The 128722-nt window shown below is 45.3% G+C and overlaps 5 protein-coding genes, 2 long non-coding RNA genes and 1 other non-coding gene across 15 annotated transcripts; 4 read left to right on the forward strand and 4 right to left on the reverse strand.

Annotated features, from left to right (window-relative positions):
* Positions 1 to 2851: 2851 nt before the first annotated feature.
* On the forward strand, positions 2852 to 6963 carry GIP (gastric inhibitory polypeptide). Its single transcript, XM_067714217.1, has 5 exons — positions 2852 to 2937; positions 4401 to 4547; positions 5106 to 5195; positions 5944 to 6045; positions 6954 to 6963. The coding sequence occupies exons 1-5, from the start codon at positions 2852 to 2854 to the stop codon at positions 6961 to 6963; spliced, it is 435 nt and encodes a 144-aa protein (XP_067570318.1).
* Positions 6964 to 11351: 4388 nt separating this feature from the next.
* SNF8 (SNF8 subunit of ESCRT-II) lies at positions 11352 to 19097 on the forward strand. Of its 3 annotated transcripts, XM_067714326.1 has the most exons (8): positions 11352 to 11497; positions 11858 to 11908; positions 13387 to 13525; positions 14667 to 14771; positions 15406 to 15478; positions 16434 to 16575; positions 17706 to 17780; positions 18825 to 19097. In XM_067714326.1, the coding sequence occupies exons 1-8, from the start codon at positions 11444 to 11446 to the stop codon at positions 18960 to 18962; spliced, it is 777 nt and encodes a 258-aa protein (XP_067570427.1). In that variant the 5' UTR covers positions 11352 to 11443; the 3' UTR covers positions 18963 to 19097. The 3 variants fall into 3 exon arrangements, with proteins under 3 accessions (XP_067570427.1, XP_067570429.1, XP_067570428.1); XM_067714328.1 differs by lacking the exon at positions 17706 to 17780; XM_067714327.1 differs by lacking the exon at positions 11858 to 11908.
* Positions 19098 to 20430: 1333 nt separating this feature from the next.
* Positions 20431 to 35359, reverse strand: UBE2Z (ubiquitin conjugating enzyme E2 Z). The gene is made up of 7 exons (XM_067714324.1): positions 34931 to 35359; positions 32869 to 32941; positions 30753 to 30940; positions 28308 to 28419; positions 25591 to 25703; positions 24708 to 24798; positions 20431 to 22733 (listed from the first exon to the last, which is right to left on the reverse strand). The coding sequence occupies exons 1-7, from the start codon at positions 35242 to 35244 to the stop codon at positions 22563 to 22565; spliced, it is 1062 nt and encodes a 353-aa protein (XP_067570425.1). The 5' UTR covers positions 35245 to 35359; the 3' UTR covers positions 20431 to 22562.
* A 9150-nt stretch (positions 35360 to 44509) lies between these two features.
* Positions 44510 to 47363, reverse strand: ATP5MC1 (ATP synthase membrane subunit c locus 1). 2 transcript variants are annotated; one of them, XM_067714330.1, is made up of 5 exons: positions 47255 to 47363; positions 46619 to 46666; positions 45618 to 45695; positions 45045 to 45223; positions 44510 to 44727 (listed from the first exon to the last, which is right to left on the reverse strand). In XM_067714330.1, exons 2-5 carry the CDS (start codon positions 46655 to 46657, stop codon positions 44613 to 44615), a joined length of 411 nt encoding a protein of 136 aa, XP_067570431.1. In that variant the 5' UTR covers positions 46658 to 46666; positions 47255 to 47363; the 3' UTR covers positions 44510 to 44612. The 2 variants fall into 2 exon arrangements, with proteins under 2 accessions (XP_067570431.1, XP_067570430.1); XM_067714329.1 differs by having other exon boundaries at positions 47185 to 47295.
* A 58-nt stretch (positions 47364 to 47421) lies between these two features.
* On the forward strand, positions 47422 to 85576 carry LOC137211742 (uncharacterized). The gene is made up of 4 exons (XR_010937194.1): positions 47422 to 47843; positions 62898 to 62984; positions 83003 to 83104; positions 85015 to 85576. It is a non-coding gene; the product is annotated as an uncharacterized lncRNA (long non-coding RNA).
* On the reverse strand, positions 49106 to 49391 carry LOC137213761 (small nucleolar RNA U89). Its single transcript, XR_010938383.1, has one exon. It is a non-coding gene; the product is annotated as a small nucleolar RNA U89 (small nucleolar RNA).
* CALCOCO2 (calcium binding and coiled-coil domain 2) lies at positions 73265 to 105949 on the reverse strand. Of its 5 annotated transcripts, none has more exons than XM_067714321.1 (13): positions 105864 to 105949; positions 98667 to 98856; positions 94601 to 94703; positions 94312 to 94445; positions 93375 to 93500; positions 92379 to 92467; positions 91929 to 91998; positions 91303 to 91425; positions 90928 to 91014; positions 88118 to 88213; positions 86438 to 86573; positions 85171 to 85199; positions 73265 to 73504 (listed from the first exon to the last, which is right to left on the reverse strand). In XM_067714321.1, exons 2-13 carry the CDS (start codon positions 98844 to 98846, stop codon positions 73388 to 73390), a joined length of 1290 nt encoding a protein of 429 aa, XP_067570422.1. In that variant the 5' UTR covers positions 98847 to 98856; positions 105864 to 105949; the 3' UTR covers positions 73265 to 73387. The 5 variants fall into 5 exon arrangements, with proteins under 5 accessions (XP_067570422.1, XP_067570423.1, XP_067570420.1 ...); XM_067714322.1 differs by lacking the exon at positions 73265 to 73504 and adding an exon at positions 83632 to 83929; XM_067714319.1 differs by lacking the exon at positions 73265 to 73504 and adding an exon at positions 83632 to 84660.
* LOC137211743 (uncharacterized) lies at positions 98109 to 111356 on the forward strand. The gene is made up of 4 exons (XR_010937195.1): positions 98109 to 98237; positions 108293 to 108404; positions 109465 to 109658; positions 111228 to 111356. It is a non-coding gene; the product is annotated as an uncharacterized lncRNA (long non-coding RNA).
* The last annotated feature ends 17366 nt before the right edge of the window (positions 111357 to 128722 follow it).

The following is a 128722-nucleotide window of genomic DNA, read 5'->3' on the forward strand; positions in this document are numbered from 1 at the left end:
ACTCCACACACCAGGGCACTGCCCATTGTGGCATCGACAGGCTGGTTGGGTTGCCAGTTGGGTTTATTGAACTATTTTAAGTCCAGCAGGCCCTTCTGATCTCCAGAAACTTCCCAAGGCCATCTTTCCCATTCCCTGGCCTCCCAATACGCCGTGCGGGGTCGGGGCTGTAGGTTCCCCTGGGAGTTTGGTATCTTCTCTGATCTCCTTCCCTGGTCCTCCCCACATCTGTCCCTCCCCCAGGACCCAGGCCACATTTCTCCCTAATCTGTCCACCGTTGGGCATGAGAGCCCCAAATCAAAGGGAAACAGGGAAGGGGGCTGCAGAGAGGTCGCTTCCAAGAGGAAGTGGGCTACGGACCAAAAGTGCAGCTGGCCTTCAGAGCAGTTCACCCCCAAACGAATCCCCAGAGCACCAGGCAGGGGTTCAGGGCTGCTGGGACCCATCCCAGAACCTTCCTTGACTCTGGTTTGGCGTGAGACTTACGGGTCCCAGGATGATGTCCACACGTTTTGGATATGCTGTGCCTCCGGCAGTGGGGCTCAGGTTTCGCACCAACCCTTTTGAGCCCATTTACTGTGCTGCTCAGCAGGAAGCAGGACCACAAGCAGCCTCCGCACCCTCTTTGGAGGCCAAATCTGAGCTGGTGTCTAATCTCTGCCCATTGATAGCTAGGAGATGGAATCTGCAAAGCTTGCCCAGAGAGGAGTTTTTCGAGACGGTGGAAAATGGGTGGTGGGTCAGGGAGGTTTCCAGGAAGCAGAGGTGAGTGACCATCCTAGTCAGCTACCTCTCATCCCACACAAGCACTTAATTTCATGCTGGACCGGCTCCCAGGCTGGGGAGTTGACCCGGAAAGGAAAGTGGCCTTTACTCAGCCCTGCAGCTAACAGGCAGGGCAGGAGCGGGGCTGTTTAGGGTTCAAAGTACCCACAGAGAGTGGAGAGGGAAGAGCCTGGGAAGGAGGCCTTGGGGGTCGGCCAAACGTGCAGGCTGTGCCCCGCCCCTTCCAGACTGAGAGCGCTTGGGGACAGAGCCATGCACTAAGTGCTTGGAGAAAGGCAAAGGGTGCACCTCAAGGAGTCTCCAGTCTGAGGGCCCCGGGTCTGATCGAGGCACAGCGCAGACTCAGAGGCCCCACTCTGATGGCAAAACACAGGGGCACATACTTCTCTCCTACAGGAGAGCAGAGCATTGGAGGAGAGAGGCTTGGACCTCATAAATCTTTACAGTTAGAGTTGTAGCTGGTCCGCCTTCCTCTGCGTCCCCACGGTGTACATGTGCCTCTTTTCCCCACCCTGCCTGCCCCTCAGCAGGAAGGCAGCTTGAGTAGAAGTTCTCAGTTCACCAGCTACCACCAGGAAACCCCCATCCTTCATGTTCCCTCAACCCTCTGCTCCATCACTCTCCCGCCCTTTCCCCAGGCAGCTGGACACCCCCTAGATATCGAGCTGGAGGCACTGCCACATTGACAAAGCCGCGGGCCACTGTGGCCCCTCTCTCTCTGACCCAGGAGTAGTCTAATGTCTATGGCAGTGCCCCCCCCACCCAAGTTAGTGTCACCTTACCCAAGCCTGCCCTCACCAAGGGCACCCATCCTTTCAAACTGAGGGCACCTATAAAGGAAGTGGAGGAATACTGGGCTTCCCTGCCCAGAAGGGAGGAGGGGGAAGAAGAAAAGGGGCACTTAAGGTACCTTGCCCACAGGCCAGGCCCAGAGAGCCTCTGGAGATACCCAAATGTTAATTACCAATTAGCGCAGTTCAGGTGGAAAGGGCAACTTTATTACGTGTAAAATGGACTTAATGTGGCAGGAGCTGTGGGATTAATTTCTTGAGATAAGATGCTTTTAGGCTAATCAGTAGGTCTGCGATATCTGGATATAAAGGAGCCGGGGCAGACTTTCTTGAGACAGGTTCCAAAGAGCCAGAAGGGAGGAGGAGACCCCTGCCCTATCCTTCTTCTGGGAGAGCCGGAAAGGAAGGCTGGTAAGAGAGCAGCTGGGATGGGGATGGACGTGGACGTGGACAGGACACTGGAGAGGAGGTGGGTCTTGGCACCCCTGAGGTGTTTGGCACCCTAGTCCCTCACTTTCTTTTCCTCCGTGAAAGAAAGAAAAGGTGGGGCTGAGGGTTCCTTTAACACCCAGGTGACAACGCAGGAAAATCCACACATCTGTAGAGCTAGCTTTGGTGTTCAGGGCTTGGGAGGAAGGCTCCTTACTGTTCTTCGTCTCTGCTGAAGATGCCCTGATGAAACGGGGCTTGCCCTCGGCAGAAGCGTCGGACGTCCCTAAGTGGCGATAGTGAAGGCTGGGGGGTAGGGATTCTGCTTATGGTTTTCACTCGGGCCAAGAGGGCTGCGAAGATTTAGGTGACAGCCAATCTGAGAGCTGGAAGGCTGGCTGGTATGAACTTTGGAGGCTCTGAAGGGAGAATCTTGCCAGTCCACATGCCTGTGATGTCTAGCCACAGGGGCCAGGAAGGGGGCTGTCCCTGCACACAGGCCTTCACTGCTTCCTCCTGCCAGGATCACCCCCCTGCTGCCCTCCTCCCACCCCACTCAGACTCCACCTAAAAAACAAGAAGCAGGTCCACTCTCATCCAGGCTCCATATCCCTTCTAATGTCCCTTCTAACTCTAACGCCAGCTCCTCCCACCATCCCCAAGGTGTTGCTCTAGCCTCTTAGAAAAGCTCCAACTCCCAGGGCACAGGGCCCCCCAGCTTTCAGACTCCCCACAGGCTCTGGGGCACCAGGAGTGCGCGGCCATATTGCCTGCTTCCTCAGCACAGGGCTTCCACCTCATGCTGGTCCTTTTCTCTCTTAGCTCAGGAAATAACCATTGGAAGATGCTGGCCATGAAGACCTTCTCTCTGCTGCTGGTGTCCCTGCTCCTGGCATTGGTGCTAGGAGAGAAGGAAGAAGATCACTCCAGGTTGGGGTGAGAAGGAAGGGGTCAGGTGCCGGGGAGGAGGCTCGGGGGGTGACTGGGCTCTATTTTCAAGGGGGAGGTGAGAAAGGGAGGAATCCCAGGCCAAGAGGAAAGATGCTCGACGGAAAAAAACTTTTCAGCAGTCTGAGTGCAGAGTGAGGCTAGAACCAGGGAGTCTTTTTTTTTTTTTTTTTTTTTTTTTTTTTGTGGTACGCGGGCCTTTCACTGTTGTGGCCTCTCCCGTTGCGGCGCACAGGTTCCGGACACGCAGGCTCAGCGGCCATGGCTCACGGGCCCAGCCGCTCCGCGGCACGTGGGATCTTCCCGGACCGGGGCACGAACCCGCGTCCCCTGCATCGGCAGGCGGACTCTCAACCACTGCGCCACCAGGGAAGCCCCAGGGAGTCTTTTTTACGAGCTACTGTTGTAGCTGGAGAGAGTGTGCTTAGATCTCTGGAAGGACTTCTCAGTGGTTAAGTGTCTGAAGTAGATGATAGCATCTCCCTTCCTAATGAAAGCCTTAACCAGTCACTTATGTGTGCATTTGATCAAATTTTACAGCAGGCTTCCTGTGTGCCAGGCACAAGGGATATACCTGAAGAGTGGTCCACAAATGCCACCTGCCCTCGTGGAGCATATAGGCCCAAGGGGAAAGCAGACGAAGAACCATCTAAGCAAAGCTTCAAACTGTCATGAGCGCTGTGAGGAAAAGGCAGGGAAGATTATGAATGAATATAGCAGGGAGTTCTGTTTGTGTGTTCGGGAGGCCGAGAGACGTGTCTGAGTAGAGTTAGGCCTTCTCATATGCAAGGACAAGCCATATGCCCCTGTCAAGTTGGCTAAGTTTGAGATGCAGCTGTCACACGTATACAAGGACAGACAACATCATGCAGAAGTTAAAGACCATAGACCTGGACCCAGACTACCTGGGGTAAACCCTGGATCATACCTACACTGTATGCTAAGTTAATCTCTTTGCACGGTGGTTTCCTCACTTACCAAAGGGAGATATACATAGTGTCTACCTCCTTGGGGTGGTGTGAGGATTTAGTAAGTTTCTGTATTCAAGGGCTTGTAGAGGACCTGACTCATAGTAAGTGCCGTTATATGAGAGCTCACTATTAGGAAACTGAGAACCAAAGAACTGAATCTGGTGGGGCCAGGGCAAGAGGAGCAAAGGAGAAAACTGTGGCTCAGTCCTTAGGGAAGAGGGGGACCGCTGATCTTTGCCCAGAAGCAGAGCCTCAAACACTGAGGATGCTGGAAGTGGATGCTTGAGCTGAGGATAAAGCCCCAGGGGCTTGATGCATGGACAAGAGGGTGTGTCCATAAAAACTGACTCCCTAGAAATGGGCTGCTTCCTTTCCAAATAGCAGCCTCCTGCTGGTGACAATCATTTATCTTCGCACCCTCTGCTCCTTCTGTGGCATCCTGGTTTCCCTCTCTCTCCCCTCCCTGCCCCTCAGGTTCCACACTAAGGCCAGCGGCTCCCAACCACGAGCCCCCAGGTACGCCGAAGGCACTTTCATCAGTGACTATAGCATCGCCATGGACAAGATCCGCCAACAAGATTTTGTGAACTGGCTGCTGGCGCAGAAGGGGAAGAAGAGCGAGTGAGTCATGCGTGCCCTTCCCTGCTCCCTGTGCCCCCGTGTGATGCACAAGGCCAGGTGGCACCTTTCGCTTAGGTGCTGCTGGGGAGCTGGACCGCATGGCGGCCCTGCCTGGGACCCTGGCTCAGGCAGCAGTCTGGTCGGGGGTTGGGGCAGGATTTGGGCAATTTTCCAATCCTTTTCTTCTAAGAGGAGGGGTCGGGAAGATGTGTGGGACTCACAGAGGATCCCCGGGGGGCTGGGGATGAACCAAGGGAGCTGAATTGCTGCCAATGACTACTTGGTGGCGGCAGCGTCAGACTTTGGAAATAGGATAAACTGCTTTCATCATTCTTCTCTATGCAAAATCTTTTCCCCCGCCCTTACTGTTTGACCAGCATGGTAGCTCCTGAAAAGCTTGTCACTGATAGCTGAAGACAAGCAGCGGGGAGGCTGAGTAGAGAAAGAGGTCCCCTCTGCTCCTTGGGTTGAGGTACCAAAAGATTGGAGCTTCTTTGGGCTGGAGAACATCTGGAGTCCCGCCTGGCCCCACCCACTCCCTAATCTTTATTTTACCAGCTGGAAACACAACATCACCCAGAGGGAGGCCCGGGCCCTAGAGCTGGCCCATCAATCTAACAGGAAGGAGGAGGCAAGGGCGCAGCAGGGGTGAGTCAGCCCACAGGGGAAGGGGTCGGGGGTCGGGGGGGGGTGCCTCTTGACCCCACCTCATTGTTCCCTCTCCCAGACTCCAGAGCAGGGCTAGGCCCCAGATAAGCATCCCCTTCTACTCAGAGTTCAAAGAGGGGTCTTCACAGAACTCCTGGAGGACAGCCCAAGCCTAAGGGAAAGCCTGGGAGGAATGGGGGTGGGGGTCCTGGGAGGGAATCTGGGGCCAGAGTTTCTAAGGTGGATGACTTAGTGTGCAGAGTCACCAAGTCCAGGAGTGGGGCACAAAAGAGACCTCGGAAACTGGCTTCTCCACTTCTGCCTGCCAAACTTCAGGAAGGCTTTTGTGAAACTGGGACCCTCTGAAGGCCAGTCCCCTGAAATCAGTTACCCTGTCTCTGTAGGAAGCTGAGGAATTGATGACACAGATCCTTCTAAACAGTGAATATTCCCAAAGTAATCTCTTGGGGTTTTGGAATGCACTCTGGGACACTTGGAGAGGTGGATGGGTGGGATGTCTCCCACCAGAATTGTTTGTCTTTGCCTGTATGGAAGAGCCTATATTCCCTGGCCGACAGGTCTGGGTGGAGCTTTGAAAGCTGAGACAACTGAGAGGCAGCTGTGTTGACTCGTACACCCCACCCCCACCCCACCTTGTCCCACCACGTTGGAGTCCCAGGTCCGGTATTTACTCTCTCTGGGTGGTGCCCAGGCTAAAGGCGCCTGCCTGAGGCTTTCTCCTTTGTAGCTCCCTACCCAAGAACCCCAGTGATGACGGTTTGCTAAAGGATTTACTGATTCGAGAGCTGCTGTCCTGGATCGTGGATCAGATGGAGCTCTGCAGGCTCAGGTGGGAGTTTGGTAGCTTTGGGCATCTTGCATAGTGGTTGTGAGCTCGCACTCTGGGGTCAGACACGGGTTCACATCTTCACCTCAACAAATGCTGACAAATTACTTAGACTCTCTGAACCTTGGGGTTTTTGTGAAAATTGGGGCTACTTAAACCACTTCATGGGATTTGGTGGGGTTTAAATAAGATAATTCGAGGAAAAGGCTGAAATCAACATCTGCAGAGTACTAAGAGTTTGGTAACCTTGACAGTTATTAGTACCACTTGCACTTCTTCCTCAATTTCCTCCAGGTGAGATGCTGCTCTCACCTGCCCTACCCACCCGAGCCCATCCTAACCTTAGCTTTTCCTTGGTACCGTTGTGCCATGGCACCTTCTCAGTGATGGAACCCCTAGAGTTGGAGGCATGTTGCCTTTCTCTGTAGCTGCTGCTGGTCTCAAGTCCTCAAATCCTCCTCCTAAGCTAGGAAGTCTTTCAATCTATTATGTCTCAGAAACAAGGGATGGCTCAATACCATGGAGAGATCCACCCACCCGAATGGTGAGACAGGACACTCATTTAAGATGCAGACACCGAGGCACAGAAACCAAAACAAATTCAGACTTCGGTGCTGAGAAGTTGAGGGACTGAGGGCACAAATCTGGGATGGCTTCCTGTAAGAGGGTTAGAAGGAAGAGAGGCATGTGACCCGAACAATGGAGAAGAGAGTATGAGAAAATCTCCACAGGAAAGTGGGTAACAGTCTCTGTGCTTTTGGGAATCATTTTGCTTACTTATAATTAGAGAGGTAATTTGGAGGTAGGAGCGGTTGAACTATGGCTGGGTGCCAGGATACATTTACTTTGCTGCCTTTGAGCCGATACTGACCCTCTCTCCACTGCTCCACTCCTCTCTCCACTCTGCACAGGTTTCAGTGACTCTGACCAAACCCAGCTCAGAACTGGACTCTGTCCTTCACTTACTCAGCTCCTGCCTCAGCTCCACCCCAGGATACCCCAAAGAAACAAAACCAAGTTCAAGCTGAAATAAATCTTTGTGCCCGTTGTCAAAACATATTCACGCGTCTACTGAGCACTAACTGTTCATTTGTCTTCGTGTGTGCGCCACCCAGTGAAAAGCAGATATGGCTCTTACCCATCTGTTAATTCATCTATTGTTTCCACGAACAGTTACTGGAAACTTAACACAGGCAGAGACTGCGCTGAACGCTGGGTATACAGCAATCATGGAAACAGACACAATCCTTGTCCCCAAGGGGTTTACAGTCCAGTGGTGGAGACAGACTTTAATCTTTAAACACACAAACACATTAATAACTACATAACATGCAGAGTTATGTGAAGAAACACTAGGGAGCTGTGAGAGGACAGAGAAGCCTCATCTAGATGGAGTGGGCAGTCAGGAGGGCCTCTCTGAGAAAATGACGTTTAAGCTGAGTGAGATTTGAAGGATAAAATGGCCAAAGGGTGACGGGAGCCTTCATAAATATTAGCCAGTGCTATGGTTGCACAGCAAAATGGGCAACGGTGAGAACGGCACAAGTAGAGATGGGGCAGGTGGGCAGAGGCAGGGCCTCAAAGGCCATGTTAAAGCTTTGAGTGTTTATCCTCAGTGCAAGGACAAGTACTTGAAGGATTTTAAGCAGGGGCAGGTCAGAGAAGATCTATTTGCATCCCCGAACAATCACCCTGATGATGGTGAGAATGATATTGAGATGAAGAGGGATGAATGTGGAAGAGGCTCTTAAGGGATTCCAGATTTCACACTAGGGAGTTGCCAGTGAAGGTGAAGGGAAGTGGGAGAACTCAGTTTGTCCAAAAGTCAATACCTCTTTCTTCCGGTGTTTAAATGTTTATCCACCTCGGCATGCTGCCTTCTCCCAGTGCCCTGCATCCACAGAAGACAAGGCTGTCTCTCCTTCCCGCTTAGTTTAGGTTACCTTTGCCTAATGTCCCCTCCTCTCCCCTTGATCTAGTCATATTTTAGCATACTAGAGCCAAACACACCTAGATTCAAATCACTCTCTAGGTCTGTGACTTGGCAAGTTAGTTCCTCTCTCTCTAAAGCTCAGTTTGCTGTCTGGAAAAGATTAAAAAGTACTCACTTCATAGGGTTGAAGTATTTTAAAATAATGCCTGGCACAAAGTAAGTGGTCAATAAAAGTTAACTTTTGTTATTATTATTCACACAGTTAAACCTCAGTTTAAAAACACTGGGGTATTAGTTTAAAATCAGGGAGTGGCAAACTGGATTGGCTGAACGGCTGGGCCAGTAACCTAAATAAGCAAAGTGGGGAGTGTGTAAAGTAAGGGGAAGGATTGGGACTGTGAAAATGGAAAAGAAATGTGCCCCTAATGGTATTCTGATGACCAAACAAAACTCTTTGGAGAACTGAATTTGCCTGAGGGCTGCCAGTTTGCAGTCTCTTCCAGTTCTTAACATTTTGGGCTTCCTCTCCTCTAAACTCCTAGAGTTCTAAGAGTGTGTACCACACAATTTAGAGCATGCCTTTGCTCAGAGGTTATATTTTAGTGATTCTCCATGATAGAACTGATTGTATTGGGGAGGAGTTCAGATCTATATTTCTGTAGTCTTGGGTGTCTCTGGGAATCAGCGAATCTGTAAGTGTTATTAAAAAAAATGTTGTACAACTGTCTCACTATGGGCCAGGCATTAGTGCTCAGGACTTTCGAGACGCCATTTTTTTTTCAACTTTTGGTTTTTTTTTTTTGGCTTTTATTCAGATTTAGAAACATCATTTAAAAAAAGTCATGGTGATCTCATTTAAAGCCTCATCACAGTCCTTCGAGGTAATGATAGCATCATAGCTGTCAACCGTGCACTACACTGCCTCCCTGAGGCAGAGAGTTAAAGCCCATGCTCTTAGCCACTCTGCCATAAGGCCAATGACTCACTAGTCACTTAAAGCAACTGACAGCATCTGTGACGGTCACATTCAGTGGTGCACCGGGGCAGAGTGCTTCTGAGAGCCATTGTGAAATTGTCAGGAATTCTGTGAGCAGGCTGTAAAACCATCCATAGCTTGAAACAATAGCTCCAAAGACTGTGGTCAGAGTATTCACACTATGGAAATTGGCAAATGATATAAACCAGAGCACCACCCTCCCAACCTGGAGAGGTGATTGTTAAACATTTACCAGCACAATACTGGTCAGCATACTTTCTCTTAAATTATAGAGGAGAACAAATGTGTCTGAAGAAGGGAATGAACATGTCTGCTTGAGGGTGGCAATGAAGTTTATCAAGGGTCAATGTGTGTACCTCAGGGAGTATGTATGTGTGCATTTGAGGGTCTGAATAGTTAAATCTGAAGTCATGAGTGTGAGTGAGGGATCAGTGTGTATACCTTAAAGAGTCATACAGTGTGAGTCAGAGAGTGAGAAGTGAGGCAGGTGTGTCTAGATGGTGTCAGTGGGCACCTAAGGGACGGAGGTTTTGTGTTAGGGAGTGGTGTAGTAAGAATATGAAAATATGAGGTCAGTATGTGCATACATGAGGCTAATGCATTTTTCATAGACAGGGTGTAATGGAGGAAGTCAATGTGTATGAGAGGGTGTCAAATGTATGTGTTGGGAGGGGACAAATCTGTGTCTGAGAAAGTAAGTTTGTGTTTAAGGGGGCTTATGTTATCTGAGTTTAGTGTCTAAGGGTACGTATCGGAGTGAATCTGAAGGTAGGACTATGATAGCCTAAATAATTGTTTCAGCCTTGGTCGTTCTTTCAAAATACAGAAAAACACAAATAACAGTGCTAAATATTTTTAGCAAGATAGAGCATTATTTCTCTTTCTCGTAAACACCCAGAAGCAGGCAGCCCGGAGCTGGTGTGACAGCTTTTGCTCCGTGAAATCCTCAGGGACCCAGACTCATTGGCTCATGGCTCCACCATCCCTCAAGGCCCCAAATGGCAACTAAATATCCTGCCACCGATCTCTCTGCTCCCATCCTCTTTTTTTTTTTTTTTAGGTTGCATGGTGCAGCATGCAGGATCTTAGTTCACCCACCAGGGATCGAACTCCTTCTCTCACCCCCACCCCCCTGCCCCCTGCCACATTGGGAGCATGGGGTCTTAACCACTGGACCACGAGGGAAGTCCCTGCTCCCATCCTCTTTTTTTCCTTTTACTTGAAACCTCTCTGGTAACATTATTCACATCCATGGTTTTGCCTTGATCTGTAGCCCAGTTCTTTCTGTAGAACTTCATACCAGTACATCTGAATGACAATTGGCCATCTCTCCCGGGATGTCCCACAGACCTCAATTTCAACATTTTCAAAACCACTCTTATTTCCTCAGCTTCATCCTGTGGTCTCTTCCTACCGCTCTCTCTGAACGGCACCACGCAGTTGCCCAAGCCAGGACACTGAACATCCTGCTAACGTTTCCCACCCACTCTGTCCCCATCAGTTTTACCATCCCTTTTTCTTACTTTGTCCGGAATCTGTCGCATTCTCTCTATCCTTTCTGCCACCATCTTAGTTCTGGCCCTCATCATTTCTACTTTGGACTGCTACAACTGACTTAAAATTAAGTCTAGGTTGCCACTAATTTTCCTATAACAAAATTTTGATATTATTACTCCCTGACTTAAACCTCCCTTGGCTCCTTTTTTAAAGACTCAATAATGCTATGGAAATCACCTATGGAACTTCCTAAACACAGATAACTGATTTCACCCCAGACCTGATGAATAACAAACATAGCTGATACTTATTTATGTGCCAGGCCTTGCACTAAATGCTTTGTTATATATTTTCTGGCTTAATTCTCACAATGACTTCATGAGTAGGTATTACTCTTTCTCAACTGTGGAAAATGGAACACAAAGAGGTTAAGGAATTTGCCTTAAGTTACTGGACCATACGTAGTGGAAGTGAGCTATGGAACCAGGTAAACTAATTCCAGAGTCCAAGTTCTTAACTGTAAGGCCTTTCCCAGTCAGAAGCTCTACGTGTGATTCCAAAAGGCAAGCTCCATTAGCGTAGAACGGATTGTTTTATGTTTAATATGGAACGCTCGGCGCCCAACTCAGCGCGTCGCACGCAACAGACGGCCAGTGAGCAGCGGCGGACCTTCACTTGCAGGCTGGGGTGGCGGTGGGGGCAGTCGCATGAAGTCGAGCGAGTCCGAGGCGTCCACCTGGGTGGGGAGCGCTGGGCCGCAAACAGTTTTGCGGATCCTGGCTGGAGCACGAGGCGGGGCCGCCACGCCCCTGGCGGTGGGGGAGTTCAGCCCCGCGGCCGGAAGTCTGGGCGTAGCTTCCGGCGCGCGGAGATGACGTCCAGTTTGCGCATCCGCGTGGGGGAGCTGGTGGAGGATCCCGGGACGCGGAGACCCGGGGTCCCGGCAGCGGGGCGGCCCGCGGGCCACGGTGGGGATGCACCGCCGCGGAGTAGGAGCCGGCGCCATCGCCAAGAAGAAGCTTGCGGAGGTGAGGGGAAGGAGGCGGGCCCTACAGTCACTCCAGACCCGCGAGAGACAGAAGTCTCTCCGCGCAGAGCTCTGTACCCTCAGATCGCCTCCCAACAGAATCTGACGCGGGTTTCTCGGTCCCGGGGAATTGAGTTTCTCCAGCTTCCGGTGTATTGGAATGTCAGCATCCCTAGATCCATCAGCCCTTTCCCCCACTTCCCCCAATTAGACTACAGTCGAGTCGTCTATTCTACTTCCTCACTCCCTCTCCCTAAGAAAAACCATTTGCGAGACCCTTTTAATACTTCTGCGGAGGCAGTACAAGTGGGAGCCCCCAGCACCCACTCTCTCAACTCATCCTGGTCTATTTGTCTGACAGGCCAAGTATAAGGAGCGAGGGACTGTCTTGGCTGAGGACCAGCTGGCCCAGGTGAGTGGGATGGAGGGCTCCAGACAGCAAGGGAGATCCGACAAGGCTGGGCAGGACACCTTTGATATAAACCAGATTGTTTGGATCGAACTAAAAATAGGGCATTTGGCAAATCCCAGTTTCTGGGCTGCTCAGATCATTTAGGTGACTTGCTGATAACAATGATAGCTAACATCTTTGAGTGATTACCTACTTGTAGCGTCCCAGGCACATGTCCATTTTCTTTACATACACCGTCTTGTTCATTCCTCCTGACAATCCTATCAGGAAGGAACTCTGTTCTTCGCACTTTCAAATTGAGGGCACTGAGGTGTTAAGTGCTTTATCCAAGGTTACATGGGTAGTAAGTGGTAGAGTTGTTTGATTAGGTCTTTTGGGTTTTTACTTTAAATGCCTAAGAATAACCTGAAAATATTGCCTAACCTGTGGCACCCACCACCATCACATCTAGGTGCATACCAGAAGTGTCAGTGATGGGGGTATGGCTCCTGCAGTTTCCTTCTCTAACACTTCCCTTTTCTGTACATGCCCTGTTGTTTACTCAGTTATTTTGCCTGGTGAAGAAGAGAAGGAGGCAGTGAGGCAGGGAAATGGGCCCTTGAACTGAGGAAAATAAATAGACACAGGGTGTGCTGTTCAAAAGCTCCCACTCAGGGGAGATAACATGCAGGAATCAGCTGGAAATGGTGATTATAATAATGTGTAAATTTCTAATATGTTGGAAATGAGGAGATGCTGGGCCAGGAGTGGTTATTCTTGGTGAGTTGAAGATAGGTTGTTAATTAGGGAAAGAAAAGGAGTAATGCAAATGGGAAGTCAGAATATCCCCAAACCAAAAGTATTTAGCTTTAGAATGTACTCTGGTAGAGCCACATCCCTTCCTCAGAGATTCTTTATCTATGGTTATCCCCGAGGAGGTTCTTGACTCAGAGATTAAAACAACACACCTAATTCATGCCAGGCTTCCTTTCTCTCCTATCTAGCCTTTCTGTCAGTGGCTGAAGATTTCCCACTGTGTGAATGCTGCAAAATTATTAGGTGCATCTTCAATTAATTAATTTCATTAGATTTAAAAAAAATTTTATTTTATTTTTGAGTATAGTTGATTTACAATGTTTTGTTCGTTTCAGGTGTGCAGCACAGTGATTCAGTTATACATATACATATGTCTGTTCTTTTGCAGATTCTTTTTCCATATAGGTTATTACAGGATATTGAGTAGAGTTCCCTGTGCTATGCAATAGGTCCTTGTTGATTGCACCTTCAATTTAATAACATTTTTTTCTTCTGGGAAAAAGAAAAGCACTTACAACAAGCGAAATATAATTAATGCTGTTGTATGTTACATAATGAGAGTTGTTAAGAGAGTAAACCCTAAGAGTTCTCAGCACAAGGAAAAAAATTTTTTTTCTATTTCTTTAATTTTGTATTTTGTGATGAAGGAAGTTCTCTAAACTTAACTGTGCTTCATCCTGCAGATGTCAAAGCAGTTGGACATGTTCAAGACCAACCTGGAAGAATTTGCCAGCAAGCACAAGCAGGAGATCCGGAAGAATCCTGAGTTCCGGGTGCAGTTCCAGGACATGTGTGCCACCATTGGGGTGGATCCTCTGGCCTGTAAGTTGTCTGTAGGGGTCCAGTGTTCTTCTAGGGTTGCTAAGGGACAAAGCTCACCTAGTTGTTGTCACTACTGTTGGGGCGTCTTCTGTAAGGGCCTACAGGGAGATCCAGAGGATGTTGTCTTCAGGGAGTCCCTAGCAGGATGGCTGAGTATCCAGTTTGATGGGAAAGATGGAGAGGTTGGAGTGCAGGCTGAGTAGCCAGTGTACGTGATCTTCCCTGGAATGCTGTGCTGTGGAATTTTTTATGACTATTTTTCCCTTTGTTAAAAAAGTTTTGATAAAAGTAGCATGTATTCAGGCAGTCAGTCAACAAAGGAGAAAAAAGAAAACGAGAAAGTGGAAGTCTTCTGACCCTGCCCGTAATTGCAGAGATAAAGTACTGTTAACAGTTTAAGGTATATCTTTCTAGACACCTTCATCATATTTATAAACTATTTTTTAAAAATATATGGGATTGGGCTTCCCTGGTGGCGCAGTGGTTGAGAGTCTGCCTGCCAATGCAGGGGACACGGGTTTATGTCCCAGTCCGGGAAGATCCCACATGCCACAGAGCGGCTGGGGCCGTGAGCCATGGCTGCTGAGCCTGCGAGTCTGGAGCCTGTGCTCCGCAACGGGAGAGGCCACAACAGTGAGAGGCCCGTGTACCGCAAAAAATATATATATATATATATATATAAATATATATGGGATTATGCTGTAATTATTACTCTGTAACTTGCATTTTTTACTCAATAAAATATCTTCAATGGATTTTTGAATGCCAGGTCTGCATATTCTTTTTCTTAGCCTGTCTAGACCTTATGTCCCATTATATTTCACTGCATGCTTTGGGAAAGAAAACTCACTTTTATAGTATCCTGAGCCAGAGTTAGCAGCCAAATAGATTGCCCACCTTTAGAACTGTCTGAACCTGTTGTTTAGTAGGAATTACCAAGAGACAGATTGTGTTGAGGATCCTGAGTTGTAAGTGGAGGAGAAGGACGTAAGGCTGGGCAGAGAAGACTTCCCATAGAATAGATGTATTTTTTTAAGTATATGGGCTGCCGAAGCAAGCACTAGAATAGATGTTTTAATCTAGCTTTGAAAGAAAAGATGTAACTATTGAATAACCTAGCTTTTGTTTTTCTGTCTTTTAGCTGGAAAAGGATTTTGGTCTGAGATGCTAGGCGTGGGAGACTTCTATTACGAGCTGGGTGTCCAGATTATCGAAGTGTGCCTGGCCCTGAAACACCGGAATGGAGGTGAGGGTGGCTCGGTCCTGGACTGGGCTTTGGGCTTCTCTGAGAGGGAAAAAATGTTGAAAGATGATCTTTCCTATCCTGCAGTCTGCAGGCCAGTAAGGTCTTGAGAAGCTGTTAGGTCCTGAGAAGTATCTTAGTGCTTCACGATGTTGAATCCATGACCAGTCTCCATGGCCAAGGGTAAATCTGAATGATTATCTCTATTCTCCAAAGGTCTTTGGCCAGGAAGGCTTAGCTCCTAGTTGTTACAGAACATATAGGCAGGTAGGAAATAGGCCTTTTTCCCTGATAGATGATGTGTCTGGGTTATGATTTTCTCATTAGTAACTATAGGCCTGCCCTGCTTCTCCAAGGTGTGGTGATGTCAATGGAGTCTCTGTGCTCCCCAGAATGTTAGCTTTAAAACGATCATTCAGTGATATCATCTTAATAAGCACACTGAATGGTCTGTGTTGAAGTTAAGAAATAAAACTTAAACCTAGTTAGAAATCATTGGCTATAGACAGAAATCATTGGCTGTAGACACAGCCTTGGTGTCAAGAGACCATTTACAGTTTTTCAGAGATGCTGTCTTTTTTTTTTTTAAAGTCATAAAGGTAATCCTTCAACTGCTTTCTGTCCCCCTCTCCAATAGGTCTGATAACTCTGGAGGAACTACATCAACAGGTGTTAAAAGGAAGGGGCAAATTCGCCCAGGATGTCAGCCAGTAGGTTTTGCCTTCCAACCCCTTGGAGTATAGAAAGGTCTTTAAAAAAGGTGGAAATCTTTTCTCCTTACCACTCGTTCGTCTAGGCTAGTTTAGGAATCATTTTTATTCCTCTTCATGATCAGAAGAAATGTTTTTATTTTAGAAATCTGAAAATAGAGATATAAAAAAACAAAAAACCCATTATTTCTCAACTGAGATATTACAACTGTTAAAAGTTTTGGTAGATCTCCTTCTAAGCATTTTTTTCATGCATAAAAATAATGTGGGTGTGTGTATACACTTTTTTCTTCTTCTTCTTTTTAAACATAAAAAGAAGGGGCTGTATACACTGTTGACATTATTTGTGGTCAAGGAGACTAGAGCTGGCACTGAGAAAGGCTGGGGAAAGGAGCTGGGCTCAGAAGATGGGGTGTAAATTGACCTGGTTCACTAGCCTTTGTGTGACTCCAATTTGAGAAAAGGTAAAAAAGACTCTCAGTATGTGGGCTGGATATGTGGTCTACACATTATCTTGTGGGTTTTCTTTAATTTCAGTTAGTTGTCAACTAAGAAATCAAAATCTGGCACCACTGGGCCTGAATTTCCAAATGGCGGCAATCAGCTGGGTTGCCCCTTTCAAGTCTCTGTTTTGCCATAGTTTACAGTACTCCCTATTGTCGCTTAAGTTCAGCTCACTTATTCACATTTCCTGATGGGCTCCTGGAAGCATATTTTTTACCTCTGTCTGGTATTGGAATGGTTTGCTAAGTGGAGAGCCTGACTCCTATGCCATTTCCCTGGAATGTCCAAGCACCATTTGGTGCACTTTGACCCTGCCTTTTTACTGATGTAGTTAAATGTTGTGCAGCCTTTTGAGTCTTCAGCCATGGTATCCTGCCCAGGGCAGAGCTGAAACTGCATTGTTGCTAGTCTGGTCTGCCAGGGGTCTTTAAGCAGCTCTTCCTCACCTCAGAGACGACCTGATCAGGGCCATCAAGAAGCTAAAGGCACTGGGCACTGGCTTCGGCATCATCCCTGTGGGCGGCACTTACCTCATTCAGTCTGTTCCAGCTGAGCTTAATATGGATCACACTGTGGTGCTGCAGCTGGCAGAGGTACTGGTGGGCCGTGTGTGTGTGTGTGTGTGGGGGGGGGGGGGGAGGGAGTGGGAGAGAGAGAGAGGAGAGGGAGGGAGGGAGGGAGGGGGAGGGAGGGAGAGTGTGTGTATGTGTGCGTGCGTGTGTGTGTGTGTGTGTGAGGGGGGAGGGAGGGGGAGAGAGAGAGGAGAGGGAGGGAGGGAGGGAGGGGGAGGGAGGGAGAGTGTGTGTATGTGTGCGTGCGTGCGTGCGTGCGTGTGTGTGTGTGTGTCCGTGCGTGCATGTGCATGTAGAGGCAGTCTAGGAGGGGATTTTCTGATCTCCTCCCCTCCATCACTCAGGTCTTTTGCTGAAACTGTCTAACGGATGCACTACTCAGACCTGTGCTTATTTAGCAGACGTTTATTGAGCAGCTATAGTGCAAAGCACTGGGCCAGGCTGTAGGAGCATATAAAGATGGGTACCATATAGTTCCTGCTCTCAAGGAGCTTACAGTCTAGTGTAGACAGACATGCAGACCACTAACTGAATTTCCTTGGTGGACAGATTTTTTGATGTGTTCGTAAAACTACTTTATGGATTCTTTGAAAAAATGTTTAATCTTGTTTGCCATCCTCCTGTTCCTCAGCAATGCCTTAAGCTATATCATCTTCCTCGAAATCCTTATCATGTTTTTAGGGAAGACATGTTCAGTTTTCTCAATTCTGTAATGTAGAATAGAACTAAATGAGGGAGGGGACTTTTCTGGATTGGGGAATGGTTAGGGTGAGGCAGGACAGGGGCTGAATACGTAAATATTTTAGATTATGAACAGTTTATGATGATCACCATTTCTTCCTATCAGTTAATCATTCTGAATCTTTCCTTGTCACTTTAGAGCTCTCTGGTAAAGTCTACATTGATATTTTAGTACCAGGGACTCGACTGCTTTTTAGGACTGAACCCCTCAACCTACCTCTGTCATCCTGAAAGTCACTTCTCTCTTGCTCTCTACTGGGACCTCTAAACATTCTTCTGTGCTCTCTTAGGCTTCACCCAAGGGCAGTTCCCCCTCCTGCCTGGGTAAATTAATTGTCCCTGGGCAGATGCTGGATTCTAAGGGAAAGCACGCTCTTAACTGACGCAGCCTCCATTCCTCCTTCCTTCAGAAAAGTGGCTATGTGACTGTCAGTGACATCAAAGCCAGTCTTAAATGGGAGACGGAGCGAGCGCGGCAAGTGCTGGTATGTGACTTTTGGAATGGCCCAGAAAAGATGGGCCCCAGATGGGAGGAGGAGGGTAGACAGGTACCCCACAGGCAAGAGCTGTGGCCTCTCTCTCTCTGCTGACTTCTTGCCTGGAAGGCTGCTGCTGCCACACCAGAAGTAACCCCAGCATTTCTCTGAAGATGGCACTGAGAGGTAGAACTCACAAAGGCAGGCTTCCAGCCCTGGCACATGGGTACAGCCAGGCTGCCACTGCCACTGGGGAGTCACCAATGCCTCTCTCTGCTGACCTGTAAAGCCTGGTCAGATGGTTAATGTGGCTTGTACTGGAAGTAACACTGTTAGTACAGAGTGAAGGGAATTATTAACTACTGATAACTACATTGCTATAATTATATACTATTATAGTGCATGTTACATATAGTTTTATATATACACATTTCATGGTACTAATGAAAGACTGATGTTGTGAAGAGGGAGTGGCATGAACACGTAGGAACCCTGGCTTTCAATACCTTTCTCCTTACCCAGGCAGTTGAACTATAGACTTAACTTCATCTGTGAAGTGGGGATAACAAACATTTAATGATATTGGGTAGAACCAACCCATCTGGAGCATACTTCCAGCTATAGGAACTATGAGTCCATTCTAATACTAATACAGTTTTTCCATTAACTTTTCCAAAAAGGTTTCCCCCTAGCTGTCTGTTACTCCATAAGTTAACTGAAAGGTACTGATCTCCATTTTGTTTTAGGGAATGCAGTTAGTGATTTGCTCAAAGCCATACAGCAAATATTTCTGTAGCCCTTCCTTCCACAACATCCCACTTTGTCGTTATCCTCTTTCCCAGCAGCACAGATTAAGCAACTTGGTGGCATTTCTCACACCTCAGGCAAAGACCTAGGCTAAACAAATCATTCTAATTTGGCTGTGTAAATATGTGAAGGCACTCTTGTAGATTTAGTTTGAAAACCCCACTGAAGCCAAGATAGGTTTGAGGATTATCTACCCTACATTATGTAAACTCCCCTTTCTCAGTTGATTTTTCCTTTTTCTGCCAGGAACACCTGCTGAAGGAAGGGCTGGCTTGGCTGGACCTGCAGGCCCCAGGGGAGGCCCACTACTGGCTGCCAGCTCTCTTCACTGACCTCTACTCCCAGGAGATTACAGCTGAGGAGGCCAGAGAAGCCCTCCCCTGACTGGGAATGCGGAAGGGGGCACAGCAGCAGGCAGGGAGAAGAGGGAGGAGCTGGTGGTGAATAAAACCTCGACAACTTTGTTTTAAAAAAGAACCAAAAAACCAAAAAAATTCCAATTTTTTTCTTCCCCCAGTATTCTTCAGCCATTACTTTCTTTTTTTTAAAGTGCCTTCACATTGCATCTTTATTGGAGAAAACCTTTTTTATCCGCTAAGGATAACCTGAGTAACATAGATAACAGTGAACATGTATAAAATGACTTGCACAGGTCATCTACAAGTTCATGGTAGAGCTGGGCCTAGAATGAAGGCCTTCTGTCTCCTGGCTAGACAGTCTAGTTTCTGTGGCCCTGAGACATAAATTATAGCCTCTGTTAATTCAAACCCCTTCCTCATAAAATGTTCCTTATCTCAAATGAGCAGACCCTAACGGACCAGTAAATAGTCACCCTTTCAGTCTCTTCCAGCTTCCTTTGTAGAGGTTCCAGGTTATGGCAGCAGACTTAGCTACGAGTATGAAGGAAACAGGTCAATGTTAAATGGTGGTTACAGAAAAGAAAACTTAATTTGAGGGGAATTACCAATAGTGGATGCAGTATTTCTCAAATTCCTTACTACCTTTTCCTCCTATAGTGATCATCAGGTCATCCCTCTAACCTCAGGGGTGGGAAAGGGAATCATTTATTGAACACCTACCAGACACCCAGTTTTATATACACCTTGTATAGTCCTCACAACCTTAAAAGTTAAATAGGTGTCCTTAACTTTGGCAGGTGAGGAATCTAATTGACCAGAGGCCACCACCTTAAGCAGAGCCAAAGCTAGAGCCTAGGCCCACAGGCCCCCCGGGCCCCCGCTTTCCTGTATGCAGCTTTGCGTGGCACAGGTTGGCAGGACGTTTTGTGTATAATTTCTTCCGACACACATGGTCAGCGAAGAGGAAAAGCCTCTGTACCAGAAAGCAAGAGCCTTCTATAGCAAGTAGAGACGGTGATGAGCTGGGAGGCCAGCATTAAGCCCCGTCTTCATGGTCTGAATTCTGAATTCCTAAGAAGGGGTCGTTTGGTATCAGAAAACTGAAAACCCAATGGTTTGGACTATCCATACTAAGACACCTTTCCCTTAGCAAGGGGATATATAGCCTGAGCCCATCTCTACCTCTGCCTGTCCTTGAGGACAAGCTCACTTCCTGAACAGGTATTTCTTTCAAAGCAGCCGAGGCTAAGATGGCATTCCTCTCCTGACTGCCAAAGTTACAGCCTCAAAAAAAGGACCTTATTTCTTAATGATGGGAACTTTTGCCACCAGTAGTCCTGCTTCCACCCACACCACGTAACCCAAGTTTTTGGCTTCCACTGAGCACTATCTTTATCCCTGACAGTTTCAGGCCTAGGTGAGAGGTGTGGCTGTCAAAACAATCCCGTTCTTCCTTTTACACAAACCCTCCCACACCCATAGGCGCTTCCTCCTTCTGCCAAAACAAACTTTATTGCACCAAAAAGAAAAAAAAAAAAAACAAAAAACTTCATTTATGTACAGTCAGATATAAAGACATCTCTTTGACTCCTGTGCATATATTTCCTCAACTCAAGATTAGGACGTAAAAGTCAGGCTAGTACGCCAGACATGCTCTGCCCATGGCAGGACCAAGGAGAGGATTGTCACTTGAAAGTGGGAACACTTAAATGTATGACAGGTAACACTGGACCAACAGACCAAGGGCATTCTTCCAAGCCTGTACTAGCTCTGGGAATGGAAGAGGGAAATTGGAAGCAGGGCCCCTTCTTGAGTCTTCTTGTGAAGAGGCCCAGCCTTCAGGTTTCAAAGCTATACTTCTGTCCCCCAAGCCCACTTCCTGTCCAGTTCCTTTGCTTCCTGCCCTCCCAAGTAGGACATTCTCCTTTGTGCCCAACCCCCTTCCCAACTTCCCCAGGAAGTCTCATGACCCACAAGGCAGAGGCCTCTAGCAGCGGGCAGAGCAGGTACAAGTTATCCTCTCCCTTACATGTGGCTGGATACTGACTGAGGCCCTGTGTCATGTGGATCACCAATACCCCACTGGGAGACCTATCAGTAAGAATCTGGAAAGTACAGGAGAACACATCAAAAAGGGGAAGGATGGGTTCCCTTGATGCCCAGTGTCACAGGGCACCTAAAGTACATTTTTCTGAGCCAACCAGATAAAGGATCACTGCAGCTAAATAGAGAAGCGACACAGCCAGGCAAACACCCATCAGAGTCAGTGACAAAGAGCAGTTGGGGGTGGGGGGGGGGAGAGAAGGAGAGGAGTCTTCACAGAGTCCCAGCTTCAATCCCCTCTGCCATTGGCCACCCTTGCTCCCCACAACTCCCTGGGCCTTTTTTTTTTTTTTTTTAAACTGGTACACGGGCCTCTCACTGTTGTGGCCTCTCCCGTTGCGGAGCACAGGCTCTGGACACACAGGCTCAATGGCCATGGCTCACGGGCCCAGCCGCTCCACGGCATGTGGGATCTTCCCGGACCGGGGCATGAACCCGTGTCCCCTGCATCGGCAGGCAGACTCTCAACCACTGCGCCACCACGGAAGCCCCACCACCACGGAAGCCCCCTCCCTGGGCCTTGAAGTGAGGAGGGGGACTACAGGCTGAGGTGAAAACACACAAGGACAGCCAAACAAAATACAATAGGACTAGCATCAGCCTCCCCCCTGTACCCCACCCCCAGGAGTAATACCCTCATTGTGACTAGTATTTGTGAAAAATCTGTAAGAGACTGTTCTATGTAGTGGCTCTAATCCCATACACACAACAGTTGTCTGCATTGGGAACTTTTCAAATCGGTGATTGCGGGAACAAACGGCAATTCAGCTTCTTATGGTGCCTGTGCAGGCTTTACCAAGACCTTGGTTCAGGCCCAGTCACATTTACCTTCTGTCTTAAATCTAGAATGGGTGAGGGAAGGGGGGGGGCAGAGGAGAAAGGTGCTCAGGTGCTAGGTAAAGCTTACTCATCAGCAGCCTAGACTCCACCACTGTTCCTTCTCTTTGGTCTGTCTAGAACAGTGACTATAAATTAGGAAAAACAAAATTATGCTGGCCTGTGGGAAATGATGGGGGTAAAGAGGCAGGGAGGAAAAGGGCATTGGGAAGCCCTGCTTCAAAACTGAAGACAGACAGACAGACAACCACCCAGACTGCTTAAGTGTCACAGACAGCCCCCCACCCCAAGCTCCCTTCCAGATATCCCCATAAATCATTTGGGCACACTCCCTCTAGGAATTGCAATTTCTGTCTCCACCTGTCCCTAAGGAGCTGGCCCTGTGGAGAGGTGTGTTGGTTGTTTTGTTTTTGCCAGAGGCCCTCGCCCTAGGTGCTCCTGCATAGGTACCTTGGCCCCTGATATGGGATGAACACAGCCCCAGATGCTCGAGAGCCAAGGAGGTCAGATCGGGAACAGCCTCCCCACTTCCACACCCTGGGATCCAAGCTTGCTTGGTTCTTGCCATCTTGCGGGATGATGTCACATTTGGAGGGAGATACACAAGTGCCTCTCCATCCCTGGGGTGGGGGGAAGGGACTTTGCTGGGACTCTCGAGTGGGGGGAGGGGAGAGGGGAGCAGGGTCTAAACCCTCAGGCTCCCGTGCAGGTCTGTCTCTGTCCCAGACGAGCTGCTATCAGAGTCCATTTCGGCGTTCTCATTATGGAGCCTCTCCAGCACTTTCTGACGAATCAGTCCCAGGCGCATCAAGAGGGACTGGTAGTCAAAGTGGCCCCGCTTCTCTCCAAAAGGGTCCTGTGGGGGAAAGGAGACAAGCGGGAAGGAAGATTCAAGTCTGGGTGGCTCACCCTAGACAGAGCAGCTTTAGGCCCACGTGAAACACACGCTCAACTTCTGAGCATGGGGACAGAAGGGGGCATAGCACAGAGAGTTCCCAACAGCAGACATCATCATCTTTGTTTAGGAATATTGTGGCACGTTCACCACCCCAGATAGGTCTGGCTTGGGCCAACATTAAAATGCGTTTGCATTCCCCCAAAGCAAGCCACTGTGCAGAAGGGGGACACAGTAACGGCGAGATAGATAGGGAAGAGAAATTCAAGACCAGGACTGTAATCATTAAGTGTGCTGGTGTTTTCAATTAACCTCATACAAACTATATAAGGGGAAAATTACCCTTCATTCCCTATACTCAAAAAGGGTAATTTGCTTTTCTGAGATCATAGGCAGGTCTAGAAGGAAGGAGTTCTGACTTCGGATAAGCACCTGCCCTCCTCCCCACGGACCAGTCATCACATTCCTGTCCAGGTTTCTGGGCATCACTCCAGTCCTTGTCATTCGAGATCAAAGATAACCAAACATTACGTGGAAAGGGGTTAACTGTCCTTAAAGTCTCAAAAATAACTATGGGTGGGGTGAAGGGTATAAAAAAAGAAATTTAAAATGCTAAATAAGGATTATGGCAGCAAAGTAGCCTGCCCAGCGTTCAAACAAGTGGAGACCTCTTTCCTTGGCAGTTACAAAAAGTCCACGATTTTCCCTCTCACATAATGTCTGCTTCTCCCACCTAAACTCCTTCCACACTTCTGCCCGCACATTACCATCATGATCAAGGGCCAGTGGATGTAAGTCAGTCTCTTGTGACTACAGCCCATACTTTTCACATTTGAGGGTTATGTTCTCCCAAAACTGAACTCCACACTTACTCTGGAGCTGTCAATTTCCCAAATCTTCCTCCTTTCTTCACTGGCTCCATTTCCACCCATTCTCCGCCTTCCCAGATGCTGCTCCTCCCTGCCCTTCCCTTGTCATGAGTTGGTTTTCCTTCACAGACTGAATATTAGAAATGCTGCTAGATACCAGCAATGATAATTCCTGATGGGGAACAAGCTACAGCATGCATCATCCTCGATATATTCTCAGAAAAGGTTCAGGAAACAAGTCAGCCTTGAGCTGGTCCTGCCCTTTGAGTTTAAATGCGGGACATAGGAGGGAAGTCCTTGAAGGGAGGATAGGGAAGCTACCATCTCTGAGCAGCACCTGAGGAAACAAAACAGTTACTCCCACTGCTGGTGGTGCTGGGTGGGTGGGAACATAGACCAAAAAGAACTGGAAAGAACCTGAAGAGGCTTTAGCCACTTATCCAAGTCACCACTTTTCTAAGCAAGTAAATGATCCAACAGACACAGGACTGGCCCTTCAGGACAGGAAGATTCTCAACCAGTTGCTTATATTGGATCCTATTTACAATTCGGTTTAATAAGAACCTCTTCTTTTAAGCAAGCCTAAATTCTGCATTCTTATTGGAAGCAGAAACACATTTCCCCAGTAGAGGCAGAGAACGAACAACTGGTTACCATCCTTGTATTAGGTTCTTTCAACAATAATTGCACACCCAATGTTTCCCTAAGCATTACTTCTCTTAGCACCCCCCTGAGCTAGGGATGGAATTCCAACAGATGACTCTCATAATCCCTAAGTTCTGAGAGGGCTGAATGTTCTTGGTTTGAAAAGACTACTGACCAAGAAGGGAAGGAGTTCCAGGCTAGAAAGCAGGATGATTCAGATTCTACTCTTGAGTACCTACTTTATGCCAGGAACCTAGAACCAACTCCATATGACTTCAGTCTCTCTCTGGGCCTCAGCTACTCAATGTACCAGGTTCCTTTTGGCTCTGCACTCTATGAGAGATGTGGATGTCACCCTTGTGAGGGGGGTTCACATGGTCTGTTGTAAGGCCTCTGGAGTCAGCAGCGGGGGCTCTGTTACCTGCATAGTCTGGCCTTGAAGGTGCAGACGATCTTTGCAGGCCACCTCATAGAAGTCATAATACTCCAGGAAGGACTTCTCCATCACCCCTCTGGAAAACAAGCAAAGCAGCTTCACTTAGGAACAAGAGGGGAAGGCACCACCCCTTCACCATCGAACCTTAATGCCAAATTCAGCAGCTAGAGTTTCCAAGACCAGATTTGGTTTCCTACAAAGATCTTTCAATGGAAAATGGAAAAAGAAACAGCTGACTGACCATGGTTGATTTCCCTTATACCCTAAGGATTATAAAATGAGAGTGACTGTTAATACTGATCATTTGAACTCCAACTTCAACTCATGACTTTGCTCATTCTCATTCGTTTTCCACAGGCCATCCCTAATCCCAAACCTTACTCAAAATTCTCCTAGATACACCTGAAACACTGTAATCAACTATACATCAATTAAGAAAAAAGAAAGAAAAAACCGTTGCCCCCCCATTTCCTAGAAAAGTTTGTTTCATTAACTCTTTGCTCATCTAGTTTTTAACACCTAGAAATAAACTTGAACCCTAAGAAATGGGTTTATTATGAAGTACTCTACACCTCATTTGGCTGTATAACAGTTAAGTGTCTTTAGTCAAACAGGGGCTCCCTGAAGGCATGGACTATGTCTTTCCCATCAGGCTCGGCACTCTCCAAGAACCAAAAAGCTCTCTGAACTTCCTTTTGGGTAACCCCTTGGTCACTTGCTCTTTAAAAGCATGAACCACATCTTTCCTTTTTCTCTCTCTTTCTCTGGTGCCCAACACTGGACTTTGCCGCAAAGGTTCTCAAATGTACGAACAAGCTCAATATCCAGAAGGAATACCAAGTACCAAGTGGGCTCTCTTCACACATACCGTAGGGGTTCAGGGCAGGGACACTTTCCTTCCATCATGTCACAGACCGCCACTCTGATGGTCTCATGCCGAATACATTCATTGTAATTTTTGCTGTCTCCTGGATGTCTCTCCTATAATGTGACAGACACCACAGTATCCAAGTACAAAATTTAGGTAAAAAGAAAAGCCAATGGGAAGAGATTTTAGGATTAGTATGGGGTACGTGACCCAAGCAAATGAACTAAGAGGATGCCTTTCCCACTATATGGCAGATCCATGAAGAGCAACTAAGTCCTTGAGACCACTCACCCCGCCCCCCCCCCACATACCAGTACCCATCCTCTGTTATGGGTCATTTGACCTATAAGCAGCAAACCACATCCATCAAATTTCCCTAAGCCTGAAATGAAAGGCCTCACAGGAAGGATTAAGTGGGAAATAACCATGTGTAAGAATAATGGTGGGACAAAAAGGTATAAATGATGCTAGGAGTCTTAGCCTGAAAAACCTATAGATATCGGGATGCTTCCTGGTTAACTCCTTTACACATCTGTGGATTCCACCATCATTGAATTCAACTATTGTCTATCAGAAGTAGAACCTGAAGTTTTCAAAAGAAAAACTCCGAACCTGGTCTGGAGAGCTGATAGGAACATGTGGGCGTGAACAGACGGGAGCATGGCGTTCCACCCTTTAACTCTTCCCTTGGTCCCCCCTCCCACCACCAACTCTAGTCAATCAGAGCCTTGGCTCTGATCAAAACATGTAATGAACAGGAAATACACACATGCCTTCAGCCTACCATCACGGTTCCCAATGTGCACCACAGCGAAATCACAAGGGCACTGTGGGATACTGTAAACTTTTTGAGGAAAACCACAGTATTCAACACCTGTGAAATTCCATGCAAACTACTACCTTGAGATAGGTAGTTCAGTTTTTTGTTGTTGTTGTTGTGGTACGCGGGCCTCTCACTGTTGTGGCCTCTCCCGTTGCAGAGCACAGGCTCCGGACGCGCAGGCTCAGTGGCCATGGCTCACGGGCCCAGCCGCTCTGCGGCATGTGGGATCCTCCCGGACCGGGGCACGAACCCGTGTCCCCTGCATCGGCAGGCTGACTCTCAACCACTGCGCCACCAGGGAAGCCCTAGGTAGTTCAGTTTTAATGTTGAACTGTAGTACATTCCTTTTGATGACATACTGTTTTCACGAAGCTGAATTTTCAGTCACTACTTTAGTAAATAGCAAGTAGCATATGAAAACGGAGGGAACAGAAATGAGGGTGGTGGCTCTGGTCTGATTCCAAGATTTTAAAAGTTGTATGGCACTGAACAGGTGTACACATCCTATTATTAAGTCAGTGTAGTCATCTGAGAAGGAAGTAAGTTGTTTGGACCTAACTACTTAACAAATGGAACAGTGTGGCATTTCTTTCTGCCTGGGGAACTGTGAAAAAAAAACTACCAAGACAAGGGGGTTCTGTGAACCAAGAATGTTTGGTAGTTTTAAGAATAAAAGGGGTCCCATCTCTTGAATTTCCAAACAAGACGTAAAAATCAGGTCCTTGGTTAGCCAATGAGGTCCGTTTCCATTTCCACCTACTCCTGAAATCACATTCACTATTTGTTTGAAAGGATGGCTTAGGGAATAATTTTTGTTCATTCGTTTTTTTTTTTTTTTTTTTTTTTTCCGTACGCGGGCCTCTCACTGCTGTGGCCTCTCCCGCCACGGAGCACAGGCCCCGGACGCGCAGGCTCAGCGGCCACAGCCCACGGGCCCAGCCGCTCCGCGGCATGTGGGACCATCCCGGACCGGGGCACAAACCCGTGTCCCCCGCATCGGCAGGCGGACCTCCAACCACTGCGCCACCAGGGAAGCCCAATTTTTGTTCATTCTTAAAGGGTATTTCCCTTTGTTTAGGACTACAGAAGAATCACCAATGTTAGTGTTATCTCAAATAGTTTCAAAATGAATTAAGCCGTTTTAATCATTTAAACTGAATTACTGTATCTTTTGATAATATCACTGGAACTCTTTTCCTGTGCTCATGAGTAATCTGGAAGGGGCTTTGAAACAATGGAAGACTTTGGGCTCCTGGGACTACATCCTGATCTGTGTGTCCTTGTGAAAGTTAACTAACCTCTCCAAGTCACCATTACCTCGGCTGAAAATGGGGATAACATTTATCTTGCAGAGTTAGTATGAGGATTAAATGAGCAGTTACATATAAAGTTTGGAAGGGGCTGGCATATAGTACAGCCTTGGGAATTATGGGTTTTCTCCACCTTCTGTTTGGCAGCACTGACTAAAATACTCTTGCCCTAGCCAATGACTGTTCCTGTGGTTCTGCAGGTAACAGTACTTCACAACTCCAAAAGAAAGTCTGGCTCAGCAGTAGTCACTAGGGAGCACCTTAAAGGGATACTGGGGAATGGAGGCATACAGAAGAACACACTGGCTCCAAGAGCCCCCAAAACAGACACAGAATCAATTTCCAAATGACTCCACTAACTTTAATCCAAGTCAAATGGAAATAACTTGACAATGTTATTGTAATAGGGAAAAAAATTCATTATTAAGGCACACACATGCCAGCTCCTTTTTTCTCCCACAGTGACGAGTTTAATACATGGGGCTGAGCCAGGTCAAAAACAAAACAAAAACCCCCAAGTAGATCTTTCAGATCTCTTAAAACCCAATATTCTACACCCCAAAGCTGGGCCCACCTGGCCTTACCTGCTCAAAGCCAGGTTCATTGTGATAAGGGTTCTCAGTCATCAGGGACTGGATGGAGATGAGCACGGAAGAGATGCTCTGGGCTGGGCTCCAGGCAGGGCCAGTCCATGTACTGCAAAACACATCAGAAGGAAGGGAAGAGGGTGAGGCAGAGAGAGATGGGAAAGGCCCTACAGAAAGACCAGTGTACGAGTACCCCGGGGCCTGGAAGCACCATCATAAGTGACTCACTTTCTCTTTCACTATTAATACTCTGGAATTTCCCAGCCTCCATCTCACCCTCATTCACCAGAAATCACTCAACTGCCTAATCCTCTTATCAAGTGTCACAAAAGAGGGCAAAGTAAGCAAAGTAACTTTGAAGGGATTTTCTTTGGGCTAGGAGAGAAACAGTAGCCAGGGAAGGTTCCCTTCATCAAAATGAAAGAAATAAGGTAAGAAAACAGCTCCAAAGGCAAGCTAAATGTTAACCTCTATGGATCTTAAAGAGCTTATTTATTTATGGGTGGTGATGGAGTCAGAGAGGAGACAGAAGTTGAGCACAGAGGCAGAGAAGGGACTGAAGCTCCCTGGTTAGAGGCCATGTGGTGGGGTTGATGATCGGGGATCCAGCTCTCTATCAAACCCCCAAAGCGTGTCAAATCCTCTGAAAACTACAGAACTCTGCCAAAGGACAGAAAGGGAATAAGGAGCACTTCTAGAGTGTGGAGGGTTTGAAAATAATACATGAACAACACCTTCAACAACAGAGAAACACCAAAATTGCTCCTCTCTTTCGTATGCCTGATGGAATGTTGGGAGAAGGAGGGAAGCTTGGACATTAAGGACATTTATTTTTAACTCAATTAATTGAAGAGATGGCACCTGAGCTGGAAGCTGAACACAACCTGAACCAGGACTGCCTTGTTCAAGTTAACTCGCCACTTCCCTTTCCCTGCTGGCCTTGAGGGAAGGCCAGTAAGTAATGGGGAACGGTAACTTCCTCAGAGCTCGCTCTTCAGTGCCTCTCAACCTCTCTTCTCAGCTTCAGTTCCCCAGGAACCCTAGACCTTGTGCTCTCCGAAGCATCTAGTATTCAGGCATTGAAGTCAACAGGGTAAACTCATTCAATTTCTTTTGTAAGTCAGCCCAATATTTTTTTCTAGGTAGGGAGGAAAGGAATGCAGCTGTTAAAGTGAATAGTCAACTAAGTACGCATGGGAATTTTCTACTCTGATTCTTGACGGCAAATTTTCAAATTCAGAGTAGCTTCTCCTTTTCCACCCAATACTTCTGCCACTTTTACCCCACCATCTTACTTCCCCTGTTTCTACTGTGAACCAATGTTTGCTCGAAATAGTTTTATATTGGCCTAATGAAGGAAAACCTAATACAAAAACACTTACAAGAACAACTTTCATACAGAAACAACAACTAAGTTTCCTTACCACTGTGGTTTATATATACCGCTATCCTTCCAGCACAGACAATCCTATACCCTAACGAGATAAAGGACTTCTTTAAGGACAACCTCCTTCAAAGGACTTTCTCACTGCCGCAATCACAGAACATATTCTTCGATCTGAGAGAATTGGGCAGAGGGAGAAGTTTGTTTCAGCTGCCTTTTCCCCACACAAACCTAATATATTGGATTGGACAGGAAGAAAGAAAACAGTATCACCAGTCTGGGCAACTTTCTTAACTTCAACTTTTACTTGTTCTATGCCCCAGGGAAATTCAGACCACACTAAAAAGACCAATTCAGAATATGCTAGAAGATATTTCCATTCTGAATTTTTAACCCCCGAAGGAGATTAAAAGGGAATGGATGAGAACTACATGAAGCAAAATCTTGGTAGCACCCAGAAACAAAAATGTACTTGAAACATCTGTGTTTCATATCTGATGTGACTTCCAACCTCAGACATTTTCATTCAGTTGCTAAAACATAATCATCATCATCACCACCACTGCCTCCAAAGCCACTCACGAGAGACTCAGGAATAAGACATTCACAGCCTTGAATGGCACAGGATCTGCAGCCTTTCTCAACCTGCTCAGGAGAGAATTAAGCCCTGATGCCCTAAGGGAGTAGTTCTCCAACAGTTTGCACCAGAATCACCTGGAGAGCCTGTAAGACACAGACTGCTGGCCCTACCCCCAGAGTTCTTGATATAATAATTCTAGGTTGGGGGCCCAGACTCTACATGGCTATAAATTCCCAGATGCTACTGCTGCTCGGGGTGAACCACTTCACTAAGGCATCCACTGTACGTCATGAATTAACTTCTTTTTCTGCATCTAGAATGACAGTAATCAAGTACCATCCGGGGGAGAATTGAGGAAACAGTCACTCCAATCATTTTCTGTGTCCTGTGATTCAGATGAGAAACCCTGGTTGATGAAGGCTGGCCTAGAGTAATATTTGCTAACAACCAACTTGGCCACTTAGAAGTCTCCTCTTACCCTAGAATACTCAAGCAGACTTTCCCATTGCGGTAGAAGTTGGGGTTAAACCTCACTGTGTTATTGCCCGTTGTCATCAGTTTGACCCGAGGTGGGTGGATGGGATAGTCGGGCGGACACCGAAACACGAACAGGAAGAAACCCCCTTCATAAGGAGTGTCAAATGGGCCTGTGATCAATGCATGAATCTGCAAAATAAAACCCCATCTCAAAATCGTGAGGCGATGTCCCATCCCAAACCCTCCTGGCTTCCACTTGCTACCCACGCCAGAAGCAGAACCTTCATCTGAATCCATATTCCATATCCTCACCATGAAAAATGAATAGCCTGTGCTCACTCACACCAATAAACATTTTTGGAATTTTAAGAAACCCCATTACAGTGTAGTGGCATCTTACTCAGGGGTTACATTCTAAAGTTAGAGCCCAAGGTGAAAATTGAATCTAGCCAAAATCACCCTTGAGTGTCCCTTAAAACTCCCTTAAAGCATGTTTTTTGTTCGGACTTCCCTGATCAGTATTTTATATAACAAATGGATAGAACACCAACGTGCAAAACATAATATACATCTGTAAAATATTGTCCTAGCATGCTTAATTTTAAGAAATCAATACATATTTTTACTGAGTACGTATGTTTGGATTTGCCTAGGTTAAACATGCGTACGATGCAACTCCACCCTCCATTTATGTGGCACAAAGGGGAGGAGATGAATGGAAAAGAAGAAAGGGATTGGAGGCCACAGCACCAGTGCCAATCACAGGGCAGAGCTGAGGGTTGTGATGGAGGCCTACAGTATCTGTCTCCTCCGCAGAGGATCAAACCTACTGTGGAGGATGTGGCTCAGGCAGCATCCAGCTGTGTGAAAGATACAAAGAAAAATGGGGAAACTCAGGGTCCACTCGGAGCCATAGACTATCCCCAGAACTTTCCCCAACACTGTAGGTTAATAATAATATAAAAAAATCAGCAGCACTTGAAACAAAATGCTAAGTTCTCTTCCTCCAGCTGTGATTTATTGAACAAGACTTCCCTTCTTGAAGGGAAGAAAACCTAACTGACTCAGTTATATTTCTTCATCTACAAAGGCTCCTAGGCACTTAAGTCTGCTCAGAATTTAAACAGCAAGAGGAAAAAGGACTTGCAATCCAATGCCTCTGTCTATAGTCCCCACCTTGCCCTGGTGGCATCCTATGTTATCTTTTAGCCTTCAGTCATTTGGAATAGCAAGCTCAAATGGTATCAACATGACATCAATTCTGGGACCCCAGGGACTAGCATATTAACACTAATACTTGACTAAGAACAAGATGTCCCAGGAAAAACATTTCCAACCACATAAAAAGAAAAAAATCAATTTAAAGGGAAACCTATTCAAAACAAAACAGACACACAAATAATACCAAATCTGAATTTTTACTATAAGAAATTTGACACTAAAAGGAGTTTTCATTTAAACAACACTAGATTTAGGTAATCTGATTTCTTCCCGATATCAGTTTAAGTAAAAATTCACTTCTCAGGGTAGAGCAATCAATGACAGAGAAGTCTAGGTATCTATGCCAGAGGAATTTAAGCTTTCTCTTGTGTCTGTGTGTGGACAAGAGAGGAACGGTCTTTGGGGTGGAAAGGATATTCAAAAGCAATCAGTAAGGACAGGAGCCTAAACAAGGCCCTGTAACTACAAACACTGTTCACTCAAGCCTGTCCCATCCCCAACCTTCTTGGCATCTGACTTACAGCACCACACTTAAAGGTCAAGAGTGGCAAGATGGGGGAAGAGTTGGCTAGTACAATAGGGTGACCATATAATTTATCATCCAAACTGGAGCATTTTTGAGAGGTAAAGAGTGCTCTATTAATAATTAAGCTTGGACAACAGGCATAAACTGGCTTTTCCAAGCCAACCAGGACCTTTTGGCACCCCAAAAGAGATACCTGTTCAAGGCTCTGTTCCACCTCACTGTGTGACCTTGGGCAAGCCACTTACTCTCTTGGGGTTTTGATTTATTCATCTACGTAATCAGAGATGTGAGCTGGATAATCTCTTTTAGGCTCTTTCAACTTTATGGACCCAATTTCCCAATAACCCCCAAACCCCACCAAGGTACATACCTTAGTCATGTCAACAGTATCAGGTACAACGAACATTCCTGGAGGAGGCTCCTTATAAATGGACATGATATCCCTGTATAACACCAAGAGGAAGTGGGGGAGGGAGTGAGGGAGAGGAGAAAAAAGGGGAATCCCTTGAGCAGGACAGTTGTCATCACCTCAGTGAGGCCAGGGTTCGAGAAAGTGGTGCTTGGTACCACAAACGTTTGCACCGTCTTGTTGGCTGAGAAATCTCAGCTGAGTATTTGTCAGGCAAGCAGAGAGCAAATTATCATCAAAGGGGCATTGTTTCCTCAGGGGGAGGGAAGGGAGAGGGGGAAAAAAAAAATCAGAGATCCCAATGGTATCCAATGTCGCCCTGGAAAAGCCGCATCCCATTTACTCACTTCCTCCCACATGGCACTTCACTCACTCCCCACCTCCGAGATTCCCAGGGACTACGGCTGAATGCTACATGAAGATTTCTCGGTAACTGGGAAGGCATAGTCAACTCCACTAAAAAACTAATTCCATAAACCACACAGTGGACCGTTGTTAGCACGGGGATTATATGAAGCAAGTGAGCTAGCAGGGAGCAATAATGGCCTTCTTGCCCAGGAGACTAACAGTGTACAGACCTCTTCAGGTTGGGATGGGGACCCTCTGAAATTGCTGAGAATCTCACAGGTGGAGGATGACATGAAGTCATTACTATAGAAGATGAGAGGACTTCTAGGTCATAGCTCATAAACTAGAATGGATCAGTTGTGAGCAAGGGCCTATAGGTGGGAAATCTAGGGACTTGCTACGGTACAGAGGGACATAAAAAAGTGCAAACAAGTGACAGAGTGGAGGAAAAGAAGTATTGGCAGAACTCAGAGATACGTTAGGATTGGAAGACTGAAATGGCTGAAGGAGTACAAGAGTTGAGAAGTGCTGAGTTTCTCAAGTTAGAGGTGGCAACCTTGATGGAGTTGGCAAACTGTGTCAGGCACTGGGCCAGGTACTTTACACACAGTATGCTGTTTAATTTTTAGTACAACCTTGAAAGTAGGTAGAAACATCTGAAAGAACTTGGAATGTGGGGAATGTGATTACCTAGATGAGGATGACTGTGATGGTGGCATGGGGAGAGAGAGTCTGGCTATCAGCAAACAGGTTTCTGGATTAATAGCAGCTAAAAAGCATTCCCTTTTCCTATGTGATAGGTACTATGCTAAGCAATTTCACAAAAACATTATCTATTAAATGATATGATCTGAGATCAGTCACCCAAGAAATAAGCACAGAAGGGCCTTGGGCCTTTGTTCCTATATTTCAATTGGGTACATTTGCTTCAGAAAGTAAATCACATGACTCAGAGGAAAGAATACAGAAAAGAAAGTCTTGACTGGGATATCACAAGCCAATGTGAGACTGGGTGGGGGGGCGGCAGGGGGATGGAAGCTTGAGTTCCTGGAACAGGTGTGAGAGTAGAGAGCTTTGGGGTTCTGGAAAAGTGGTTCAAGAGAAGGCTGCTGGCATGCGTGGGAAGCGACCTAGACTTGGGTAGGGGACTCTGTGGAGGGGGTTGAGGAGGCCGGGAATAAAGCCAGGATGGCCTGACGTCTCAGGCCGGGCAAAGCAAGCTGTGTGTGTGTCTTACAAATGGGGCTCGGGAGGAGACGACGCAGGGGACCGCTGGGTGGGGCCTCCGGGCTGCATCTAACAGGGCTGGGGTGGAGAAGGGGGGAGAGGGGCGGTGCGGAGGGCGGGAGAGGGTGTTACTGAAGCGCCGAAGGGTCGGGTTTCGGGCGGGAGGTCGGGAGGTGTGGGGGAGGGTGTCCGGACTGGAGACTGAGGGCTCAAGGGAGGTTACCGAGGGGCGGGGTCGGACCTGGATACGCGAGGAGGGGCTTGGTGCGTGTGGGGCTGGGGGCGGGGGGAAAGGGGACTTGGATCCCGACGCTCCGGGCTGGCAAGACGTGGGCTTGGGAGCTGGGCCACCGCGAGGGCAGTGGGGGTGGTAGTGGGACAGAGTGGGGGCGGCAGGGAAGGTCGAGCCCCGGAGCTCGGGGCTGGGGGAGGAAAAACCCCGGCTCACCGCTTGATCCGGAGTAGACACTGCGGCGCGGTTCGCTCGCCGTCCCAGTCGGAGCTGAGTGTGGGGTCCCAGTGGCTAAGCAGCGCGGCCCCGTGGGCAGCGGCCGAGGGCGGGAGCCCGGGCAGCGGAGCCAGGCCGCTCCCTGGCCCCCCGGCCCCGCCCGCTGCCGCCGCCGCCGCCCACACATCCGGCAGGAAAGGCGGCCCGAACCCGCCGCCGCCGCTAACGCCAACAACACCGGCGACGCCGCTCGCCCCGGGGCCCGCCGCCCCGGCGCCTGCCGTCGCCGCCTCCTCAGTCGGACTCTCCGCCATCGCTCCTTCGCTTCCGGGACTGCTCGGCAGCACGTCCGCCGACCAGAGCGGCCGCTGCTCCCTCCCGCTCCCCGCACCACCGAGAGCGGGGCCAGAGTGTCCCCACCCTCCGCTTCCCCGGCCTGGGCGGTGTTGGCTCCGCCCACCCCCGCCCCGACCAGCGAGAGGCGCTCTGCAAGAGCGTCCACCCACAGTCCTCCAGGGCGGGCGGGGGTCGGAGCTCGCCGGCCAAGCGAGGGTACTGGGCCTGCGCGGGTCCCGCGCTTTGCGAGAGGAAGTTCTGAGGCGGGTACGGACTCCTAGGTGCAGTTGAGGACCCAATTCCAAGGAATATTTTAGTTTCAAGCGTTGAAAGGGGAGGAGAGGAGGACCATTTACCACATCTAGGAAAGCGACCCTCTGACGTGCCCAAGGGGTAGGACTGGGGATCCAGCTTCCTTGTGGGGAGGTGCTGGGTAGAGGAGTTGACCCGCTTAGGGCCCTTCCTGTCCTAAAGTCTCTGTGATTTATCCTTCCTGCACCCTCACCCACGGAGGGCAGGCTGCCATTGCCCCCTGCCTGCAACAGGACCAAGAGGAAGGAAGGAAGGAATCAGGAACTACGAGTGAAAAACTACCTCGTTTTAGAGTTTATTCGATATATATTTATGAAGGGCTTGCTAAATGCCAGGCACTTTTGCTAGGCGTTGCCATAGGGATAATAAAACAAACCTAGAGAAGCTTGGTAAAAAGAAGAAAATCAGGCCTCCTGACTCCAAGCTCAACGTTTCTTTCCACAAGGCCTTGAATATGCAGGAATCAAGGGGCTGTGAGTTTAAATCCTGGGAGGATTCCTCAGGACTTTACTGAGATTAAGCTGAAAAAATACAAGCCATCAAAAAAACAAAAACAAGCCATCCAAAAAAAAAGCTTTCCCTTTTCTGCCTATCAAGAGTACAGGATCGGGACTTCCCTGGTGGTCCAGTGGTAAAGAATCCGCCTTACAATGCAAGGGACACGGGTTCGATCCCTGGTCGGGGAACTAAGATCCCACATGCTACAGGGCTACTAAGCCTGCGTGCCACAACTACTGAACTCGTGCACCTCAACTAGAGACCCCGTGCCGCAAACTACAGGGCCCATGCGCTCTGGAGGCCATACGCCACAGCTAGAGAGAAGCCCGCGTGCTGCAACGAAAGATCCCACATGACTCAACACAGATCCCGCGTGCCGCAACTAGGACCCAACACAGCCAAAAATAAAAAAGTAAATAAATAAATAATAATTTAAAAAAAAAAAGAGTACAGGATCATAATTTAACACTCCCAGCAAGACCTCGGGCAGCACTCAGTAACCAAACATACTGATACTTCTGTAGCAAAGCATATGAATATTCATATTAATTTGGGTACACTTATGAATATTCATACAAAATCAGACGAATAGCCTCACTTTATTTTTTATTTTTAAACTTTTTTTATTTCTTTAATGTTGTATCTATTTATTTTTATTTTTGGCTGTATTGGGTCTTCGCCGCTGCTCGTGGGCTTTGTCTAGTCGCAGCGAGCGGGATCCACTCTTCGTTGCGGTGCGCGGGCTTCTCATTGCGGTGGCTTCTCTTGTTGCCGAGTGCAGGCTCTAGGCGCACGGGCTTCAGTAGTTGTGGCACAAGGGCTCAGTAGTTGTGGCACGTGGGCTCTAGAGCGCAGGCTCAGTAGGTTGTGGCTCACGGGCTTAGTTGCTCCGCAGCATGTGGGATCTTCCTGGAACAAGGCTCGAACCCGTGTCCCCTGCATTGGCAGGCGGATTCCCAACCACTGCGCCACCAGGGAAGCCCCAGCCTCACTTTAGATTACGTTTTGCCGCCAAATTTGTTTCTTAAAAAAGAAGTCCTGTTTTCACAGCTTTATGAATTTTCCAGCCAGGGACTGTGGAGTTGAGTGATAATAGCCAGCATTTATTGAGAGCTAAAATACTGGATTTTTAGTTAACATTTATTGAGTGCCTAATAGGTGCCAAGGGCTTTTTTTTTTTTTTTTTAACACAAATGGATTTTTTTTTTTAATTTTTGGCTCCGTTGGGTCTTCGTTGCTGTGCGTGGGCTTTCTCCAGTTGCGGCGGGCGGGGGCTGCTCTTCGTTACGGTGCGCGGGCTTCTCATTGTGGTGGCTTCTCTTGTTGCGGAGTACGGGCTCTAGCCACACGGCCTTCAGTAGTTGTGGTACACAGGCTCAGTAGTTGTGGCTCGCAGGCTCTACAGCACAGGCTCAGTAGTTGTGGCACATGGGCTTAGTTGCTCCGTGGCACGTGGATCTTCCCGGACCAGGGCTTGAACCTGTGTCCCCTGCATTGGCAGGCGGATTCTTTTTTTATTATTATTTTTAAAATTTTATCTTATTTTTAAAATTATTTTTGGCTGTGCTGGGTCTTCGTTGCTGTGCACAGGCTTTCTCTAGTTGCGGCCAGCAGGGGCCACTCTTTATTGTGGTACGCGGGCTTCTCATTACAGTGACTTCTCTTGTTGTGGAGCATGGGCTCTAGACGTGCGGGCTTCAGCAGTTGCAGCACACGGGCTCAGGAGTTGCAGCACGCGGGCCCTAGAGCGCGTGGGCTTCAGTAGTTGTGGTGCAAGGGCCTAGCTGGTCCGCGGCATGTGGAATCCTCCCGGACCAGGGCTCGAACCCGTGTCCCCTGCACTGGCAGGCAGATTTCCAACCACTGTGCCACCAGGGAAGTCCCTGGCAGGTGGATTCTTAACCACTTAACCACTACACCACCAGGCAAGTCCTGTGCCAAGTGCTTTGTATGTCTTATTTATTCCTTTCAACAAACCTATGAAGTAAGTACTATTATTAGTCCATTCTGATAGATGGAAAAAGAGAGGCTTACAGAGGTTCAGTCATTTACATGGGTCACAGTGAGAGCAAGCCAAATCTGTCTCCAGAAAAAACGTTCTGACCACTATGTGATACTGTCACAGCTTGGAACTCTCTCCCACACTTATCACATTGTACCTTGTACTAATTACAGTCCTTTGGTACCTGTTGCTTCCACCCCCTACTCCCTCCTGCTCCCCGTTCTTCGGACTCTAGATCGTGTATTATCTATGAATCCAGCATGGGGCCTGTCACAGCTTAGGTACTTAACATGAAGCAAAATGAATTGATACAATATTTTATACAGATTTCATGTTTTATTGGTATAGCATTTTACCACTCTATAATAAAGATGCCTAAATATCTCTGAAAGGATATGCAAGAAACTGGTAACAGCGGTTGCCTCTTGACTGCAGACAAGATGGGGCAAAGGGCATATATATATATATATATATACACACATACACACACAAACACACTTGTACCTTTTAAATGTTGTGCTGTACATCTATTGCCTATTCAAACTATATATTTCATTCATTTTTTAAGGATTCTAGAATTTTTCTTGGGTATTATTTACTTAGTAAGATGGTCAAAAGTCATTGGGTAACCTCACGCAAAGAAAAACACTACTTCATAGCTTCTCCATGGCTACAGACTGCTGAGGCCCATAGGGGGCCCATGGGGTGAGAGGACTCCTCAATGGGTCCCTTACTTATTATTGGACCATTGTTTTCAGGTACAAGGTCCATTAGAGATGGGACAATGAACAGAAGACCACTTACCTCAGATCCAGAAAAAAGAGGTTCAACCTTTGATATGTACCACTCTGCAAATATCCTCTTTGAGCCTATTTCTGCATCCATAGAATGGTGATAATTACTACCTCTCAGGGTTTTTCTGAGGATTAAGTGTGGCATTTTTAGAAGTGTTTTGCAAAGTGGTAAGCACTGTCCAAATAACTGGCACCTCACTTGCCCATGTGCCTTCTCTCCTCTGGGCCTGTGCTCATATTTTCTCTACCTGGAATACGCTTTCCCTTTATTAGGGAAAATCCTAATTATTTAAAGTCTCTAAGCTTCTATTCTTCATCAGTAATACTGATAAAAAAAATAGTAGCTATAAAGAAGAGATAAAGTGATGATGAATGTGCACAATACCTGGCCAAAGTAAGTGTTCGATAATAATAATAATTATTATTATCTTAAATTTTACTTATTTATTTTTGGCTGCATTGGGTGGCTTCTCTTGTTGCGGAGCATGGGCTCTGGGTGTGTGGGCTCAGTAGTTGTGGCACATGGGCTTAGTTGCTCCGTGGCATGTGGGATCTTCCCGGACCAGGGCTCGAACCTCTGTCCCCTGCACTGGCAGGTGGATTCTTAACCACTGTGCCACCAGGGAAGTCCTGGAAGTCCTGTGTTCAATAATTATTAACTCTTTAAAAAAATTATTTATTTTATTTTTGGTTGCATTGGGTCTTTGTTGCTGTGCACGGTCTTTCTCTAGTTGTGTTGAGTGGGAGCTACTCTTTGTTGCGGTGCTCAGGCTTCTCATTGCGATGGCTCCTCTTGTTGTGGAGCATGGGTTCTAGGCGCACAGGCCTCAGTAGTTGTGGGACACGGGCTCATTAGTTGTGGCGCATGGGCTTAGTTGCTCCGAGGCATGTGGGATCCTCCCGGACCAGGGATCAAATCTGTGTTCCCTGCGTTGGCAGGCGGATTCTTAACCACTGCACCACCAGGGAAGTCCCAATAATTATTAACTCTTATTATTCTTACCTTCAAGCCTGGCTGTAATATTACTTTCTCTGCCAAGCCTTAACACCCCCAGGCATATTATTAATATTATTAGTCATTTTTAATTACTCCATCCTCTGAAGTAATTCATACCTTTATTATAGCACGTACTGCTTTTTAAAAAAATTTATTTATTTATTTATTTTTGGCTGCATTGGGTCTTCATTGCTGGTGTGGGCTTTCTCTAGTTGCGGTGAGCGGGGGCTACTCTTCGTTGCAATGCACGGGCTTCTCATTGCAGAGGCTTCTCTTGTTGAGGTGCACAGGCTCTAGGTGCGCGGGCTTCAGTAGTTGTGGCACGCAGGCTCAGTAGTTGTGGCTCACGGGCTTAGTTGCTCCGCGGCATGTGGGATCTTCCCGGACCAGGGCTCGAACCCATGTCCTCTGCCTTGGCAGGCGGATTCTTAACCACTGTGCCACCGGGGAAGCCCTGCTTTTTATTTTAGTAGTTTGGTTACTCATCTGTCTAGCTACTACATATGACGTCCTCTAGGGCAGTAAGCATGGAGCACCTATCTTGTATCTCCAGGACCTGACATTCAGTGAGTATTGCAGAAATGGTAAAGACAATGGAAGTGTTTGGTAGCCAGGTGCCCTTCCCCTGGCCATGGATCTTTAAGATTTCACCTCCTCTTCCTCAGAAATGCCCATTTTCTTTCCAAAGGGCTGGCCAAGCTTGTACAAAGAATCTTCAACTCAAGGTCTAAAGGGCTGCAGCTGCTTGAAGGACCAGCTCACCAACGCCCAAGGGAACTCCAGAAGGCCTCTAAACTGGGAAAGGAAGGACCAGGGAGAGGCTAGCAGAACTTTGTGAATTGGCATTGCTTAGTCCAGTGCTCACTGACTTTTTCAAGGCAACACCTGGCTGCTTTTCCCTGGCAGCTTGGCCACAGCGCAAGAGTGTGCCTTCTGAAGCCACTCCCATGGCCTCTGGGGATGGATGACACAACCAAGCTGTGTTCCGACAGGAAACTGGATCCAAGCCTCTCTCTCCTCCCCAGCACACTGGACTGCATTGAGCCATCTCTCAGTGCAGCAAAGTTTGGTAGCACCTTGCTCATGGCAACCTGGCAAGCACTCTCCCCAGGACACAGACCAGCAAGTATCCTGATGTTCAGGTCACTGCTGTGCTTCAACCTTCTAAATAGATACATCGTGAAGATCCTTCTCCTCTTCCCCAAGGTCTTGTGTCCCACTGCTCTCTGGGGCAGTCCTTCCCCTCCAGGGCCTAGCCTTTTGTCTTGGGCTCAGTGCCAGGAATAGATGAAGAGTTCCCACCCAGGTCACAAATTGGGGGCTAAAAGGAAAAATCAGAACTTGGACTGGGTGTTGGAGGCTTCTGATTATAAGTAATAGCTATATTAAAATTTTTAATAATACACGTATTATGTGTTATCTCATTACGTACTCAATACATCTTTATATTACATATAATTAATACTGTACATGTATATTAAAAATACTGTACATGTATACATTACATATATTATCATTATTTGCATACATTTACCTGTATTATCTTACTTTGTTGTCGCAATCACTATGAATTGTTCTCATCCCCATTTTACAGATGGGGAAATCAAGGCTCAAGAGAGATAATTAACTTCATAGTTAGGAAATGGCAGGGCTGAGATTTGCACTCCCCTCTAACTCCCAAGTTTATGGTCTTTGCCACCTTGCTGAACTCTTAAGGCAGTGGTTACTCAGTGTTTTTTTGGTCATTACCCCTCTCCCAAGAACAGTGCACCTCTGTATGTACTCACAAATATTTTGCGGTAAGCAAAATGGTCCCATCCATGGGCCATAGAGCTTAGATAAAGAATCTCAATGGTAATGGACTAATTGCCTGCTTGCGGGTGGGAGCACATTCTCTCTTTTTTTTTCCTAGTATTTCTTTATTTGGCTGCTCCTAGTTGCGGCACCTGGGATCTTTTAGTTGCAGCATGCGGGACCTAGTTCCCTGACCAGGGATGGAACCTGGGCCCCCTGCATTGGGAGTGCGGAGTCTTAGCCACTGGACCACCAGGGAAGTCCCGCACATTCTCTCTTGACTCTAGAGTTCCATGGGCCCACCAACCACATTCCCAACCCCGCTGATTTGGATTTGAAAGCCCAGCAATTCCAAAGCTGTTTGGAACGCATGATGAAGGGAAATTCTTACCAGCCCCTTGGGAAAAAAATAAGTTCCTGGAGCTTCACAGGAAGGAAAAGGTAACCATCTTCCCTGGGGGCTGCCCCTTGATTACCACCAAAGGGTAGTGACCTGGCAAGGATGCCAGCCTGACATCCCAAAAGGTTACTGCATCCATTTGCATAACAGCATTACCAGTTAATCCATTGCTCCCTTGGTGATACCTCAGCTGCCACTTCAACCTCAGTCTGATTCCTTCTCTTTGGCCCTAAGATTCCTGGGCTCTGCTTCAGGTTCTATCACTGGGTTGCTGTGGACAATCTTGAGAGTTACTTAAGGTGAACAGACTAAGAGGACAAGTAGCAGGTTACAGTAGACCAACAGTTCTCAACCGGGAGTGATTTTGCCCCAGAACTAGGAGACATTTGTCAATCTTACATTTGGCAATTGGTTGTCACAACTGGGGGAGGGGAGGTTGCCACTGGCATCTAGTGGGTAGAGACTAGGGATGTTGCTAAACATTATCAGACAATGATTTATCTGGCCGGGAATGTGCCAAGGGTGAGCGATCCTGTGGAAGAAGACCATGATTGTTGAATGTTAGGTGGTCTCGGATTGAAATCGTTGCCTTGCTGTACGACCTTGAGCATGTCACTGAATCTTGGATGAGTCAGCACAGTGATTAGAACACAGGTTCTGGAGTTTGAATCCCAGCTTTACTAACCAGCCGTATGACCTTCACAGGATTCCTCACCTCTCTGAATCTCCCTCATTTTCCTTACCTACAGAATGACTTATTTCATAGGGAGGTTGAAGTTATTCATTGAAAATGCTTACCACCATGCCTGACATACAAGTGCTCAAATGTTAGCTCATGTTATTACAACCAACACTAGCCTCCTTGCTTTTCCTCTTCTATAGCACATAGCTTCTGTACCCACGTGTTCAATAATTTATGGCATTGTTCAGTATTGTTTCCACTCTTGATTTTTCAGCATTCCCCAACACTCCTAGGAGGATGCTTAACACCTAAATAACTGCACGACTATCTTTATTTATTTATTTATTTTTGGCTGCATTGGGTCTTCATTGCTGCGCACGGGCTTTCTCTAGTTGTGGCAAGTGGGGGTTACTCTGTTGTAGTGCGTAGGCTCCCCATTGTGGTGGCTTCTCTTGTTGCGGAGCACAGGCTCTAGGTGCGCGGGCTTCAGTAGTTGCAGCATGCGGGCTCAGTAGTTGTTGCTCGCGGGCTCTAGAGCGCAGGCTCAGTAGTTGTGGTGCACGGACTTAGCGGCTCCGTGGCACGTGGAATCTTCCCGGACCAGGGCTTGCACTGGTGTCCCTTGCATTGGCAGGCGGATTCTTAACCACTATGCCAACAGGGAAGTCCCATAACTGTCTTTAAATTGCATTAAATTGAATCCATTCTTATTGACTCACATTTTTTGGTGTTTTAACCCTACTAGCTGCCCTTCAGCTAGAAGGTGTTAACAATTATTAGGAATTTTATTTTGGTTTCACTAGTTCAGACTTTTGCAATAAGTTGAAGTATCGGGTTTTCAAAAAATGGGTCCCATATTTGAGATAGACCATGCCTACTAGCACCCCTGAGTTCATTCTGTGGATATATCAGCTTAGCTTTCTCTTACCTGGGTTATCAGTCCCACGTCAGGCCAAGTGGGGGGCACCTGCTGGGCACAGACTGAGAGCACAGGATGATACCATGAGGAGCTCTCTAAGCAATTCATTTGTTGGTTCACTACCCCGCAGCCCCCAAACACTGTTTTCATCCCTAGCAAAGCTAAGATTGTAAATTCTCCAAGAACACAGACCATGTCCCTCATCTGCTTTATTCAAGAACATTTAGGCACTCTAAGAAAGGAAATGAAACTTACAGGTGGAGCTAAGTGCAGGCAGATGGAGGCCCACCTCCAACTCTAACGTGCTATACAACTTCTTTGGGACGAAGTTTCCCTATCTGTGCCACCTTAATTGTGTGGCCAAAATGAAAATAGATGGCACAGCACAGCAGGTAAAGGTTTAGGCTGGCCCAAGGCGGGGGGGGGGGGGGGGGGGGAATCTCCAATTCTGCCACTTTCCAGCTCTGTGATGATGGACAAGTTATTTTGCTTCCCTAAGCCTCAGTTCCCTCATTTGCAGAACAGGTATAATAACTGCACTTACAATTCATAGTGTTGCTGAGATAAAAAATGCAAAACACTTGGTAAAGAGCTTGGTGCAAATTAAGCCCCTCAAAAATGTTACATATTATTACAGTAAATTTGAAGGGAAAAAAGCACCAATTATCATTAGACAAATCCGTGTTCCCTCCTGTGGGAGATGTTATTACAGTCATGGCAGTGCTACTTCTCAGCCCTGAGAAGTTCCTAATCACCAGTGGTTCCTGACCCAATCCCATTTCCTCGTCCCACCTTTCTATGAAGGTCCTCCCCAAGGGCAAAGGACAGAGGCGCAGGCATATGAGTTTAGAGAAACATTGTGTTTAATGGTAAAGCTTAGCACACTCTAGCACCGGGCATGGCCTGGAGTCGAAGCAGCAGGGGTGGGTAGGTGACCTTCATGGAGCCTCACATGGCAAAGAGGATGAGGAAGGCGACCATCAAACAGAAGAGCCCCATAGCCTCAGACAGGGCAAAGCCCAGAATGGCATAGGAGAAGAGCTGCTGCTTCAGAGACGGGTTCCTGCCGGGGACAGAGACAGGGAAAGGAAGGGGTGAGGGTATGGGTCATGGGTGGTGGAGGACTCAAGTAGGTTAGGTGAATGGATAGTGCTGAAACTGGGAGAGGGCCTAGCTTGCATATATCCTGGGGATTGGACAGGCAAGCAGAGTACCAACATGGTAAGTTTAAGTGAGCCAGACTGGAAACTTATATTTAAATTCTGAGAAAACAGGAGGTAGATGAAATCAACACAAAGCTAGAAGGATCTCTTGCTGAGGCTTCCTCCAAATAAGATGGAATTTATAGTAGAAGACGCTCTAGGCCACCCCACAACTTACCTGGCATAGCCAATGATCAAACTGCCAAACACTGTTCCAATGCCGGCCCCTGAACCAGCCACACCAACTGTGGCAGCCCCAGCACCAATAAACTTGGCCGCTGTGTCAATGTCCCGGGAGACAACACTGGTCTGGAACTCCCGCCTGGCCACCTGGAGTGGGACACTGCTGTAGGAAGGCTAGAAGGAGGGGGAGAGAGAGGGAAGTAGAGAAGGAAAGAGCGGAAGAAGGGAGATAGTGAGGCTCAAGGACAGGTGGCTGACTCCACCCCTCACCCCACCCACCTGAGCTCGGAAATTGTTGGCAAGCTCTTAGCAAGTACAGAACGCTCAGACTGCAGAGCATGCTTGGAATTAGTCTCAGGGTCCGTTTCCAGACAGGACTAGGGAAATTTCGTGGGGTTCATGATAAACCCAATTTCACTTTTGCAAGTTTCTCACCTACAATGCTCACCTTGAGGTACTTAGAACTATTAAAGCACCACAGACTCTCCTCCCACTTTGGCCTAAAGGCAACTGAACAAACTTAAAGGAACTTAGTCTGGGGAAATTCTTAAGGCCCAATCTCCTTTACCTGTTCAGATGGGATCTCTGGCCTACTCAGGAAGGAGGCAGACACAGGCCTGCTCAGACCCCTGGTACAAGAGCGGATCTATAAAATCAGAAAGACACATTTCTCCAAATCAGGCAAGAAATCAAAACAAAACAAAAAATCCCCCTAACTGCTGAGCTTCAGTCAAAAATGACTACAAATATTATAAATAAAACAAGTCCAAGGTATTTCAAGGTCAATTAATGTGTTACTGCTGCTACCAGATATGCCCACACCAGAGACAGCTGTCCTGAGACCCTGGTGTAGTCAGCAGTGGCAACCCTTCCATTTAAAACTGGGTAACAAAGTTCACTTCTATGAGCACAGCCCTTCATCAATATCCCAGAATGGAAAAAAACAAAACCAAAAACCCACACTAACATCAAACCAAGTACAGGAAGGGTTTGTACCCAGACCACCAAAGGAATCAGAAGGGGAAAATCTTATTTTGCTAAAACTGTAGTCACTGTTATACACCCTGAATGGAGTGAGCCAGTAAGCCTGGTGAGGCTCCTGAAACAGTCACCTAAGCAGAGACTCCTGTAACAAGGCTTTCTTGAACTATTTCAAGAAATATAACGTAGCAGTTGTGAAACTTGGTCGAACATTAGAATCACCTGGGGCGTTATAAAAAAAATACAGATGCATGGATTCTACTCCCATAGGGTGCAGCCTGGGCATCAGGAGTTTGAAAAGCTCCCCAGATGATTCCATTGTACAGCCAATGTTGAAAATCACTGTTTCAATGGGCTAACTATGGCCAAGTCAGACTGGGGGTAAAGGTCAGATCCAGACTCTGACCACATTGCAAAGCCAAGATAGCTTGGTTTACAGGCTTAAATAATCAGGGGTTAACTGCATCCATCCTACTGCTTCGCTAAAGGGGCAACATCATCAGAATGCCAAGCTCCTCTCAGTTCATTCATTAAACACTCATGGTTCCCACAGCTGGCGCTACAGAGCACCCGGGAGCCGCAGCTTACCAGAGCAGGAGGAATGAGTAGTGCCCTGGTGGTCTGCATTTTTTCGGTCTGCAGAGGAAAAAAAAAAAAAAAAAATCCACTGACAGCCTGGTTGTTTGCTTACAGTCGCGACCTTCCGTCGTCCCCTTCACCCCGCCCGTCCTCCCTGGACCACGGTCTTCCTCGAACCATGCCCCAGCTGAGGAGGCCATTAGAGGTCAGAGGGACAGCGCAAATACCCTCTCCACCACTTTCAGCGCGACAGGTCTGCAAAGGAAGGTCACGGAGATCGGAAGTAAAGGAAGGAGGCCCGAGCCCCAGCCGGGAAATGATACCCAAAGAGGATGATCTGCCGGGAAGACTGGGGAGGCGGAAACTAGGTAGGTGCCGTTCAGGGTCCTGCCCATTTCACACAGCAGTCCACGGCCCGCCTCAGCCGGGACAGTAAATTGCTCATTACCCTTGGTAACTAACATTAATTGTTAAGGTTACAGACGGCCATTGCCTTTCCCGGCCCTAGGGGCAAATGCCCCACCACACAACCCAGCCACATCCCTGCCGATAGCTGGTTTTCGGCCCCAGGTCACCTGCACTCCCACTGCCCTGCTGCCCCTTCTCGGAACACAGCGCTCGCCCGGCTCAAGGTGACTGACTCACCTCCGGGCTTTAGCTCTAGGACTCAGCGCTCAGCTCCCCGGCCCACGTGTCCGGGGGTACCCCCACTCTCATTGGCCGCAATCCCCCCGCGCCCTCATTGGTTAACATCCTCGAGTCCTCCTTTCTTATTGGTCTTCCGCAGCTTCTTCCTCTCTCTCCACAGGAGCTTCGTGGCAGTTCCCGCCTCCGTGCGGGTAAAGGCGGGGTTTTCCTCCGAGATCTGGCTTCCGATTGGCCGATCCCTGAAGGGCTCGATCACAGAGTCGGCTTGACTCAGAGGTTCTATAACCTCCCGCACAAAATGGCGGCCAAGGTGGAAAGCGGCAGAAAAAGGCGTGGGAGAGATGACCGGTCGCCTTACACAGAGAGACACATGACCTTGGACCTTAGCCTTCATTCGAGCGCTCGGGCCCTGAGGCGCGTTGCATGTTGGGATTTGTAGTCGGGTCAGAGGCCCTAAGGGCGGCTGAGATCCCGCGAGACGTTTCTCCCCAGGCTGGGAGAGCCAATGCCTTTGCAGCAACTCCCGCCCTAGAGTTTTGTGGGAGTCTTGCTTCCGCCAAGAGGCGTAAAGGCTACCTGCCTCCATGTAAGTTCTCTAATGGGTGAGCGCAACTTTGTGGGCCTCTGCCAGTGTTAAGCAGTCATGAGCTAGCAACCAGTAGTTTGTTTGCTTGTTTTTTTAAAGTATTTTTGTATTGTTAAAAACAACATTCCAAGGACAAAACGCGTAACACCCTGATAAACAAGCAAAGGATGGGAAACAGGCAGAAGAAATATAAATTGAAGGGAAGAATCTTAAACTAAACTATAAAAAGAAATAGAAGTTTAAACGCAACTTTTCTCACTAAATCAAAAAGCAGAGTTCTTTTTACTAATGTGAGCCAGGCACTTCTGTACTGCTGGTGAGAAGTATGAATTAGAACTTTTCTTGAAAGTGATTTGGTAATGTTTGTTGAAAGGTTTTGAATGGTCCACCCTCTTTGACTCAGAAATTCTCGAGGAATTGAGAGCCTTTAAACTCTCTATCCTCTTTGACCCAGGAATATCACTCATAGAAATCGGTCTTGAAGAAAAAAATCAGAAATGCAAAGATTCCCTTCAAAGGATGTACATTGCAGAATTTGTTGAAATTGGAAACAAGTAAATGGTAAACGTTAAGCAAATTGTGATATTTTCACTTGATGAAATAAGCAGACACTGTAAATTTCCTTCCTTCCTCCCCTTCTTTTTTTTTTTCAGCTTAAGTAATAAAAATTTATTAATTCCTGGGATGGTGGTTGTGGCTTCCCAACCTCAAGAGAGGAACAACCAACACTAGGAAATCATTGAGAAATCACACAGTCCCAACACCCCTGGCCAACATAGGGAGGAAAGTCATTCCCCTGAAAATGGGTCAGTTCTCATTATTCCAAGAAGTGTTGGGAGGACAGATGCTGAGGGGACCATCACATGTTGCTGGGGGCAGGGTGGGCGTGTGCTGGACCCCGAACTGGCTCCTGAAAAACCAGGGGAGAAACAGATCCACTTCTTCTCTGGGGGCCGAGTTCTGGGTCACCAGGCTCATTTCTTACCCTTGATGAGGTTGTCACTTCCCTGGGTGTAGGGAAGTGACCTACACTTCATGTTGTAGGTTCAGCACAAGGCTGTCAGCAGTGAGATAGATACGATTCTGTGATGTGGCGATTGTCTTGGAGATGTTCTGTGCTGCCCAGATCTTGTGCAGTTTTGATGTAGCCTGGGTTCCTGCTCAGTGCTTCTCTGAGGTGAGCACGGTGGGTTCAACAAGACCAAGTCTCAATCCCTGACCCCCACCCTTACTACCCCCCTCTCCCCAGCCATCCTCTGGGCTCTCAGATCCAAGGTTGCATTAAGGTGGCTCGTGCTTAGCCCTACTTTGGTCCCTACCTGTGAACCCTCCCTGTGGGCAGCTGCCAGGAACAGGAGGCAGCATCAGAAATTGAGGCAAGGCCTGTAAAACCATGTTTCTGGTTTTATGTTTTATACTGAGAAAATTTTCATGATGTAAGACAAATTTTGAAGATTTAAATGCAGAGCTGTATGGCATTGTGAAAAAAATGGAAAAAAGATTAAAAAAATAAAACAATAGTTAATTCAGTATGGTATAATAAGGTTGATTTATATTTTTATGAGTATGTATTAGTGTTTTTTTTTTTTTTTTTTGGTTGTGTTGGGTCTTCGTTGCTGGGCAGGCAGGCTTTCTCTAGTTGCAGTGAGTGGGGGCTACTCTTTGTTGCAGTGCACGGGCTTCTCATTGTGGTGGCTTGGCTTCTCGTTGCAGAGCACAGGCTCTAGGTGTGTGAGTGTCAGTAGTTGCAGCACGTGGGCTCAGTAGTTGTGGCTCGCGGGCTCTAGAGCACAGTTGTGGCACACTGTGGCACAGTAGTTGTGGCACACTGGCTTAGTTGCTCAGTGGCACGTGGGGTCTTCCAAACCAGGAACCAAACCTGTGTCCCCTGCATTGGCAGGCGGATTCCTTTTTTTTTTTTTTAATCTGACTTCAGCCAGATGTACTTTTATTTATTTAAAAAATTTTTTTAAAATTAATTACTTTATTTTTGATTGCATTGGGTCTTTATTGCTGCACGCAGGTTTTCTCTAGTTGTGGTGAGCAGGGGCTACTCTTTGTTGTGGTGCACAGGCTTCTCATTGTGGTGGCTTGGCTTGTTGCGGAGCATGGGTTCTAGGCGTGCGGGATTCAGTAGTTGTGGCTCACAGGCTCTAGAGCGCAGGCTCAGTAGTTGTGGTGCATGGGCTTAGTTGCTCTGTGGCATGTAGGATCTTCCCGGACCAGGGCTCGAACCCGTGTCCCCTGCATTGGCAGGCGGTTTCTTAACCACTGCGCCACCAGGGAAGTCCCTGTATAAGATTTATAATAGCAATATATTAACAATTATGCTAATCTGGAAAGTCTGAACTTTGGACTCTTAGAAAAAATATTTTAAGATTGAGATTTAAGGTATCCTGCAAGAATGGTACAATGGAAAGAATGTGGAGTTTTGAAATCACACAGACTTGAGTTCCTATCATGGCTCTATCATATAACTAGGTATGTCTGTCTCCGAGCAGATTACCACATCTCTTTTGGCTTTAGTGTAGTAAGCTACCATTTACCATACGGCAAGCATTGGATTAGGTGGATTCACCTGTTATATGATTTAAGCTTGACAACAGCCTTTTTTTTTTTTTTTTTTTTTGCGGTACGCGGGCCTCTCACTGTTGTGGCTTCTCCCGTTGCGCAGCACGGGCTCCGGACGCGCAGGCTCAGCGGCCATGGCTCACGGACCCAGCCGCTCCGCGGCATGTGGGATTTTCCCGGACAGGGGCACGAACCCGTGTCCCCTGCATCGGCAGGCGGAGTCTCAACCACTGCGCCACCAGGGAAGCCCGACAACAGCCTTTTAAGTGGATATTATTATCCCTATTTTACAGATTACCCCCATGTTACAGAAAATCTTTTTTCCAGTTTGGAATATTTGGTAAGAGGTAAAGTCAGTATGTGGACCCAGGTCGGTCTGGGTCCAAAGTGCTTAACTATCAGCTCTTGAGTCTCCCTAAAACTGGGGAAGCTGTAAAACAGGGTTAATACTACTTACCTTATAGAAATATGAGGTAAAATAAATGCCAGGCCTAGGTTGGTGTTTGGTGAATAGTCCCTGGCTGTTACTACTCTAGGACAAGTTATATTTTCGTGTGGAAATCCCTAACTTTGTCTACGTGTTTTAATTTTTTTTTCATATCCAGATTTGTCACATAGCTCTACTCATAGCTTAACTTCAACATTGCCAAGTTTATCCTGTGACCTGCTGGAAATCAGGTATTTCAGTGCCATGTTTAGGACATGAATTTTGGAGTTAAATAAGCAGGATTCAAATCCTGGCAATGCCACTTACTGCTGTGTGATTTGGGGCAAGGCTCTTAACCTCTCTAGTGCTCTGTCATCATCTATAAAAAGGAGATACCCCTTTTTCAACAGAATTGTTATGAGTAAATGAGATAGTACATGTAGAGGTGCTCCTTTAATTATTGAAGTAAAAAGTACTGGTAAACCAGGAGAGGCTGTGGGAAGTGGAAGGAGGTTAGGAAACCTCAAACCCAGACCTGACATCTTGGGGGTTGTACTAGCTGGCTTGGAGGAGGCCCAAAAACTTCTGTGGGAACTCTGAGAGGATTCCTGAGTAGGCAAAAAAGCTTTTTTCTTATGGTTACAAAATGATTTATTAGAGATATATTTTCTTATTGAGGTATAGTTGACTTATAATGTTGTGTTAGTTTCAGGTGTACAGCACAGTGATTTGGAGAGATATATATATATATATATATATATATTTGTTCTTTTTCTTGTTCTTTCTCCTATAGATTATTACAAAATATTGGGTATAGTTCCCTGTGCTATACAGTAGGTCCTTGTTGGTTATCTATTTTGGTGTGTATATGTTAATCCCAAACTCCTAGTTTATCCCTCCTCCCTACTTTACCCTTTGGTAACCATAAGTTTGTTTTCTATCTGTGAGTCTCTTTATGCTTTGTAAATAAGTTCACTTGTATGGCAAAAAAGCTTTTGATGAAGGTGGCAAAGGGCAAACTTGTGGATAACAATACCAGCAGGTCCCTCTTTCCAAAGGCATTTCTGACTCCTCAAATCTACCTCTTCCACCCAGAGTCTTATCTCAGATCGTCTCGCTTTTCCTCTTCCTTTTCACTCTTCCTTTAGGAATTCAGTTTCACTCTTCCTTTAGGAATTCAGTTCAACAAACATTTTTGATCACTTGACAGCTCCAAGCAGTGCACTTGGTTCTGGGGGAACACAGATGAATAGAACCAGTTTCCACACTAAGGAAACTCAGTTAACAAGAAAATAAATAGGCAAATAAATACTAAGAACTAGTATCTTAAGGAGCACTACAAGAAAACTTCCTGCAAAGTACAGAGAAGGGAGGTGGAGAGAACCAAGGAAGAACTTTTTGGAAAAAAAAATTTTGGGCTGAGATTTGAGGATAAACATATGTTAGCTAGATATATCAAGGGAGAGAGTGAGAATGGATGAAGATATTCCAGGCAGAGTGAATGAGATGTAGAAACCCAGGAGAGTTGGTGTGGCCAATTTTAGACCAATCAGTCATGGCCATGGGACAGCAGAAATATGACTGCTATACTCCATTTCTGGCAATATGGCCAGACTAAGTATTCTGAAAATCCTCCTGCCACAACACCTAAAAATGCTACATAAATATAGCACACATATTTTAAAATGCATAGCCTTGTTTCTGACAGCTAAAATAAAATATATTCTATATTATATCCAAATTACCAATTTCCCACAGTCTGAAAATAATATCTCCTCTGCCAAATGACCCAGGTGGTGATGATATATTCTGTAACAACAATAGTAACAAATATAAAGGGAGGTTTTTTTTGGGGTGGGGGGAGCTTTTGGCATAGATGATTCATGGTGATAAATCCTAGCTTTTAAATGCATAGCTGAGCTCACAAGAAAGTAACGAGAGTCCCTAAGGACCCAAAAGAAAGCGAGAACATAAAATTAGAGCAGTAAACATGTAATATTAAACTGAAGCTGCCATGACTGGGAATATAGTGGGATAGGGAAAGGGGTATCAGTCGCAGCAATTAAGTGGCTTGGCTCTTAATCGCCCATGGGGACAGAAGGATTTGGGGTCTGTATAAAATAAGGAGTTAAAATTGAAATTTGCAGATAAACCTAAGATCCTCAAAAGGCTACACCCTTTGAAGGGTGGACTTCAAATGTGGACTACCATCCACAGGGAGGTAACAATGAAGCTTGTGTGCCTATTCCTGGCTCTCAGTGGGAAAAGAAAAACAAACAAACAAACAAAAACTTTCCTGAGAATTTATAGTGACAGGACTATATGTTGGGTTTTGGATTCAAATCTATACCCTGGGTCCAGGAATGTCCAGGCTAAGGAACTGATATTGAAAGCTGTTCTAGACAGGGGATGTCCCTGGGATGAAACAATGTCAAACTCCTCTGGACCCATGCAGGATTCTCACAATAACTGAAACATAATCTCCATAAAGAAACAGTCCACAATGAGCGAGCATCAGCAAACATAACAAACAGCAAGAATTTCAGATAACACAATATTCAGATTGCAACTCAACTATAAAAGAGGCAGTAAAGTATAGTGATTAAGAATGTGGACTTTAAACCCAGACTGCCAGGCATTCTAGTCAAGGCATTCTACTTACTATCCAGGTGATCTTGGGCAAGTTGACTAAGTTCTCTGTGCCTCCACTTCCTTATACAGGGTTGTTATGAGGATTAAATGAATTAATATTTATAAAGTGCCTAGAACAGTGCTTGGCACATAGTGTCACAGATGCATTTGTTATTATTTAAAACTAAGTATGTTTACAATGATTAGGGACATGAGAAAAAATCAAGATGGTATAAAAAAGAACTTGCAGATTTGAAAAAGAAATAAATGGGGGGCGAGAGGGATAAATTAGGAGTTTGGGATTAACATATACACGCTACAATATATATAAAATAGGTAACCAACAAAGACCTACTACTGTATAGCATAGGGAACTATACTCAATATTTTATAATAACCTATAAGGGAAAAGAATATATATATATACATATATATATATATATATGACTGAATCACTGTGCTGTACACCCGAAACTAACACAACACTGTAAATCAACTATACTTCAGTAAAAAGCAAAAATAAGTAAATAAATAAATGAATAAATAAATAATAAAAAAGAAATGAACAAAGAAAAACAAATGAATGAAGCAAAAAATGAAAAATATAGTACTTGAAGTTAAGAAAAAAACTTAATGGATAGGTTAAACAAAAGATTAATGAGAGCTGAAGGAAAAGTCAGCAAACTGGAAACAGGTCTGAGAAAATTATTCCTATTGAAGCACAAAGAAATAAAAGATCAAAAATATGAAAAGGAGGTTAAAGGCCGTGGAGGGCAAAATGAGAGCTAACATCCACCTAATTAGAATATTAGAAGGAGAGAACAGAGAGAATGGGAAATAATAAATATTGAAATATAATGGTTGAGACGTTTACAGACTGATAAAAAACATGAATCCTATAGTTTAGAAATCTCAACAAATCCCAAGTAGGATAGCTATAAAAAAAGAAAAATCCCATTTCCCATTTTAGTCAAACTACAGACCACTCTACAAAGAGAAGATATTAAAAGTTACCACAAAGAAAAACAATTTGTCTACAATAGAAAGTTTCACTGAGAAGGTAATATTTGAAAAAGTCTTGAAAGAGGGGCAATAAAGTATGAGGATATCTGGGGGAAACATATTCCAGGCAGAAAGAACAGCAAGTGCTGTGGCAGAAGAATGATTAACACATTCTAGGAATAGGAATAGACCAGTTTGAATAGAGAGGAGGGAGCAAGGAGTATCACTGGAGATGTAATCAGAGAGATACTGGTGGTGGGAGAGGAGGGCTTGTAAATGTTAGCTTTATAAGAATTTTGACTTTTACTCTGAATGAAATGGTGACTCATTAGAGGGTTTTGAGTAGAGGAGTGACATAGTCTGACTTCCGTTTTAAAAGGGTAATTCTGAGAAAATAGTACTGACCAGGATAGGCAGGGACCCCAGTTGGAGGTTATTGTAATAATCTAGATGAGAGATGATGTGGCTTGGACCAGTGGAAGTGGTAAGAAATGATAGGATTCTGGTTTTATTTTAAAAGTAGAGACAACAATTGCTATTAATGGATGATGAGAATGAGAGAATGAGAGCAATTAAGAATGACTCCAAGGTTTCTACCTTGAAGAGCTGGAATAATGGAGTTGGCATTAACTGAGATAAGGTTTGACTATGTTTAGAGCAGGGTATTTTTGGGAAAGTGGGATTAGGATTTCAATTTTACCATATTAAGTTTGAGGTGACTGTTACACATTCAAGTGAGGACAAAATGTAGGCATTTGAATATATGAGTCTGGGGTCCAGGAGAAGTCTGGGCTTGAAATATGTATTTGGAAGTCATCAGTAAGTAGTTAGCATTTATCACACCTAGACACGTCAGAGCCAAACTGTCAAAAGACAAAGGCAAAGAGAGAAACTTCAAAGCAGCAAGAGAAAAATGACTGATCATGGACAGAGGAATCCTCAATAAGATTAACAGCTGATTTCTTACCATAAAGTATGGAGGCCAGAAGGTAGTGGGATGACATATTCAAAGTGCTGAAAGATCCAGTGGTTAGGATTCTGTGCTTTCACTGCCAAGGTGTAGATTCAGTCCCTGGTCGGGGAACTAAGACCTCACAAGCTGCGTGGCATAGCCAAAACAAACAAACAAACAAACCTGTTAGCCAGGAATTCTATATATAGCAAAAATATCCTTCAGAAACCATAGAAGGGGGGCTTCCTTGGTGACGCAGTCGTTGAGAGTCTGCCTGCCGATGCAGGGGACACAGGTTCGTGCCCCGGTCTGGGAGGATCCCACGTGGTGCAGAACGGCTGGGCCCGTGAGCCATGGCTGCTGAGCCTGCACGTTCGGAGCCTGTGCTCCACAATGGGAGAGGCCACAACAGTGAGAGGCCCGTGTACCACACACACACACACAAAAAAAAATAGAAAAAATTAAGACATTCCTAGATAAACAAAGACTGAGAAAATTCACTACTAGCAGAATTGCCTACAAGAAATACTAAAGGGAGTCCTTCAGGTTGAAATGATAGGAAACTAGACAGTAATTCAAATCCACATGAAGAAATAAAGAGCATTAGCAAAAGTAAATACACAAGTAAATGTAAAAGTATTTTTTAAATTAATTAATTAATTTTATTTATTTATTTATGGCTGCGTTGGATCTTTGTTGCTGTGCGTGGGCTTTCTCTAGGTGCGGTGAGCGGGGGCTACTCTTTGTTGTGGTGTGCGGGCTTCTCATTGGGGTCGCTTCTCTTGTTGCAGAGCATGGGCTCTAGGCACGTGGGCTTCAGTGTTGTGGCACGTGGGCTCAGTAGTTGTGGCTTGCAGACTCCGTAGTTGTGGCACACGGGCTCAGTAATTGTGGCTTGTGGGCTCTAGAGCGCAGGCTCAGTAGTTGTGGCGCATGGGCTTAGTTGCTCCATGGCATGTGGGATCTTCCCTGACCGGGGCACGAACCCACGTCCCCTGCATCGGCAGGCGGACTCTCAACCACTGCGCCACCAGGGAAGCCCTGTTATGTACATTTTACCACAATTTTTAAAATATGTGTAAAAATTAAACAAAAATTGTGTATCAGAACACACACACACTACAATATGGAGGAAAATATATCCAAGTGATATGTAAATACTATTAAAATTTTTTTTAAATTGAAATATAGTTGATTTACAATGTTCTGTTAGTTTCAGGTGATGTAAATACGTTTGTTTCCTTTTTTTTTTTGTCTGCGAGGCATGCGGGATCTTAGTTCCCCTGCAGTGGAAGCGCCGAGTCTTAACCACTGGACCGCCAGAGAAGTCCCCAAGGTGACGTAAATACATTTTAATGGCATTTCACAACTCCTAAACAGAGAACCTAATAAGTCTGAAAAATACATTTGTTAACAATGGTTGCCCCTGGGTTTTTAGTTTATAAGTAACAATGCCTCAATTAATCTTTTTCTTTTTTGAATTTTTAATTGTATATAATGAATATATATTACATTTACTTTGAAAAATCAAATATATAAATTAACAATAAAAACATACCTTTCGGTTAAAGTTGAAAAAAGAATGAGTGTAGATAGAGAAGTCCAATCTTAAGAGGTCAGGGAAATGAGGGGAACTAGCAAAGGAGTCTGAGAAGGAATGGCTCAGGAAGTAGGAGGATAATTAGGCAAAGTGGTGTCTTGAAAGTAAAATGAAGAAAATGTTTCAAGGAGAAGTGATCAACTGTCTCAACTGCTGCCGATAGGCGAATCAGTGAGAACTAGGCTTTACTTCTGGGTGGAGCAACCTGGAGGTCATTGGTCAACTTAACAAGGAAAGTTTTGTAGATTGGTGGGAGTGAAAGATGATTAGAGTGGGTTTGAGAACAGAGTTATTTGTCATAATTTTAAATGACTGTTTAACTAAAACTTACTTTGAGGGACTTCCTTGGTGGCCCACTGGTGAAGGCTCTGTGCTTCCACTGCAGGGGGTGCAGGTTTGATCCCTGGTTGGGGAACTAAGATCCTGCATGCCGTGAGGCATGGCCTAAAACAAACAAACAAACAAACAAACAAACGTTACTTTGAAAATTGGTCATTAAAGGAAAATAAACAAGCATTTGTCTTGCCTTTCCAGTAGGAACTGTATTTTGGGATAATCAAATAGATTCAGTTGATAAAGAAAAACTTTCCTGGGCTTCCCTGGTGGCACAGCGGTTGAGAATCTGCCTGCCAATGCAGGGGACACGGGTTCGAGCCCTGTTCCTCCGGGAAGATCCCACATGCTGCGGAGCACCTAAGCCCGTGCGTCACAACTACTGAGACCATGCACCACAACTACTGAAGCCCGCGTGCCTAGAGCCTGTGCTCCTTAATAAGAGAAGCCACCGCATTGAGAAGCCGGCGCAACACTTCTCAACAACACAGAGTAGCTCCCACTTGCCGCAACCAGAGAAAGCCCACGGGCAGCAACGAAGACCCAACACAGCCAAAAATAAATAAATTAAATAAAATAAATAAATAAAATAAAGTGTATGCATCTAATAACATGCATATAAAGTGAACATTGACATAATTATAAGGGGAAATTCAGAAATTCAGCATCATGTTGGGAGATAATGCATCTCTGTCAGTAATTGACAGATCTACAGACCAATAATGAACCAGGATATAGAAGATTTGAATGACACAATTAACTCCCTTCATTAAGTGAACTTATATAGAACTCTGCACTCAGCAGTTAAAGAGTACACATTCTTTTCAAGCACACATGGAACACTTATTGGCCACTTACTAAATAACAAAACAAGCTTCAATAAATACCAAAGAATCAATGTCACACAGACCACATTCTCCGACCACAATGTAATTAAATGAGAAATCAAAACATTACAAAACATGCATTTAGACATAAAGAAACCTTTCAAACGTGACTGCTGGAGTCCATATCAAGAATTGAAGGGCAGTAACTAGAGAAGAGGGAGTGAAGACCCCCATTAGCCAGGCAGATACCTTGAAAAGTCCCCACTACATTCTAAACCCCATCCCCCCACCACCTTTCTCCCAGTACAGCCTAAGATGAGCCCTCTAAGCACGGCCCAACCACTTCAAGAATGACCACTACTCACCTTCTTCCCAAAGCTAAAATCATCTGTGTCCAGCTAGTAGCCAGAGGCACCATAGTGAGGCAGCTATTCCCCAAGTGTATTACCTCCCTCTGATGTCTATCTAATCTTCTAGTTCAGGTTCGATCTTACCTTGGTGTGGCTCCACATCGTCCTGTTATTTATGGACTAAACAATAGATAGAGCCCCACCTTCTGCACACTTGGGCTTCCTTACATGCAGCAGAGGTCTCAGATGGTGCAAGGATCAGGACAGATTCATGGACACTTGGTTCATTTATGCAGGTGCAGTGCCAAGATCTTTTGGAGCACTAGGTGGATTGCATTGCATTTTGTCCATAACTTAGACCTTCAGTTTAAGGATCTCAGTCATTATCTTTGCACAAAATTCTTCCACTTTCTAGCCCAATGCCTCCCTCTCTCTTATGATTTAAAAAAAAAAAGTCAAATGGTACAATTTATTTTTTAAATCAGTTTTGCATCTCCCAGCATTTTGCTGACCAAGACACATTCATATAAATTTACTGAATTTTTTCTAACACAAAGTATTCCTAAACATACATGCTCACATTAGCATCAATTATAAGGTACATTTCCCTACATATTACTGACCATACAAAATCCCAATTTTAATTCTGATTAGTAGTACCTACCAGTAACCACTACTCATATGCAATAGTGGGAAAGGAAAAAAAAAAGGAGAATCACATTAGTTATTCTTAAGAAAAGGGTTTAGTGGGAGGCCTCCATGAAAGCACCATATTTGGCCACTGGTCCAGGGGCTGTGCTGTATCTTGCTGCTGGACAAGTCTGTATAGGTAAATGATGCAACAGCAAATCACATTGGCATCATTGTATAACTCACTTCTTGAGCAGTGGAGTGACTTCCTTGGTCCCTATGATCTACCTGCTTGGAGGACTTCCTTTATATTGATATAACCAGCAACCTTCAGGACTGCTTCAAAGAGGACCAGTGGGTAGGGTCTCCTCTAGGGAAACATCTACTTCCTATTATTGCTGGTATCATTTTTATGAGGTTTGGGATCGAGTCTTCCTGTAACATTGGTTTAAGAAAATCTCAGGCCTCTATTTGCCAGCATTACTTTTTTTTTTCTGGTACTACAATTCCCATAAAATTTTGGTGACCTGAGCATTTCCTTTGGGAGTTCTCTGCTAAAAAGTCCAAACTAAGAATCTTGTCTTTCTTTGATAATATCCAGGCTTGGTGAAGATTCAGAGCTGGGTCTGCCTAGGGGGTTCTGCTCAGCTATACCAATTCTCCAATTCATGCTTTAGCTTCAGGGTATGGATGGTGAATAATGAGGGTGGAGGTGTCTGACTTGCTCCTCTAATCTGCCCTCGAAGGTCAGTCATCCCTGCAACCTCGCGTTCCACAGCCATGGGGAAGGTCTTTTAAGATGGGAGGCAATTTCACATTTGTCCAGCAGAGGGGGCTCAATGAAAGATGGTTTGGAGAGATCTGAGGTTTGGTGGTGGTTTTTTTTTTTTTTCCAACAAAGCTGTTTTCTCTTACACCCTACATTCGATCCCAGGAAACTATGCTGGTTCTGCTTTCAAAATTCGTCCAGGATCTGACCACTTAATCACACCTCCAATGGTACCGCTGTAGCCTGAACCGCCTTCATTCTCTCATCTGGGTTACTGCAGAGACCTCCGAACACTTGCCCAGCTTTTACTTGCTTCCTTATCATCTATCCTCATCCGACCCAGCAGCCAGAGAGATCCTTTAAGATATAAGTATACTGTGTCACTCCTCTGCTCAAAATCCTGCAAAGGCTTTCTCATTTCTCTCAGAGTAAAAGCCCAAACTCCGTCCCACTTGGTCCCCCACTACCTGTCTGACCTGTCCTACAAGTCCCCCCACCCCATACCCCGCTCCAGCCCCCTTAGCCTTTTGGCTGTTGCTTGAACTCCCAGGCATATTCTTGCTCTTCCCCGTTTATGTCCAGGTAACTCACTCCCTAGTTTCTTTCATGTCTTCACTCAAATCTTGCCTTTTCAATGAAGCTTGCCCTGACCTCTCTATTTAAAATTGCAACCACCATTTCCCTATTCTCTCTCCAAATTTCTTAGCCTGCTCTGTTATTTCCTCCACAGTACTCAGCACCTTCTAACATACTGTTCTGTACTGACTGTTACAAACAAATGTAATTGTTATGTTTACTATTTATCATCTTTCTCCCTCCTACATGAGCTCCTTGAGGGCAGGGATGTTCATTCACTGTGCTTAGAATAGTACCTGGCCCAGAGTAGGTGCTCAACAAATATCTGTTGACTGAATGAATCGATCAATACCTTCATTCCAACAGCTAAGATCTTACAGTTTCTCTAATCAATGCTCTAACTTCATTCCTGGGTGTGGGGAGGTATAGAGAATCAGAAAATCTGACACAGCAATTCAGCAGGATTCAAGGCTAATTTGTTGTTTGTTTTTTAATTTTCTGTATTTATTTTCTTTAATTTATTTTTTTTGGCTGTGTTGGGTCTTCTCTTTGCTGCATGCGGGCTTTCTCTAGTTGTGGCGAGTGTGGGGGAGCGCTGCTCTTCGTTGCAGTGCGCGGGCTTCACACTGTGATGGCTTCTCTTGTTGCGGAGCACGGGCTCTAGACGTGTGGGCTTCAGTAGTTGTGGCGCACGGGCTCAGTAGCTGTGGCTCACAGGCTGTAGAGCCCAGGCTCAGTAGTTATGGCGCACGGGCTTAGCTGCTTCGCGGCATGTGGGATCTTCCTGGACCAAGGCTCGAACCCGTGGTGCCTGCCTTGGCAGGTGGATTCTTAACCACTGCGCCACCAGGGAAGCCCAAGGCTAATTTCTTAAAAATTTTTTATTGAGGTATAGTTGATTTACAAAGTTGTGTTAATTTCTTCTGTACAGCAAAGTGACTCAGTTATACATGTATTCTTTTTCATATTCTTTTGCATTATGGTTTGTCACAGAATATTGAATATAGTTCCCTGTATTATAGAGTATGACCTTGTTGTTTATCCATTCTATATATAATAGTTTGCCTCTGCTAATCCCAAACTCCCATTCCAAGGCTAATTCTTTTTTTTTTTTTTTTTTGGCCGTTCCATGGAGCTTGTAGGATCTTAGTTCCCTGACCAGGGATCAAACCAGGGCCCTCAGCAGTGAAAGCACAGAGTCCTAACTACTGTGCCGCCAGGGAATTCCCCCAAGGCTAAGTCGTTTTTTGTTTTTTGTTTTTTTTTTAACATCTTGATTGGAGTTTAATTGCTTTACAATGTTGTGTTAGTTTCTGCTGTATAACAAAGTGAATCAGCTATATGCATACATATATCCCCATATCCCCTCCCTCTTGCGTCTCCCTCCCCGCTCCCTATCCCACCCCTCTAGGTGGACACAAAGCACCGAGCTGATCTCCCTGTGCTATGCGGCTGCTTCCCACTAGCTAGCTATTTTACATTCCCCAAGGCTAATTCTTGATCATGACTGCAACGACGTCAGGTCGCCCGGGGTTTTACCATTTTTGGTCAGCTGGGCCATTGCGGGATAACAGCTTGTCTCTGGCTGCACCTTACTGAAGTCCACAAACAATGGCCAACACACTGTGTCTTGCTATCAGGTCATCTGAAGCCTTGGTCTTAGTGGACACATGGACTGAGCACCAAAAGACACCAGGGAAGGGGTGGGGGAGATAAATTAGGAGTTTGGGATTAACATATACACACTACTATATATAAAATAGGTAACCAACAAGGACCTACTGTATAGCACAGGGAACTACTCAATATCTTGTAATAACCTATAATGGAAAAGAATCTGAAAAAGAATATATATATATATTCATATATATATATATATCTGAATCATTTTGCTGTACACTTGAAATTAACACAGCATTGTAAATTAACTATACTTCAATTAAAAAAAAAGAGAAACTACCAAAAAAAAAAAAAGACACCAGGGAAGAGCTTAATCAACCACGTAGCAAGGACTGCCAGCTCCCCTTTCTGTGGTCACATATTCTTTCTCGCACCCCTCTGCCCAACTCAGCCAAGTCCACGGTATCTCTCAAGTTTTGTGAAATGAACACGACTCTGGATGCTCCTTTCTATGTCACCTAGGACTCTTTGGTTGCAAGTTAGTTTGTTTTTAAAATAAGAGGGCTTATTATAAAGATATAGAGGTGTTTCACAGGGAGTAAAAGCTTAAATTTCATAAAACCCCACGCTTTGCTCCTTATACAATGTGTAGCCCAGATGTAAGCGGATTACTTCCATTCTTTCCCAAGAGTTTTACTTGCTAGGGCGCCCCTGTTGGTTTGATTGCCTGACTAATAACCATGTCTTCCTTTTCTTCCTTCTGAAGGGCAGTTTGTACTGGTGTTTTTTCTCCACGGTGTTACATGTGTCAGTGGAAGGAGACCCTATCCCAACTCCAGTGGCAGCACCTGAAGTGAGTCATGGCAATTCCATTGCCCTTGTCGTTAATTGGTTTAGCAATGGTTGAGTGTCTTCTGTTGGGTTCACTAGAGCACAGCCTAAGACAGGGATGCTTGATTGTTAGATGGACTGCCCTCAGGAGAAGGGAAATGAGGGAATCTGGGAAGCAAGGACATGGTCTCATTTGGAGATTAGCTTCAATCTGAGTCCATGGGGAGTTCTGGAGTGTAAATTGCACCACACAGTTCCTCCCATCTTGGAACCAGGGGCCAACCTTTTGTACCCCCCATAAGTTAATCACTGGCTACAGGCTCCCCTGAGGAGGGGCTGTGGTGGTGATGGTGTAACCTCCACAGCAAGGTGGCTCTGGTTCAGCTGAAGGCAATTCTTTGGAGTTGGAGACAATCTGTGGGTCATTAGTAGTCAACCCTCAGGGGAATCCCCAGCCCAGCAAAGGGAATTTGAGCAGCACACCAAAGACATGTATTATAGCATGGAGCTAGGGTGATCAACTGTGCCAGTTTGCATGGGACTGTCTTGGTTTTTTTCTTTTCCTTTTTTTTTTTAATGTGGTTGACATGCAATATTATGTTAGTTTCCAGGTGTAGTACATTGTGATTTGACGTTATGAAACAATCACCATGGTTAGTCTAGTAACCATCTGTCCCCAAAGTTATTGGAATATTATTGACTATATTCCTTATACTGCATATTACATTCCTGTGGCTTATTTATTTCATAACTGGGGGTTTGTACCTCTTAATCCCCTGCACCTATATCACTCAACCCCTACCCCCTCCCCTCTGGCAACCACCCACTTGTTCTTTGTATCTATGAGTCTCTTTTCGTTTTGTTTTTTAGATTGCACATATAAGTGAGATCGTACATTATTTATCTTTCTCTCTCTGATTTATTTCACTTAGCATAATAGTCTCTAGATCCATCCATGTTGTCACAAATGGCAAGATTTCATTTTTTATGGCTGAATAATATTCCATTACATGTATGTATATGTGTGTGTGTATATATATATATATATATATACTACATCTTCTTTGTCCATTCATTTATCAATGGACACTTAGGTTGAACATAAGGGTGCATATATCTTTTCAGATTAGAGGTTTTGTTTTCTTCAGGTAAATGCCTGGAAGTGAAATTTCTGGATCATATAGCAATTCTATTTTTAACTTTCTGGAGAATCGCCATATTGTTTTCCATAGTGCTTGCACCAATTTACATTCTCATCAACAGTGCATGAGGGTTCCCTTTTCTCCACATCCTCACCAACTCTTTTTTTGTTGTTTGTTTGTTTTTTTTTTAATTTAATTTTATTTATTTTTTTATACAGCAGGTTCTTATTAGTCATCCTTTTTTTTTTTGCGGTATGCGGGCCTCTCACTGTTGTGGCCTCTCCCGTTGTGGAGCACAGGCTCCGGACGCGCAGGCTCAGCGGCCATGGCTCACGGGCCCAGCCGCTCTGCAGCATGTGGGATCTTCCCGGACTGGGGCACGAGCCCGTGTCCCCTGCATCGGCAGGCAGACTCTCAACCACTGCGCCACCAGGGAAGCCCAGTCATCCATTTTATACACATCAGTGTATACATGTCAATCCCAATCTCCCAATTCATCACAGCACCACCACCACCCCGCCGCTTTCCCCCCTCGGTGTCCATACGTTTGTTCTCTACCTCGCCAACTCTTGTTATTTGATGTCTTTGAATGATAGCCATTCTGACAGGTGTGAGGTGATCTCTCATTGTGGTTTTCATTTGCATTTCCCTGATGATTAGCAATGTTGAACATCTTTTCATGTGTCTGTTGGTCATCTGTATGTCTTTTTTTGAAAAATATCTATTTTTCAATAGGTCCTCTGCCCATTTTTTAATCATTTTTTTGTTTGTTTGCTTTTGTTTTTATGTTGAGGGCACTATCTTGGTTTTAGCATGAAAGACCCACAGCCCAGAAAACCCTTGGTCCTAGGCAAACCAGGATGGTTGGTTCCTCTACAGCAAACCCAAGTTTGGCCAATGATATATGAGGGGAAGTCTGCCAGGGGATTTCTAAGAACGAGATACAAGAAGGATAACTAATCGTTTTTCTTACTCGGGACGTTGTCGTCTGGATTTATGCCATGAACTGCTGTACTTGCCTGGCGGCTGTGACAGAAGAGTCTTTAGGCAAAGCTGACACCATCAGGGGGTGACTAACAGTTACTCCACCTAGAAATCTGGGCTAGCTCGACAGAAGACCCCTGTAAAGTGATGTCCTGTCTGCCCTTCATGAAACACACACCAGGCAACAATGACTAAAGGGGCTGAAAAGACCAGTAGAGTATGGGAAAAAAGAGCAGTAACTTTGTTACATGTTCCCTCGTACCATAAAAGGGAAGGGTCTTCCCATCCTAGGCCTTAGAAAGCAGGATGTTTAATGTGGACGGTCCCTCTCACTCAGCTTTCTCTGTCCCCTCAGTTCTCCCCCCTTTCCCCTCTTATAGGACGCACAGTACAGTGCATCCCAGCCCCTTCTTGAGAAGCTTCACCCCTGGCCAAAAGAAAAGCAGACAACGTCAGTGTCCCTCCTGTATCCCTTCCACGTCCGCTCTCCCCTCAAGTACCTTCCCTTCGACACACATGGTTCTCGACATCACGCTCCTGCAACTTCCCACTTGAGGCACGCTCTGCTGTTGAAGTGAGGTGACCTCCTTGGGGCAGGCGGGAAACGGGGCAGCTGGTGGGAGTTAACAGCTCTGGGGGTGGCCCTCAACCAATGGTGGGTAGGAGTTGGTGGATAAATACCCCAGCTTTCTCACTCGTGGTTGGGACAGCTCTGAGGTGGGTTCTGTAAGGACTGAGCCCCAGCTGCCCATAGCAATCATCTGCTGCGGAACACATCTTGTGTTGCATTCCTCCCCTCACTCCCCCACACCCCTCTCTGCCCATGCTTCCTGGGACTACCACCCAATAACACTATTTGTCCTGAAAAACAGACTCAGGGTCTGCTTCTGGGGGAACCCAGGTTAAGTCCTTTGTTCTGTTTTAAAAACCCAAACTTCTCAGGATTGGGTCAGATAATTGCCAGTAATATTCCCCTGTGTGCGGTCTTTGCTGACGTCAGAGGGATAGAATGTGGTTTGACCAAATGAGAACAGAAGTGGGTTCCCCAGTTCCCTTCACGCTCTACTAGCTTTTACTGCTGGTATGGAGTCTCCTGTTCTTAACTTTTCATTTATTTTTTTTAAGTGAAAAACATGTTTTTGAAGTCAACATAATATATTTACACCATTTAAAAGCAAATGAGGACTTCCCTGGTGGCGCAGTGGTTAAGAATCTGCCTGCCACTGCAGGGGACATGGGTTCCATCCCTGGTCAGGGAAGATCCCACATGCCGCGGAGCAATGAAGCCCGTGTGCCACAACTACTGAGCCTGCACTCTAGAGCCCGTGAGCCACAACTACAGAGCCCACGCGCCACAGCTACTGAAGCCCGTGCACCTAGAACCCATGCTCTGCAACAAGAGAAGCCACCGCGATGAGAAGCCTGTGCACTGCAATGAAGAGTAGCCCCTCATTCACCACAACTAGAGAAAGCCCACGCGCAGCAACAAAGACCCAACGCAGCCAAAAATGAATGAATGAATATAAAATTTTTAAAAAAGATGTTAAAAAAAAGCAAATGATACTAAAAGGCTTATAATGGAAAATATCAATTCCCTGCCTGACCCCCTCCCTACTTCTCAGAGGCCACTATTTTCATCTAACATTTCTAGCTGTTTCCTCTGGTATTACCCCCATATTTCTAAGTAATATGCTTATACTGTTAACGCCTAATTTCTCAACATTAGACATTACCCATTTTACTTATTATTATGGTAGATGAGCATAGAGCTCCCTTCAATTCCTGGTTTCTCCTCTTGTACACCTCCACACTTCACATATCTTAATTTTTGGTTAATTCAACATTTACATTTTATGACTAAATAACTATGACTCCCAGCTAAGCCATATATTATACTATAATTACATTTCCTTTCTTATGCAGTGTTTTGGTTTGCCTGGAAGTAATTGTCTCATTCTTTCATTTGTTTAGTTTTCTTTGAAGCTACTACTAATTCTTCCCTCCCCCTTCCTTAATCCCATTTGTGACTGGGAATATTTATTTTATACGAAAGGTAGTCTTCTATACATATGCAGGTTTCCCTTGCTATCTTAAAGTAGAGTGTTCCTATGAAATCTTTCATAAAATAAAATGGCGTGAAGTGAAGAAACAATTACCTTCGGACACATCTTGCTAATGGGATGCACAAAATAAACAGATAAATCACAGATGCTCACAGACTCGTTCAAAGCTGCAGTGGCTTGATGCTGAGATGCTGAGTGTAGTTCCCAGGGAAGGCGCCTGGTGGCGCCACTCCCGCTGCCCAGCTAGCTGCAAAGCTGAGCGCTTTTCTTTCTTTCTTTTGTTCTGGCCGCTCCAGGCGGCTTGTGGGATTTTATTTCCGTGACCAGGGATGAATCCATACCCTTGGCAGTGAGAGCACTAACCACTGTATCGCCAGGGAATCCCCTTTCACCTTTTTTTTTTAAAAAAATATTTATTTATTTGGCTGCTTCGGGTCTTAGTTGCAGCATGTGGCATCTTCGTCGCGGTGGGTGGGCTTCTCTCCAGTTGCAGCTCGCAGGCTTAATTGCCCTGCAGCATGTGGAATCTTAGTTCCAAGACCAGGGATCGAACCCCCGTCCCCTGCATTGGAAGGTGGATTCTTAACCACTGGACCACTAGGGAAGTCCCCCCTTTCACCTTTTTTCTTAAAGCAAAAATCCTCTTCAGATTTCTTTTGGTTAGCAAAAACAGATACTAATGTAGGTCTTCTGTAAAAGCAAAGTGGTGTAAAGTGAACTTTTGAGAAGCAGGGGATATCCGCATACTCTTTTGTATCTTGCTTTTTCCACTTAATGATACATCCTGACCGTGACTCTGTATCAGTTCAAAGCAAACTTTCTTGTTCCTTTTTTATAGCTGCTTAGTACTCCACTGCAGGGATGTACTAGAATTTCTTTAGCCAATCTCCTATGTTTGGGCATTTGTTTCTCATACTTTGCTATTACAAATAATGCTGAAAAACCTGTGTGTATTTTTTTAAAAAATAGTGTTGGAGGGTTATATACAGGGTAAATTCTTGACTGGGATTGCCAGGTCAAAGGGTCAATGCCTATTTTGTTAGATATTGCCAGATCCTCCTCCATAGGGGTTGTACCATTTTGCACTCCTACCAGCTAAAGGAAAACTGTTTCCTCTAAACACCAACAATACTTCTGACACCAAATGTGTGGTTTTTTTTCCTATACCAACCAATTCTCCAATTCTCTGCAGACACCAACTGGGTGTCCTAGAATTCAATTCACACACTAACTACCCAGAGTTAGAGCAGACCCCAAGACCCCACAGGTTAAGAGCTCAGGCCCACAAAGCTACTTCCTCACTTCAGACACCAGTCGTAAGTCCAGGCCTCACATACTTCTGACCGACCAGCTGTAAATCAGGGCTTCCCACATTTATTTGTTTTTATTTTTGGCTGTGTTGTGTCTTTGCTGCTGTGCGCGGGCTTCTCATTGTCGTGGCCTCTCCTGTTGCAGAGTACGGGCTCCAGGCGCGCGGGCTTCAGTAGTTGTGGCTGGCGGGCTCAGTAGTTGTGGCTTGCAGGCTCCAGAGTGCAGGCTCAGCAGCCGTGGTGCACAGGCTTAGTCGCTCTGCGGCATGTGGGATCCTCCCAGGCCAGGGATCGAACCTGTGTCCCCTGCCTTGGCAGGCAGACTCCCAACCACTGCGCCACCAGGGAAGCCCTCTCAGGTTCAATAATTTCCTAGAATGGCTCGCAGAACTCAGGGAAACACTTTGCATACTCTTACTGGTGTATTATAAAGGATGTAACTCAGGAACAGCCAGATGGAAGAGGTTCACAGGGCAAGGTATGTGGGGAAGGGGTGCGAAGCTCCCCCACCCTCTCCAGGTGCACCAGCCACGCAGCACCTCTATGTGCAGCTCCCTGAACCCATTCATTTAGGATTTTAATGGAGGTTCCATTACACAGGCATGATTAATTTAATCATTGGCCATTGGTGATTAATTTGATCCTCAGACCTTCTCCCCTCCCCAGAGGTGGACGTGGGATAGAGCTGAAAGTTCCAACCCTCTGATCTTGTGGTTGATTCCTCTGGCAACCGACCCCTATCCTCCAAGAGTCACCTCACTAGCATAAATCCAGGTAAAGTTGAAAGGGGCTTATCACCCCTACACTCAGGAAATTCCTAGGGCTTTAGGGGCTCAGTGTCAGGCAACAGTGGCAGAGACCAAATATATTTGTCTTATGTCACAGCAGCAAAATATGAAAGTGTGTGTTTCCCATACAGCCTCGCCAACAGAGTATGTGGTCAAGCCTTTGAATTTCTGTCCATCTGATAAATGAGAAATGGGGTTATGGTGTACTTTTAATTTGCGTTTCTCTTCTTCATGAGTAAAATTGAGCATACTTTCGTCTATTCAAAGGCCATTTTTAGATGTTTTATCCTGATGTATGTGAGTAAACTATCTCTTTGTGCCTCTTGCCCACTATTCTAACGGGGAAGGATTACTTTAGAAAAGATACTGCGTTCATTAAAGGTATACACTAAACTGCTGTGACAGAGGCCCCTAATACAGTGGCTTAGGTCCTAATACAGTGGCTTAGGTAAGACAGAAGATCAATTCCTTCTCATGTAGCAGTAAGAAGGGAGCAGCCTGGGGCTTTTGGAGTGCCTCTGCCACCTTCAACATGTGCTTCCATCTCTGTGTCTAAGCCACTTCTCATCAGCAGGAAGGGGAGGCGTGAAGGGCAAGCACCTTTTCTCCTTCTAAGGACGGGATCCAGAAGTTGGGCACCTCAGTACTGCTTGCCTCCTATTGGCCAGAACTCGGTCATGTGGCCACAGCGGGCTGCAAGGAGGGTGATGAAATCTGGTCTCTGGCTGGACTACCACTTATCCTTGAGGGTGGGGTTTCCATTATCAACCAGAAGAAAGGGAGACGAGGTAGTGGAGAGTAGTACTTCAGGGGGTACTTAGGCCTCTCTGCCCCAAGGCCTGCATGAATCATAATAGAGAATGTTTATTGAGTGGCTCCTACGTGGACACTCTATTTCAAACACAGGACACGTGTGAAACTTGTAATCTGCACAAAAATGTATGAAATGGGCACTAGTGTAGAAAGGACCCCGAGGCAGAGAGCAGTCAATTAATTAATTTCCCCAGAATCTCATAGGTAATAAGCGATGCAGCCAGGCAGCCTGGTGCCAGGACCAATACTCTTAGTCACTATTTTATTCTGCTTCTGGACCATGTTTAGGTATTTTGAGATATATTTTTTTTGTTTTGCTCCCTGGGGCCAGAACTTTCTTTCCTCTAACACACGAATCTATTGTTCAGCTTTCAGACATATCACCCTCGTACACTTTTGTAGGAATGTGTCATGTTTGCCAGTAAAGGACTGTCTCCCTCACAGCTGTATTGCAGCCTTCGGCATTGCTCAGTCGCCTTCCAGTCACTGCACGGCCTTGTTGTTTGGCGGCTGAGACTCCTGTCCTCCTGCCTTCCTCATGCGGCCTCGTAATAAACCCCCATTATGTAAAGAACTTTCTCCTTGAAAGAGCCCCAAACTCACCCCCTTATATGTGAGGCTGGGAGTCTGGCCTTTGCCCTGTGCATGTTGATGTGCCAATGGAGAGGTTTAAGCAGGCAGAAATCAGGAGCAACCTGACTGTGATTTAGAAGCGTCCTTAGGTAGTGATGTGAGGGGCAGGAGAGAAACAAGGAGGCCAATGCAAGACCTTAACCAAACCCATGGGAATGGAGAGACATTCCTCCCTCTTGTTGGGCACAGGGTCCTGGCCAGAGTAGCATGTCCCTGTTTTTCAAACAGGAGCTGCGTCCCATCTGGCGCCACCTGCCTCTCTAGGCGGGTCTTGCACTGTTCTATGCTATGCACACTCCAGCTGCAGGGCACCTCTCACTGCCCCCCAACAAGCTCACAGTTCTACAGTGCGTTGCCTTTGCTCATGCGATTCCCTCTGCCCAGAATGTCTTCCCTGTCTAGCGCTGCCTGGAAAATGCTTACTTATCCTTCGAAGTCCAAGTAAAATGTCACCTCCCCTGTGGTGACCCTTCCCCTACTGTCCCAGACTTATTCACATCCCCCCTGTGCTCCCATGGAACTTGGTACACACATATATTACAGTAGTCATTGCACTGAATTGTAATTGTGTTTGTGTTTGTAGTCACCGCTACAAAATGGTGACCTCCCAGATGACAGGGATGAATTTTATTCCTATTACCCTTTGTTCCCAAAGTGCGTACAGGACGCCTGGTATAGGTAGGCGCTCAATAAATGTGAGTGAGTGAATGGTGGGGTTGATCTCTGCCTGACGGCTGAGGGGGCTCCCCACCTGCACCTTCCTGGAGCAACCTCTAGAGGGCAGTCTCACACCACATGTGGCTTTTCTACCCTCTGTCCAGTTGCCTTTATTACTTTAGGCAGTCTACATAGATGATGATGGATAGATAGGTAGGTAGTTAGATGCTACATAGATGATAGATAGTTGCGTGGATAGATATGGTCGGGTGGTCCAGATGGGCCCAGGAATTGACAAGCACTGGGATTTGGGACTCTAACCAGGCACTGCCGGCCCATACCTTAGACATAGGCTTAGGGCCTAGGGACTATGGTTGAAAGATGGAAAAAAGTTTTTGGTTTCAAAATGAACAAAGAAAATTGCAAAATGAAAATTCGTATTTAAATAAATGGCTATAAGACAAAAACGCCAACCAGTTAACTGCAGTTCCACTTGTACCTAGTTTATGTATAAATGACATTTCATGTGGCATGTGAGTGCATCTTAGTTTTTGTCATTATGTGGGCAGTCCTAAAGCATCGCGTGCCCTTGGTGCCCTTGAAAAGGCCCTGGGAGGGAGTAAGTGGAATGGAGTGTTACTTGGAAGCCCAGACTCCCCACCAGAGGGCTCAGGGTCCTTCTCTTTAGCTCAGCTACCCAATGAGTCTGAGGCTGAAGGCCCGCACACCCACATCTGTCTCCCCCCTTCCTGCTGGGGGCTCTGGAGCCATGCCTACCCAGGCCTGGTCAGTAACAAAGGCTGACCTCAGCCAACATCTTTCTTGGTCTCAAGGTAAGATGGCAGAGGGGTGGTTTAAGCTTCTCCACTGGGAAGATATTGAATAGGAAGAGGTTCTGTCCCCTGGGACTTCTGGCTCAGCAGGTAGAATGGGCAGGAGACAAGAACGGGACCAAGTGACTCTGAATTCAAGTCAGAACAAGTCAGGGGCTCTAAAGCACTAGGTAGGGACCCAGGAAGGCTTCTGGGAAGAGGCAGTATTTTGAGTTGGCTTTGACAGGTGAGTGTCACACAGGCAGTAGTTGGAACATCCTAAAAGAGCAGGAGAGAGTGGAGGGGAAACTAGATGGCATGTCCTTCAGGCTTCACAGAATTCATAGGGCAGTGGTGTCTCCAAGTCATACATGAAGGGGTGAAGTTCAGAGAGTTAATAATAATAGTAACCAAGGCCAATCATTGAGTGCTTACTTCCATCCAGACCCTGTGCTAAGCCCCTTACATATATTGTCTCATTTAATCCTCTCAACAATCCTAATGAGAGGTAGATGTTATTAGGTTCATTTTACAAATAGGGAAACTGAGGTTCAGAGAGGTTAAATAAGTTGTTGAAAGTTAGGATTCAAGGGCAAGGTTATCTGACTTCAAACCAAGTGCTCTTAATCACTACATCATGCCCTTTTTCAAAGTGGCCTGCCCAATTTTACAGGGCTATGAATTACATGGAAGGGTGGAACATTTATTGTTCCCAATCAATGTGTCAGACCCTGTTCTAAATGCTTTGAACATTTTAACTCATTTGCCACTCATAAATGGGGAAGCCAAGACCAAGAGAGGCTAAGTAACTTGCTAAAGGTTGCTGCCAGGCTGTCTGGTTCCAGAGTCTGGGCTCTTTACCACAAGCCTGCCTACTCTATGGGGTCATAAGGTATGGAGCTGGGGCAGTGACAAGCCCAGTGGGGTAGAGAATAAGAGGGAGGGATGTAGTGGTCTATGTGATGTGTGAGGGAGAACCCAGCCACAGGAGCTGATCACAGTGTTTTACTCTGCTGTTTCCTCAGTTGGAATTCAATGCTGAGTTCCTACCAAAACTACTGAGAGCATAATGCCTCCCCAGGTATCTTTTCCTTATGGCATTTTGTTGAAGTAATTTTATTTATTTTGTTTTATTATTATTAATTTTTTGCGGTACGCGGGCCTCTCACTGCTGTGGCCTCTCCCGTTGCGGAGCACAGGCTCCGGACGCGCAGTCTCAGCGGTCATGGCTCACGGGCCCAGCCGCTCTGCGGCATGTGGGATCCTCCCGGACCGGGGCACGAACCCGTGTCCCCTGCATCGGCAGGCTGACTCTCAACCACTGCACCACCAGGGAAGCCCTGTTGAAGTAATTTTTAATTAGCAAATACAGCTGCTCTGCAAAGAGGGGTTTATTTTCCGCTTGTGACCAGAGCTCCTGGTCTGTTGGAGCTTTCCTGAATGGCTCACAGTCCTCCAGTTAGGCTGAGGAACCACTTTGTTACGAAGGATATTAACAAGATGGGGCCATACAAGGGAAAGGCTGGTGTGGATGTGGTCAGAGATTGAATTAGGAGATGGAATGGAAAGCTTCCATGGCCCTGGTCCCTAATATGACTCTATTCAGGGTCTTTGGGACCAGTTCTAGTCCCAAAGGTGAGACTAGATCGTTTCCCCTTCTTGCCTGCCTCAAGGGGAAATATTGTGGACAGGTATATATGCAGGTGGAACGATCCCATTTGGGGAAAGGAAAATTGTAGGGAGATACAGAGCATTAATAATTAATTAAGCACATGGGCCCTGAAGTTGGGACTGTCTGAATTCAAATCCCTACTCTGTTATTGTATGATGTTGGGTAATTTACTCAACCTAAGTCTTGGTGCCCCATCTGTAAAATGGGTATATTAATGATACCTTTGATCATTAACTGTTTATACAGTAATGATTAATGGCTTTTTGTGGGAATTAAAATGACCAAGTACAAAGTGCTTAATACAATGCTTGTCATACAAACATTCAATGCCTATTATTTTATTCAAATTAAATGGGGGACAACAACAAAAACAATTCTATTGTTCAGAATATGTTAACAGGTACTGAAGTTGGCTGTAGAAAGAATTTCCTAACAACAAAGGGTGTGAAGCCTAAGAAAATTGTGAAAGCCCCTCCTCAGTTTCTTTCCAAGAGTGGATCTCAACTCAGGGGTGGTCATTTCTGGAGGCAGGGCCTGGGGATGCCCTGGTGATGGGCAGGTCTGTGTGGCTTCCTGAATCCATGACAACTGATAAACAGACACTCTGTATGGCATTGCCTGGGGTTTACAACCAGGAGAAGGAGCGCCTGCATTGCCAAGATGCCCTTTATAGCTGTTTCCTGAACCTGAGTAAATTTCTGTTTAAAAAGTACCTCCTGGGCCCCTACTTAAGTCTCCTTACTGCTTAACATTAGCAGTTGCTTCCCTTTGGCTGAGTGAGAGCTGAGCTGCAAAAACTCCGGGAAGGAAGAAAGGAAGGAAGGGATAGTGGGTTGGGTGGGGTGGCAGGGATGGGTCCTCCATAATGGGGGATGGGCCTGAATCCGAGCCTGGATGTCCCTAGGGCCTCTTTAAGAGAATTTGTCCTGACTTGAAGGTAGCTGGAAAGCCCGACTACTGGCAAAGGAAGAGTTACTAAGCATCAGCTGAAGGGATGGCGAGTGGTGAGTGGGGCCCTGGCCAAGCAGTTTTTATCTTCGGGAAAGTTTCAGAGTCATTGTCACTTGCAGGGGATTTCCTGGACTATGAACTTTATTGCAGAGGGCAGAATGGGTGGACGAGAGGAAGTTGGCCTCAGGCGCCACACCCACCCCACCCATTGCCCCACAGCAGGATTCTGTGTTACAAACCTAAACCCCGATCCAGCTTGGCCTCCTGCAGCAGTGCCACCCTCGTCCAGTCCTCATCCTCACTAAGCCCTGGCTCCCTCCTCTATAAAAGGGGATGACAAGAGCGCTTAACTGGTAGCAAACACTCAATGTATCTTGGATTTAAATAATATGTGATGACTCCTGAGGTCAAAGATTTGCACTGAGGGGAAGGAACAGAGAAGAGAGTCTGTCCCTTTTCTTGGGAGCTGATTAGAGGAACAAGCCAGGCATAAATCAAAAGAAATGCAATTGGAAAATGCCTTTTCCAGCCAGTGGTGGGGAGCAAAACACAAACATTGGAAAGAATTTCTAGTTACTCTCTGCAGTATATTTTGTCACACCTTTGCGTTGGTTTTCTCAGCCCTGTCTATCTCGAGATGCTGTTCAAATAAAAGTGTGTCCTCTGGGCTCCCACACACTGACAGCAGGAAGCAGCAGTCAGGAAGCACATGGTGGCGAGCCGGACATTTGGTCAGAATGTGTTCTGGGCCGCCTGGCAGATTCTGGGGAATTGACTTGGGGAATCGACCATTTCACTACAAAAGCACAGAGGGGATGGCAGGGACTAGATTGTGCTGGCTGAAGACTAGGCAGGGGTCACCGAATTCAACAGGAGGCAACAAGCGTCTACCAGGCACCTGTGTGTTCAGTAATCAGAGAAGGCTTCCAGGTGGAGGGGGCTTCTTCTTGTAACTGGCGGGAGATTATTGGCTCAGGCAAAGGGTATAGGATTCAAAAAGGAGAGGAGGATCAACACCAAGAAGCAGTAAGGTGGAGAAAACACCTCTGCCTTGGGGGCTTGTAGAGAGACCAGGTGGTATCAGAGGTATCGGGGCAGTGAACAACACCCCAGGGAGCAGATGTTGAGAAAGGATTAGCCTCTGACAACGGATGTGAAATACTGACCCAGAGAAAAGTGCCTGGTGTTTGTCCAGGCCAGACCAGTGCAGCAGCTTCTGCGGGAGGAGGTGCAGGAAGATGGCCCAGGTTGGGAGGCCGAGGCTCCTGCAGCTCGCCCTGGGGGAGCCTCACCAAGGTCCAGAACTCAGTCTCCCTACCTGGAGACAGATCCTCCAGGAGGATTTAGAGAAGGATCCTTATGTTTGAAATCAAGGCAGGTGGCTATGCACACACAGGAGCACACACGTATAAATAAATTTTTTTTTTAAGGTCACCTATGCATAGAAAGAACTGGATGGAAATGTTAATAGTGATTGCTTGATGGAACTATATTTCTTTTATTTCTATTTCATGCATTTCAAATGTTCTTTAATGAGCAAATACTGGTTTTTAAAGAGAGAAAAGAAGCGCATCTGCCTGTCAACGTTTAGTTCCTGAAATCAAAGGTTTCTTTCTAGCCCTGCTGATATAGCTAAAACTGACTAAATTACTTAGGCCTCCATCACCTTATACTTCACTTGCACGTCTTCTTTCCATATGTTTTTCTTTTCCTTTGTTAATGATTCCTTTGCACCTAATTTACCTGCTAGTATTTGACACTATTGAACTCATTTTCTGAAGCTGTTTCACCCCTCGGCTTTCAGGTGGCAGCTTTCTTCTGCTTCTTGGATGGCTACCTAGCCCCGAAAGTTGATGTTATTCAGGGCCTGTCCTCAACTGACCCTCCACGTTAGCACACTCATTCCCATGGCTGCAGCTACACTGCCCTGTGTCAGTAACAACTTGCAGCTCCAACCCATCTTCTTATTTGGCTGCATCAGGTATTAATTGTGGCACACAGGCTTTTCTCCAGTTGTGGCGCACGAGCTTGGTTGTCCCGTGGCATGTGGGATCTTAGTTCCCCCACCAGGGGTCGAACCCACGTCCCCTGCATTGGAAGGCGGATTCTTAACCACTGGACCACCAGGGAAGTCCCCCAGCCCATCTTCTTGCAGAAACATTTCTCCAATCATCTACTGTCTATTCCTGCAAGTTCCTCAGATTCAATATGCTTAAAACTTAAACTCTCTGCCTGAGAGCAACTCTCCCTTCTGTATCATCTATCTTGGTGGTCTGGGTCAGAATCGTAGTTATCATCTATTCTTCCCTACCTCTCTGTAGCAGGTTGAAAAGAGATGTCCATGTCTTATAATTACTACCTTATATGGATAAAGTATACTGCCTTATAAGAAGAAAGATGTGATTAAGGATCCTGAGAGGCGCTTATCTTGGATTATCTAGGTGGGTACTAAATCCAATGAGGATTGCCCTTAAGAGACACTTGGAGGAGGAGACACACTGAGAAGAGGAGGTATTGTGACCACGGAGGCAGAGACTGGCATGACGCTGCAAGCCAAGGGATGCCAACAGCCACTCAAAGGACGGACTGTCCCCTCCAGCCTCGGGAGGGAGTGTGGTCCTGCCAACACCTTGGTTTTGAACTTCTAAGAGCCTCCAGAATCTGCCCCTGTGAAAGAATAACTTTCTGTTGCTTTAAGGCACCCAGTTAGTGTTGTTATGGAAATTAATATAACCTCATTCTTTGGCACCTAATTGATCACAAAAGTCCTGTTGACTTCAACTCCTAAATAGCTCTGGTTTTCCCTCCCTTCTGCATCTCCACTGTCTGGTCCAGGCCCTCCTGAGCTCTCTTGAACCACTGTAGTGGTCTCCTAACTGGTCTCCCTTCCTCCCGGCTTCCCCTGATTATTATCCCTACACCCAATCCATTCTCCACAGTGCTTCCACAACCTAGAACCACAGGGATCATTCTAGAATATGTTTGACTACATCACTCCCCTATTATAAGACCTCAAAAGCTCTCTATTGCCTTTAATAGGACCAAGTCCAGATTATTCCTCAGGACGGTATACAAGGCCTTTCCCAGGCTGGATTTAACCTTTCCAGCCTCCTCCTTTCTCACTCTGCCCCACTGGGAACGCCGTGCTCTCATCACACGGATTGTTGCAATCTCCTTGTCATGACCTGCTTTTTGAAGCTCCTGCTCTTTTTTAGAAAATAAAACTTTACTTTTGTGGTAATTGTAGATTCATGTACAATTTTAAGAAATAATAGAGAGATCACATGCACCTTTTTTTTTGTTTGTTTTTGTTTTGCGGTACACGGGCCTCTCACTGTTGTGGCCTCTCCCGTTGCGGAGCACAGGCTCCGGACGCGCAGGCTCAGCAGCCATGGCTCATGGGCCCAGCCGCTCCGCGGCATGTGGGATCCTCCCGGACCGGGGCACGAACCCATGTCCCCTGCATCGGCAGGCGGACTCTCAACCACTGCGCCACCAGGGAAACCCTCACATGCACCTTTTAATGCAGCTTCCCTCAGTGGCAACATCTTGCAAAACCTTAGTACAATATCACAACCAGGATATCAACGTTGATGCAATTCACCTACCTTATTCAATTTCCCATTTTTCTGGTTCTCATTACATAGTTGGTTCAATGCATTTTTATCACATGTAGGTTTGTGGGTCCACCACCAGAGTCAAGATACAGCACGAGGACCCCTTCCTCACATAGCCCTCACACCCCAACCTCCCTTCTACCTAACCCCCAGCATCAGTAGCCTAGTCTCCATTTCTATAATTTTGAAATTTCAAGAGTGTTAAATGAACAGAATATATAGTATGTAATTTAAAATGCTTTCAAATTTAGCTTAATTCTGTGGAGATGTCAGTCAAGTTATTGCATGTGCCAGGTTTGCTCCTTTTTATTGCTCGGTAGTATTCCATCCTTTGTCTTTTAAAAAAAATTTATTTATTTATTTGGCTGTGCCTGGTTCTTAGCTGTGGCACGCGGGATCTTCGCTGCCGTGTGCGGGACCTTCGTTGTGGCATGCGGGGATTTTAGCTGTGGCATACGGGCTCTTTTAGTTGCAGCATGCAGGTTCTAGTTCCCTGACCAGGGATCGAACCTGGGCCCCCTGCACTGGGAGTGCAGAGTCTTAACCACTGGACCACCACGGAAGTCCCCATCCTGCGCTCTATTATGGCATCCTCCCCAGTTTTCTCCACCTAAAGGCCACTCATCCTTTAATCAGATTTGAATCCCATCCTCCCACCCGCAGCATTTGTTATAAATTATTGCAATTATCTGTTGCACGCTCAGCTCAGACCATCTTCTCTGGTACTCTCCTCTCCCCATGCACCTCCCTTCCCATCCCTGCAGTGACTCAGAGCTGCCAGGTTGGTGCAGGGTGACCGCACATTCTGGCCACAGTTGACTGAACAAGGAGTGAGTGCATTGGTTCACCCTAGCAGGGCCAAACAAGTCCCTCCCTCAGGGAATCTAGAGTTGGACTGAGATTCCCATCCTTTCCTTTCACAACTCTTTTTTTTAAAGCAGAGTAGCCTAAAAACTCAGATAAGCAGCAACCAGTTTCCATCATGCAGTCTGGGAGGCAGAGAATCAGACTGCAGTGAAAGAGGTTTGACTCAGAGGCAGAGAAGCAGGGTAACAAATGGCAAGGGATGATGTCTCTGTGTCACCTGGCACTCTAGCCCTGAGGGCTGGGAATCTTAAGCCTGGGGCTCTGAGACACTCCTATATCCTTAAAACTGACACCCTTCGCCACCCTCCCTCCTGTCCCTTTTGAGCTCAAATGAGCTTGTTAGATGTGGTTCAACTGACTGGAGTGTCTTTCAGGACAGAAACTTGTTTCTTTTTATATGCTAGTACTTTTGCTTCAAAGTTCTTTGCATTCTGGAGCGGCTTCTCTCTCCCCCTTTGTAGAGACCCTCAGGATACCCTCCCCATTTTGGTCTGCCATTTTTGTCCCTCAACCTCTTCCAAAGCACACTCATATAAGACATCATTAACTTGGGCTTTGCTCACATCTTAATTAACACTCAGGTCCCATAGCCCTCATGTCTTCAGTTTGCGAGATGATGTCCCTTATCTTTGCGTCCTTAAATTGGGCAGTTAATCTCATTTCCCCAACAGATTAGGAGACCCCTGAAACCTGAGAATCTCTCCCCCAGCAGTTCGAGGGCTCCCAGAGGGCAGACAGAATGTCTTCATTAATCTTGCAGATCCCTCGAGGGAAGAACTTTTCTATTAAAAAAAAAAAAATCCTGGCCCTGTATTAGCTCTGCACACTGTGGGTGCTCACTAAATGTTGACTGACTGGGTAAACGACAGACTTAGTTCCCCAGAGTGTCATATTCTTTCTTTCCACAGGGAGAAAGTAATAACACTAGGCAGAGCAGGCTGGATCCCTTCATATGATTACCTGGGATTTGTGGGCTGGTGACTCTTTACCCCAACTTTATTGGGTCCATTCATCTCCACAAAATAGATATTCCCAGAGACCACCAATGCTGCTGACCAGATGGTAGGCTACCATTAATTGGCCTGACGCTACTAATCACAACTGAAGCGCTGCCTCCAGCCCAAGAGAGGGGGAGAACCCAACACTGCTGAGGCAGGGGTTGTACTGACAAGTGTGATTTAACCAAGGTCAACAGTGCTGAACCTGCTCTGTATCTGTATTTAACACATCCTAGGGACTTCCCTGGCGGTCTGGTGGTGAAGACTGCACGCTCTCCATGCAGGGGGCACAGGTTTGATCCCTGGTTGGGGAATTAAGATCCCGCATGCCACATGGCATGGCCAAAAAAAAAAAAAAAAAAGACATCCTTTTAACCTTTTAAAAACATACCAACTTGAGATATAACTCACATAGCACACAATTCACCTGTTAAGTGTATAATTCAGTGGTATTTAGTATATTCACACAGTTGTGCAACCATCTCTGTAATAAATTTTAGAACATTTTCTCTACCCCAGAAAGAATCTCCACACCCATTAGCAGTCATTCTCCATTTCCCCCAACACCCAGCCCTAGGAAAATACTAATCTATTTTATTTCCATAGAATATTTTCTTATTTTGGACATTTCATATAAATGGAATCATACAGTATGTGATCTTCTGTGACTAGCTTCTTTCACAGCATGTTTTCAAGGTTCGTCCATGTTGTGACATCTCAGTACTTCGTTCCTTTTTATTGCCAAATAATATCCCGTTGTATGGCTATATCATATTTACCCACTCATCAACTGACGGACATTTGGGTTGTTTCCACTTTTAGCAGGTTATTTCTCCACGTTTCATCTTATTCATCTATAAAAATGGGAGTTAATAGCTGTTTCAGGGACTTCCCTGGTGGCGCAGTGGTTAAGAATCTGCCCGCCAATGCAGGGGACACGGGTTTGATTCCTGGTCTGGGAAGATTCCACATGTTGTGGAGCAACTAAGCCTGTGAGCCACAGCTACTGAGCCCACGTGCCACAACTACTGAAGCCCGCACGCCTAGAGCCCGTGCTCCACAACAAGAGAAGCCACCTCAATGAGAAGCCCGCGCACCGCAACTAGAGTAAGCCCGCCCGCGTAGCAAAGAAGACCCAATGCAGCCAAAAATAATTAATAAATTTTAAAAAAGCTCTCTGTTTCAAAGGGTTACTGAAAGTATACATGGACTATATGAAATGTATTCTAAACTATAAAGCACTACATGCTTATAAAGCCATTATTTTAATATTTATATGAGATCAATTAAGGAGATCTCAGTGTAATTTCCCCGAGCTTGTGGCCTGTTGTTGGTTAACTCAGGAGAATTAGGTGCTATCTCTTCAGGTTTGATCTCTATGTTATGCTGAGTCCATTTTGCTTTTTTCCCTAGGTAATGGACGGCATCTTTTTGCCACAGCCTACCATCTCATTAGCATTTGTTGCTAGGAGACCAGGTTAGAGAGTGCTTAGCTCAGTGCAGTCCACAGCCACTGTAGAAAATCACTCGAATCCCAGGATCATATTTAAACATCAAGGCAGTTCCATTTCATCCCAATTTTTAGCAAGATAAGGCAAAAGGGCTGAAGCTACAGGTGTTCTTAGGGGTCTAAGTTTACCAAATATCTTGCCAACTCTCCCTTCTCTGATTTTAGGTTAGCTTTCCTTCACCACTCACACTCATGTATGCCAGGGTGACTTTTTTCCCCACTGCTTAGTGAGTGTGCTAAGGTAACGCAAAAACATTTTAATATTAGAAAAGAGAAAATGAACTAGGAAGGAAAACTTGTTGCCATAATAAGTACACAGATTCTCAAATCCATTTTGCTCCCACAAGCTGTTATTTCTTGCAGGAATTTTCCAGCTTTAAAAATCTGTGGGTGTAAGAGGTATAGACGGGAAAGGCTGGGGTGATGATTGGATTATGTAAGAATGACTGTTTCCTTTACCACTAGTAGATGCCTGGAGCGTAATTTCCCCTTCAAAGCCTTGGTAAGAGCAGCTGGGGATAATGAACAGTGGTTAAAGATGCTTTGTTTTACATCCAGCAAAAAGGATGATTAACACCTCAACTGCTTTTTTGTACCAAGCCTGTGGAAGGGCTCCTGCTGCTGTTGATAATCACGGTAACCCTCAGGGTAGCAGGGGCAAAGGGGTGGGTGATTCACCAGAAAATGGTATTCGCTGATTTGGGTTATGTGCACCACTGCTCCTCTCCATTCGTGTGCTTAATTAAGAGCTGACTAGTATAAAATAAATGAAACTGCAATTCTTCACTGGAACTATCTGGGGAGCAACAGAAATTTTGCAGGAAGGGTATCTGCCAGAAAAACTGTGTTACTCTCTCCCCGTTATATTTCTATTCATTCATTCATTAATTTTTTTGGCTGCGTTGGGTCTTCGTTGCTGCGCGTGGGCTTTCTCTAGTTGCGGTGAGCGGGGGCTACTCTTCGTTGCGGTGCGCAGGCTTCTCATTGCCGTGGCTTCTCTTGTTGTGGAGCTCTAGGCGCGCAGGCTTCAGTAGTTGCGGCACGTGGGCTCAGTAGTTGTGGCACACGGGCTTAGTTGCTCCGGGGCATGTGGGAACTCCCTGGACAAGGGATCCAACCCTTGTCCCCTGCACTGGCAGGCGGATTCTTAACCACTGCGCCACCAGGGAAGTCCTATATTTCTATTCTAAACTTTGTCTTAATGTCACATCTGATTCTTACAGGGCAAAGGCTTATGAGTCCAAGAGACATCATATCGAAATGGTGATACGGGAGAAGCAGTGGGAGTATAGTCTCATCTTCATTTTATCAAAGGAGAAATAAAGGTGAGGAGCTGTGACTAGGACAATACAGTTAGTCTAAGGCCTAACTTAGTCACGTCAGGGAAAACCACAGAAGGAATGCAGAGCTATAATTGGCTCAACCTGATGCACAGCATCATGTTTCACATCATTCAAAAGTTTCTGTAAAAGTCTCTACAGTGACCAGCTGGCTGACGGCCTGGGAGTCATTTCCATTTGTTCAGTCCCTGGGGTGGAGAAAATGGAATTGCTTCTTATAGTTCAATTAGGCAGATCTGGATGGAGGGAACTGAAGTTAGTTCACAAAAGGTGCCCAAATCCACACCCTTTCAAAAATGCACAGAAAATTAGAACAAGAAAGTCAGGGCTCCAGATTTCTCAAACTAATGCTTCGTCACCTCCCTCTCCACCTCAAGATAATGGCCAGGACACTCTTTTGTTGACTAGTTAAGACAGGTGAAGAGAAATCCTTGGTGGAGTCTATAATTCCGACAATCCTTTTGATTATACTTTCCCCACAAGCTTAAAAAAAAAAAAACATGAACTCAAGGTTTATTTTAAATTACCAAAGTCCCTGAATAGAGGACTAGTTTATTTTTAGTATTAAAGCGATTAACAATAGTTCTTATTCTAACTTATCCATATTCAAACTCACCTGCTCAGAAAGTTGCAAACCCATACAGTTTCTAACAAGTCCCACTAACCATTAAGAAAGGACTTACAACAATAATAGTTATGTGCACAGGAAAAAACCAGAGTAGAAAATGCCAGTCAGAGGTATCCAGAGAGAAAGCCTTTCTGTGAGTGAAATATTTCATGTCCATTGTTCAGGAATGCTTCCGTCGGGAGCTGGGAAATCAAGATGAGAAAACTTTGGTATCCAAATTGGATATCTGGGTTCTCTGCCATGCCTTTTTTGACTATTCTAAATTAGTTGGAGAAGGAGGCCTGAGGAGGAGGTAGAAATTCTCAACCTCTGATCAGTCACCAGCCCCAGGGTTAGGACTGAGGACTGAGTACAAACACACTCAAGGCCTGACATTGAATGGCAGTGGGACAACCTGGAAAACTACTCACTTAGTACTCGAGTCAGGCCTCCTGTGAACAGCCAGGTCAGCTCCAACCCAGGGCCTTTATGCTGGAGACCCTCGCAAGAATGGGCATTTTAGTTGAGAGGCTGACACAGCTGGAGCTTTGTGACTTAAAAGGTACTAAAACCCACAAGGATGGAAGTAACAGCCCTTAACACTATGCTTCAGATAATCGACATGACTCCACCTATAGGGCAGCAGGACTAAGTAAATCCCTAATGATTCAGGTTAGGCAGGATCTTGGGTCATAACTCATAGTAGAAGCTTCTACTCTATAAAATCCATGGACAGTATAGATCCAGGAGGCCGGGACACTTAGAGAGTGTGGCACAACACATGGTCTTCAAAGATCTGCTTCTCTTTTGCTGGGAAGGCCTTGTCACAAATTGGACAATTCAAACTAAGGGGCTGCATGTGCTGCTCCAAGGTGTGATCAAACAAGTCATCAGGAAAGTCTGATTTGCAGGTGGGGCATTTCTTGATGGAGAGCTGGGAGGAAAAGCAAAGAGGTCAGTCCGAATGTAAGCTATATGCGGCAGAGACTGTGTCTGACTTTCTACTATATCCTCAGCACCTAGCATCATGCTTGGCAGATGGTAGGTGATCAAGAAATAGAGGATGAATGAACAAATTCACATTTGGAGCTACTCACTGGGGCATTCTCTAACCCCAGGATTGAAAGGATGTAATACTGCCTGGAAGGGGCACTGGACATACCTTGTTTGGCTACCTGCCTGGTTCATATCTCCTCCCTAGTCCTTCTACCAAACTCAATTCACAGGTGAAAAATCTTCAGCGGAACACTGATGGATGAACTGTGTTTTCTTCTCCCCGCCCTAACAGGCTCTCTCAGCTTTCGGCACTGACCAAATTGACCCTGCTGACTTGGATTATCACAGCGAACCAGTCTCCCTACGGTTCTTCCGTGAACTGGATGGAGCAGGAAGGGAAATCTTCTCAAAGATTTGCTGTGGGCAATCTCAGGAATCAAATACTTACCAGGCTGGGGGCAGGACTTTCTTGGATACCTGAAGGTAATAAAAAAGACTGCACTCAATGAAATGCATCCTTAGAATACATTCTCCAGCTGTGTTCTAGCAGCTGTTTTTTGTAACCCTCATTGTTCCCCTTCTGATTCTTTAGCTCTCATATATACCATCTACTTTGATAGAGGGGATCTAGGTCAAGGATAGTGGGAAAAGAGGAAAAAATAATGAAGTGGCATTTTCAGTAGCCATTATATAATCAGAAAAAAACAATAAACCTATTTTCAGTGTGGAGAAAATGAGATTTTAATGAAAACAGTAACAATTTAACACGGAAATAGTCTGAGAATAGATTTTAAGACCAAATCCACACAGTCATTTTTTAAATGAAATGTTTAAAAATATACTTTTAAGGAAAAATAAACTTGTACCCCTGCCTGTTGCAAAGATCAGATTGTGACTGTTAAGAGAACAGGACTGGGCTTCCCTGGTGGCGCAGTGGTTGAGAGTCCACCTGCCGATGCAGGTGACACAGGTTCGTGCCCCGGTCTGGGAAGATCCCACATGCCACTAAGCGGCTGGGCCCCTGAGCCATGGCCGCTGAGCCTGCGCGTCCGGAGCCTGTGCTCCGCAACGGGAGAGGCCACGACAGTAAGAGGCCCGTGTACCGCAAAAAAAAAAAAAAGAGAAGAGGACTGCTTTAAACTGTCGCAAAAAAGCAAATGAGGTCTCATATCGCTTTGGAGACAAAAAAGGAGGAAAGTTCCCTGTTTGGCAAAGACATCTGACCCCGGGTCCTTCAATGACAAGACTGGTTGTCACCCCACTTCCTGTCCTCCAAACCACTCAGGAGTCTCTGTTGAGCACATCCCTGCTACCCTTGGTCAGGCCACGGGGGTGGCTGCCTAACAGCCCATCCTGGGTGGCACAGTCCGCCTCTCGTGCTTCCACTTCCAAATCTTAATTAGCCTCCTCAGCTTTAGATGTATATATCTTCTACACAGAGACATTTCTCTGACTCATATATTTGGAATATAGCCACGGGACTCAATTTGTGTCTGCTGCCTCTAGGCGAATGATCTATTTGTGTCTTCTAGATTCAGATTTATTTCTCAATTAACACTTCTTGCCTGGCAGTCTTTCTGTTGGGTACTCAGCTTCTGCCCAACAAGTCTTAACAATGAGGCTGGTCTTAATTAGCATTTCAGATAAAAAGAAAATTTATTGGAGGAAAGGGATGCAAGCAGGGGCCTCCACCTCGAATGGCAAAGTTGTCTTACCAGAATATGGGTTTCCATAGACAAGTCCTGGGTTTGGTCTCGCACCTCCTTGATTCGAAGCAGGCGCTTGATACGGCAAAGAGTCATAATTCAGACCCATGTAACTCAGCAGTGTGCTGTTCTCCATCTTCAAAAGCTAAGGATAGAGTATTTAAAGAGACATGTTAAAAGCCAACAACAAATGGCCACAAGGAACTGGCCAGGGATGCCCATTACAGGTAGTTCTCAATTAACAGTGTGGCACTGGAGAAGCCCAAGAAATGATAAACCATAATCCTTCAAAAGGGGAAGCAGCAGCCTCAGTATTCCAAAGATCTGAGTTCTTAATATCTGAATTTAAATATGTATTGAATTTTGTTTAGAATGAATGCAAAAAGGAATTTTAAACCTTTAAATACACACCAACTGAAGGGGGTACAGAAGTTTTATGGATATGTGAGGGTGGTGGGAGCTATATTAAGATTGAAATTGTTACACATTATTGAGAGCAGAATGCTTTTTAGTCTCCTTCCTAGAACAATTTTCTTACATAGTGTGAATATTCATCTGATATAATTTTCCCTCTTCATGTTTTATCCCATTAAATGGATATGCCAACAGAGAGTGAGAGGGAGGAAAAAAGAGAGGGAGGGAATGCGAGAGAGAGAAAGAATGTAAGAGATCAAGCCACAAGGGGGACAGGCAGCGTTTAAAGTTCTTAGAAAAAAGAAAATCAGTAAATTTCCTCTTAACATCTTCAGAGGGTTTTACTACAGTTCCTAACAAAGCTCCAAATATCAGATCTTTCTCTTCTTGCTGCAAGTTGTGTGCATTCTTCCTCCCCATCCGCTGCACACCCTTCCCCCACCCCCAGCCCACACCATCGACTATTTCAAAGTCAAAGTACCGCTAACTAAATCAAGAGGATGAGAATGACAGGACCAGAAACAGACCCCAAAGTCTTTCTGCAAAATTGAAACACATTGGCATAAATGATATAATCAAAGGTAGAAATGATCACTTGAAGGCACAGCCCAGAAGGTTATGGAGAGGGTAGAGATGGAGAATGGCTGGAGGTGCAGATCGGAGGAGCAGCCAGAATGCATGGACACCTGCTCTTTGATGCCAGCAAGCACGTGAGAATGACTTCAAGTTCAACCTTATTTGCTGCCATCATCCTCAATCAATCAATAATAATGTGTTAGCATACAGCAGAAAATAAATACTGGTTGGATGAAAGAATGAACTGATGAATGAATGAATGCATGGTATTTATTTGGGGCCTACCATGGGTCCAGCACTGGTACAGACCACCACTTCTCCTGGTTTGGCAGCAGAGAAAAAGAAAAAAGTTGTGCTGAAGGAAAAGGGTCCCTCAGCTAGCACAAAAATGATGTAGGATATTACTCCCCAAAGACAATACTTAGAATAGCTGTGGAGTTAAAAGCAAAAATAATAAGTTAGATCTTCATCAAGGCTGTTCCTTTCAAGGTCACTACTGCCATGCCAAACAAGCTTCAGTTACAGAACAAAGAATGGGTTTTGCGGTAGATTAGGAAACCAGATGAAATGTACCCTTTGTTTGGGAGCAACTGTCTCATCCAATGTCCCAGAAAGGGCTCTTTTGTTTAACTTTTTATGTTATCATCACATCTCTGGGTCACCCTGCTCCTTCCCTTAAAAAGTCTTTTACACACTTACACCATTTTCTTCTTCCATTCTCTCTTTCTCTTTCTGCAGAACGTTATACATAATCTTGTTCTCACTCAGTCTTTTTGACAGGTCAAAGTTCTGGTCCTGTCAAAAAAAAAATTAGGATTAGGACCACCTATTGCAGTCTGGATCCAAGGTGGGGTAAAACAAGATCAAAGAGGATCTGGCTGTCCAAAGTGGTGGGACTGAGGTGGTGGAGAAGGAAATGGGGGTAGGGAGGAGTGGTACCATGGAGGTGATGCTGACTTACAGAAAAATGACTTAACAAAATGCCTGAAGGCTTGGGCTGGCATCAAGATGCCAGTTTCGTTTGGTTTAGCTGGGAGTAAGTGACCAAAGAGAGAAAAAGTTAGCTTGGGGGAAACCTCAAGACTGGCTTAACAGAATTAGGGATAAACTGAGCTTTTTTTAAACCCCACGCAACCATGGAAACAATCATCATCTTTGTCTTGAATAAACATCTCACCCAACACAGCGTGAAGCACTTAGTTAGGCTGGTGTGACTCCCTCCCAGTGTGAAGATAGGCATATGGACTCAAGTTACACTGAGGAAGAAGGAACCCTGGAAGGCATTTATCCAAGGCTAAAAGGAACCCAGACTGCGGTCCTGGGCTTCCCAGTACGATGGGTTCACCTGACTAGTTTCATGGAGCCAAAACTCATAGGCATGCTTCAGCGCTTCCCGACACCTGCCTATATACACACACATGCGAATACCTCACAAAAACACTTTAAGCTAATCCTACCAGTTGTGGGGTTTTTTTTTCAAGATTTTTTATTTGAATGCTGTGCACTTCTAGCCGACCCTGAGGTAGTAATGCGAAAGGGGGCTACCCGATGACAGTGCTGACTGCAGGCCCCTGGTTCCCCACCCCCACTGGCTCCTGCTGGCTCTTCTGGTCCTGGTTCACTTCCTCAAAAGGCAGAAATAAGAAAGCACTATCTGAGTCTGTACAGAAACCTGCTCAATGGTTATAAAAACCTTCCCTGAGGGCTTCCCTGGTGGCGCAGTGGTTGAGAGTCCGCCTGCTGATGCAGGGGACACGGGTTCGTGCCCTGGTCCGGGAAGATCCCACATGCCGCAGAGCGGCTGGGCCCGTGAGCCATGGCCGCTGAGCCTGCGCGTCCGGAGCCTGTGCTCCGCAACGGGAGAGGCCACAACAGTGAGAGGCCTGCGTACTGCAAAAAAAAAAAAAACCTTCCCTGAGACCCATGGCTGAGCTGGGGCCTCTATTTCTGGGGATCTCCAGGCTGGTTTCTGGCCCCATATTCCATCCCTCTTTTTGGCAGAGGGTGTATTCTCCTTAACAAGGGTGTACAATCCTCTGGGCTTGGTCCAGGAGCCACAAACCTTCACACCCTTTGCTTCCTGGGCCCCTCATCTCTGTCACCTACCCGTGCGGCAGCCCTGAGTTGCCTGATCTGTTTGTGGAGCCGCTGACACTCTTTGTACTTCTCTAAGAAACAGGCTTTCCCGGCCTCTACCTTTGCCTTTAGGCGTTCCACCTCTTGTACTAGCTGCTCCTCCACTGCTGTTTTCTTGTTCTTAGGCTCCTGAAGCCTAAGATACATAGTCGTCAGAGTTAGGGGACTTTTGGATGCATGAGGAATAAAGAATTGCTGTCAGACAGCTGGGGAGCCCCTGGATCTTTCAAAGTATTCCATGAAAACCAAGGAGGTTCAAACCTTTGAATGGCTGTAGATTATTTAAAGCAGATTTCTTTGTTACATCAGAGGTCACAAACTCAGAAGTGCCAATAGGGGCCTGGCAAGTAATGGAACTGAATGAAGGAGTGGGATGTAACAAAACAGTGAGGACGGCAGCCACATGGGGAACGCATGACCCATCTAAGGGGTCAGCAGCTCCAGCTCCAGATACTGCTACTGGGCGGGAGTGTCGGCTCATATGTTGCCAGAGCCTCTGATTTTTCAAGAAGCTGGAAATACAAATTTCTTTTAACGGGAAATGTTCCCATTTTTAAGTGCTGTTCACCAAATCAGTTTTTTAAAAAACACCATCTAGAACAATAAAACATTCCTGTGAGCTATACTTAATCTGTGAGTTGAAGATTTTCAAACTTTGTTGCATCTATTCTTTATTATATAAGCTAAAATACGCAGTATCTTATATACAGTAGGTACTCAATGATCAATTAGATAATGATTGAATGAATGAATGATGCATAGAGGATATGAGTTACATTCCCAATAACTGGATATTCTCCACACATCAGGAGTTCTCATGTCCTTACAACAGTTCAGAAAATGGAGCTTCTAGGCACCTGTGATCACCATGAGGCCTTGTTTCCAACAATATATTATAGGAAATTATTAGTCAATTAGGCTTTCATTACTATATTACATAGCTCAGAACAATTTATAATTATGATAATCGCTAACATTATATTAATTATAACAAAATTTGTTTGACTACTATAATATCTTCTAATTGTAGAGCTCATTTGACAATCATTAATTTGTCTGCCCCGACAAAAACTCTTTAAGAAGGGGGTAGGGGTTATTCTGTGTGATTCCTAGCCCAAGGCTCTATTTACTACAATCTCTCGTGAAGTTTAACTTCCAATATTCCTTTTCACTCGTCACATATTAGAAATGCCCACCTCTCCTCAACAGTCTATAAATGGCAGATTCTCTGTCCCTTTGGGTAGAGAGAAGAAAGTCCAGAGGTAAATGCTATTCTAATCTGTGTCATTTATCCTGTCCATCCCCTGAAAATAGGCTCTATCCCTTCCTTTCTTTAGGCTCCCTCCCACATAGCCATCCAAAGACAGACATGCCGTTAACTCCTGTTCTTTCTTCGCTGCAGTAGTTTCTTTCTGCTTCATCTCCTCCACTGTCCGTTCGAGCTCCTTCCGGTGTTCCCTCTGCACAAAAACAGATTTCAGTACCACTGCTGGGAAAACACACGCACACGCACACGTGCGCACGCACTGGGGAAAGGCCTGCTAAGCTAATGAGCGAGCAGGGTGCAGAGAGAAAAGCAAGTCTTCTCTTGTAAGTTTCTGAGAAAAGCCGTTAGATACCTCATTTCAGATGGCTTCCCTGAGAACTTTCCCGCAGCCAGTGACACCCAGGTATATGATAGAGCAAAGAAAGAACAATGTATATATTTTTTCACAAATGCCTAAAAATATTTTGTTCCATGACTCTACCTGTTCAGTTAAGCTGAGAAAGAGCTGGCTGTTTTCCTTTTTCAGGTCCTCCAACTGCTCTGCTTTATCTCGGACTCCCTGAACAAGCTTCTCTATTTCTTTCTCTTGAGTTGACAGCTGGGCCTAAAGCAAAAATAGTGAATGTAACCAAAATAAAAAAGAAGGAAAACTAAACAGGAACAATGCTTTTAAATGTGCAGTAACATAAAGAGATGTGTGTCCCCAGCAACTCCCAGCTGCCAAATACCCCTAAGAACGTCTTCACTCTTCAGCTCTACCTTACACCTGAGAATCTAAGGCTCAGCTGAGTAAAATCTGACAAGCCACCCTTTAAAGCCCCTCTTCAAGGCACAGCTTCCTAAAAAAGAGAGTCCTGCTGCTACCTGCTTTACATTCCAGGCTTTTTAGTAAGACTTTGCTTGAAAAGATTTTGTAGCTAAAAGAAAAGTTAAAAAGGGTGTGGAGGGCCAAGAACGGAAAACACACACACTGAAACTGTAGTGTGATGCTCTGAGCGATCCACCACTAGGCCCTCAGTACAATGAGCTGTATCTTCCTGGGCCACCGCAGTGGAGTGGTGGCAAGGCTAAGGAAATATACTTTGGCAAAGGTTTGGCATTACCTACCTGAAGCTGATCCACTCTGACTCCCATCTTTTCATTTTCTGAGGACATCTTCTGGTTTTGTTCTTTCAGCCTGTGGAAGTGGAGACGACTAAGTGAAAAAAAATACTGATTCTAGGTCAGCTCCCCCAGACCTTAAACGATTTAAGGCTGCCTTGGCCCTAAGCCTGCAGAGTTATTTTTAAATCCACTAGTCTCTTCTTCAGTCCTATTTTGGCTTCCTGACCTCAAACTGCAAGTGTTCAATACTTAACGCTAATACTTGAATTCAGGTCATTTGTCCTTACAATTCTGATACTAATTCTCTAACCTAGAATCAAAGAGCTCATGAATCAAAGAAGGAGAATCATACCTATCACTGTCATAATAGGAAGACTGTTCTAAAATCTAATCAGACCCTGCCTAAGGGTGTCTATAATACAGCAGCTCCTCCCATTCAAGAGTCACACTCACTGAAGAAGCTCTGTCTCCCAACAGTCCTTCTGCTCTTTCATTGTCTGTTCCAATTTCTTATTGATGCTCTTTAGGGTTTCTAGCTCCTCCTGTAGATTGAAACATCAAAGGGACTTAACATTTCTAAGACAGTGTTTAGTATCTCAGGCAGCCAACAAATATTTATTGAGCACTTATATGTCAGGCATATAGCATGACACAGCAGTGAATGAAATATCCAAGTAAAAGGAGTTCTATATTAAAATGTTCTTAATATGTTCTTTCCATATTAAAAATACATCTACCTTAGGAGTTTGGGATTAACATTATACACACTACTATATATAAAATAAATAACCAACATGAACCTACTGTATAGCACAGAGAACTATACTCAATATTTTGTAATAACCTATACGGGAAAAGTATCTAATATATATATATATATATATATATATATATATATATATATATATATATATATATATATATATATATATAAAAAACTGAATCACTTTGCTGTACACCTGAAACTAACACAACATTGTAAATCAACTACAACTCAATTAAAAAAAGGAAGAAAAAATACATCTACCTAATTTCTCTTCTAGTGGAGCTTATATTTGTCCATTAATTCATTAAACAAATATTTACTGAGTGCCTATTACACACCAGACACTGTTCTGGCACTGCAGACACAGCAGTGGGCAAAATAAAGGTGCTTTTCTCCTAGAAACGTGCTGTCCAATTAATTCATGAAAGCCACATACATAATTTAAAAATTTTAGTAGCAACATTAAAACAAGTAAAAAGAAATAGATGAAATTATTTTACTAATAGTATATGTATTTAATTCATTAAATGAAAATATCATTTCAATATGTAAACAATAAAAAGGAAATCTCTAATATACTAAAATCTGTGCCAGATATTAGTATAAGGGCGTGAGATCACAAGAAAAACAGAAAATGATTCTGATCTCCAACCTCCAAGTTCACCTTTAACCAGCAGCCATACCTGCTTCTTCTGGAGCCTAGCCTGCATGTCTGCGTTCTGCTTCTGGAGGCTGACACAGCTGTCCTTCAGCTGCTTGTTTTCCCTGCAGAGCTCCTCGTTGTGCTGCTCAATCTCTTCCACCTCACCCTACGAAAGAACGTTCCATAAACTCATGTTTGGCCCTTTATAGCTCAATGGATATTCAAGTCCCTCTAGCAGAAAATTCCCATAGGCTGGGATGGTTAGGGTCTAGCTGATTCCCACTCACTGTAGTGACATCTGTGTACCCCAAGTGGAAGCAGCCCCTCAGTATGTAGGGAAGCGGGGTAAGAGAGGTGTGTCTGTATAATTGCAGCATTGAGGCTGCCATTACCAAGAAAGAAAGATAAACAAAATTAAGGCCACAAAAAGTTAAAAGGGGTAATTGACAAAAGAACAGAGTTTTTTCTTGCAAACACTTAATATTGTTTGTCTCTCCTCTCAGACTTAGCTCCTTGAGACTGGGACAGGATTTTAATTGATTCTTCACTACATCCCTAGTGCCTACCAGAGTGTTGGATGGAAGTAGGTGTCCTGTTAAATAACTGAGTAAGCAAATGAATCTGAGAGACACAAAGAAGAATATCTGGTGTGTCTCTCCTCAAAGGAGCTTATAAAATTTACTATGGTGATAAGATGTGCAGATGACAAAAATTAAGTAACTGGGAAAGTTAAATAACTGAATGTCAACTGAGTTACAGAAGTTTTAGAGAAAGGAGAAATCACTTATTGTTATGATTCTTGTTAACATTCCTAAGTCATTCCCTTAGGAATGGTGGGTTTGAATGGGTACTGTATAAAATTTTCCCAACAGTTAACTGTTAGACATTCAATAAAGGCTTACTGACTAAAATTCTACCCTATCCTGGAATTGCTACCCTTAGCGGCAGGAAGGGATTGAGATGAGACGCTTACAGACCTGAGTGGTAACAACCAGGATGTCCTCCTCATTTTCTGGACAGAACTGGAAAGGGATACTTGCCCCCCGGACCACACCATCCTGATCCACATAGCAGAACTGGTAATACTCATCATCCTTGGGCAGGTAATAAGCTGAAAACAGAACATGATTTTTAATCCAAAATAAGGTCTATTCAGAAAACTAAAAATCCGGAAGTCTTTTATCTACCCAGAAAGCTCAGGCTCAAGGGAATTCAATAGTCTTGGCTGCTAGCTGTCTTCTACCTTTGATCCAGTATTTTTCTCACCTTTGAACTGGACCTCCTGCTGTTTGGGAGATTTGCTGTTTAGGTCAACAGGCAAAGTAACCCACATGAAGGTGTAGTACTCACGGGTTGTCTTCCATCCCACCTGCAATGACAAGAGGCTCTTGTTCAGCATCTGAAAGCGCTCAGGTTTGGGCCACGTCTTCGTAAAATGCACTTTTTGTTATGTTGATTTTACAATAGAGTAAGTTCATTATGATAAGATCTACCCACAATGGATCAAATCTTGTTTTTTGACTTATGATAACTATATATACAATTAAAAACTGGTATGCACACACACAGTCTAAATTACTTGTCTTAGAAGGAAACAAAAACTGGCCATTCAACACCCAGGACAAGAGTTCCAAATATTGTATCTCCAAGTCAGACATAGAACCGAGAGTGATCGGGGAAAAGTTGTGGGATTGTGAACCTTGATCCCGCTATTTTCCTACAACAGTGTTCTTGGAACTTCTTAATCAGAAAGCACTTCTGATCTGCCCTCTCCACTGGTTCGTCCTCTCCTGTGTCCAATTCAGTCTTGTCACCTATACCAACCCGGTTATATCTCTGCGTTTAAAAGTGCATTTTATTTTATTTATTTATTTTTGCGGTACACGGGCCTCTCACCACTGTGGCCCCTCCCACCGCGGAGCACAGGCTCCGGATGCGCAGGCTCAGCGGCCATGGCTCACGGGCCCAGCTGCTCCGCGGCATGTGGGATCTTCCCGGACCGGGGCACGAACCCGTGTCCCCTGCATCGGCAGGCGGACTCTCAACCACTGCACCACCAGGAAAGCCCCTAAAAGTGCATTTTAAAAATAATGTGTGTGTTGGGGTTGGATGCAAGAGTGTTCTTAGACTATGAGGTACCAGATAACTGAGTCCAATCTGTAGAGTTTTCTTTCTTCAGTGTTTTTCTTAATGCATGTTTAATGAAGGCTTTTTGGTGATAAAGATAACAACAACAATCTGGTAGTCATAAAGGCCCCTTCTAGGTATGGAATGCAGTAAGTCATAAGATATAAGGATGCTGTAAACTATGCCTCAGAGCAGGAAGCTGGCGAAGTGGAAAACATTCTCACTAAATGTGAAGAGGGTAAAAGACGGCTCAAATCCCATCTGGAAGATGAGAGTACACCGGAGAATAGAAAAGGAGCCGTGTGTCTTCAAGGGGAGAATACTCAGCAAATAAGCAAAATTACATTTATTGCCATATTGTGACCCTGCCTGAGCCCAGTGGGAAGAAAAAGAACTAAAAATAAATTCCACGTTCATATACTAAGGAATCAGAGCAGGGTTGAAAAGGCTGTAAGTGCATCACACATACTAGGGCATGTTTTAGTGTCTCATTAACACCCACACCATTGCTGTAAGCACCTCTGGGCCACTGAAACCTGTGGAGGTACAGGAAGCAGGAATTTTATGGAGTCTTCATTCACATCCTGGAGTTTCTTAATGCACTGTGACCAAAATATCATCTAGGAAGGCCTAAGAATTACTGCTGCCTTGGAACAAGGAAGCAGCTTCTAGCCACCTGCGATTTCTGTCCTTGGCTCTTCCATCTGAGCAGTGCTAGTCGCAGCCTGCCTCTTGTGCTATGACATCTCCCCTCCCCGGAACCTTGGAACATCGCATAAATGCCCGGGTAAAGGAGAGTATGGAGCGCAGGGCTCCACGTTGAAGGAAGAAAAGCTAACTCTCAGGGGGCTGCTGTGCTGTAAGGATTAAATTAGAAAACACAAACACAAACACACACAAACACACACACACACACACACACACACACACACCTCATCAAAGACCTAGCACATCATATGTTCTCAAAAAGTTTGTGTTCTCTCTTTATTAGTCTTAAACTTTGCTTACACACTTTAGGGTAGGTGTTCAAATCAACAGCTTTGTGACAATGAACATCAGAGGCCATTCTCTGGGTTAACCACAATTTCCTTATTGTGGTACGCAATACCTCTGAAATGAATGAAGTATAGATGCATTTAAAAACAATGCTTTTAAACATTTGTTTTTAAAAAGAATAACACTTTCGGGACTTCCCTGGTGGTGCAGTGGTTAAGAATACACCTGCTGGGCTCCCTGGTGGCGCAGTGGTTGAGAGTCCGCCTGCCGATGCAGGGGACGCGGGTTCATGCCCCGGTCCGGGAAGATCCCACATGCCGCAGAGGGCCCGTGAGCCATGGCCGCTGAGCCTGCACGTCCAGAGCCTGTGCTCCGCAACAGGAGAGGCCACAACAGTGAGAGGCCCACGTACCGCAAAAAAAAAAAAAAAAAAAAAAAAGAATACACCTGCCAATGCAGGGGACATGGGTTCAAGCCCTGGTCTGGGAAGATCCCACATGCCGCGGGGCAACTAAGCCCGTGCACCACAACTACTGAGCCTGCACTCTAGAGCCCGAGAGCCACAACTACTGAGCCTGCGTGCCACAACTACTGAAACCCGTGCACCACAACTACTGAAGCCCGCGCGCCACAACTACTGAAGCCCGTGTGCCTAGAGCCCGTGCTCTGCAACAAGAGAAGCCACTGCAATGAGAAGCCCACACACGGCAACAAGAAGTAGCACCCGCTCACCGCAACTAGAGAAAGCCCTCGTGTAGCAATGAAGACCTGACACAGCCAAATAAATAAATAAATAAATAAAAATAGGGCTTCCCTGGTGGCGCAGTGGTTGAGAATCTGCCTGACAATGCAGCGGACATGGGTTCGAACCCTGGTCTGGGAAGATCCCATATGCTGCGGAGCAACTAGGCCCGTGAGCCACAACTACTGAGCCTGCGCGTCTGGAGCCTGTGCTCCACAACAAGAGAGGCCGCAATAGTGAGAGGCCTGCGCACTGCGATGAAGAGTGGCCCCCGCTCGCCGCAACTAGAGAAACCCTCGCACAGAAACGAAGACCCAACACAGCCAAAAATAAATAAATTAATTAATTAATTAAAATAAATAAATAATTAAATAAATAATAAATAAATAAAAAGCATAAGACTCTCATCTGTTTTAGAGTGAAGTCCTCACTGGAAGTTGCTCCGGCTGTCCCTCCGGTTGTCCACTACCCCCACCTCTAAACACCAGCCTTGTTACCTACAGCTTCCATCGTTCTATCACTTAGCTTGGAATTCCAAACAATTAAGGAGAAGGAATTCGATGAGGAAATGTGAATTAGCATCAGCTCCTACACAGTGCACTCAAGAACGATGTCTGATTTTAGGATGAACAGCATTGGTAAACAAGCACATGACACACTGAGGTGTCAAAACAAAGGTCACTTATGTTGGGACTCAGCAGTGTAAGTTACTTACGTTTGACCTTTATCTCTGTCTCTGTAAATAGGATGATTTGTCATTATGGTGTGTGAGTGAGTGAATGAGTAAGAGTGTGCATGTGTGTGTTTGTGTGTGAGGGGATGTCAGAGACAGAGATACAGAGGGGGAAAGAAGAGGAGATAGACAGTAAGTTGACTATAATAAAAAGTACCATTTCTGTACTTGAACTGACAGGGCGATTAGACACTGGAAGAGGAAACCGAGGGAGCTCATAAACTTTCCATTCTTGGAAATCTTCACAAAGAAGCAAGACACGCTTATTCAGGAACAAACTTCTTGGATGCAAGATATAGGACAAGGTAAATTTTCAACATCCTTTCCAGATTTGTAATACTTATATTAAAACAAATTAAACACTGTACTAAGTAAGCAAGTGACGTTTAAATTCACAGAAATTATATAAGGGGCCACCTACCCCAGTCAAGTCACAGATGAATATTTCAAAATAGGATAATTTAAAAAACATTTACATTTGGTCTTTGAAAGTATAATAAAACTTGTGGATTGTATGATTTGCTATCTTATTTTAGCTTAAGACTGAAATTAAAATTTGAGTCCTACAGCACATGCTGGTGTGTGTAGGGAGAAGTGCTAGGGAGCTTAGTTCAGGATTTTAACATTGGCCACACATATATGCAAAATGCTTATAATACAGAGACAGACACACACTCAGGTAACTAAGATGAACCTCTAGTTCCCAGTCACTTGGTACTAAATTAAGCACTTACTCTAAAGATGCCAATCCAATCCTTTCGACGGGGAATGAAATGCTGGGTGAGGGTGTAATAGCATGTGATGTCCCCTCCAGGGACGTAGAACTTCTCCACACTGTTAAAGATGACCTGAGAGAAATGACAGTGGTCCAGCAAGACAGCTGATGTGGGGGGATCTTCTACTGTCTCTTCCATGGTAGGGGTCCTGTTATGAGATATGGGATAGAATAAGGCTCAAAAAGGGTTGTCTGAAATGCTGGAAATTTCTGGGCTCTCACCCAGGAAACATTCAGTTCGGGGCAAGTCAGTTAAAGCAAAAGCCTGACAAGTATTGAGAGCACACAACTTGCTTTCGGTTTCACTATGAGCCACTTTGCATTCATAACTTCCTGTGCTATAAGAATTTTCTGAGTCTCTGTGACCTCTTCACCACAGGCACCACCACCCTCACATACCCTTGTTCTCTGCTCACATCTAGTTTGCTCCCCTTCCTCTAAATGCCTTAAGTAAGGCAGCCTAGAGGTTCCTGAGCTAGGAACTGTTAAGACTTAGATTCTAGATTTTTCATTCCAACAAGCCCTGTGGCTTTTGGAATGTCAATTTCTCTAGATTTCAGCTTCTCTATTCAATTTCATTTATCCTGTAATTATCGGGTCCTTCTATACATTAAGGCACTCTGCTAGGAGCTGGGGATGGGTGCAGAAAGAAAGATAGGGACGAGAGAAGGAGATTATTTGACATGCAGTGGTGACGAGCATGGGTTCAGAAATCAAAATGTTGGAGTTCAAATTCCAGCTTCATCACCTATTAAACACATGCCCTTGGGTAATTTACTTAACTGGACTCTGTGCATGGTTCCTCATCTGTAAAATGGGGCTAATAACATCTACCTCATTCTTTTTTTTGTGAGCATTAATTGAAACACAGGCATACCTCGGAGACATTGCAAGTTCAGTTCTAGACCATCTCAATAAAGCACATACCTCAATAAAGCAAGTCACACAGTTTTTTTGGTTTCCCAGTGCATATGAAAGTTATGTTTACACTATACTGTAGTCTATTAAGTGTGCAGTAGCATTATGTCTAAAAAAATGTACATACGTTAATTGAAAAATAATTTATTGCTAAAAAATGCCAAAGACTTCCAAAAGTAACATCAAAGACCACTGATAACAGAGCACCGTACAAATATAATAATAATGAAAAAGTCTGAAATATTGTGAGAACTATCAAAATGTGACACAGAGACATGAAGTGAGCAAATGCAGTTAGAAAAATGGCGCCAACAGACTTGCTCAAGGTAGGGTTGCCACAAACTTTCAATTTTGTAAAACAAAATAGTATCTGTGGGCTTCCCTGGTGGCGCAGAGGTTGAGAGTCCGCCTGCTGATGCACGGGACATGGGTTCGTGCCCCGGTCCGGGAAGATCCCACATGCCGCGGAGCGGCTGGGCCCGTGAGCCATGGCCGCTGAGCCTGCGCGTCCGGAGCCTATGCTCTGCAACGGGAGAGGCCACAACAGTGAGAGGCCCGCGTACCGCAAAAAAAAAAAAAGAAAAAATAGTATCAGTGAAGCAGATAGGTATGCCTACAATGTGCAGTGTCTAGTCCTTAAATCAGTACCTGCCATAGAGTAGGCAATTCACACAAAGTAAAGGCTGAGTGACAGAATAAAGCACGTGCACAAAGTCTGGATAAAGAGAGGGTTTTACAGATGTTAGTGACTATTACGTTTGTGTTTCTTTTCTTTTCCGTCAGTCTTTGCCCTCAAAAGAGTCCCAATCCGATATGGAGGTTAGATGAGAATTTAAGTGACTGCCAAATAAGTGCAAAATGCTCTTGGGTTCAAAAGAGAGAGAAATGAAACTGGTTAGGAAAATGAAGAAAAGCTTCGAGGAGTGAGTAGAATCCTAGATAAGCCCTCAAGGAAGATTAGAATTCTGACAAATGTGTTTGGGGGTGAGGAAATTCCAGATGAACGAAGCAGCATGCATAAAAGCAAAGAAACAGAAAAATGCAGCCCATGGAGGACAGCAAGCAAGTTTGGATTCCTATCTATAAAATGGGGCTAGTAAGCTGTATTTCACCTTTCTAGGTCACAGTACAGATAAAATGTGATCAAGGATGGGAACTATTGGGGAGATAAAAACAACACACAAAAGAAAACAAAGTCTTTTGAATTGTCGGGACCTCAAAAGCCACATGCCTGTCTTCTAAATGCATTTAGTGAGTCTATGTTTCTCAACCCAGAGTTCTACTGGGAAATGAAAACAATACTGCAGCTCCACACAGCAGATGCAGAAAGGGCTGTATATTTGCAAATACTACTACATGGTATCTTACAAATTCAGCTGTTAGAACGTGTTGGAAGATTGTACACACACACACACAGACACACACACAGACACAAACACACACACCCCTTAAAAAAAGAGTAAGTACAATAACCAGAAAAACACAGTAGCTCTTCTAGCTCTGCCCCACCCCACTTATTTCCTGGTTTTATTTTGAACTCTAAGCTAACAGGCCTCCTCTTCCAGCTCCCCCAGAAGTCAATTTTTTCATAGAGAAGGTAAGAGGACTTTGAGGCACTGAACTGTCTGTTCTCGAGACTGAGCTAAGGAACTAAGAAATGTACTAGCTTTCTGGTTTGTGACACAGTTTGGCCACATCCTCAACCTCAAACCTCAGATCAGTTTTTCTAAGGAAGAAAGAGGTCACATTCCAGTCTAGGCCAGTACTTGTTCCTCATGATAAGCTGTTGACTACTGATCTGTTGGATGCTGTGGGAGGTTGGGCAGGGAGATTTCTCAGCTCGCAGACCCCCTGTCTTTCCTAGTGGTCTTCAGTCACACTGAGGCCAGCATAGCCCCTGTGTCCTAAGCCTGGAGCACCATTTATCTGAGCATGTGACTTAATCTGTCCTTTACTGTGGATCATGAGAACACTCAGGAAAGAGTGAATTCGGGGCCTGTCTCTCAATTAGCCTAAATACCATCATACTCCCTGTTCTTTTCCTTCATAACACTATCACCACTACATACACAACAGAACACCTAGCCCATAGCAATCACTTATTGCTATACTCATAGTACTTACTCACTGAATAAATGAATGAATAAGATACATATGCAATTCATCAAAAAGTGAAAAGAAGCGGCTTTGTAGGTAAACAATGCTGTGAATGATGGAGGGGCTGATTATTGTCTTTAGCCCTGCTCTTAACTTGTTGGGTACCTTTGGAGAAGCTGTTTCTCAGCTTTCTCTTTTCTAAAATAGGGTGAGGCGGGAGTTCCCTGGTGGCCTAGTGGTTAGGATTCTGGGCTTTCACTGCTGTGGTTCGGGTTCAACCGCTGGTTGGGGAACTGAGATCCTGACAGAATCTCACTGAAGAAAGGACAGCATACACACACAAAATGACATGAAAGAGCTCATATTCTGAGGCCTGAGTGCACAGCCAATGGAACCTTCATCTCTTGTCATTCATCTGAAAACCTAACATCTGTCTGGAAAAGTCAACAGCCTTGGTTCCTTGCTTATCAAAAATATAAGAGACTCCATGAAGTTTTCCATTTCAGAGACCTCATTACATTCCCAGAAGGACTCAGGGGACACCCAATGGCACTCCGGGTGTTTGGAACTCAATCATTCTTGAAATAAAAAACTCTTCTGCCAAGACTGCAGAAGGGTTTGAGGAGGTAGAGTGAAGAAAAATAGTGGCTTTTCTGCTTCTTACCAAAGCCGACGACTTTTAGAAAAGGCCATGGGTAAACCTAGAGCATAACCATGTCAATCTACACTGGGTCAGTGAGGAGGTACCTCATTCAACTTTTCCTGGAAGGAAGCTATCTACTGATTTTTAAGGTCAGTGATCCTTAAAGCTTATCCTCCCTCCCAGCGATAAAATTCCCTGGGAGAAATGGGCTCCAACAACGGCTTGGGAAATTGTCTTTCTGACAAAGCAGTCTAGAAATGACTGTTTGTGGCGGGGGCGGGCAGGAAGGATGCGGAAGGAAAATTAGAATGATTTAAGCATCAGCTCCCCTCTTTTAACCACTCTTCCCACTATAGAACCTGTCCACCATCCACTTCTAATTCTGGCAATATCCACAGAGACAAGGAAGAGAGAAGAAATACAAAAAGAGCAAATGTTAAATTTAGAAACCTAGAGTCATTAAAAAGCAGTGGGATGAATTAGGCTCCCTAGAAGTCATGGAATGGTATTCCACTTAATTCCTTACTCCTACCCTCAAATCAAAGACTGGCCATATAACGAGTGACCAGGGAAAACAAATAGAAAATTTTAAAAACAAACCATCAGGGCTTCCCTGGTGGCGCAGTGGTTGAGAGTCCGCCTTCCGATACGGGGGACGCGGGTTCGTGCCCCGGTCCGGGAAGATCCCACATGCCGCGGAGCGGCTGGACCCGTGAGCCATGGCCGCCGAGCCTGCGCGTCCGGAGCCTGTGCTCCGCAACGGGAGAGGCCACAACAATGAGAGGCCCGCGTACCGCAAAAAAAACCAAAACCAAAAACAGAAAACAAACCATCAAACGTGGGAAAATAATGCAGAGATTCCACAAACTGTCAGAGGCACTTTAGTTGGACTCTGACACAGTTGCTACTTTTTCTTTTTTTTCAGCTCAGTTTCCAAAATGATTAGGGTCCTCAGAGGAGGCAGGCAATAATAGGCAATATATCTTAAAATGAGTCTCCCGAACTGGCTCCTGGCTTCTAAGAAAACCTGACACATTTTCATCTAATGAGCTTCTCAAGCCTAATACAGTACTCCCAGGACTGTTCCATGAGGGCATAGATTCTCCTATATTCTCCTGAAGGAACAAGAAGCCAGTTCTACTCCTGCTCTTTCTTGAATCTGTAAACTACGCTGATACGCTTTTTAGCAGAATAATTGAAAAATGTTAAGCTTTCTGTCTTTTTTTTTTTTTTTTAAGCTTTCTGGTTTAGGTTCTAACAGTGCAAATATTCAACCAAATCAATTCACCAATTTTCCTAAAGCTTTTTCCTCATGTGTGCTGAACCACAAAGAATAACCTTATAAAACGACAGCAACAAAAACTAAAATTCTAGCACAAAGAATGCCCAACATTTTTACATTCGCCTTTTATACCAGTGGGCACATGTTTCAAGAGAAGTGAAGACTATAGATTATAAGTTTCTCTGGATCAGTTCACAGAAGGAAACCAAATGAATCCACAGCCGAGAGAGAAATGCCAATCAGTTCTTCATTTGGGAATAGTAAAAACAAAAATAAGTAAAAACTAAACACACATTCAACCTAATCCCTTCATCCTTCTGCTTACTTAAGTTTCTAAACTACTAGCAATTAGCAAAATGGACAAACTGATTTGAGTTCCACTCCCCCTGGCCCTGGAATAGATGCTTCCACAAAACTACCCTTTAGAGAACACTGACAATAGATATTATGGATGTGTAGATGGCCCTGAGATGGGGAGCAAAAGCACAGACACATAGTCACTGGTCCTCAAATTATGAGAGCCACTTGCTCTAATCCGAATTTTCCAAGTTCATTCCAGTTCCTTACCTAAAATCTTTCTAGTGCCTTAAGTAAATTTTGTACCCCCAGGAGACTTTTAATACCTAATTCAGTAACAACTGTTTGGATTAGCTGCCCGGCTTATTCTAAGCAGCCTTCATCCCACATACCACAACACCACAGTGCCAACAGTACTAGGGAAGAACAGAAAAACTGTTCTGGGCAACCAGGAGAAACTGCAAAAAGCTCCAAGCTGTGGACTAAATCTCCATTTTATTCCATTTTACTTTACTGAGATTTTATACTTTTTCTGTGAAAAGGGTGATTCTGCTAACCCTTGAAGTGACCTGGGTAGTGACAGTGTTTGAAGTGTAATAGAAAGGGGACTAAGCTAGGAGCCAAGGCACCTGGGTTCCTGTCTTAGTTCTGCCACTAACTAGCTCTGAGATCTTGGCCAAGTCACATTACCTCTTTTTAGGCCTCAGTTTCCTCATCCGTAAAACACACGGATCAGGCAAGAAAATCTCTAAGGAACTTTCCAGCTATAATGATGATCCCAAGTGAAGGAAAAAGGAAATGAAAGAGTTTAACTGTCTTTTCATCTAAGAAAATGAGGAAGCATGGTATTATATTAATAAGCACAGTCAAAAATTTTAAAGAGCCCTATTTGTACTATCTGACTCCAAAGACCACATGACTTGTGTTACGTAACTCTTACTACCTTTCTTAGGGTCCTTCCCACTCCACAGCTGTCATTTCTGCAAAAGGGTAGAGTTTCAAATAGAGGCCCTCTGAAAGTATCGGTGAAAGTCACTCACCTGGATATTCCTTAATCATGTGCTCTACACAGTCTACAAAGACCTATTGTATTAAAAGTCTTTTGCTTTTAACAGTTTTTGCAATAGTGGAGATGTTATAATACATAGCTTTTGTATTATTCTACTCAGCTCCAACCATGGCCACTTGTTGGCTTACATCAGAAGCAAAGAATCCAAGTGATAGAAAAAAGTTTAAATGTCCAGGAGGGGTTGAAATCATAATAAATTAGAGTGGGAACATTAGCCCCAAACTAAATTGGGGGTGGGGGAAGATGGGGGGGGATGGTGGGGAGGGAGGGGCCACCGGAGATCAACGGTAAAGAAGCAGGTCACCGCACCCCAAGTGCTCTTTCTTCTCGGTCGTCTAGAACATCTCCTCCAATTACAAACGGCCTCAACTGAAGGAAGGGGGCTTCAGGGATCAAGACGGGGAAATTGAGGCCCAAAGAGAAAGTAACTTGCCTAGGGTGACTGGGCAAGGTCCGCCCTCGGCCACAGCCACCAATGACGTCAAGCACGGGGATTAAGGAACCAACACGACCTCGGCCAGAGAGGCGGGGGCATGACGTCGTGACTTCAAGACCCTCACTCGGGTCAGAGGATTCCTTCTGCCCCAGGAGCCGCCCACCCGGCCCCGGGCACTGAATCCCTACCCTCCTGGGGGAAAAAACTGCCCTCAACCCTCCAAGGCCGCGGAGGGGCTCCAGGGGCCCCATGACGCCACTCTCACGGTCACCCTAGAAGGATGGAAAGAGGTGAAAACCGAAACCAGCCGCACCACTGCCCGCCCATGGCCCTTTCTCAGGACTGGATGTGTGAAGTCGGGGAACCCGAGGGCCCAAATGTCCCTAATTGCCCACCTTCACTCCAGGGACTCACCAAGGGCTACAGCCAGCGGCGGCGCCACAGCAACAGGGCGGGGAAAGAGACAGGGGCGGGGCTGAAAACCCAGGGCAGAGCGGTCCCGTCTGACCCCGCCCGCTACGTCGTAACGGTCAGCAAGCCCCGCCCTCACCGCGGTGCTTTTGGGGACTTGTAGTGTTTAGGTGACTGGGCCCCAGGGTTGCTCCGCAGCCCTGTATGGTTTTCCCCAGTCTGGAGCAAAGATCACATTCCAAGGAGCCTACTTCTTTCCCTAGAAAGAGCCATTTACCTTCCTTTAAAAAAAATTTTTTTTTTCTTTTAGACCTGAGTGCAAGCTCCATACATTTGAAGGACCATTCAGAAGTCATCTTCATTTTTCTCCTGCTCCACGTAATACTTCACTAAGAGTCTTATAGATGAGAATCTCTTTGTCATTTAATCATGCCTCCCACTTGCCCCTAAAGGAGACCCAGCAACCCCCCTGGGTAGCCCAGTTTGTGTTTCATCATTACCCCTCCAGAAAGAAATTATTCTTTAGTGTTAACTCTGTTAATGTAGTGCTCTTCCTAATCGGAGTAAGAATAAACTCAGCAAGAATCCTGCTAAGTCAGTTTAGAGAAAATTCCCCACTCTTGATATCTGATCAAACCCTGGCCTGCCTTCAGCAAGAATCCTGTAAGTAGGTTTAGCAACAATTCCCTCACCCTTGATGTCTCCTCTTAGTAATTTTCTATCCACTTGTCCTTATTGTATTTGGAGTTGAGTGCAATCTCTCTCCCCTATTGCAGTAGTCCTGGTTAAAGTCTCTTTTACTGTTTTATCAAGTGTCAGGATAATTATTTCTTTTTTAAAAAAATTATTTATTTTTATTTTTGGCTGCATTGGGTCTTTGTTGCTGCACACGGGCTTCCTCTAGTTGCAGCGAGTGGTGGCTACTCTTTGTTGCAGTGCGCAGGCTTCTCATTGTGGTGGCTTCCCTTGTTGCGGAGCACGGGCTCTAGGCGCAGGATTCAGTAGTTGTAGTACTCGGGCTCAGTAGTTGTGGCTCACGGGCTCTAGAGCGCAGGCTCAGTAGTTGTGGTGCATGGGCTTAGTTGTTCCGTGGCATGTGGGATCTTCCCAGACCAGAGCTTGAAGCCGTGTCCTCTGCATTGGCAGGCATATTCCTTTTTTTTTTTTTTTAATTAATTAATTTATTTGTGGCTATGTTGGGTCTTTGTTGCTGCATGCAGGCTTTCTCTAGTTGCAGCAAGTGGGGGCTATTCTTCATTGCAGTGTGCAGGCTTCTCATTGCGGTGGCTTCTCTTGTTGCAGACCATGGGCTCTAGAGCACAGGCTCAATAGTTGTGGCGCATGGGCTTAGTTGCTCCACAGCATGTGGGATCTTCCCAGATCAGGGCTTGAACCCGTGTCGCCTTCATTGCCATGCAGATTCTTAACCACTGCGCCACCAGGGAAGCCCTGGCAGGCGTATTCTTAACCACTGTGCCACCAGGGAAGCCCAGGATAATTATTTCTTAACACTGAACATGCTGTCTATGGAAGGTTAAATTCAGAAGTGCCCCTTCTCCAAGGAGTAGCATCTGTCTAAATCTGGAGAGAAAGTTTTCCATGTCATCTAACCAGGGGTTTATGCCCCTGAAGCCACTTGAGGTTTCAGGCAGGAGAATGAGCATTCTTAATCCTGCCTTCTCACAAGACTGGTGGCACTCAACTGAGATGAAAGGATGGTGGGAAATGATGAGTAAACCTGGGAGTGGGGTTTCTACTGAAAGTTCAGATCACCTTCTGAGTTACCAAAATAATACTCTTCCCTTTAAAACTCTATCTACAGGGGTGACCTTAGAATCTTGGATATATTTCCATTAATTCTACTTATTAGCTTTCTTAAAAGCACTGAGAACTGACACCTCCTACACACACACAGCTTACTGTCTATGTTAATATGACAACTATTAACACTCTTGCCTGGAAGTTAAAAGTGCAAATAAATCCATTGTTCATTTTAAGAACTTCCTAAAAGAACCATCAGCTTTTCAATAGGAAGTATCACTTGACAATTCTGTACACTCCAAGACTCTTAGAACCGCTGGCCTCAAAATCCTTGCTGTGCCCTCCAGTCCTAAACTATTATATCATGACCCTTGCCCAATTCTAATCAAATCCTGCGCCCCCCGCACCTGCACTGAAAGATTCCCGGCCCCCCCCCCACACCGCCTCCAACCAATCTTCAAATTCTCAATAAATACTACTACTTTGTCCTGCCACCTGTCGGCCACTATTACAACTCTGTCAAGATACTAGTCTTCCTTACTGCAGTAAGAATAAACTCACTTTTGTCTTATCAATAGGTTGTTTTGTTGATAGCTTGGAGAGCTAAATTTGACAGCACAGAATAATAAAAAAAAAAAGGTTAATTAGTCTGATTTACTTATTTCCAATAGAAGTGTCAAGGGAAGCCTGCAAGTACAACCCTTTATGACTGAATATTGAAGAAATGGGAATTTACATTCAGACCTACAGAGAAAATCTTCCACTTTTATCTTCAACTTCCAGGTATGGAGTCGAACAAAGACTGGGGATTGGGGTAATTTGTCTGTGCCTGACACAGTGGGTTATCTCATTTAATTCTTATAAGAGAAGCACTTTTATTATCCCCATTTTACAGATGATAAAATTGAGGCTTAGAGAAATAAAGTTACTTGCCCAAGCTCACACAGCTAGTAAGTGCCATTAGAAGGCTTTGAACCCAGCATTCTGACTCAAGTGTACTCTTAATCACTATACTCGCTATACTTTTCATGAGAGTTCAGTAATCCATAAGGGACGAAAAACACATAAATGAGTTTAATACCACGATATTGGCTTTAGAAGAGGAATTGACGTGGTGCTAAGATAGAAGAGAATTAATTTTTCCTAGGGGCAAGAAGGAAGGTTTCATAGAAGAGGTGTTAAAGAAAAAATTATTCTGAAGCCTGTTAAATGGTAAGGAAGACTTTATTCAGAACTGTTGCAATAGGAACATTAAAACGGGAGAGAGATTGTGCTCAGCTCCAAATACAATAAAGACAAGTCGGAATTTATAGCCATTAAGCAGAGTGAGGGGGGTCAGTAGATGAAAAATTACCAAGAGGACACACCAAGGGTAGTGGGGATTCTTGCTAAACTGACTAAGTAGGATTTTTGCTGAGGGCAAGCTAGGGATGGATCAGATCTCAGGGGTGGAGGATTCCCTCTAAATTGACTTAGGATTTTTGCTAAAACTGGACTTGGCAAGGATTAGACACAGAAGCCAAAAGTTGAGACCTAGTTGAGAAAAGTGCTCAGAGGCACCTAACTTCAGTTTGGTCAAAGAGACAGTCTTTGTCAGACGCTTGATTTATTTGAATAACAAACGTGGCTGGCAGAAAAAGTGATGGGAGAGAAATCTGAGATGGAGGGAGGGAGTGGTCATCTTCAGTGGTGCAGTCCTGTAGAATTCTCTGCGATGATGGAAATGTTCGCTACTTGCACTATCTGATCCAGTAGCCACTTGCCACGTGTGGGTATTGAACGCTTGAAATGTGGCTATTACAACTGGAAACTGGATTTTTTCTTTTAATGTAAATTTAACTAGGTCTACGTGATCATTGTCCTGGCTAGTGCAGACCTGCAGCATCTGGGCGGCAGGGGTGTGGACTTTGGGAAGGAGAAGGCGCCCAAGTAGCTGCTGCTACTTTCACCTTTGCCCTCAGCTCCGGCCCTGCCCAGTCCTGTACAGTAGCAATGGCTCCTCTGGCCTTTGGACTCTCGACTCCATGGAAAAGGAAGGTGAGAGGAATTTTTATCCCTGAAGCTTGCTGTCTCTGTAACCATTTAGAGACTCTGCAGTTTGATGACTTACAAAGCAGAGATAGCTTGTATGCCCAGGTTTGAGAAAGAGAAGGAATGAGTAATCAATGGGAAGAAGGAGACTATTAATTAGATCAAGTATGGTATTTTATAAACTTCAGGAGAAAGAGGAACCAGGGGCTTCCCTGGTGGTGCAGCCTGGGTTTGATCCCTGGTCAGGGAACTAGATCCCACATGCATGCTGCAACTAAGAGTTTGCATGTCACAACTAAGGAGCCCACATGCCGCAACTAAGACCCGGCGCAAACAGATAAATAAATAAAATTAAAAAAAAAAAAGAGAGACAGAAACAGGAACCAGGTATGCCTCAAATTAACCATGCGTTTCTAAAATGTTCTGGCAAATCAAATCCCCTACTAAGCACTTCAGGGGGTGTTAATATTTAAAGGTGCTTTGGAATGTCCTGTTAAAAATTTGGCAATAAAGATGTTAAAAAAAAATTGTGGAGGGATATATTTGTTTTTTAAAATTACATTAAATAAACTAAAAAAAAAAATTCCATAATCCCACCCATGTTTTTAAGACTTCCATCTGTAGAGAAAAATGTGTGTGTTGCACACCCTTCCTTTAATTAGCTGATTCAAATTGATTTCACGGGAATTATTTCACAATTCTGTAAATTTTAAGTAATTTGTGGACGAGTAATTTCTGACTTGTCTGACAGAGGCTTGAATGTTTTCCCTCCTTTCCTTGTGGAAAAAAATCAGTTTTACCTCTGCTTGCAATTCCTTTCAATATATATTTTTTAAGTATTTATTTATTTGGTTGCATTGGGTCTTAGTTGCGGTGCACGGGCTCTTCGTTGTGGCGTGTGGGCTTCTCTCTAGTTGTGGCGTGCAGGCTTAGTTGCCCAGCGCGTGTGGGATCTTAGTTCCCCGACCAGGGATCGAACCTGCATCCCCTGCAGTGGAAGGCAGATTCTTAACCACTGGACCATCAGGGAAGTCCCTCCTTTCAATATTCTAATGGAAGAAATTTTCACATATTGTGGTATGGGGAAATCATTCTGGCTTGTAGATGATTGAACTTGAATTTTATGCTAACTAAAACAGCCTGTTTGTGGCCTATCGAACATATATTATACATCTGTTTTAGTCATCAAAGAAAAGGTTATATTGACCCGAAGTAAAAAATGTCCATGTTAAAAATAAAAAGTAAACGTCTCCCTTCCTGGGACACCAATGCTGGAACTCCTTTGATGATAAGACTCCCTTCCCAGGTGTCAAGGCCATACTGCTTGCTGTGTATGTGCTGATTTTTTTTTTTTTTTTTTTAAACCTTGAAGGAATGTATCCCTGACTTTTTTGATGTTCTTTGTTCTGACAAGATATAAAACTGTGTTGAAAACCATGCTTATCCAGAGCAGTTCCTCAGAGATATCTGAGGGGCTGTGTCCTATGCTATAGTCCTCAGTTTGGCTGAACTACAACTCCTTTCTATTCCTATTATAGTTTGGTTATTAATTATTTACATCGACAATGCTTGGAGTTCTTGACAGGATATCAGAAAAACTGGCCTGAGGTCACGTGGATGCTACTTTGTGCTGGTGCTTGGTACCAAGCCCCCTGAGGAGACTCCCACCCTCCACCCCTGCTTCACAGCACTCTTCAGATGCTTTGGTGAGTTTTTCCTGATATCTGGATATCCTTTTATTAAGTAATGGTCCGTCACTTTTATTTGAGCTGTTATCTTAAGATTCGTAGTCTTAAGGGGGTAACAGTTCATTTTCTAGGTGAAAGTAACCTAGGGAGAATTCCTAGACAAAAGGACCTAGGGGGAAATTCCTAGGCAAGGACCTAGGGAGAATTTCTAGGCAAGGGACCTAGAAAGAACTTTGGAGTGAACTAGGTCGGCTGACCTTTTTTAAAAAATGTAGCTTAAAATTGGAAAGATGTGTACTTTATAGTAAAATTAGACTTTTTAAAAAAAGTGGGAGGGCTTCCCTGGTGGCGCAGTGGTTGAGAGTCCACCTGAAATGCCCAAGGTCGCGAGGCCCTCCACAAGACCACCAGAGTCGAGAGTCAAAGCCAAACGGCAAGGGTCATTTATCGCAGGTTCGAACCTGGACCTCCGCGCACTCGTTGCCGGTGACGCTAAGAGGTCCCGGCGGAGTTTAGTACAGCTCTTTTATAGACCGGTACAAACATAGTCGCCGATTGGTTGACTTTTAAACAAAGACACTAGTCGCCGATTGGTTGACTTTTAAACAGAGACACTAGTCGCCGATTGGTTGACTTTTAAACAAAGACACTAGTCGCCGATTGGTTGACTTTTAAACAGAGACACTAGTCGCCGTCTGATTGGTTGGACGGTTGCAGGGGGGGGTCAGCAAGCGTAGTTACAGAAGCGAGAGCGGCTGGTTAAGTTTTGGTTTCCTGAGGTTTTGTTTCTCAATTGGAAATACTTAAGGCGGGGCCATGGTCGCAAAAAGAAATAGTGCAAACAGGAGGACTGATGCAACCCTAAAAGTGCTGCGGCCTCCACCAGCCCAACGGCAGGGCGGCGGGGGGCTGTGCGCCCAACTTCAGGCGGCGCTCCCAAATGTGGCAAGCCCAGCGCCGCGCCCTGGAATGGTCCTTTTTCGGCCCTTCTCCTCCGGAAAGAACAGAAAAGAAACTCCAGGAAAAGCACAAATTGAATGCAGGGCGTCAACTCAGTCCTATTCCCACCAAAGTAGAACATAGCCCCCTCACACCTGCTGATGCAGGGGACACGGGTTCGTGCCCCGGTCCGGGAAGATCCCACATGCCGCGGAGCGGCTGGGCCCGTGAGCCATGGCTGCTGAGCCTGCGCGTCCGGAGCCTGTGCTCCGCAGCGGGAGAGGCCACAACAGTGAGAGAGGCCTGCGTACCGCAAAAAAAAAAAAAAAAAAAAAAAAGTGGGAAACTATGCTTCTAAAGCCTATCAGCTCCCAGACAGACAGCGACCCACTGGAACTGTTGGCTTCATGTACAATTACGGAGCCAATACTTGCAAGTACTTATCTAACCCTAAAATGGCCAGGATGGAGCTCTTTTGACATTCCAGAACTGCTTTTTGCATGTGCAGTTAAAGAAATCTGGCTTGATAAAACATCTTTTCAAAATTCTTACCCTGAGAGAACAAAAGTACTCCTAGGAGAAAACTTGAAGTTATAACTCTTATCATGTCCTTGAAATGCAAACACAGACCACATTGCCTGAGACTACAGCCTTGGCTCAATTACTAGAAACTAAAATTGAAAACAAAAGGCAGGTGGGGGAAAGGGAGGAGAGACGCCTTTTAAACTCAAGCAAGAAAACTATGAGATCTCTGTGTGTGTCTATCTGGATATACGTGTGTCTGTGTTATAAATATGATGTTTCTACCTCCAGATGATATTATCAAAATTAATTTGTAAAAGAGCTCTATTTAATTGACTTAAAAGTAAGCACTTACAAATCAAATATTTCTACAAGTAATGAAAAACTAACCCCAATTTTTAAAGGATCACATGATCTAAGATTAATCTTTAATGAATGAAAACAAGTTTAAGTTATTGGTTTTATTAATACAGGCATGTCTTTGGAGTCATCAACATTAAGTATAATACTTTTAATGTGCCTGGGTTTACTGAAAGTCAATAAACTTATGTTATCTCTGTTATAAAACTTGTCAACAAGAAAATTAACTTGGTATGATGATATTTTCATAAGTAATAAAATAGAGACAAATAGGATAAGAGTTTTTAGGTGATTAAGAATAATTACATTTTTTTAAATTAATTAATTAATTTTAAATTTTTATTTATTTATTTATGGCTGCGTTGAGTCTTTGTTGCTGCTCGTGAGGTTTTTCTAGTTGTGGCAAGCGGAGGCTACTCTTTGTTGCAGTGGACAGGCTTCTCATTGCAGTGGCTTCTCTTGTTGCAGAGATCAGGCTCTAGACACACAGGCTTCAGTAGTTGTGGCATGCAGGCTCAGTAGTTGTGGCACACGGGCTTAGTTGCTCCATGGCATGTGGGATCTTCCTGGATCAGGGCTCAAACACGTGTCCCTTGCATTGGCAGGCGGATTCTTAACCACTGTGCCACCAGGGAAGTCCCGAGAATAATTACATTTTACGGTATGTCTATTTTTTTTTTTGGCCACACCACGCTGTTTGTAGGATCTCAGTTCCCTGATCAGGTCACAGCAGTGAAAGCCCAGAATCCTAACCACTAGACCACCAGGGATCTCCCTGGTATGTCTACTTAAAAATAGGTTCTCCAGATTTTTGGGTTTTGCTAAATTAATTTAAATAATGGAACTCATTGAATATTCAGATCATTTCCAATTAAGATAAAATACTAAAACATTAATTGCTAAGCAAGTCTAAGTTTACCTACTTTGTCTTCTTAGATGTTTGGGTTTATTGGAAGAGAAAATATATGTTTCTAGAGGTTTGGAAATATATTCATAAGTTCACCAATCAGGAAATGTTGGTATGACAAACAGTTCACAGTGGCTTGCTTCTTGGTTTCTTAATCTAGCAACTAAGGTTTTTTAAGGGCTACAAATTATAATACATATGTAATTTAAGCTACTAGAAATAATATGGGAAATGTTTCAGTATACAAGGAAAATAGGTGTGTGTTTTAAGTAAAAGAAGGTATGAGGAGGGACTTCCCTGGTTGCACAGTGGTTAAGAATCCAGCTGCCAATGCAGGGAACATGGGTTCGATCCCTGGTCCGGGAAGATCCCACATGCCATGGAGCCACCAAGCCCATGCGCCACAATTACTGAGACCACGTGCTCCAACTACTGACGCCCGCGTGCGTACAGCCCATGCTCTGCAACAAGAGAAGCCACCACAATGAGAAGCCCGCGCACCTCAATGAAGAGTAGCCCCTGCTCGCCGCAACTAGAGAAAGCCTGCGTGCAAAAACAAAGACCCAATGCAGCCAGAAAAAAATGGTATGAGGAATGGAAATGAATTTTGTTAAGGGAAAAGAAAGTAATTTTGTCCTAAAGTGTCTCAAAGGGAGATATTAAACTAATTGGGCTTATTTGTTATGTTAAATTACATGGGAAGCATTGTCAAATAAAAGGTAACATTAAGCCTCCTTTATGTTATGCCTATATAAATATATATTATAAACGTTCCAGAAATTATGTGAAATTCCTGGAAGTCTTTTTTTTTTTTGGCTGCTTCAGGTCTTAGTTGTGGCATGTGGGGTCTTTGTTGTGGTGCGGGGGCTTCTCTCTAGTTGTGGTGTGTGGGTTTTCTCTCTCTAGTTGTGGCATGTGGGCTCCAGGGAGCGTTGGCTTTGTAGTTTGCAGCACGTGGGCTCTCTTGTTGAAGCGCACAAGCTCAGTAGTTGTGGCTGGCGGGCTTAGTTGCCCTGTGGCATGTGGGATCTTAGTATCCTGACCAGGGATCGAACCTGTGTCCCCTGCATTGGAAGGTGGATACTTTACCACTGGACCACCAGCGAAGTCCCTCCTGGAAGTCTTATATGTCCTCACACAAAAATGTCATTAGTCATCAAAATTGAGGTTCACACTAAAGGGACTGAACCGAAGTATTAGAGAAATGCTCTAGCTGACTTTCATACAAAGGCAACAACAACAGAATCTGTAAAGGTTATGGCACGTGTAGATAAAGTCCATTCTGCTTTTGCAAAAATGAACCCCTTGCTGTCAGACTTTTGCCATCTTGATGTCTTTGTAACATGACAACAGTCTGCTCCCAAATCAGAGAAATTAAGATGGGTAAACAATAGCTGTAAATTAAACAGTTGGGGCTGCTATGGGAAACCCAATACAGCTGCTTGGCTCTTCCTGGCTCCCTGGCAACCCCCTTTTTGTTTGATGGGTTAAAGCCTTCCCTTGCTGCAAAGCTGACATCCTCCCAAGGACAAAGAAACTGTTAGAAAATGTATTTTCCATGTGGGGTATGCTTTCCACAGTCTCCAGTGATCAAGGCACCCACTTCACTGGGCAAATCATAGGAGTCTTCTTTTTATCTTTTATTTTTAAAAATAAAATTCTTTTATTTTTAAAAATAAAATTCTTTTATTTTTTGACCATGCCACATGGCATGCGGGATCTTAGTTCCCCAACTAAGGGGATTGAACACGTGCCCCCTGCAGTGGAAGCACAGAGTCCTAACCACTGGACCTCTAGGGAATTCCCAATCATAGGAATCTTAAAAAAAAAACCTTACAAACTTCTTAAAATTATTACTGTCACTATCATCCTCAATCACCAGGCATGGTCAGCAAAACTAAAGGAAAAACTAAATTCAAGCAGAACAAAAATCAACTACTTGGGATTTGACTAATTGGTAAATGTGATTATGATTTTTGTGACTTTTTATCTGAAATACTACTGGCTTTTGGGCTTCCCTGGTGGCGCAGTGGTTGAGAGTCCGCCTGCCGATGCAGGGGACACGGGTTCGTGCCCCGATCCGGGAAGATCCCACATGCCGCGGAGCGGCTGGGCCCGTGAGCCATGGCCGCTGAGCCTGCGCGTCCGGAGCCTGTGCTCCGCAACGGGAGAGGCCACAACAGTGAGAGGCCCGCGTACCGCAAAAAAAAAAAAAAAAAGATTTACGATCAAAAGGGGGAAATAATGGAAGAAATTTTCACATAGAGGTATGGGGAAGTCATTCTGGCTTATAGATGATTTATGTTGAATTTTATGCTAACTAATACAGACTGTTTGTGACCTCTCAAACATACATTATGCATCTGCTTTACTCATCAAAGAAAAGGGGACATTGACCAGAAGTAAAGAATATCCATGTTAAAAATAAAGTTCCTGGGACACCAGTGCTGGTACTCTTCTGATGATAAGACTCTCTTCCCAGGTGCTAAGGCCATACTGACTTGCTGTGTACATGTTGATCTGGTTTTTTTTTTTTTTTTTTCCTGGAAACCTTGAAGGAATGTATCTCTGACTTGTTTGATGTTCTTTGTTCTGACAAGATATAAAACTGTGCTGAAAACCATGCTTCTCCAGAGCAGCTCCTCAGAGATATCTGAGAGGCTGTCTCCTGGTTGGCTCAAATACAACTCTTTTATATTCCTATTATAGTTTGGTTATTGATTATTTGTGTTGGCAATTCTTTTTATCAGACAAATTGTGCTGCTTTTTTTGAACCAGCTGAACGATCTGACTATCTGACTATCTTCAGTGAATAAGTTAAATAACATCTTTAACATGCATTCACTTTTATACCAGTATGGGTCATGGTTTTACCTTTTTTTGTTTTGTTTTGTTTTTTAATTAATTTTATTTTGTTTATTTTGGGCTGCATTGGATCTTTGGTGCTGTGCACGGGCTTTCTCTAGTTGCGGTGAGTGGCAGCTGCTCCTTGTTGCAGTGCGCAGGCTTCTCATTGTGGTGGCTTCTCTTGTTGCAGAGCACTGGTTCTAGGCGCCCAGGCTTCAGGAGTTGTGGCTCGCGGGCTCTAGCGCGCAGGCTCAGTAGCTGTGGCCCACGGGCTTAGCTGCTCCGCGGCATGTGGGATCTTCCCGGACCAGGGCTCGAACCCATGTCCCCTGCATTGGCAGGCGGATTCTTAACCACTGTGCCACCAGGGAAGCCCCGGTTTTACCATTTTTGGTGAACATTCTCTTAGTATTTCAAAATTTTAATGCAAACAAATACATGTTTGACATAATTATAGTCATAGCCTTTATAAAATTATTTTTCACTTACTACTATTAGGTAAAAAATTCTTTTATACTGCTGTAAAACTTCATAATGATTGGTTTTGTTTTTTTTTTTTGGTTGTTGTTACATAAGTGATTCTACCACAGTTTACTTCCCCATTCTCTAACCATTGAATATTTAGGTTATGCATTAAACAAACTTGATATATTTATTTATTTATATTCTTTTTTGGCTGTGCTGTGCATCATGTGGGATCTTAGTTCCCTGACCAGGGGTTGAACCCATGCCCCTGCAAGTGGAAGCACAGAGTCCTAGCCACTGGAATGCCAGGGAATTCCCTAAACAACTTTTAAAAAGCAAAGTTTCTACATCTATTTAACTGCTTTGTAATTCTTGAATTTGACTATCATTACTATTTTTACCCTATAAAATGACAGCAATGTGTAAGTGAGGGGAATCCATACTATATACCCATGTCACACACATAAATATTGTTTGGCCCACCAAAAAGGAGTGTTGGTGGGAAATGAGTGTTCCAAGCACTTTGAAGAAAAATAAAAAGGCAACTTCGCAGAGGATCCTTTGCTACATGCAGTGCACTTATAAGTGCATGTGTCTGGGTGTCTCCCATGGCACCCAGCAAACTGCCTTGCACATAGAAATTGTTCAAGTAATGTGCCTGTTATTTCAGCTGCAGTCAGGGCACTTTCTATGGAACTTGTTTCTAAGAGCATCTATGCCAAGAAAAGGGTGCCCTAAAAACAACCATGAATAGCTCCTTTCAAGGAAAGCTGTTTTCCCCAGAAGGCAGAGGGAAGATGAAGAAGGACAAGATAAAAACAGAAGCCTGGAGAGCTTCCCTGGTGGTGCAGTGGTTAAGAATCTGCCTGCCAATGCAGGGGACATGGTTCAAGCCCTGGTCCAGGAAGATCCCACATGCCACAGAGCAACTAAGCCCATGCGCCACAGCTACTGAGCCTGCGCACTAGAGCCCACGAGCCACAACTACTGAAGCCCACGCAACTAGAGCCCATGCTCTGCGACAGGAGAAGCCACCTCAATGAGAAGCCCGTGCACCACAACGAAGAGCAGCTCCTGCTCGTGGCAACTAGAGAAAGCCCGCGCAGCAACAAAGGCCCAACGCAGCCAAAAATAAATAAAATAAATAAATTTAAAAACAAAACAACAAAACAAAAAAAACAAAGAAAACCCAGAAGCCTGGAAGCTCCATTGCCCTCGTCAAGTAACCCCATTCCCAGGGGCTCTCTCAGCCCCACCAGATACACACCAAAATGGGAGACATCAAAAAAGGTGCTGGACAGCAACTTCTGTTTCTGTTTCACCAATAACAGTACTAAGAATGTGTGAAGGAAGGAGCCGTTCTCTATGAAACCCTGCAAGGCCTTGGCCAAGCCACCATATTTTTCTGGGCCTCACTTTCCTCATCTGAAAACAAGAGAAATACCAGGGTCTTTAAGATCTCTTCTGATTTAACAAGACTTCTGATTCTGTGATTGGACACAGTTCTATAACATTCCCTAATACATTGCAGCATTTCAACTCCCTACTTCCTCCCTGGTACATATACCAAGACTTTCTTTTGACTGGCACAGGAAGAGAGTGCTTCCAGGCGGGACCTTGGTTCAGGGGAGCAAAAGCAGGACTCTCTCTTTTTTCATTAATTACTTAAAGGAAGCATCTCAAACTGAGAGTGTGTGTCAACCGTAAACAACCTTCTGAGGGGTTTGTTATTGTCTTACTATTTATTTAGTCAGGTGGGTGCCTTAGGCACAAAAAGTGAAAACCAAAGTTTCAGACCTGTATTTTTTCACACAATCTTTCCTCTGAGTTGGAGCTCAGAGGAGGGTACATAGTTCACATTTTGCAACGACTGGAAGGACCCTCCAACACACTGCTTCAACCTTCATACCCAGGCTCAGAAAACCCCTCACTTATTTGTCACGTGTATTTTTCTGTTTCCGGTTTGTCTGCTACAAATCGCTGATGCTCTCAGTTCTCCTGGCTGTCACTCTCTGGCCCTGGAGAGGATGCCCAATGGGGTCGAAGCCTGCTTTGTTCTACAGTGGGGGCAGCTCTACTATTCACCCTGCGTTTGTTCTTGTCATCACCCCTGAAAGGACAGCAGTGCCAGGCTCTGGCCTATTAGTTCCCACTGCAGCCAACCCTCTCATAAATAACCCGTTGTCAGGGATTTTAATGGAAGCCCTCTGGAAGCTGTAAATCTTTGCAGCTCCCTCCTGCATCCTCTCCCTCATTTCCATCACAATATCACTCCACAGGAACCAGAGACCAAAGTGTGAGCTTGCCAGAGCAGATTGGTAGGACACTGGGGAAAGAAAGAGGCAGGATGGGGGAAGGGGAACCAAGCTGGGACAGTTGGTCTTAGGGAAGCATCTGCTGAGTGACAAGTCGATGATGGTCACCTGGGTCCTCGAGGCCCTGGAGAGGGGGAAGGGCAAGATGGCCTAGGGCCACCTGGAGGGAAGAGGGAAAAGGGAAAAGGGAAGAGGACAGGATGGCAGAGAGTTTTCTGGAAGAGCAGCAGATGGGCTGCTGGTTCCACCTCGGGCCCTACAGTGTGAACTTAAGTACCACGTAGCAGGATTTCAGTGTCTGCTTCGGGTTAAGCTATGCCTTTGCCTCTATCCTCCTGCCTGGGCAGATCAGCAGGTAAAGGGGCAGTGTCCTGTGTTGGCAGGAAATCTTTTCCTCTACCAATTTACGTCTGAAAGGTAACAGTTTATATGCATACGAGAGCAGTCTAGAGTGAGTAACTCCCCCGATAGCTAGGAATTAAGGTTTATACATCAGTTTAATAAGGGTGTGTGGGGGGGTGTTCAAGGCTTCAAAGGATGGAAGGCTCTGATGAGACTTATTTAGACAGTTTGTTTGGAATATCCGTGTATCCCGGGATGGTGCCTCCATGACTGGAGGTCTCCCTGGAGGGGTGGGGGTGTTGCTGGGTTGTAACTGCTGGCTCTTGTAAACCTCTGCATTATTCAGATAAGGGAAGTTCAGATAAGATTTCTTTCTGCATCTGCTGTAGCTCAAATGTTTCCACCTTAAAGTAAAAACCATCCTGAAGGGTTCTTTTTAGTCCCTTCACCTGCTGTTTCTCCAACATCCTATCACAGCATAGCATGAAGTCCTGGGCATAGTCACTGACCAGAATGTTCCCAATGAATCTGCTAAAAGCTTACATACTCCAAGAAACACTCCTGGACTAACTCCAACATGCTTCACATCAGAGATGTGGATTTTGCCTCTTCCCTTAGTTGTTTCGACTACAGGTTTTCTGAGATGGCCTTGTTTCTCCTTTTTACATGTCTCCCCTCAACTGCTGGAAAAGAGCTCTACCCTCAGTGGAGAGTAACGATCCAAATCTTACATAAATCTTACTCCTTGGGACTAAATGATTTTTTTACAGGAGCAGTTACATTTCAGTGGCATCAAGTTAAGCATCTGGAAAAATTTCAAGAATGAAGAGGGATGGACACAGGCAGCAAGACTCCTCGGCTCAATCCATAAGGGAGTTTCACCAAATCACTATGGTTCAAGACCTTAACATCTATCCTTTGTTCAATCTTTCACCAATCCTGAATCAACCCAGGCAGAAACAGCCCTACTGGCTGCCAATCCTTTGCAGGCAGGACTCTGAGCTTAGACAGGTGGAAACATTAGGAAACCACAATTATTTAAATCCAGTCACTACTCTGATTCTCCACCTAAGGACAGTCAAAGTGTTGCTTCGAGAAGCCAAGACCCCTGAGCCCTGGGCGGCCCTCTCTTATTGGCCAGTTCAGTGCAAGGGCCAGGTTACACAAGCAACCTGAGATCTTGACTTAGGTCTCAATCCAGTGCTCTCTGCAAGGTGCCTCCTGCTCCTGGTTTTGGCTTTTTATCCTCCGCAGAGGCCCGAAGGGCAAGGTGCCCCTAGCTCGGCGCCACCCGCGCCGCCGGAGCTCCGGAGGTAGACTTGCGGATCTGCGTTAGCCAGGACGTTCCAGCCGCGCCTGCGCACGACGCCCCGACGGCGCGGGCCCGGACCGACGCGGACGCTGAGGCGGGGCGGACCGGGGAGGGCGGGGACCTGCGTAGGGTGAGCGGTAGTCGCGCCTCGCGCGCTGGGAGCGCGGCCCGGCGTCCCCGCGTCCTTGGCGTCTCCCAGGGCGACCTCGGGCGCTTCCTTCTCCGAGCGGTTAATTGGGGAGCGGGATGGGCGCGCATGTCAGCCTACCGCAGGGGCCACTCGAAGGCCTGGAAAGCCCTATATGCAAATAGGAGGGCCGGGCAGACCCCAAGTTAGGAGGGGCGCGGGTTGGGGTTACGGGTTGTCTGGCAGCCAATGGGAGCGTGTCTCAATCCTTGGAGCAGTGGACCCACAAGTGTGGTTGCGAGCGGTACAGGTGGCAGAGCGGGGCCGAGACAGGAGAGTAAAAATCGCGGGTAAGAGCGCCCCAAAGCTCGGTGCTGTCCCCAGGCCGCGGCTTCCTAGTGCCTCCCCACTGAAAACCAGGTTCTACATGTCCCCGTTGGCCCCCACGGTGCCCAGTGCCCCAGGGCTACCCCCTCTGCCCTCCCTGGTGGCGTTCTACCAGGTGGCAAAAGCCACCCGCACCCGCTTCCTCTCGGCTCCATAGCCCACCGCTTCTCAGCAGGTCTAGGTATCGCTCACCCTCTTCCACGCCCCATACTGAGTTCACTGCTAAAGTATTCTCACACCCTTTTCTCATCCTCAAGACCCCCATGCCCAGGACCTTTCTCGCACACCGACCCTTCTTTTCCCAGCTCCTTACTCCCCTCCTGTCCTAGCTTTTCTCCCGAACCCGGGTCGCCCTTTGTGTGCACCCTCACTTCCTGACCTCCCTCGATTTCCCAAACCCGGTGCCCCCAGGGAGCAGTCCCTTAGACACAAGAGATCCCTGGGAATCGCACAACCCTCTCCACCTCCCCCTTCCCCATCTTTGGATCCTTCTCTTGATAACCTTTTTCCTTTGCCTGGAGAATTCTTAACAGAAAGACACTGCTGTTTTTCTTGGCAGCACAGCCCTCTGCAAATAACCTACCCCCTTTCCAGCCTCTTTTTCTTTCATTTCCAGATGTTATTTCTCACCCTCCTGAAGGAAAACTCTTCTAAGCTTGAGAAAAGTTCTTTGGGATATGAACCCTAGGGAAAAATGTAACTTCCATTTGGGGATGACGCAGGAAGTGAGCTAACAGTTTACTAAGCACTGGTATGTGCCAGGCACTTAAATAAGTTATTTATTGTATACACCAATGCCACCATTATATTTTCATTTGACAATATAGCCCTTATTTTGAGCCAAACACTGCTTTAAGAGCTTTAGAAATATTAACTCATTTAATCTTTAAAGCAACCCCATGAGATGAATATTATTATCTTCACTTTACTTATGAGGGAACTGAGGTACAAAGAAACTCAGTTACTCACCCACAGTCGCCCTTGTAGTAAGTGGTAGAGATGGGATTTAGATCCAGAACCATCTGTCTTTGTTAGTTATGCACTGCGTTTTGTGGAGAAAATGACTGGGCATGAGCCTGCTCTGAAAAGTGCATCTTCCAGTCTTGCAGAATTCCTCAGTTTCTAGCAGAATAAAAGGTGGCATCTGAGTCAGCAAGATTCTTATTGTTCCCAGGGAATGTGGTCAGTCATTCTCAGCACTTACTGGCAAAGCCCTTGAGTACTTGAGTGTCCCTTCCCCTCCCTTGTTAGTCCACGTTTTGCTAAGGATCCCTTCAGGCCCTGTGCTGAAATTCAAAGGGTGGCTAGAATGCAAAGCCAAAGACCATAGAAGGCATCTTATTTTATCCTGCCTGCTTCAAAGCTCAATGCACTTTTCTGGATATGAAGCTTTTATCTTCCTGGTGATTCTGTAATGATGGAGAAGACAGGGAATGAGGGAGGAGATAAATACTGGCTTCTTATGACATACTGTGTCAAAGAGGCAAAGCTGAAAGCAAGATTCAGGGGTCCTACCTCCACATCTTTTTTTTTTTTTTTCCCCTATCTACTTCGACCTTTTCCAAGGACTACCCACTGAAAGCCTTCAGAGGATGCATCTAGAAGGGGAATGAGGACCAGAAGATGAGAAGAGGAGGGGAGTGCAGGAAAGCCTATTATTTGGGAGAAGAGAAGGAAAGTCACAGGCAGACACAGTAGGAAAAACTCTTCAGTGCCGTATGAATTCCTACAGACTGAAAGAAAAGTCTAGGCTGTGAAGGTCAGGGTGAAAAAACTTGGCGAAAACTTGAAACACTTAACTACCAAATGATTCTTTTCCTCCCATTTACAGAACACCCATATTAATGCAGCCTTGCAAAGGAAAGCACTAAACATTTCCCACCCTTCTGCAATACCCTTAGAGCCAAGAAGAGTAGTCAACATGAATAGTCCTTCAGAAGTGGAAACGAGTCCCTCCAAGTAACCTGCAAAGTGTTTGTTTGCATGGAGCCATCCCAGTGCTCATCCCCTCCCCCTGGTGGCCAATGAAGGTCATTTTCATGCTGCGTAACCCGGCTTTAGTTGGCAGCCTCTGACTTGGAAGATCCCAAGATCAAATCCCATACCAAAATGGAAGGAAACATCAGGGTTTTTTCACTGTCTTAACTCTCCTACTTGGGAAGGTGAATTGAATGTGTCTTGTGTCATAAAGAAAAACTGAAGATGGTATTTTCTATGTTTGCTACATATATTTGTACAACATAGTGTTCTTTTTTGAACTCCCCAAATCCCTTGGCCCTCATTGCCTGCCCACCTACCTGGCATAATGGAAAGCTATGTAGAAGGGCAGGAAGCTGGGGCTTTGATCCTGGCTCTGCAGACTTCTCTCCGGCTTTGTGCATGTCCCCTCCAGTAGCTGGGAGGGGGGATTTCAAAACCTTTAAAAAGCAAACAGATTGAACTAGACACTCTCCAAGGTCCCTCCCAGTTGTAATATTCAGGACTTCCACTAGAAAATGTTCTAATTACACTCCAAATAAGAGCCCTGGTACAGCATGGATACTGGTGAAAAGAAGGGAAAGAAACAGAGTGAAAATAAATGCGAAGTAGAAACAATAGGGCTGGTCCCAGATTATGTCAAACCTGAGGAGACCTAGGCCCCTTGTTGGAAGTGGGAATTTAGAAGCACTTGGCTTTAAGGAAAACAATGTGGGACCAGCTGATTCTTGAGGGACTGAAGTCACCGAGACTGTTTCTGGGAGCTAAGAAGTCAGTTGCTTCTCTTTATGGTCACAATCATTTATAGGTGATAACAGAGAGGAAAAGGCAGTGCATGGAGTATAGAGGAGAGACAGCTGGTGGGGTCAGACAGACATGGCTTCTAATCCCAGCTCTGCCTCTTAACCTCTCCATGTTTCAGCCTTCTCATCTGTAATAGAGGGAAGAGAGTATCTGTGATATGATATTATGAGGATGAGATGAGACAGTATGTATATAAAGTGCTTTAGTATAGTTAATACCTGTTACTTGGTAAGTAGGTTGTAAATTGTATTTACTATTATAAGTGAATGAAACTAAGTGTTTTAAGTGCCTGCTATATGAAAAGATGCAAGGTTGATGCTTTAAAAAGTGTTTTTTATTTTTTAATGCTCACAGCAACATTTCTATTATATAAATGGGGAAAAAGAACCTTAGGTGAAACTAGTTCATTTGTTTATTCATCCTTCCAGTCCATTCATTCAAGAAGCATAGAAACCTCTGCTATGCGCCAGACACTGTGGTAGGAGCTGAGAATTTAGACATAGCCTCTTCCATCAGGGAGTCCACGGTCCAGGGCCACACAGCTGAGAATGATAGGTAGCAATTAGTGAGCACCTACTATGTTCCAGGCACTGTTCTAAGCACATTGTATTAACTCAAATGAATTACCTCATCTAATTCCCATGGCTGGGGCAGACCATTTTACAGATGGGGAAACTAAGGCAGAGGGCTGTTATGATAAGTAAATTGCCTGAGGTCACACAACTAGGAAGTGGCAGAGCAGGGATTGAAATCCAGGCAAATAGACTCCAGAATCTTGAGTTCTTAGCCACGTCACTACAGCTGCCTCTTAGCAAGTGATTTAAAGCCACATCCCTGACTGCAGAGGCCCTTAAACTGGGAAATAGATATAGTATTTCAGGATGCCAGCAGCAGCCCCCTTCTCTCTTTTGTATTCTCCTTAGCCTTGTCCTTTGAATCTGTGGCCCCACCTCTTTTGATTCCCCGAGGCTGCAAGACTGCTTTTGAACAAATTTTAAGGCAGGAGAGGAACTCCCAGGTTAGCAGGGAGCAGTTGTTGAGACTGGGAAAGAGAAGTAGAGATGCGCAGGTGGAGGATGGGTAAATTCAGATGTCTGGGGTCAGGCGTGTAGCCTAAATGAGAGAGAAGTGATCTGAGGCATATGAAAATGTTCCCTCTCTCTTAATGCTACTATATGGAAGATAATAGCACAGGGGCAGCTGTCACTTGGCTCCTGAATCACGGAGACAATAGGGAAAGACAGGGACTGGGACAGGCTGGAAAATGGCTAAAGAGGGAGCCATTGCTCGGCCCTAGTTGATTGCTGGCGTGAAGCAATGGGGACCTGCTTTTCCAAAGAGGAATGGAAATCTAGATTTTTATGAGAAATCTACATTTCCTAGTTATTGGCAGCTACTTCTAGTTTACAGCTATAACAACTACCACCACCACCGTGGCCCAGTAAACATTTCTGTAGGCTAGATTCAGGACGCAAGCCCTGGTAGGCAACTTTTTCTTTTTTGTGGTACGCGGGCCTCTCACTGCTGTGGCCTCTCCCGCTGCGGTGCACAGGCTCCGGACGCGCAGGCTCAGCGGCCATGGCTCATGGGCCCAGCCGCTCCGCGGTACGTGGGATCCTCCCGGACCGGGGCACGAACCCGTGTCCCCTGCACCGGAAGGCGGACTCCCAACCACTGCGCCAACAGGGAAGCCCGGTGGGCAACTTTTGAGTGAGCCGTTCTCTTTCGAGGGTTGGAGAGAAGCCAGAAGGATTTAGCCTTGGGGATGAAACAGGAAGGAGAGGGCTGGGAAAAGAGAAAGCCCCCAAAGAGAAAGCAAATATAGTCACACGTGGCACTGACTGTTGTCTGCCGTCTTGCACCTGTCTCGGGTGCCTTCCAAGAGGTTCTCGTGTCATAGGTAGCATAGTTTACAGGGGAAGGTGGGCAAGGCTGCCGGGATGAACCAGCTCCTGCAGAAGTATCAATACATGGGCTCCATCCCTTCCTTGCTTACGTGCCTGAGGCCCTCTTGTGCGAAAGTAAACAGAATTTGACTGTTTTTTGTTCTTCTCTTTGAGGCAGACACATATAAGCAGCCACGGCTTGTTTATACCACTTGGGCAAGGATTCGAAAAAGGGCACAGACAGCTCACAACTCCAGAGACCAAATTCAGGGTCAGTTTTCTCTCCTCAAATTAACATTAACATTGAGGTAAACGGAGCCAGTGCTCCTGGAGGGCTTGGTAAACAGGAGCTGTTGTGGAGGCCATGGGAGGGGAGATGGCCGTTTACCTGGCAGGAAGGGAGCAGCCCAAGGTCAAGATCTCATGTACTATAGTCCTCTTGAGCTTTTGCCAGGAATGTGCCCGTTCACTAAGAGAAACTGACTCACAAGACCCAGGTTTCATCGTTAATTGTGCTGAGCACAACCCCTTCTGCCCCTGTTCCGGTGTCACCACAGAGGCCTTGGGTGTTAAGGGACAGCCCTCTTCAGCAAGAGAGAGAAACAAGTGGCAATCCCTGGCCATTAAAAAACTCTGCTCTCCCTCTGAGGAGTGGCTACAAGCATTCAGTGAGATCGTATATGTGACAATTCTTTGGAAAGCCTAAAGCATGATGCCCATGTAAGGGTTTATTATGAAATTATTCATAGGTAGCCTCTGAGTTAGAGCCCCCTTCCCCATTCTGGTTTGAGAAAGAAGCAGAGAGAGGTGGCAGGGTGTATTAATGTTAAAAAAAAAAACCTGGCCGTAAGGTATAAAAGTTGTCTAGAATTAGCACGGTTGGGTACAGAGGGGAGATGATTCCCAAGAGATTGTGTGACTCTGGTGAGCCTGCTATCATTGCACGTTGCTGGTGGTAGTCGAAATTGTTGGAATCCCTCTGGGAAATAACATGGTGATATAAATAAATAAATAAAATATCAGAGGCTACATGATTTTCATATTCATTAACTTAGTAATTCTAGTTCTGGATAAATATCTTAAGAATATAATCCTGAAGAAATACAAGCTCTTCTGTACATGAAAGTGTGCATTTTAGAGCTATTTATGTAATAGCAAGATTGAAAGCAACTTACATTGCCAGTAATAGGGCAATGGTTGGTTAAATTCAGACACGTTCCTTCAATGGGATATTATTACACAACCATTAAGAATTAGAACTATGTAAACTTTGCCACAGCCAAAAGGATGGTTATGTTATGATAGTAAGTGGACGAAAAGCAGATACAGAATTGTTTATCTATTATGGTTACAATCCTATAAGAATAATTATGCTTAGAAATTTAGAATAAAAAAGAATACACAGTAGGGCCAAAGTTGCTATGTTAGCTACGGGTGACTTCCCACACTGCCCTTTTCTGAGCTTCCTTTAATGTTATAGTATTTCAATGATAATAATACATTAGAATAAATTATAATAAAGATATTATTAATATCTTTTTTCAAAGCCAAAGAGTTTGTGAGGAAAGAACAGGGTAAGTAGCAAGAAGAGAGAGGGCCTGAAATAGTGAGGAGGTTGGCGGGCTTTGGGGAGGTGAGGAGAGGAGGGGAAAGCACCAGAAATTTGGCTTTATGGTCATAGAAGCCTCAGATGTGAAGAGGATATGAATCAGTTTATTGGGCCTGGGCAGTTCTGGGTACCCAAAGGCAGACTAAGCACATTCCTAAGGATTAGTGAAGCAGGGGCATTAAAAACCATGTCAAAAAATTTGATATTTGAAATTTCAAGCAAACATCACAGAAGTCATCATGGGGGTGGTGGGGGTGGGGGTGGAATGGGAACTTTGCTGGACTTCCTTGTAGGTATTTTACAATTTGGTCTTGCTTTTATTTTGAATTGGATGGTGAGGGAGACACTGTAGCCTCTTCTGTGGTTGAGGTCTCCGAAGGGCTGCATCTGGCCCCGGGCTTGAATCTTGTTCAACCAGCTACGAGTCAGTCCTGCACTCATGAGCGCCAGTTGTGTTCACTCTCAGGCCAGCAGATTGTGGGAGGGAGGTTTGGTGCAGAGCCCAAATAGTTAACAGACCTCCTCAAAGCACCTCGTCTGCACCCACGGGGACTAACTCCCTCAGCTAGGGAGGCTTAGGGCT

This window comes from Pseudorca crassidens, chromosome 19 (genome assembly GCF_039906515.1).
Source record: "Pseudorca crassidens isolate mPseCra1 chromosome 19, mPseCra1.hap1, whole genome shotgun sequence".
Taxonomy (NCBI): domain Eukaryota; kingdom Metazoa; phylum Chordata; class Mammalia; order Artiodactyla; family Delphinidae; genus Pseudorca; species Pseudorca crassidens.

Excerpts from the sequence above, each read along its gene's own strand:
- GIP (XM_067714217.1), top strand. The coding sequence starts at position 2,852 with ATGCTGGCCATGAAGACCTTCTCTCTGCTGCTGGTGTCCCTGCTCCTG. Across the intron at positions 2,938-4,400 it reads AAGGAAGAAGATCACTCCAG|GTTCCACACTAAGGCCAGCG; the intron begins GTTGGGGTGAGA and ends CCTGCCCCTCAG. Across the intron at positions 5,196-5,943 it reads GAGGCAAGGGCGCAGCAGGG|CTCCCTACCCAAGAACCCCA; the intron begins GTGAGTCAGCCC and ends TCTCCTTTGTAG.
- SNF8 (XM_067714326.1), top strand. The coding sequence starts at position 11,444 with ATGCACCGCCGCGGAGTAGGAGCCGGCGCCATCGCCAAGAAGAAGCTT. Across the intron at positions 13,526-14,666 it reads TGGGGTGGATCCTCTGGCCT|CTGGAAAAGGATTTTGGTCT; the intron begins GTAAGTTGTCTG and ends TCTGTCTTTTAG. Across the intron at positions 17,781-18,824 it reads AGCGAGCGCGGCAAGTGCTG|GAACACCTGCTGAAGGAAGG; the intron begins GTATGTGACTTT and ends TTTTTCTGCCAG.
- UBE2Z (XM_067714324.1), bottom strand. The coding sequence starts at position 35,244 with ATGGCGGAGAGTCCGACTGAGGAGGCGGCGACGGCAGGCGCCGGGGCG. Across the intron at positions 32,942-34,930 it reads TGTCTACTCCGGATCAAGCG|GGATATCATGTCCATTTATA; the intron begins GTGAGCCGGGGT and ends GGTGTTATACAG. Across the intron at positions 28,420-30,752 it reads GTCTGCTTGAGTATTCTAGG|TACATGGACTGGCCCTGCCT; the intron begins GTAAGAGGAGAC and ends TGTGTTTTGCAG.
- ATP5MC1 (XM_067714330.1), bottom strand. The coding sequence starts at position 46,657 with ATGCAGACCACCAGGGCACTACTCATTCCTCCTGCTCTG. Across the intron at positions 45,696-46,618 it reads TACTCATTCCTCCTGCTCTG|ATCCGCTCTTGTACCAGGGG; the intron begins GTAAGCTGCGGC and ends CTGATTTTATAG. Across the intron at positions 44,728-45,044 it reads TTGATCATTGGCTATGCCAG|GAACCCGTCTCTGAAGCAGC; the intron begins GTAAGTTGTGGG and ends TGTCCCCGGCAG.
- CALCOCO2 (XM_067714319.1), bottom strand. The coding sequence starts at position 98,846 with ATGGAAGAGACAGTAGAAGATCCCCCCACATCAGCTGTCTTGCTGGAC. Across the intron at positions 92,468-93,374 it reads CTAGGCTCCAGAAGAAGCAG|GAGGAGCTAGAAACCCTAAA; the intron begins GTATGGCTGCTG and ends TTCAATCTACAG. Across the intron at positions 91,999-92,378 it reads TGGGAGACAGAGCTTCTTCA|GCTGAAAGAACAAAACCAGA; the intron begins GTGAGTGTGACT and ends CCACTTCCACAG.